General features: G+C 46.9%; 1 protein-coding gene and 1 long non-coding RNA gene across 11 annotated transcripts; one reads left to right on the top strand and one right to left on the bottom strand.

The window, feature by feature from the left end:
* Nucleotides 1-24,017: 24,017 nt before the first annotated feature.
* SERTAD2 (SERTA domain containing 2) lies at nt 24,018-113,938 on the bottom strand. Of its 10 annotated transcripts, none has more exons than XM_068153093.1 (5): nt 113,448-113,917; nt 54,078-54,191; nt 50,703-51,080; nt 47,959-48,066; nt 24,018-25,549 (listed from the first exon to the last, which is right to left on the bottom strand). In XM_068153093.1, the coding sequence occupies exon 5, from the start codon at nt 25,543-25,545 to the stop codon at nt 24,604-24,606; it is 942 nt and encodes a 313-aa protein (XP_068009194.1). In that variant the 5' UTR covers nt 25,546-25,549; nt 47,959-48,066; nt 50,703-51,080; nt 54,078-54,191; nt 113,448-113,917; the 3' UTR covers nt 24,018-24,603. The 10 variants fall into 10 exon arrangements, 8 of the variants coding, with proteins under 8 accessions (XP_068009194.1, XP_068009193.1, XP_068009195.1 ...); XM_068153092.1 differs by lacking the exon at nt 113,448-113,917 and adding an exon at nt 55,374-55,459; XM_068153094.1 differs by lacking the exon at nt 54,078-54,191.
* A 569-nt stretch (nt 113,939-114,507) lies between these two features.
* On the top strand, nt 114,508-115,581 carry LOC137448526 (uncharacterized). The gene is made up of 2 exons (XR_010989120.1): nt 114,508-114,702; nt 114,998-115,581. It is a non-coding gene; the product is annotated as an uncharacterized lncRNA (long non-coding RNA).
* Nucleotides 115,582-131,749: the final 16,168 nt, after the last annotated feature.

Here is a 131,749-nt window from a genome sequence, read left to right as displayed (position 1 = left end):
TTTGGTGCTGGTTCTGCACCTGTGCATAATAGGGAGGGGCACATTCTTTATCCTCTTCTAGTCATACTTTCAGAATCATGGACGCACAAGGTTTGGAAAGGACCTCTGGAGACCAGCTAGTCCAACCCCTCTGCTGGAGCAGGATCACCTAGAGTAATCACACAGGAGCCTGTCCAGGGGGAAATGATGTTTAGAATTTCAGAGTGATCTCAAAATACAGGATAGTTGCAAAATACAGCTGAATCTCGCTTATAAAAGCAGGTAATTGCAGAGCACCTGCTTGGAGTGTCTACTACAAAAGCAGAAGAGTTTGTTTTCTAATCTGGTCTCTGTGCTGAAGAGTACTGCCACTGCAGGCAGTGTGCAGCCTGGTCTGCTCCCTTAGGTGAACCTGGGACCTTGAATCCTTGGAGGTCAAAAGAGGCAGAGATGTGGTGCTGAGAAGCATGGTTTAGCAAGCAACCTTGGTTGAGTTAGATCATAGAGTTAGACTCTATGATCTTAAAGGGTTTTTTCATAGACTCATTTGGGTTGAAAGGATCCAGGAAGAAACAACACATTCATATTCAGAGGGCTAAAAAAGAGAGTAAGGAGGAGCTGGAAGGAAACATTGAGGGGAAGGTCTGAATAGGGGAAAGGGGAAAGTGAAGCAGGACTTGGAGTGTAAGCAGCTGGGATAGCTACAGGAAGAGCAGGTGGTGGAGAAAGTGGGATACAAGCATGAGGAGCAGGGGCATTTGGAGAGGAGAGAAAGCCTGGGATGGATTACAGGCACACACACTGTGTCCACTGGCTGCTTGTCTCCAAAACCTGGAAATGAGCCTCTGTGTTACTGTGCTGCCGATAGAACATGTCAGACCCACCGGGTGGGCATAAGTTGCCAGTGTGACAGCAACCTGCCGTCAGTTATTTTTGGTGGAGAGCTGCACTGCAGGCACAGGGGGGTTAGATGCAGCTGCTGGTGCCTGTTTTAGCATTGAGACAAGTCCAGTTGTTAGAGGACCTTTCTTCCAAAACTATTTTTCCATGAAGAGGTACACTGTAAAGCCAGGCTGGAAGTGTAAAATCCCATTCTCAAAAGCTAAGCTCCACTGCTGTGATTTGGAACTGCAGCTTCAGCCCTGTGGTGCTTCTGCAAAGTGACAGTCGTTACTTACACATCATCCTGCCTTTACCCAATCCTCACCTCATGCCCTCTGCAGATTTATTCTTTAATCAGCCCAGCACAGTGAAACTATTCTCTGCAGGGCCCCTTTTTCATATGGCTGAAGAGAAAGGATGGCCTTATGTGGAAGCCATGGAGCAGGCACAGTGAAGTGTGATGCTCTCCTGGCTTGAAGCAGCTGGCCGTAGCAGCTTTTTTTGTAGGAGGTCACTTGTGCAATGCTGTCATTTGGTGCCCAGCATGAGGAGCCTCATTGGGATGTACAGAAATGCTAATTCTCCAGGAGGCAGTTGAAGCAGATAGGAGCTTTGTTCATTTGATATACAGTCAGGGCCCTGCAACACCAGGGGCCAGGTGCCTGTGCTAAGCACCAGAAACTGCTGGAGCTCTTGTTTGCATCTTGTCAACCTGTTGTTAAACCTGTAATACCCATTGTTACCTACTGTTGTTAAACCTGTGGTGTCTCTTGTTACCCTTGCCTCGTAAAGCTCTATTGGAAACACTGTGCTCCTCTTTTTGGTTTGTCAGTGACAGCTGAGAAGGACTCAGCTGACAGAGGCATCACACACATCTCAGAGGCATAGGGGAGTGCTCACTGTCATACATCTGGATTCACTATATGGTCACCAGAGAGAAGTATGTTCCTAGTTTGGAGGCTTCCAGTCTCCCTCTGCAGACCCAGTGGTTCTGTTAGGATTGTACTCACCTAATATTAGGGCCTATGACTGCAGAGGTTCCTAACATTGTGCTGCACAGAGGAATTGGATTGTGTGCATTAAACAAAGCTTTGGACTGCTTGTAGAATGTGAGGGGGTGAAAAAAATGCTTCTCATGGACATTTAAAAAAATTTAATCTGTGGCCCTTTGGAAAACAAAAGAGATTCTGTAACTAAAGACTCATCCACAGGAGAGTACAGTTTAAAATGAGGTAGATATTTGTGACTGTTAGCCTAAGCAAATGTAGTGATCCTTCTGACATGGCTTTCCACGTGCTTGATGAGCTTTTGGGCATGATTTTATATCATAGAATTATAGAATTATTTTGGTTGGAAAAGGCTTTTTAGGATCAAGTCCAACTATTATCTAACTTTACCAAGTCTGGTGCTAAACCATGTCCCCCAGCACCACATGTATGTTTGAAACATATACCTGTGTATGCAATCAACTGAACACAGACTTCAAAATGAAGCTGACCCTCTCAGGCTCTATGCCCAAAGGTACTCTGATGGGCTTTCATCTGTGTCTTCACTGTTTGTGTGACCAAGCAGCATTTGCTGCTTACCCTCTGCAATTGTGTCTACTGCTGTGACCAGTCCTTGTCTCAGTCATTAGGGGTTTATTGGTATAAAGGCATTGCCAGTCCTATGCATTTGCAAGGGTAACACCAGGTCTAGCAAGTAAATCCCATCATAATACAAGTAGGTTTCCTGCTGTCCTTGTGTGAGCCTCACCTCTCATGCTTGAAGCACTGAAGCTTTTAAATGGAGAGGGAGGGAAGCAGAGGGGCAGCTTCAGCTCCACAGCCCTGTCTGTGCCTTTGTCTCTGCTTTTTCAATGAAATGTGTCTCAATTGTTTCTTTGCTCTGTAAGTGATAAAACACTTGGTGTTTGTTTCCCTCAGACAGTGGAGATCCACAGTGAGGGCAGCTTGCTGAAGCCAGGTGTGGTTTTCAAGATGGCCTGAATCTTATAAGTGACAGGAAATGTTGTCTAACCTGAGCTGGTCTTCAGAAGGCTTTACACAAGGAGAGAAAAGCCAGTTTTGTGGATCAGACCTTCAGCTGTTGACTGGCCTCCAGCTACTCAGGAGGATGTCTCATAGGAAAAGAAGTTGTCCAGCATGCCTCAGGTAGTTGTGTTTGTGCCATAGTACAGAGAGCCCTGCAAACCTTGCTGCAGTGCAAACCCTGAAAACCACTGTGGTGTTCAGCTCTGTCCTCATGAGCTCTGTCACAGCTGGCCTGGCTTTGCAGAAGGGTAAAGCCTTTTGGACTCATAAGTGGTGGTGAATGGAGTTAAATCCAGCTGGTGGCCAATCACAAGTGGTGTTGCCCAGGGCTCAGAGTGGAGCCAGTCCTCTTTAATATCTTTATTAATAATCTGGATGAGTGGAGTGAGGGTACCCTCAGTAAGTTTGCACACAACACTAAGCTGGGTGGGAGTGTTGCTCCTCCGAGGGTAGGAAGGCTCTCCAGAGGAAGACCAACAGGCTTTTTTGATGGGGCAAGGCCAATTGTATGAGATTCAACAAGCCCAAGTGCTGGGTCCTGTGCTGGGGTCACAACAACTCTGTAACTGCTCCAGGCTTGGGGCAGAGTAGCTGGAAAGCTGCCCCACAGAGACCTGGGGGTGCTGGTCAACAGCCAGCTGAAGATGAGGCAGCAGCGTGCTCAGGTGGACAAGAAGGCTGCCAGCATCCTAGCCTTCCAGGGAAGTGATTTTCCCCCTTTAGTCCTGGGTTCCATTTTGGAGCCCTCACTCTACAACTCCCTGAAAGGAGTGCTCTGTAGTTGCACCTACCTATGCAGCTTCTCACTCTCTTCTCCCTAGTAACAAGTGGAAATGGCCTCAAGTTGTACCAACAAAGGGTTAGGCTGGTGTGGTGGGTTGAAGCTTCCCCCCAGCATTAACTTTTAGCCAGACCAACTCAGTTAGAAGCAGATGAAGCTGTATTTCTCTCCCTGTCTCAGAAAGAGAAAGGAGTTGAGAGAAAGCAATGTGTTAGACTTATCCCAAGGCCAGCCAAAGCACGTTATCTCTCCCCAGAGCAAAGCAGACGAGATCAGAAGAGAAATGGAATGGGAACGTGAAGAATTGTTATGATACAGCTTCTCTTATCCCAGACATTTATCCAATGAATTTGTTTAGAATACTCTTTTGTTTTCCTTCTTACACCCAGTAGTGATTTATTTATCTTTTTCTACTTTTCTGCTTGAAATCTGCAGCCTAAAACTACCATAGCTGGCTATCAGAAGAAACTTCTTGACTGCAAGGTTCTCAAAGACTGCAACAGGCTCCCAGGTGGAGCCTCCCCAGGAGGTGGTTGAATCCTCGTCCTTGGAGGTGTTCAAAAAAGGCAGAGATGTGGGACATGGTTTAGCCCCAGACTTGGTAGAGTTAGAAAATGGTTGGACTCAAAGATCTTGAAGGGCTATTCCAACCAAAATGATTCTGTGGTCTTGGGGAGAGCAAGCCCTCCCAGCCCATCCATGCCAGTTGTGGTGGCACTTTGTGTCTCTGAGGAATTTATCTGTAGCAGATGCCAATTCTAGGAGTAAAAGAAGGAGACAAAATGGATTCTCCCTGATGATATTTCTAATTGTTAACTGCAGTCTGTATCAGTGTCTAAAGAACATGGTAGTTAGGATCTACCTTGGTGCTTGGGATAGCAACAAGTCTTGGCCACAATGATAGAGGGAAAGGAAGGGCAGCCCTCCTGCTCCTGCCCCGCAGGCCTATCCCAGCTTGCTTTTCCAGAGTCACTGCACAGCTGTGTAGTTGGAGGAGCTGCTTGATGTATGGTGGGATGTGCAAAAGCCATGTTGTGCTCGTGGCAGAACTGGTTCTGTCTGGTGTCTATGCTAGTGTCCCCTTGGGCTGTCACTCAGGTCTGCAGATCTGTGGTATTAAGTGATTTTTCCTGTGGTTGGAGCTGCTTTTTCAGGTCTTTTTCAGCTGGGGAAAAGAAGGGTGTGAAGAGACTGCGTGGAAAGAGCAAGTGAATGCTGGCAGCTGTGTGCAGGCACTCTGTGAGTAGCTGGACTGCTGGTTTTCTTACTCCCTTATACTCACCAGTCCAAGGAGTTTACAGAATACAAGCAATAGGTTTCACTGGGTCTTCTAAGGCCTTCCAGCTCCTCACAGCAGTCTTGGAGAAGAATCAGGGAGCAGCTTCCACAGGAGTTCAGAGCAGAAAGTATCTAACAGGCTCTTTCACAAATGCAGAGGCTGGCTCAGGGTCCATCATTTCTCTTCTGATCATGTTTTTGCTTTAAACTACAGGAAACCTTAGCACAAAGGAAAAAGTGTGGCTGTTTTGGAAATAAATTGAAAGCAGGCATGAAGTGTCCCCCACACAAACCTTGGAACCCTCCTTTTCTTTTCCTCTCCTCTCTCTCTCTCCAGCCCCAGATCTCATCAGATGTTCTGTCCAAATCTCAATAACTTGGACCCAAAACCTGTTTGCACACGACTGCTGCTACCAGAAAGGTTTTGTCTTTTTTTCCCATGTCTGTGTTATTTTATTGAGTGCAGGAAGTGTGTTTTCATTAGGAGCACTAAAGCCTTTTGTCACTTGGTTAATGCAAGTTAAGAATCAACATGCAGCTGGTGACAGGTGTTTTGCAGCTGGTGGGACTATTGGAGGTTGCTCCACTTTCTGCCTCCCTCTGACAATGGCAAAATGAGCATTTGTATGGCTGCTTTGTGCTCTTAAGTGTATAATTTTCCTTCCTTTTCCATTTTGAAGGGGTGTCTTCTCCCTTTCTTTCTAGCCTTGGCCACCTAAATGAAAGCTGTTCTGTCAACATTCCTCCTCCTTTGGCCAGGAAGGAGAGTGCAGAGTGGAAAGGGAGGACAAACAGCTGTCTTTTAGGTTTCAAATCAATGCAGCTCCTTAGCAGGCTGGCAGTGTGAGTTCAGTCATTAGGAAAGCTGCTCTTTCATTCAGGAGGCAGCCTGAGCCAATTCTCTCCCAGTCCAGGACCAAAGAGGTAGGAAGCTTGGTCCTTTCCAGCTTGTTTGACCATTGCAGCTGGGACAGGCTTCTGTTGCCAGTGTTTCATTCATGCAGTGCAGTGGAGGACCATGCTGGCAGTTCAGAGGTCAGCATGTCCCACAAAACTAGTGGAATACACCCATGCCTTCTGTGCTTGGAGTCCCTCTTCTTGAGAGAGCCACCTTCCACTGAGAGTGAGAGTGGATGGAGGAAGGAGATCTGGATTTTCCAGTTGAACTCTCCTGTTGAGTTCAGGTTCAACCTCTGAGTTGAGCAAATTGCAAGAAAATGAGATGGATGGAGTCAACCCTTCAGGTGCTATTAGTACAACAAAATCATGGAATCTTTTTGGGTGGAAGAGACCGTTAAGATCTTTGAGTCCAACCATTCTCTAACTCTACCAAGGCTGGTGCTAAGCCATGTCCCTCAGCACCACATCTTTGGCTCTTCGAAACAGCTCCGGGATGGGGATTCAGCCACCTCCCTGGAGAGCCTGTTCCAGTCTTGGAGAACCTTCCAGTCATGAAGTCTTTTCTAATGTCCAACCTAAACCTGCCCTGGGGCAACTTAAGGCTGTTGTCTCTCCTCTTACCAATTGCTAGTAGGGAGAAGAGACCAAACAACCACTTTGCTCCAACCTCTTTCAGGCAGCTGTAGAAAGCCTCTTCTCCAGGCTAACCAACCCCAGTTCCCTCAGCTGCTCCCTACCAGACCTGTTCTCCGGACCCTTCACCAGCTTTGTTGCCCTTCTCTGGACCTGCTCTTCCACCTCAGTGTCCTTCTTGTAGTGAGGGGCCCAAAACAGAACCCAAGACTCAAGTAAGGTGTGGCCTCAACAGTGCTGAGTCCAGGGGGTTAATCACTTTGCTGCTCCTGCTGGTCACACTATCTCTGATCCAGGCCACGATGCTTTTGGCCACCTCTCAGCACTCTGCATGAAGCAGTCCTGCACATAGGGCTAATGAATACCTGAAGCTCCAAGTAATTTCTGCAGGACTTGCAGACCTTGCTTCAGTGTCATAGAAGATGCTTGCACCTGGATTGTGGCTTTGCCAAGCTGTTGTGTTGTGTACTGGGTTGGGTTGTGCCATTTATATTCTGGAAAATATACAGAACCCCCAGGAAAAATGGTCAGAGCAGAGCAGGGTTGATGCAGGCTTAGACTAGAGCCTGACTGGCACTGGTGAGGTGTCACCCAGCCCAGACCTGCTTAGTGCCACTGCAGCATTGGGGAAGATAGTTCAGTACTTGCTGTCAGCCTGTTCCTGAGTGTTCTGACCTCTGAAGTGTGTTTTGGTTTCAGGGATGTGGGAGGGGAGGATGGCAGCTGAAATTTCATTAGGAAATCCTAGCCCTTGCATGCAGGAGTCTGCCTGGCTGGCATCGAGATCTCATCCCACCACTTCTGATCAGCAGCCTTGTTTTGCAGGCATGAACACCATGTCACTGCCCCGCTTTACAAGTGGCAGTGGAAGGAGCCATGGCATGCAGTGCCAAGGAGGATTGTGCAGATTTCCCAGTGTTGCTGTTAGAGAAGTTTATCTTCTGAGGGCTGCAGAAGATGCTGTCTACATCTCTGGGGTCTGGAAGATGGATAGGCCTGTAATAAGGCAGCAGATACCAGTTAGCTGCAGGAAGGTTGGTTAGTGGGAAAAGTCCTTCTTTCTCAGGTGCTCTGTTGTTTTCTCTGTACATTTGAATGGCTAATCCACTTCTGCTACTGCTCAGTGGTCCTCCAACCCGAGAGCTTGCAGGGTGGTGACATCACTACTGACAACAGATGAAAAACCAAGTGGTGCAGTGGTGGACTCGATGACCTTAAAGGTCTTTTCCAACTGAAACCATTCTGTCATTCTGTGACTATGCTACCCCAAAGTAGGTGTTTCCACCTTCAAAAGAATTAGTCCTGCCTCCAAATGTTAAAGAAAGGTTTCCAGATGCTGCAGGCAGGGGCATACCTATGGTGTGCTCAAGCAGCATGAGGCATGTGAGGAAGCCTGGACTTGTAGTTATGCATGTGTGCTCCCCAAGCAAAGTGGGAGTGCAGACTGCACAGTCACAGGATTTTTTGGCCTTGCATGCCTCTTGGTCTTCTGCTCTTGGGAAAGTTATACTGCTGGCATCTGGGTGTCAGCAGTGCCATTAGCTCCAGGTAGGCTTCCCTTGAACTGGCAGTGTTGTAAAGTGAAGGTGGACTCTGGAGACACGTGAGATTAGCAGGGCAGTTGTGACTGTGAGGAACTCTCCAGAAGTCTTTAAGAGCAAAAGAAAAAAACAGAAAAATAAAAAGTCAAGAGAGTGTTGGGGAAGCCTGGCTTTGCCTCTCTGAGGGCTGAGCTGGTTCTGCAGTGACAGTCATGTGACAGGCAGAATACAGCAAAGATGCACTGAGGTCTCTCTCAGCCTGCACTGGCTTCCTTGGAGCAGAAGCACTAGGGTAAAGCTAGAGCATGAGGAGGAGGGAAAGACTTTGGTTTATGTCCTGGGAGGGTCTTTGGCCTGCTGCCTTCTCTGATTTTCTTTTTTTTTTTTAATGCAGTGCTTATTTTTTGCTCCCTAGCTATTTTTTTAGCTCTGTTTCTCTTTAATCTTCCCAATTGGTCTCCAGCCTGGCTTGCTTTAATCCCTGCAGGTCACTGTGCAGTTTGTGTGTTTGTTACTCTTTGGCTGTGTTCTGCCATCAGCACATTTGGTCATGGAGTTTACAACAAAGAGAAAACACCTGACAAAGAAGCAGAGCTGATAACAGGCTCCAGATTCTCCTCAGCAACCCAAAGGGGTCGAGGTGGCCAAAGGAACACTGGCAGGATCACAAGGGAGTTCCTGCTCTGCTTTCAGCCTGGTGTGCTTCTCTTTCCTGAAGGATGGAGCACTGTGGAAAAGAGGAAGTCAAGACAGAGGTAGGCCTTGTTCTTCTCTTGCACAACAAATCCCTCAAGGAGGGGAAGAGGTTCTCCTGCAGTTGCTGCTGTATCTGCAGAAGTGCAGCTCACAAATTGTAGGTGCCCTTTCCCTGCAAGGAGAGTTGGCTCAAATGCCAGGGTCAAGAGGGACTCTACAGCTGCAGTGTTATTGGTTCCTGCTCTTCCACAGTTGGTCAAAGGAGAGGCTGATAAATTTGGGACTGACTTCTCTAGCAAAACACTTCAGTGTCTAAATAAGGAGTTTGCAGTTGCTTTTTTGTTTGTCTTTTATGCTGGCCAAACCATTCTCCCTGCCTAGAGGCTGCTGGTAGCAGTTGATTTGAGGGATCCTGTATAGTGACATACAGTTATGTATACACAAGGATAGATACACAGAGATGGATAGATGGATGAGTGGATGAATAGATGGATAGATGTGACATTTGGTACAGCTGAGATGATTCTATGAGGCATCTCCTGGGTACTCACAGATTGGTGCTAGGGGCCAGGACAGAGGCATCTCATGAGTGCACTGCTCAGGGCTTTGCAGCACATGGGATATGCCCATCTTGGGTGCTGCAGTGGTGGTCAGGGTGCTTGCAGAATCTCAGCCTTTTGTCCTCTGCCCAAAGGAAAACCAACAGCACCACATCATGTCTCCTGGAGGTTCTACCTGGTGTGATGTCCAGCAGCTGCTCTTCTCAAGGGCTTTGGTTCTCCAAGAGATAACTGAGTCTCTAAGTGCTGATGGATCCTGGGAGCGTGTTTGTGCTTGTCTTGGGCTGGAGACCTCTGACAAGAGGAAAGCTCAGCTTCCAAGAGGTGGTGAGGGAAGACTTGGAGCCGGGGGGTGCCTTCACTCCTCCAGTGCAGCACACAGCAGCAGTTTTAGGATAGGAAGTGTGGAACCAGGAGTAAGTGCAAGCCTGTCCGTCTGAAAGGGCAGGAGTGAGAGTGCTGGAAGCTCCCCACAGGTCATCTGTCCTCTTGGGATGTGGCCAGGGACTGCAGAGGTCCTGATGTTCAGAACCTCAGCTCTCCACACTCTTCTGCACAGGATCAAGCTTTTGTATTCTTTCATTTAACTCAGACTAGCAAGCTGCTGTCTAAAACCTGGGTAGTTTGTGGGGTGCTGTGAGCTGGAGGGGGGATAAGATCCTGTCTTCGTTGGATGAAGGACAGAAGTAATAGCTGGAGCTACTAGAAGTAGAAGCAGGTGGTGGAGCTCCCTGGGCCTCCACCCTTAAGTGTGTGCAACATCCCCCTTCCAGCTTCTTTTGTTTGGAGGGGAGTTGGAGATGGCTGGCTTCTTCCTGGTGTGAGAAAGGAGTGAAAGCTGAAGATGGTCTAACAAGACAGCCCTCATCTGCTGGCAAACACCATTGTCTAAGGACCAGAGGTGCCATGCTGCCCAGCTGCTCACCTCTGGTGCCACTGCACCAGCCATCCAAGCAGGAATTAAAGGTGCTTTTAAAAACAGAAATAAATCAGACCTGCCTGCAGCCTTGTGTAGGGCCTGCAGTATTCAGATGAACTTGTGATAAATGGGAGTGCTGGCTCATTAAATCTTGCTTTGCAGTTTGCCCTTGGGAAGGGCTACGGTTTCAGAGTGTAGTCATGATCTGAGGGAGTCCTAATTCTAATCTCTTGGGTGGGTTTTTTTGTTTCTTTTTTTTCCTCTTCCAAGGATTTCTCTGGGTTTAAATCCACTTTCACTTGTGAGCTGAAAATTCTATCAAACTCTGGCTGCCCATACTTGTATGTTTATGGAATAGGAAAACCAATTCGATTTTGTTTGCTGTTGGTTTAAGACCAACGCTTCAGTGTGACATTTGGAGTACCTGCTGGTTGCTCCCTGGAGGAGCATGGTGGGATGTTAGCAGGTTGAGAGAGGTTCTCCTCCCGCTCTTCTCTGCCCTGGTGAGGCTGCATCTGGAATGTTGTGTCCAATTCTGGGGCCCTCAGTTCAAGAAGGGCCTCAGGGAACTGCTTGAACAAGTCCAGCACAGAACCACAAAGATGACTAAGGCAGTGGAACACCTCCCTTCTGAGGAAAGGCTGAGGGAGCTGGGGCTCTTCAGTGTGGACAAGAGGAGCCTGAGAGGTGCCCTCATTCATGTTTGTAAATATATGAGGGTCAGTGTTGGGGGGACAGAGCCAGGCTCTGCTCAGGGATGCCTAATGATAGGACCAAGGGGCAATGGGTGCAAGCTGGAGCAGAGGAGGCTGCATGTGAACGTAAGGAAAAACTTTTTCACTGTGAGGCTGCCCAGAGAGGTTGTGGAGTCATCTTCTCTAGCTCTGCCAAGTCTGAAGCTAAACTGTGTCCCCCAGTGCTGCATCTCTGCATCTTTGAAACACCTCCAGGGATGAGTAGTCAACCACCTCCCTGGAGAGCCTGTTCCAGTAGTTGAGGACCCTTCCAGTTAAGAAGTTTCTTCTGATACCCAACCCTTCCCTGGTGCAACTTGAGGCCATTTCCACTTGTTACTAGAGAGGAGAGAAGGAGAACTTGCACAGGTAGGTACAACTACAGAGCACAAACAAGCAGACTCTTCTAATGAGACAGATCAGGAAATGAGAATCTCACTGTGGTATGGGGTGAAATCCTGCAATTACATGAACTTGAGTGGAAAATCAGAAACCTGCATAGAATAACAGAATAGTCTGGGTTGAAAGGGATCTCCAAAGGTCACCTAGTCCAACCCCCTCTGCAGTCAGCAGGGACATCCTCAACTAGATCAGGTTGCCCAGAGCCCTGTCGAGCCTCACCTTGAATATCTCCAGGGATGGGGCCTCAGCCACCTCCCTGGGCAATCTGTTCCACCACCCTCATAGTAAAGAACTTGTTCTTAACATCCAATCTAAATCTGTTCTTCTCTAGTTTGAATCCATTGCCCCTCATCCTATCACCACAGATCTCTCTCCATCCTTCCTGTAGGCCCCCTTAAGGTATTGGAAGGCTGCTATCAGGTCTCCCTGAAACCTCCTCCTCTCCAGGTTGAACACCCCCAGCTTCCTCAGCCTGTCCTTATAGCAGAGGCGCTCTAACCCCCTGATCATTTTCATATCCTAAGATTAGAAGTGCCACTGCCTTTACAGAGTGCCCTGCTAATTGTTGCTTGCAGGAGAAAAGCAGCAACAGGCTGAAGAATTGGCTCACCAGAGCAGTTGCTGCACTGTAATCTCCCAGTTCCTTTCTTGCCTTGCTAATAAGAAGTAAGACTAAATTAATTTTTACAGCGTTCCAAATCTGTGTCTCTCCGATTCAGAGGCTTAATAAGATTCTCCTGCTGAGCCAAGGAAAGCTTAGTAGTGCTTTTTAGCTTAACTTTTTCTAGGTTTTAGTTTCAGGACATTTGTGCAGTGGCTGAGACCTTTGTTTTGGTTTAAAGCCTGTATTTCATCAGGATTTACTAATGTCTCTCAGTGACTGTGTAAATTGGTGGTGCTGGAGCTGGGCAAAGCCTTGAGAAACAAAACACCAAAACCATCAAACAAACACACACAAAACCCCCCAAAAAATCCCAGAATGAACTAAATGTTGTCAAAATTTAACTGCTTTATGAGATGTTTCTCTTTGCCAGAGCTCTTTGGGTTTTGCTTGGTTGGTTGATTTTTCTTGGGTATTATTTTGTGGGGGATTTTTTTTGGGGGGGGTTGTGGTGGGGTTTGGGTTTTAGAGGAAAGGAAAAAAGCCTTCTCTTTTGTTTCAGCATTTTCTGAATGAAAGGCTTTGTGATGTTTCTCCTGGAGGCATCTAACCATCTTTAGTGATGTTCAGTGCTAACTTTTGTCAGGGGCTGGACATGAGCAGGCAGTGTGCACTTGCAGCTTAGAAGGCCAATGGCATCCTGAGCTGCATCCAAAGATGTGTGGCCAGCAGTTCCAGAGTGGTGATTCTGCCACTCCACTCTGCTCTGGTGAGACCTCACCTGGAGTACTGCATCCAGGCCTGGAGCCCTCAACACAGGAAGGACATGGACTTGATGGAGCAGGTCCAGAGGAGGGCCACAGGAATGAGACCTTCTCACTCTCTACAACTCCCTGAAAGGAGGTTGGAGTAAAGAGGGGATCAATCTCTTCTTCCTAGTATCAAGTGATAGATCAAGAGGCTATGGACTCAAGTTGCACCAGGGGAGGTTTAGAGTCTTTCTTCTTCCCGGCTTCTCATTCATTTCACCCTCTGTACCTCCACTTCCCACAGGGGTCTGTTTTCTAGGCTCCAGTTTGATCTCTGAATGCCAGCTCCTGCCTGGAGGGAGTGGCTGTGTGTGCTGGGAGGAAGGTCGTGGCAGGAGCACACCGTGTGGGAGGGGAGGCAGGAATAAGAGTTTCTGGCAGGAGAGAGCAAGTTGGGACTTGCCACCTTTCCAAGCACATCCCCAGGGCCACATCAGAGAGCCATCTCTCCTGCCCAGGATGTTTTGCTCCCTTTCTCCCCCACTCCGTTGCCAGGAATTACAGAGTCCCAGGGGGTGTCTGTGATTTTGGGTGTGGGACTTCAAACTGGTTGAACCAACTCGTAGCAGATGATTCACTGGATGGATTTTGGCCCTCCCTTGTGTTCCCACAGCATCTGTCTGTGAGTGGTGCTGGGTGTCCTGGTGACCCCACAGCCATTGAGTTGAAGCTTTCTAATATCCCAGTTTGAGTGGCAGAGGGGAGGGTTATTTATTGATTGGTTTATTCATTTTGTTGTTGTTGCATTAGAGGCTGAGAGACCTGGAGCTGTTTAGCTGGGAGAAAAGCAGACTGAGAGGGCATCTTCTCCATGCTCAGCAAGACCTAAGGGTAAAGGTCAAGAGAATGGGGCTGGACTCTTCTCAGTGGTGCCCAGTTCTAGGACAAAGGGATAGGAGGCACAAACTAGAACACAGCAGTTGGCACTTGAACTGAAGGAAAAGCTTCTTCCCTGTGAGGGTGCCAGAGCACCAGACAAGGCTGCCCAGAGAGGCTGTAGAATTTCCATCTCTGGGGACTCAAAACCCACCTGGAGGTGTTCCTGTGCAACCAGCTCTAGGCATAGCTGTGTTAGCTGGGGGTTGGACTAGATGATCTCCAGAGGTCCCTTCCGACCCCCACCATGCTGTGATTCTGTGATGAGGCTTATTCACCTGGATTGGCCAAATGTAACCATCCAGCACTGGGTTTACAGGAATAAGCAGTGAGACTGGTGAGGCCACATAGTGTCTGTAGGAGTAATCTGTAGCTGGAGAGACAGAGGTGGTGTTTGGAACTCTGCTTAGAGCTGCTGCTTCTCCCTGCATTTCAGGCTGTTGCAAAGTGGTGCTGGTGGGGGGGTCATCTAAACAAGGGTGGCTTCACTGTCAGCACTGCTTCTCCCAGAGATGCCACCTGCATCTGAGATGGCAAAAAGAGCAAACTGCAAGCACAGCTCTTCCCCTGCTCCCCTGAATTCATTTCTTTTCCAAGGTGGGAGCAACCTGGCTCCTACTGCAGCAAAATCCACTTTTCCCTCCCCAGCTGAGGCAGCTGTGAGTCAGTGTGCTTGTGGGGTTCATCAGCAGGAGGAACTGGTCTGAGGAATCGTGACTGTGACGTTGTTGGAACGCAGCCAGCTGGAATCTGTGCTGATGGTGCACTCTGGGCTTTGCTTTCTCCGTGCCTGACAGTGTTGGAGAGGGGGAGACACAGCAGCTGCGGCTCATGGAGGCCACTAAGGTCCACAGGTAACCCCCAAAGTCCTTTGAGAACTTGGAGTTGGGCTGCTCCTATCTTGACCCCCACACTCCTCTGTGAATAAGGATAAAGTCTTGCTACTGGAGCTGGAGTCTCTCTTGACTGCACTGAGCAGTCTCTGGGTGGTTTTGGGTATTGCTGCTGCATACATTTGAATGAATTTCCTTCTGGGTCCAGACCCTGCTGTCGCTTTCATCTAGTGAAAGCTGTGGTCTCAGCTCACCAGACCTTCCTCAAACCAGCCTGCTGCAGCCTGAAGCTGTGTCCTTGTAGCCATATTCACCGAGGTCCATACCTGTAGCCTTGGAGGTAAGTGAGAATTTTCGGGGCACCCTTGCTGGGTGGTCTGCCACTTTAAAAATGGAGTTGGGTACAAAGTCACCGAAGGACAGGCATCAGAAGGGACCTCCAGAGACCATCTACTCCAACCCCCCTGCCCATGCAGCTTCACCCAGAGCAGGTTGCACAGGAATGCTTTGAGGTGGGTTTTGAAAGTCTTCAGAGAAGGAAACTCCACACCCTCTCTGGGCAGCCTGTTCCAGAGTTTCTCCTTCAGTTCAAGTGACACCTCCTGTGTTCCAGTTTGTGCCTGTTGCTCCTTATCCTTTCACCAGGCCACAGCCTCTCAACCCCCACCCTGAAGAGGCCAGAGAGAGGATACAGATGTTCTCCAAATTGAGAAACAGTGCTCCTGAGCCTGATGGGAGAGGGTTAACTCCTCTGCCTTCTCTAGCTGGGAGCAGCCATCAGTGGCAGAAGTGACCCCTCAGTCCTGTTCCAGCTGCCTGGCCTGGAAAATGCTGCTGTCTACTCAACAGGCAGGGCTCAAAGCCCCTGCTCATACACAGCCCCACATTTCCTGGCTCCTGATGATAAAATTCCGCTCTGGATTCTTCACAGTAAGGTCTCCCACTCCTCCTCTCCCTTTAACATAAGGTTCTGTTAGGAAGGTGAGCTTCATAAAGTCTTCTACCAACATCCTGACTGGGATCAGTAATGGTGTGACCAGCAGGACCAGGGTAATGATTGTGCCCATGGGCTTGGCCACACCATGGGTCCTGGGTTCCATTTTGGGGCCCTCACTCCAAGAAAGGTGTTGAGGTGATGGAGCATGTCCAGAGAAGGACAAAAGATGGTGAAGGATCTGAAGAAGTTGTCTTGTTTAGTCTGAAGAGGATGAGGTTGAGGGGGAGACCTTGCTCTCTACAACTGCCTGAAAGGAGGTTGGAGCCAGGTGGGGCCTGGTCTCTTCTCCCTATTAACAAGTGATAGGAGGTGAGGAAAAGGCCTCAAATTGCCCCAGGGGAGGTTTAGGTTGGACATTAGAAGAAACTTCTTGGCTGAAAGGGTTGTTCTCAAAGCCTGGAACAGGCTCCTCAGGGAGGTGGTTGAATCCCCATGCCTGGAGATGTTTCTAATAGAGGCAGAGATGTGGTGCTGAGGGACATGGCTTAGCACCAGACTTGGTTGAGTTAGAGAATGGTTGGACTCAATGATCTTAAAGGTCTTTTCCAACCCAAATGACTATGTGATTTAGGAGGAAACCTTTGACTGAAGCAAGGTGCCACCTTGGCTGCAATAGTAGGTGCAATGGTTCAGTCCTGAGGCAGGGGCAGGGCAGTGGTAGGTGACAGCATCAGAGCAGAGGGAAGGGGGCTTGGTACCTCTGTGCCACCCAGCCCAATGCAGCACCCCCCAGCAGGCAGTGGGAGCTGGCTGACCACATCAGCTCTGCCGAGTGGAGCAGGGAGGGCAAGGCTGCTGCTGCTCTGCCCCAGTGTCCTCTTCCAGCAAACTTCCAGAGTTTCATGGTGCTTCCTTCTTTTTTCTCTCCTCCCTAATAAACGCAGAGCTTGGCAGAGGCACAAACCCCATCTCATCCCTGCTCACAGCAGAAAGGGAGGCGCAAAGGCAGCAAGCACTGAGCGCTGGAGCCAAAACCGTGCAAGGGAGAGAAAGCAAAGGGGGAGGAAGAGGTGGGGGAAGGCCACTGAATAGGGGGAAAAGGAGAGGAAATAGTCCGGAGAGAGCAGCAGGAGGTGTGCGAGGCAGGGCCAGAAGAATGGAAGGAAATCCTTGCAGAAATGGGTGATTGGAAATCTCTTCCTTCTGTGCCCTGTGACGTGCCTTCTCCTGGCAGATGCTCTGGATCTGGCAGCCTTTGGGGAGGAATCGGCTTTGCTTTTGGAGATGTCTGTTATGAAAGGGACAGGGAAGGAGCACTAGAAAGAACCATCCCTGCTCATGACCCTGGAGTACCTGGACGTTTAGTCCCAGAGGATGAGTTTTGGAAGTGGGTGGGTGTGCCCAGCCAACACAGGGCTCCTGTGGCCACAGCACACCGAGGTCTTACAGCTCCTTCCCCCTCCCTGGCTGTCTCCTTATCTGGAGAAGCAGGGGGTGGGAGGAAAAACCCATGATCTTGCTGGCCTGCTGCCAGTTGCTAAGGCAGCTTCTTCAAAAGGGAGAGGAGCTGGGGAGGGAGGGACCTGCCTGGAGAGGAGGCAGATGATGCAGGCAGGGACGAGGCAGAGAGAGGAGCCAGCAACCACCAGAGATGGAGGCAAGTGGGGCCATGGGCTCAGCAGGAGCAGAGACAAAGGAGCCCAGAGGAAGGAGGGGGTAAAATGGAAAGGGCCAAAGAGGTCAGCAGGGAAAAGGCTCTACCATGGAGCCAGCGTCCCTCTGCAGACCTGAGCTGATGGCTTAGCTGTAGCTCAGAGCAGCTCTATCAAGTGTTGCCTCAGGCTGCAGGGGATGGTTTCGCGTCGTGTCCCACCCCCCACACCCCGATGGCCCCCATGGCTTTTCCCTTATGTGGTTTCTCTGATGAGGAGAAGACACATGTGCCCTGGGAAGCCAGCTCTGCTGTACACACAGGAACAGGAAGAGGGCTTTCTCCTGTTGCCAGCACTTGGAGGAAGAAGTGTCCTGCTGAGCACAAGTCAGGTGTGCAGGTGAGAGGCAAGGAGCATGGTCCCTCCTAGGGGAGGTCATGGGACAAAGGTGCCTTTTGCTTTCTCCTTGGTGCTGTGTTTGCCCACATGGCAGGTACCTGAGCAAGGACTGTGAAACCTGGTGACTGCCTGGCCACACCACCTCAGTAACTTTCCAGTTACTTGGGCCCAGAGAGGAGCTTAGTGCCTGTGGTTAGTTACCAAGTTGCTGCTTGTGGTGATGCCAAGCAGCTGCAAAGCTGATTGCAGACCTGGGCCAGCTCTGAGCCATTGCTCCCAGCAAGGAGCTGCTGCTCAGCACTGCTGTAGCTCCTCTGCTGGGAAACCCGGGACACACTGGCCAGAAGAGGACCGTCCTTCTATCCTGAGGGCACCTCAGGTTCTTAAGTGCCTTAGGCCTCTGGTGTGGGGCTAGTGTGAGATACTTCAGATGTGAACCTCAGGTCAGTGTCCAAACCTGTGGCTGTGGAGAGATGTCTGGCAGCTGCTGGGGAGTCCTCCAGTTAGGGCAGACACTGAGGGAGGTGCAGCTCACCAGCTGCCTGCACAGGCACCCTGCTTTAAAAGCCTAGTGCCGTGCTGAAGGGTTTGGAGTGGATGGAAGAGATAAGCAGGGCTCTAGCTGTAACCTCGATGTTTTGGGCTTGGAGGCCTCTCGTAGTGATGAGAGACGCGAGCTCTCTTAATGCTAGGTGGCAACATGTACCAGGCCAGCCTTGGGAGTGCAGCAGCAGCAGCATCTCTACTGGTCAGTGCATGAGCACTGGAAATGCCTGGGTGGGAGCTGGCAGTACATCAGGGCAGGGTGGGCACTGCTGTAGCCTGGCAGTGGAGCCACCGGGGGAAGCCACCACCCCACATTGTCCTGAGCATGTTTTACCGCTGAGCAGACAAACTCAATCCCTGGGCTGGCTTTAATCCTTCTCCTCCTTTCTTTGCATCTCTCTTGCCGTGCGTGCCTGCAGCTATTTGTCCCCGAGCGGCAGCTGGTGTGCAGGGCCCTGTGCCCTGGTTGCTGCTGGCAGCCGCAGGGGTAACGTGAGCCAGTTCGCTGCAGCTCAGCTGCTCTGTGCAGCGTGGCATGCTGGGCAGAACTTGCTGCCTTTCTCGCTGGGCTTCTGGTTTGTTGTAAATCTAAAATGGAGCAGTGTTGTTTCTGTGGGTGCAGGAGGCTGGGAGGGAGGGAGGGCAGGAAGAGGGGTGACTCATTCCCTGCATGCTTCAGCCGGGGCCAGCCTGAGTGGCACTCCTGGCCTGCGCTCCCTGCTTCGTTGCCACAAAAGGCTGCAGCCAAAAAACCAGGAGCCAGATCTGCCTCCTCACTGGCCCTGAAAGCAAACACCAGTCAGCAGGGGTGGGGGAGGGAGAACAGGGCACTGATAAATGAAGCAGTGGATTAAGGTGTCAGCTGTTTCCTGCTGGGATTTAATGCCCTAAAGGACAGAGCATTATATGTATTAAAACTGGCCAAATTCTGCTCTCAGCCAGCCTGCCAGCACCCCACTAAGCTGCGCACAGCCCCACTCCGAGCTGCGGCTCCCAGCACAGCAGGGCTCAGCATCCCTCAGCGCTCCCAGCACGGGAACAGGTGCAGCAGGACGTGGCCACTGAAGGAACCTCTGTGCTTCAGGAATAAAAGCCTCAAGTCAGGAACAGAGCTCCCACAAGGTGACATTTCTCGTTCCATACGGCGAGACCGGGCTTCTCAGGATCTCAGGTAGTGACAGGACTAGGGGGAATGGAGTGAAGCTGGAGGTGGGGAGATTCAGGCTAGATGTGAGGAGGAGGTTCTTCACCATGAGAGTGGTGAAGCCCTGGAATGGGTTGTCCAGGGAGGTGGTCGAAGCCCCGTCCCTGGAGGTGTTTAAGAGCAGGCTGGATGAGGCTCTGGCCAGCCTGATCTAGTGTGGGGTGTCCCTGCCCATGGCAGGGGGGTTGGAACTAGATGATCCGTGTGGTCCCTTCTAACCCTGAATGAAACTATGAAGCTATCCCTCCCTCATCCCCCCTGCCACCTCCCGCAGCAACCCAGACCCTCTGCCGCTGCCCCAAGGCGTCCGTCTGCGCCTTTAGCCATCACCTTTGGTGAAGGGACCAGAATCAAGCCAGAACTTCTTTTAACTGTTTATTGTATAATATAAAACTACAAAAGTAAGACTGCTCATTTCCATGTACATCTGTCCAATCGGGGGTTGATTACAGCCCATACCTACAGGTGAATACAGTAATCTGGTTTCAGATGTATATGTCTGTAATATTGCATAGAAAAGGCACAGCTCTAAGGTCTGTGGGAGGGGAGAGGGAAATTCAGCCTTTTTTTTTTTTCTCTTGGAGGGTTTTTTTTTTTTAAGCTTTTTTTTTTTCCTCTTTTTTTTTAAAATTCATTTATTTATTTGACAATAACAAGCCCTGTTCAAACAACCATGCACTGAACATATCACACTATTTACACCTTTTCCAGAATCTTGGCCTTTATAGGCACCTAGGTATGGATTACACTCAGAACTAGACAGGAGTTGAGGTTGGGATTTTCATCTGCAATTTGTGTTGTGTTTTGGGGTTTGTTTTATTTTTTTAAAGGTTCCAGAACTTGTTTATTATTCAGAGAGAAGTGCTTAAAAACAAACTACTTCCTTTTAAAATGTTCAGTCTCATTCATTAATTAGAAGCACTGAAAGCAACTTGCACAGAAGCAGGGTACTGAAACCTGACTGGGGAGGGGAAGGAGGAAAAACCCAACCAAAATCCCCAAGCAAAATAGAAACAAATAAAACCCCAACCCTGTAACAAGAACAAAAAGTTCACAAGATGCTGGAGTGAATTAAACCCTTTGTCAGACAGGACCCATTGCCACTGACTCCATTTAATGATGATACAAGTGTAAACTTTGGATTCAAAACATTGGTTTTTCAACAACCCAGGCTGCGGCCACACAGCAGCCAGGGAAAAAACCAACATCACCGTTGCGAGGTCCAAATCTGTTCTTACAGTGACTGCTTCAGACATTGGCTTCACTGCCTTGCTGTTGGAGCTGGCTGCAAGGAAGATGTCAGACTGATGCACTTTTATGTCACGCTGCTCAACAACGTTCTCCAGAGGAGATTCCCTTTCCTTTGCATACAGGGCTGCGCAGTCCCGCTGGGCTCTGGAGGGCACCGCTGGTGGCTGAGGCCGGGGCCGGTTGGACACACCGAGCCACACAGGTAGTTTGAACTTGAGCAACCAAACCCTCTGCCACTTGTGCAGAGTGGAGCCAGGACTTCTTGTCCGGCCTTACCCTCTGGCAACGAGGCAATGGCAGCTCTGGCACAGCTTCTGGGGCTGGAGGCAACATCCTGCAAGCTTCTTCAGCTCTCCAGCCCCAGGGACTTCAGCTGAGCTTCGTTTACCAGGCCAGCAGGATGGAGATGAAGGCATTTGCTGCTGCCTCCTGCTGCAGATTCCAGCAGAGTGCTGGGGGAGGCCCATCTTGAGATGCTGACAGGCTAGGAGCCTGATGAGGACTAATTTTGACCACAAAACTGTCCCTCATCCAAACCTTTTTTTGCATATTTCAAACAACCAGACCCAGATTAGAAGAAGGGGGTGGGGAGCGGGAAGGAAAGGTCACATGACCCATGCATATCCTGATTGGAACTCAATTAATTTGCTCTGACTCTGGCTCCCATACCATTTTTCATACAGATTTACATTCCTACGAGAGAATACATTCCTACCATACATTCTGTACACGTTACAATCCAGATGTTGTTAGCTTCACAATAAAATAAATATATTTACAGAAGGGAAAAGGGGGGGGGAAAAATAAATAATTTAGGGAGGGGGGAGGGGGGAGAAATCACTTCAAATCCAAAGCTCTTCTGTTCTGCTCCCATCTTGTCACTTCATTGCACATTAATATCAATCTCCACCCCTGCTGTAGTTCTCAGAGAAGTCCCCCACGTGGCTGCTGTTAGGACGGTGGCAAAGGTCATGCTACAGACAGCAAGTGACTATGAGGGGGAGAGAGCCGCAGCTGAGCCCTTCCCGCGGTAGCCTGCCGCCCTCACGGAGCAGCACCAGCCCTCCAAACCCTTTGCCTAGCCCCACAGGCAGGTATGGCTGTGTCCTCATGGACTCCCCAGGAGGACTGCCCTTCAGCACCAAGGATACACAGACATCTTCTGAGAGGTAAAGTGGATTTAGACCTCTTCTCTTCTGAGGCCACGCAAACCTCAGGCTGAGCTCGCCCACCAGCGCAGCTTTCCACAGAGCTGGCAGTGAGATGACGTTGCCCAGCAGATGGGATTTGTTCAAATGCATTAAGGAATCCCAAAAAAACCCCTCAGCATCTCCAGCATACTGTAAGTCAGGTTTGACCATGGTGAGGCAACTGCTTACCAAGATGGTCAGGCAGCATGGTAGTTGTGCAGACACACAACCCCACATGGCTAACATGTTCCCAGTCACTCCTAGGAGGTGCAGAATCCGTCAGGGCTGTTTTGATTCACAAGAACCGAGGAGAGCAGCTGAGTGAGGTCTGGCTGCTGCTGAGTGCAAGGACCACCTCACACCATCTCCTTCCTCGCCCCCTCACTTCTGATGGTCCCTACACTTGGTCAATGTTTTTCCTAGCCACAACAGTAACTTTTCATCTAGGTAAGGAAACAACTACAAATCTATCAGCATCCTGTTCCTGCACTGAGTTCAGGTTGGAAGAAAGACAGAAGCAAACCCACCCCCCTGACCCAGCTTGCCCCAGCACACCCTGGTGATGAATTGCAGTTTCATCACCGCAGGCGCCAGCTCCGGTTGGACAAGGACTTCCTTCACTGCTAAACGGTGTCCGTGTGCACATCTACGTCACATCTACCTACCTGTACACTAATAAATACATCTATGGCCTGCTTTAAAGTGCCACTTCAGAACAAAAAGCCTCCTCTTCGCAAAGGCAGGCAAGACCCAATTTCATCCATGAGAAGAAGGGAGCAGAACTGACTGAATATTGCCAAATGACGTCAAACATAATTTAAAAAAACAAAAAGAAATCCCTTAAATAAATACAAAAAGTTACTCCTAAAGAAGCCATAGGGGCATGGCAACACTACAGGCTGCTCAAACAGCTAAAAGTACCATCGGAGAACTAAAACCCGGCGGCGATGGCAGCGAGGCGTGATGTGTTGCGAGCGGTTTCCTCTTAAATTAAGTGTACACCACAAAGGACCGAAACAAAGAGACGACGACGACGACAAAGCGATCGGTGCAGTAATGAGAGGACTCCTGGGGCGTTGGGAGGGGAGGAGGGGGCGGGACCATGCATAGAAAAAGCTGTGTCTGTCTCTTGGTTGTAAAACAGGTCCATAAAGTGTAAAGCAGGTAAGAGGGTCGGCACGAGAACCCGACCCTAGGCGAGGTGCCGAGCAGTGGAACACGACTGGGCTCCAGTTTCGACAGCAATGGATATTGAAGCGAGTCCATCCAGTGCAGGTAAGAGATGCTTCACTGCAGTTAATACTGAAGTTGCCTTTTTGTTTTTCAGCACTTAGCACAGTGAGGTGGGGAAGAGGGAAGGAGGAATGCTCCAAGAAAGGGCACGTGGATGCTGTCGGCACCAGTCCTCTGCCCGCTCCGCGGGTGTGCGCCCGGCCCTTAGGAAGATCACTGCCAGATGTTGGTTCTCGGTGGGCATCAGGCACCTTCCCCCTAAAAAACCGTTCCCCGGAGCTTCAGGGGAGGAAGTGCTGATTTGCCGCCGTGCTAAGGCGCTCCGTGTCACACAGGAGGGATGTCCCCAGCAAGGGGACACCATCCCAGCGCCGGGGCAGGGCGGCTGCAGCTGCGGTGGCGGCGGCGCTCGGGGACCTCTTCAGGTGAAGTTCCACAACTGTTTCCTGCCAACTGCTTCACGTAGATGTTGGAAAAGGACATGGCTCTAAGTTTCAGGAATCACAGTAGTGTGCAGTGGGTAACAGCAGGGAGCAAACACTTGTGAAACTCCCGACAAGAAGTAGCTCCCAGCCCTTTCTTAAAGCACTTTTTGTTTGCATTCGGGGAAACCGGCCGCAGGCTTATTTGATCCAATTCTTTGCACCATACACATATAAAACATTACAGCTCTGTATAAAAGTACAAGTGGCTCTTGTACACTGGAATTATGCAGAAACTACAGGAGCAAACCCTATCAAAGTAGCTATTTTTTTTTTGTTATCTCTGTGTGTATAAACAGCATCTGTTTGGGTGTGGTTGGGTGTTGATAATCATTCATCTTTTGTTTGTTTGGCTTTTTGTTTGTTTGTTTGTGTTTATACTTTTTTGTTTCTTTTCTTTTTTTCTTTTATTTTTTCTTTTTTTTTTTAAGAAAACCCAAATCTCATAAACTGCAGAATCTGTACAAAAATAGAAAATAAATTTGGGCAGCAGATTTTTTTGTTTGTGGGGTTCCCCCCCCCCCCAACCCCCCCCCCCCAAAACCAGCCGTGTAAATGCGCCGCCACGCTTCCGAGAGGAGCAGGTTAACGCCTCCCAGGCAAGGCTGAGTTGCTAAGTCAACCTAAGCAGGGCTCAAAATGGTACTGAGATTATCTAAATAAGAATTCTTTTTCTTCTCTTTAACCTCTTGCAATAAAACTTATAGAAAAAATAGACAAATATGCACATGCAATTTACAGCTTTCCCCAACACAATCCTTGTGCTTAGCTCTGACCATTGTTTTTTTTTCCTTTTTAATATTTTTCCTCTTTTTTTTTTAGTTTTCTTTTTTGTTGTTTGTTTGTGGTTGGTTGCTTGCTTTTTTTTTTGGTAATAACATTGTTTTACAATATCCTTTTTATTCCTCCCCCCCGCCCCCCGTAGCAGGATGATTATTTTCGGTCTTCCTTGAGGAACCACTTTAACAAAGTAAGAGATTAAAAAAAAACCCAACTTAATTAAAATTAAAATACATCAGAAGTGGTCATAAGTGGATGAAGGCACTCCGACTCTGCTTGAAGCAAAAAACTCGTGTGGGATCCTTTTTCTCTTCCAAAGAAAGGCAAGCAAAGGATGCATGCACAGTGCTGCTGTGAAATCGGCACTGGGAAGGGACTATGGGAACACTACCAAGGGTGTAATATACCGAGGACTTCAAATGAACGTTAAACAAAAACAAAACAACCCAAAAGTTGCTATAGCTCTACGTTTTTAAGACCCAACGAGCACCTCCATGATGTGATCCAGTTCTGTGAGGTCCATTTTGAAAGGCTGATTTGGAGTTACTGGTTGGCTGCTGTAGGGAGCGAGGGTTTTGAGGAGCTCGTCCGCCGAGACGGGAGCCATTTTTGAGGCAGCCCCCGTGGCAGACGTGCAGGGGTCAAAATCGTACATGGACGTGTCAATGTCAGCAAACAGGATGTCATCCAGGGTCAAGTCTGTGAGGAACCCTGTGGAAGTCGTGATCTCGAAGTTGCCAGGTAGTGAGTCCATGAGTTTTGATTCAGCTGTTCTGCTCTCCGGGAAGCCCTCAGGCTTTTGAAGGTTGGACTCACCGGGGTCCTCCTTAGAGTCCTGGGCTCCCGTTTCGGCTGCTACTGCCTCTGCGGAGGTAGGTGCTGGACAAAGCTCCTCGATCTCGTCCAAGGCTGAGGAGAAGCTGTCCTTTACTGCTTGGAGAGCAGGAGGGGCCGGTTTTGTGGGACCATCATGCTGGACAGCCGGGGAAGTGCAAAAAGTGTCGTCCTCCAGCAACGAGGCCGGGGTGAGGCAGGACTCCAGGGGCGTAGTGCTTACGAAGTCGGTGGTGAGGAGGGGCTGGGAGAGATGGCTGAATGCCGGCTGGGCCTCGCGGAAGTTGTCGCTGAGGGGGTCGGCAGGCTGTGATGCGGTCACGAACACGGGCCTCAAGCTGCCTTCTTGTTTCAGTTCTTCCTGGATCCGCCTTAACATGTTGTTAATTAAAACTGTCTTTTGCAAGCTGGGCTCGGTTAATGGCCTGTGGTTATACAGTTTCATAAGGGAAATGTTGAAGATAGTCTGACGCTGTAAGGTGTAAGACACCTTAGAGGGACCGTCAGTGGGAGACACCACTTTGCCTTCCAACCCATCTTCATGCTCCTCAAACTTCCGCTTTCCTCCTTTCCCCAACATATATCTGAAAGGAAAGAGAAGAGACACCAATGAAGCCAACAAAGCTTACAGCCTCCTCTCCCCACCTGAATCACTACCCCAAGTCCCCCTGCTCCCTTGCACAGACATGAGGGTGGACAGATTGGCCACTCTTGTCCCTTCCTCACATATCCCACTTGTCACCTATGGCAGAAAGCTGTCACGGAAAACATCTGGTTGGAAGAGACCTCAAAGATCATCCAGTCCAACCTTTGACCCAGTTTAGTGACAATCTTAAATCATGTCCCTAAGTGCCAGGTCCACACACTGGCTTAAACACCTCCAGGGTGTCCATGTAAGTCTCTTGTGGCCCACAGTGGCCTGATGAGGACACAGAAGCCACCTTAAAGAAGTGCTCTGGCCCAGGGTGTTTAAGCACAGCTGTGCAGGGATTCAAACAGCATCTGTAATGCTCAAGCTCTTGTACACCTGACAGCAAATTTCACTCCTGCCTACATTAAGCACATGGTCTTCAATGATCTGTGCAAATGTGCACAAGCTACAGGTATTACAGAATCATAGAATCATTAAGGCTGGTGAAGACCTCTAAGATCAAGTCCAACCATGAGCTCAGTACCACCATGCCCACTAAACCATGTCCCCAAGTGTGACATCCACAGTTCCTGAACAGCTCTAGGGATGGTGACTCCACCAGTTTAACCTCCAAGACCATTCTCTACACTACAGTCTGCAGCCAGAGCCCTCAATCCTGACAGTGCCTGGGTCCCAATTTGTGGACAGGAGCTCTGAAGCTCTGGAGTCTCCTGAAGGACAGTGCACAGCCCTCCAGGAACCGGGCACCAGGAGCACCCCTAGTCCCTCGCGCCAAATCCACATGGCAGTGCAGGGCCCTGCTCATCCCTTAGTACTGCAGGGGACACACTGTGTCCCCACCTGGGCATGAAGCTGCAGGGTGGGATGCACTCTCATCTCCCACTCTTCTGGGAAGGAGCATTTTCACATGGTAGTGTTTGAAGCTCTTTCCTTATCTTTCAGCTGACTAAGGCAACAGCAGCAGCCTCTGCTTCCACTGGAAAGACACTCAGAAGCTTGCTAGCCACAACCAGAAGAGCTCCAGGACCTGAGCATGGAAGCGTCACTCTTAGATGCACCGTTTGGTGTTGCTTCTCCTCCATCAAAGCACGTTGCCCACTCAGGACTGTGTCCATGTCAGGTTTTGTTCAAAAACAGAAGAATGCTGTAGGGCCTCTCTAAGGAACCAAACTCAGCAGAAAGGCAATGGCTCTTCTCTGGGCCAGGCAGCAGACAAAGGTAATGTCACCAAGGTTACCCTGCATCCTAACTCATTTCTGAGCTTGGAGTAAGTTGGGCTGTTCAATCCCCAGCACTGTGTCTCCCAGGAAGTTTCAGGGCACTTGGAGGTGCTCCTCTAACACAGCATAGTCCCAGCCTCATTTTAATGTCACCTGAAGATCCCCCCAAATGCAAAGGCATGAAGGAATTAAAACACTCTGCCCCACACCTCCACCCATCTTCTGTGAGCCAGGGTTTGGTGTCTTGAGGTACCTGCCATTGCCTGGGTGAAACAGAATGGTCCCTTCAGTGCTTGTGAGGTAGCAGGCTCTCTCCCCTGCTCCTTGCACCACCCTATTTACCAGATAAGGTCGTTTATCACATCAAAGTCTAGCCTAGAGTCAGAATTTTCTTTTGTTGGAAAATATCTCTCAGATCCTCAAGTCCAACTGTCAACCTAACATCACCATGGCCATCAAACCACATCCCAAAGTGCCATGTCCACACATTTCTTGAACACCTCCAGGGATGGTGACTCCACCACCTCCCTGGGCAGTCTGTTCCAATGCCTGACCACTCTCTGAGGAAAGAAATTTTTCCCAATATCCAGCCTAACCCTCCCCTAGTGCAATTTCAGGCCATTTCCTCTTGTTCTATCACCTGATACTAGGGAGAAGAGACCAACTCTCACCTCACTCCAGCCTCCTTTCAGGGAGCTGTAGAGCTCAGCCTTCTCTTCTCCAGACTAAACCACCCCAGCTCCCTCAGCTGCTCCTCACCAGACCTGTTCTCCAGACCCTTCACCAGACAGGTTCAGGCACCTCAATATTTTTCCTGTAGTGAGGGGTCCAAAGGGAAGGAACAGAGGCTGTTACTATTCCTCACTTGCCTGTGCCATGGGCCAAAAAGAAGTCCTGTGGAGATGGGTGTTGGACCATGGGTGCTTCAGAGCAGCACCTTGTGCTTGGCCTGCTTCTGTGTCTCCAGGCAAACATTTGGGAACTGTCTCTCATTCTCCCAGGCAGAGTGGTGAGGTGCTGAACGCTAGCCCAGTTGCCTTTGTAATAGGATCCCAGCCAGCTCCCTGTTCACCCCTGCACCCCTCTCTCCCTTTGACAAAATACTAATGCAGCAGGAAGGAATCTGCCTCCTTTTTAGAACTAAATGTGGAGGATGCTTCCCAGCCCCAGCTACCCAGAGGGAAGTTCAGAAGACACAGACACTTTTAACCCCAAACTTGACTCCTCTCACACAAGCTTTGTGGTGCAGCTCTCATCTAGGAGACAAAACTTGCCTCCCTTATTGGAGTGCAATTCCCAGTTCATCCATCAACATCCCTGACTGTGAAACGACTGCACCAGGCAGGTCTAACAGCAGTTTGATCACCATCCACCTGTTCTGCAGACAGACAGACTAGCTAAGGACTTGCAAACAGCCCCAGCAGCAGCTGGCAGAACATTCTAAAGCCCTTGCAGAGGTGGGGGGGGGGGGGGGGCAAAAGAAGCCAACATTTCCATGCAAAAAGCAAAGAGCTCTGGAGCATTTGCTAGACATTAAATCCAAACCCAGATTGGGTGAAGGGAGCCTCTTCTGGTTAAAAATAAGTCCCAAATCCAGATCATTTTCTAGCATATTATGCAATTAAAAAAGGGTGGGGGGAGGAACGAGCTGAGCAGAGCTCAGAACGAGTAGGCTGCCATCCAAGCTTCTTGGCCAGCTCCCAGCGATCCCCACGCCTGGAATCTCGGCTGAACAAAACCTCTGAAATTTAGCACTGCTGCCGAAGCCTGGTTTTCCTCCACTCCCGAATGTCACTGCCATGGACTACTCCACAGCACTGCACGTGGGTTGGGGGTGGGGGGCCTTGCAGTTCCAAGGTTGATGATGGACACGCTTTCTTCTGCCTTGGACAGGCAGAGCAAACAGGAGGAGCTAGCAGGAACCGAACCCCCTGGTCAGCCCAGCGCGTTTGCAAGGCAGCAAGGGGTTAGGAGCAGAGCTAGCAGCTTTCCAGCCCTTCCTGCTACCTCCTCCCCCTGAAAAAAGGCAGACTCTGTTCCAAAGACATACCAATGCTCCTTCCACAATGCTCTGTTTAAAGGAGAATTTTTTAATGGCTTGGGGAATAGGAGAGTTTTGAAGTTTGCCACGCTCTGCCAGGAACGTATGAAAACGCTCACAGCGCAAAACAAACCTTTTTCCCCTGGGAAAGGCAACAGCCCACTCGGGTGGCCACGCTCCCTTCTCTTTGCTTTAGCATTCATTGGTGTCGGCAGGAGATGCCAGCCAGCGTTTCGAATGGACCCAGTTGAGCCTCTTTGCACCCAAGATTGAGGTGCTGCTAGCTCAGGTGGTTCTGAAGCCGACCAGCGAGAGCTGTGGGATTCACAGCGAGGAAAGGCAACGATCATTTCGCTACGTCATTTTCCAGGAAGCTCAGAAGCGATTCAAGGTTTCCTGTACGTGTGACTGTCAAGCTTTCACATCTCACTCCATCTTCACGCAGCCTGCTTGAAAGCTTGTCCTTTTAAAAGATAAAGTAATTCAGGCAACTCCCAGTTTCACTGACTAGCTTTTCAGCATGGCTTTTGGATTCTTTTTCCTCAGTATCGCTCTCTGAAGCGCCTTTAACCATTAAAGGGCAGAGCAGGATGCCAGCCTAAGCTGGGGGGGTTTATTCCCCCAGAGAGGGAGCTCAAAGGAGCACTACTAGGCTCAGCTTTACCAAGTTTTATTTTATTCCCTTCTCTTCTGGCATACAAACAGCAATTGTAAACACATTTTCCTACAGTTTCCATAAATCACTTTGTTCACTCTAAGCGAGGCAAGGAGGCAGACTAACTGATAGAGCTGGTGAAAACAGACATGCTTTCAGGCTTCCAAGCCCTCCTCTGGATAGTTTCTGACTATCAAAGCTTAAGACCACATTGCCTGTTTGTTCTCTACAGTTCAAACCATCTCTTCCCTTTTCTACAGTTCAAACCATCTCTTCCCTTCCCTGGTCCCCCTTCTCCTCCAGCTCCATGCCTACAACAAAGAAAACATTAAAAAGAAAACACCAACATTTGATCTGGTTCTCTTCTGCTAATCTCAAAAACTTTGCTCCCAGACTTTTCAGATGAAGCTCCTGCTAGGAAAATGAAAACACCAAACTCAGAGATCATCCACACCCTCCCAAGTGTCAGAAGACAGAGCTGGCCTCGTATGGCCATAATGGCGACAACTTGTCAACAGCAACCCACCAAAAACACACGACCTGACAGGCAGCAAAGGATCACATGCATGGATGATCTTCCATGCTGTTCTCTACAGTTCACACCACCTCTTCCCTTCTTTCAAACCATCTCATCCCTGCCCTGGTCCCCCCTTTCCTCCAGCTACATACTCACAACAAAGAAAAACAGGGAAAAACCACAACAAACAAAACCAAACCACAAAAAGCCCAAACACCAACATTTGATCTGGTTTGGTTCTGTTAATCTCACAAACTTTGCTCCCAGTCCTTCCAGATGAAGCTCCCGCTAGGAAAATGAAGAGACCCAACTCAGAGATCAGGTTGGTGAAAGATCAGTGCGGAATGAGATACACCCACAGGCTCCCAAGTGTCCGAAGACAGACTCGGCCTCGTATGGCCACAATGGGACAGCTTGTCAACAGCGACCCAAAACACAGGGCCTGACGGGCAGCAAAGGGTCACATGCATGGATGATCTTCCATGCAGCTATTTTGGCTGAGCAGCCACCCCAGCCAGATGTACCTCTGCTGCATTTCCACCCATCTGCCAGCAAACATGACTTTGGGGCCAAGTGTTAAGAGCGGAGATGGGATGACACATGGTTACTTTAATACTAGGGTGCTGCAGGGTTCTGGTCTGCAAGGTGAGTTTCAAGCTTACTTTGGTATGTGGAATCAGCAGCCTGAAAAAACAGGCAATAGGAAAACTGTATTTATGCAGGGATGGAGGCAGGGGGAGTTACTTGGAGATCTTCTCCACTATTACCCACCAGCTGGCTCCAGCTCTGGAAGACCCAGACCCAGAAGCTGAACCACTGCTGATGAGAAGGATCCAACTTGCCTTCTTTTCTTGCCCATTTAGGGTGATTGCACTTGCCTCAGAGCCAGAGCAGCCCCAGCACTGTTTGGGAGTTGGTTTTTCTTAACTGACACACAAAAGTAACGTTTCATTTTTTTTCATCTGCATGTCATTGAGCTTCCTTTGATTGGCTCTGCACGCTCTGCAGCCCAGGCTGGGAAAAATGCAGCTGGGGCTCTGTAGAAGAGATCCTCAGCCTGGAGCGGGTGGCTCTCTGGAGTTAACCATCAGCTGCTAAGGACACAAAACCTCAGGCAATGCCTGACTATGCCCGAGCCCACCTAGTGATGAACCCTTTGCTCTCCAGAGGATGGAGGTACACACACATGGCAAAGGAGCATTGTACAGGAAGGCTGGGGAGGGACTTCTCAGGATCTCAGGTAGTGATAGGACTAGGGGGAATGGAATGAGGCTGGAGGTGGGGAGATTCAGGTTGGAGGTGAGGAGGAAGTTCTTCACCATGAGAGTGGTGAAGCCCTGGAATGGGTTGTCCAGGGAGGTGGTTGGGGTGCTGTCCCTGGAGGTGTTTAAGAGCAGGCTGGATGAGGCTCTGTCCAGCCTGATCTAGTGTGGGGTGTCCCTGCCCATGGCAGGGGGGTTGGAACTAGATGATCCTTGTGGTCCCTTCCAACCCTGACTGATACTAAGATACTATGATACTCAGATGCTCTACCTTGTCACTGCTCAAACTCTCTCTGAAGTCTTTACTGCCTGGGAGTTTGGCATAGGGAAGGTACTAGATCAGCAAAAGCAGAGGGGGAAAGCGGTTTGGCTATCATACCAATAATACAAATGCCCTTTAATGTTAATTCTCAAAGGCTTCTAACAGTTTGGGTTAAAATGCCTCTCACTACTGAGGGCTTTTCTTGGAAATGAAACCTTGGAAATCACAGCCCACTAATCCCTCCCCACTCATCAAGGCAGACAGGAAAGTAAAAACAAGAAAGAGGAACTGAACACCAAAAAGGAGAGAGGAAAAGGCTTTTTCAGAAGTCCCATTTCCACTCACACAGTTGTGACACCCCATCAGGGGGTCTAGAGAATGAACAGCTCCCTACAGCCAGATTCACTTCTGGGACGCAGGCCGAGGCACTCCCGAGAAGGTAAAAGCATCAAACCCCAGAGCCCAAAGACAACCATTCACCCCCATACAGACAAATACCAAAAGACAGAGGTGAACAGCAAAGGTTATGCAAAAAGGGGAGTTTAAAGCAGCACCAGTTGCTTGCTGAAATTAAAACCACAGGGAAAAGAAAGTAATAGGAAGAAAAAAGCAACTCAGGGGAGTTAAAATGAAATGCTATTTCACAGGCACACATGCACAGAAAACAACCAGCAACAAAAAACAAACAGAAAAGCTCCCCCCCCCACCCCAACTGCTGAGAGAGTACTGCATTTGCACATTTCATTCCCAAGATTTCCAAGCCTCAGGTGTGCATGAGCCTCACCAAGTGTTTCTTGGAGACTCTCTCCAGTAAATTACGCAAGGGCTTTCTGTGTCATTTCTGGCACAGGAAATACTATTTGCCTCTCCTCCTCCTCCGTCCCTCACTCCTCATCCTTGAGGGTTGCATTGGCTGTGTCCTGGCCCAAAGGTAGTCAATGAGTGTGTTGTTACTGACTTCAGCAGGACCAGGATTTGGCATTGATAGCTTCAGGACCAAAATAAAAAGGCCTTTAGTGCCAATGGGTTCAACTGGCAAGATGAGGGCTATAGCCTCTGGGCTAGCAGGGGCAGGCCAGGCTGCCATAAGGCATTTCAATGCTGCAAGAGACAGCCGGAGGGATCACCTCAACTTGCAACCAGTCCCCACAACTTCAAAGTGTCTGTCCCCTACAGCTGTGGAGGCAAAACTCTCTCCTTAGCCGTTTTCACATCCCCAAGGCCATGGCAGGGAGAGCAGCCACACCTCAAGAAGACCCCTCAGCAGCGGGACCACAGGCTCAGCAACCATAGAACTATGCTCCTTGTCCTGCAGCAAACCTGCCCTGGGCAGCTGGGAGCCAGCCTGCCCCCTTGAGAGCACAGGCATCCTCCCATTCAAAGCTGGGAAAGAAGAGAAACAGTGAAGGGGAATGCTGGTACAACTCTGGCACTCTCTCCCAGCCTCGATAAAAACAAGCTGAGCAGCCCAGGTGTCAAGGTTCAAGTGCAAGGCTGGAGTGAATAAGCAGCAGGGACTAGCAGAGGTGATAGGCACAGCACGCTGAAAACCACTACACCCCTCTTTGAAGAGTTCATCTGTTGACACTAGGGTCTTGGAATCCTGGCACAGCAGCATCCCTGTGAGCCAGTACAGCGTGTACCACACGGGAACGCACGGCCACGCTCGGCCTGCTGCAGCTGGCTCACCACTTACACACTGAGGGCTTGTGGGGTTTGCTTTGTTGGGTTTGTTTTGTTTGTTTGTTTTGGGGCTCCTTTGCAGACTGTACTTGTTGGAGCGTAATGCATCCATGCTGCCTGGCTAGAGAGAGGACTCCTGCCCCTCTCTGCCTGGGAAGAACTGCCTCTTGTCACACGGCTTAGGACACAAACACCCTCAGCCCTAGACCAGAGGTACAGGGAAGAGCTGTGCTGGGCTTTGATGCTCCCCAGCCCCAGTGCTCAGACATTCCCCGTTTGCAAGGTTCATTTTTCCCCAACACATTTTGCATGAATTCTGACTGTGGTGAGTTGTTCTGGTTTGTTAAACTGAGTGATGTTTAATAAACACTTCACCAAACTCTTTGATACAGTGCTGTATCAAAAAAAATCGGCCTCCTGGGTAGCTCTGCTTCCAGAATAGAGGGAATTTGGTTTATGTTTGCAAGCCTTGGCAGCAAGGCTGCCAGTGCCAGCAGCAACTGTAAGAGGCAAGTATTTCTCAAGTATTTCATAGGCACCTAGCCCTTGCCATCTCCTGGACGGATGAACCAGGGCTCCTCCAGAAGCAGCAGAGGCAAGCAAAGCTGCTCAGCACCTCACTCCTGCATGCAGTAGGAAAGACTTTGAAGGGTGATGGAGCACTACTAGAACCCAGAGAGATGGTCAAGTCTGTCTCTCTAGAGACATTCAAAACCCACCTGGATGTGCTCCTGTGTGACCTTCTATAGGTGAACCTGCCTTGGCAGCAGGAGTTAGACTCTATGATTACCAGAGGTCCCTTCCAACCCCTACCATTCTGTGACTCTGTGACAGCTTCCCTCTCCCTACAGCAACATAAGCCTTAGTCCCCCTGCTTTAGGCACCCGTGAGCACAGACTGGCAAAACAGTTAAACCAAGGGCCAGAAGTCTTTTCAAGATCAAAATAATAATAATCAAATAATTGAGTAATAAATTTTATTTCAAAATAAAAGCAAGAAGGGAAATCATAGTAAGTGACTTCCAGGGGCTAGTCAATGCAGGAATTAGGCAGGGACTGGGCAAGGAAGCCTCCTGGCAAACAGGAGACACCACCAGAGGAAGCTCACTCATTTGAACAGGATCTGAAGTCATGAAGCTCTTGTGAGGGCTGTCTCCGGTACTCTGAGCCTAGTGTCCCCAGGTCCCCGAAGTCTTATCCACATTAATCAGAAAGTAAGGTAAAGCCTCTCCCTAGCAAATAAGCAAGGCAATTATAAAGCCAGTCAATAGCCTCACGCCAGCCAACGTGCTCCAGCGATATTTTGAAACTGTAATCTGATCCTACTGTTTCCATCCCCGTGCCTTGCCTGCTCTCCCTTGTTGCATACTGTACTATTTGAGGCCCAGAGGGCAAGGCAAGCTTCTCGCTGTTTGTTAATAATCAGAAACCACGTTTGGAGCGAGAGCTCTCTCTACACGGTACCACCCACAAGACTTTTCTTGATAGTTCCTTCAACTTGCAGCACATCAGAGCCCCAGGAGAAGGCTTTCAGGAAAACAAAAGCGAGTAAAAACGACCAAAAGACTACAAACTCCACTTCTGCCTCCAGTTTCCAGCTCCTTTTTACCATGCTTAAAAAAAAAAAAGGCAAAGCCAGAGTTGAAGGCGATCTCCGACTCTGCAGTGTGTTAAGTCTTGCAGGAAACACATGCTTCTGCTAAATTGGAAACAGTGTCTAATGCTGCCAGCTTGCTAAACCTAGCATGTTCCCTTGCAAGAAGGGAAGCCTTTTTTAATGGGTTTTGTTTGCTGGGGTTTGGGGGCTTTTGGGGGGGGGGTGGTGTATTTTTTGGTGGCGTTGTTGTTGTTGCTTTGGGTTTTATTTAGCTAGCTGTACACAGCAAAGAGACCATGTCTGATAAAGCTGGAGTGGACTCCCATAAATATAGCGTAGCATAAATTACTGCTTCATTAAGTAATTGTTTGGGAAAAGGCGAGCAGGCTTTCTCGCTTATAACTGTGTTATTAAGGGTGTTTATAATATTAGGAATTCTATCAGGGTAGGAGAACTTAATGCAAGTTTAAATCAGACCAGCACTTGTTAGCTCGTTAAACCATTAAAGACTACCCTGGCAGAATCAGAAGGTGAACAAGACTGTACAAGTTCTCTGTGTGTGGAAGATTTTAAGGCCAGGCTGGATGTGGCTCTAAGCAACCTGCTCCAGTGTGAGGTGCCCCTGCCCACAGCAGGGGGGTTGGAACTAGGCGATCCTTGAGGTCCCCTCCAACCCTGACCATTCTGTGATTCTATGATTAAAGCTAGCTGGGCTATTTCAAATCTGCTGTGAGGCTGGAATCAGGAGCAAAAGCTCTGAGCAGCTCTGACAACTTCTTTTCAGTGTGAAGCAAGAGGGGGGACAGAGCTTTGCAGCATAGTGAGGCTAGAAAACATGTACTCAAAATAGGGTTTATTCACATAACAAGGAGTCTTTACTGGAAGAAAAAGAACAGGTTTGGATTAATTTCTATCTCAAAGGTCTCACATAGCCAGAATGTTGATTCTCACATGCTTTGCTTCAGACAGGATCTTCCACCAGCATCCTTCCAGCAGCACCCAGCAGTTGCAAGTAAGAGCCCAGCCTGCCCTTTTATGGCCTTGTCCTTAACTGGAAGTTATATGAAACGCCTTCTACAAGTGCTAATGCCACCTCAGCCCTTTGCAGGCCTGCTGCAGCAGCAGACCAAGTGACCACCAGCACCAGCAGTACCTGCTTTGAGCCAGACTGAGGTGGAAGATTCCCTTCTTCCTACTCCTGGGAGTTGTTTTGTCAGGGTTAATCACAGGGGAGGTTGAGGTTTTGGCAAGATGGCCAAGTTGCCCTCTCCTTGGGTCACCTCTGTGCCAAATCCTCTTCCCCAGGCTGGCTGCACGCAGCATCTGGTTAATTCCATTCTATCTACTCACAACAGCACCCATGCCACTCACCACACAGCAGCCTCCCCGCTGGAGACCAGCTTGACTGGGACTCTGTGCTTCGAAGCTCTGGGCTAAGGTTATTCTGAAGTTCGTGTGTCCCCATGGCAGCCTTAAGGAGGCACCAGGCCTGCATACACAGGGGCCACAGTAACTCTGCTGCCAACATCCAAAGCTCGAGGACTAGGAGCTGCATTACACACCTGGGCATCAGGAGCAGGAAATCAGAGCTGCAGTAAATGAAAGGAGGCACAGCACTAGGCCAGATCCTCTGGCTTTACTACATGATTAACCCATTTCTCAGCAGACTCTTCTTGTTGTCACTCAAAAAATATGCAGGGGTTTCTATCTACAAGCCTCCTTGGGATCAGCCAAGTAGCTCCCCCTGTAGCTCCACATCACAGTTTCTTTTCCCAAGTCCAGTACTCTGGGCCTCCTTACATGGGAGCAAGAGATGCTGGGACCATGGCCGATGAAATCTCCCTGCCAGTGGGCAAGGAGCCACACCGGAGCCAGTGCACACAGCTCTGTACTGGCAGAACTAGAGCCACAATATCTTCAAGCAGTGGAAAAACAGCAATTAAGACAGCTGTGTACTGCTTCAAGGCCAAATCCAGCCAAGGGCTGACTGCCTTCCATTTCTTCCCAACTCAGCCAAGGGCTGACTGCCTTCCATTTCTTCCCACTGCAGGGCCTGCAGGCATCAGCACAGTGAAATCAGTGGCTGGAAAGAAGCACCTGACTTGTAAATTCAGTTCAGAACAGTCTGAATGAGCCAGCACAGCCACCAGAAAGTAACACAGGCTAGCAAACACACACTCTCTTGCCACTGCTACAATGACAACATGCTGGTCAGGCTTTGAGGGAGCATGATGAAACAGCGAGGCTGGCTGTACCTCCCTCCTCCCCTGCAACCTCTCTCTGAACAATAGATTATGGCAACACAGTGCTGGAGATGCCTGGTACAACATAACGGCACACACACGTATCATGGTCTAGCTGATTATTTTTAGCATGGGTAGGGACTGGGTATTGCAGCCCCATCCTCACAGGGTGTGTGCAATTCCTGCAAAGGTTAATGAGAGCGGTGAGTGCATCCAAGAGAGACGAGGAGACCTCTTTGTGTATAATGAGAGAGTTTTTCCTCGTGTGTGTGTAATGACTCGAATGGAATCCTCGCTTCCAAGCGCATCGTAGCATCTTCTCCCCAAAGAGACGGTGCTTTTCTCCCTCCTTGTAAGACCCTCAATAAACACATGGCTGGGGGGGGGTGGAAATACCCACACTGCTGTGGAAAGAACTGAACGGTGTGCCAAAAAGTAGGTTATTGCTCTGAAAACAGTGTTGAATAAATTATCACAGTCAAACTGAAAAGCAGGGAATGGTGAGGGGCTGGGGGGGGGAACTAAGCCTTTAACAAAAGATATACTGTAAAATGTAATGACAAGTCATTTTAGTTCCTGGCCTGCAGACTCTATTTGGCAACCAGTTTCTCACTGCTGAGAGTTAAAAGAGGAGAAAAGAAAGGAGTTTCCCTGGGTTTTGGTTTGTGGGGGGGGTTGTTATTGTTTGGGGGCTGTTATTGTTTGGGGGTTGTTTTTTCCCAAAGCACAAGAGTTGTTTGCAACGTTTTTGCTCTGCAAACAAGTATATTCTGTGAAAAAGCACCCACTCACCCCTGAGTTTCTCTTAAAGAGGTAGAGAAGCTGTTGGGACATTTCTCCACCACCAGAGTGAACAAAACAAAACAAAACAAGAGCAAAGAAACCCACAAACAAACAAAAACCCCAACAAGACAAAAACTAAAGGTAGTTACAAGTTTGGCATGGAAGTTTGCTCAGACAGTGCAAAGTGATGTTAGACAAGATGGTAACTGTTGGCCTCTCAGTCCAGCACACTGAAGCTCTTGCATTTGTTGAAATACAGAGTGTGTTTTCACACCCTACAAAAGAGCCTGCTGAAAACTGATAAAGGGAACTTTGGCCAGCCTTGAGCTATCCTCAACCTGCAACAGCTACAAGCTGGAGATGAAAGAGATGCCATTTTTCATGACACCTGCTTGATTTCACAATAATAATACAAAAAAACCCCTAACATACCAAAGCTATACCCCTTAAAACAGTCACCATGGGATCCACCCAAATTTACATGCAGTAATTTAAACATTCTCAAATCAATCATTCAAGTCTATATGGGGACACCTTTTTAGTAGCCTATCTTCACAACACCTGCATTAGAGCTGCATTTCAAAGCAGACTTTAGTGCAGGTCTGTTAACACAGAACAAACTTAAGCACAAATGTAGGGAATTAGGTTTCCAACATCAGTATTCTACAGTCTTAAGAGGGATTGCCTCAGTCTTCACATTTACAAGAAAATGCCTGAATTTTGCTTTGAAGGCATTGAATTTAGATGGGACATTCACTCAGATGGATTTAACTTGTGACTCGTAAATTCCCACTTGTAGGACGGAGAAGAGCAAGAAACACCTGCAGGTGGTATTTGGTGGGCTGGAGGAGCCTCATTAGGAGTTCCTGCCCGGGCTCCAGTGAACAGAAAGAGCATGGAGTATTCTGATTATTTTCTTTGTGTGCTGTTTCTGCTACAGAATCGCTCAAGAAGTATGACCCCAGCTCTACAGCCACACTGAAAACAGCAATCTGGTTTAAATCAAGACCCGCACGTGTTACGGCAGCTTTTCCTCAGGAGAGCCAACCTGCTGGTTTTAGGTCAAGCTCTAAGCTGGTCTTGCTCCTACCTAATTTTGCACCTTATTCACAACTTGGAAATCAGGTGTGCAAAACACAGGAGAGGAGATCAGGAAACTGACACTAAACATCTTCAATTTCATATTCAGGCAGGCACAACCCATTCACCTCAGCCAAGATTGTGTTACACTGATTTTCCCCACCGCTGAGAAAACCAACAACCAAGCACATCAGAGCACATATGTAACACGTATCGTACCCCTGACAGCCAGGGGAAGCACAGCAGCAACAGGAAGCTTCCCTGCGTGTTACACACACAGAAAACATTCTCCCTCTTCTACTCATTCGCAAGCTATTTGTGGAATACTTAAGCTAGGGGAGGAAAGGGAAACTGTTGTTCTATTAGAAAAGCCAATTTTGCCAAACAGATGGTGGAGAAAGGTAAGGGAGATCATGAGCTAGATCACAGGAGGGTAACCTAAGCAGGCTATTGTACCCCTGGGACAGGCAGCATGGAAGTACTCTGACCGCAGCACAGACTAACAACGGCCCTCCTCCTGCAGAGGGACACGCGAAGGAACAAGAAGCAACCGGCAACAAATCATTCGATGCCAAAAATGCTTAGACAGAGCAGCTTCACTCACACAGACACACAGAGCAAAATGTTGCCACTGGCTCAAAACAGCACTGCAGTTTGCAGATGCACACCAGCCTCCTATCTGGATGAGATGTGTATTTTTGAAGTATGCAAATGATGTGCCTGCACGTGTACGTGCGTCTACCGAACGCTGCTCCCAGGAGTGACAGAGTGCCTGTAAAAACATGTGAAAAGGCAAAGGAGTTGGTGGAGGCACCGGAAAACGATGATGTACTTCTGACTTAGGTTCTAAAACTTCATTTTGCAGCTACCTGAAGTTAAGACAAAGCTGCCTTAAGGCATCTCAAACTAGTCAGACCTGCTGTAGCAGTTGCGTAGTCTGCTTCAAATATGCCCTCCACGCTCCTTTCAACCTCCACCCCAACATATATCCGCATAGTTTACCTCCAGTCGCGGGTGGCTCTTTCTATAGCACAGTTCACTCAACCTTATTGCCTACCTGGCACAGCAAGAGAGTTTTTTAAAGACTAATGTTACAGGCTACCAGAAGAAACTGTCAGAAAGCAAACAGCAATTGTCACGTTTCCATTAAAGGTGAGTCTGGCTCAAACGGCACAAGGGTTTCCCAGGAGGAAGGAAAAATCTGGGATCAAGAAAACAGCTTTGTTTGTTACAGATCATTTGAGCAAGTTTAAGGACGAGTTTAGGTCTTTCCACCAACTCAGGGTTCCTTTGAAAAGGGAACTTCTTTCTTCTGCTGCTTCCACACACTGCCCAGTTCTAAAAATAACATTAAAGGAAAACAACCCACATCGCCACTTTTCTCTTTGTGTTCTACTATATTGAGAATACGATTTTTATTCTAACTTCACTGGGAAGTTGCTAGATGAAATCCAATAAATCTTACTGGTGTGAAAGCAAAGTAAACAGGCTTTGACTCCTAACAATTACACAGACTAAGACTCGTGCCATTTGACACAACTTAAAACTCAATTTTGGAGCAGTATTAATGAGAACTTCCTCTTTAAGTCCACTGCTCCTCAAGACACTGATCATGTTCTACAGGTTGGGAACCTCAGAGGTGACATGGCACCACTTAGGGTTTTATGTACCAAGCAGAGCGGAGTGCTGAACGTGGCCCCTTACTTAGAAGAATAATGGTTTGAATTTGTCTAACACAGGACTCTTGAGTGTGGTTTCAACCTTGTTGCAGCAGGCCAAATCCACAATCACACTGACGCAGTGGTGGCTGCTGTCCCACCTGAGCCAGCTGAGCTTCCACTCTCGAAGAAACACTTGAAAAACAAAAGCTCACTCTCTGGTGATGTGACACCATCTTCAGTCAGTCCTTTCAAACCATATTGCTCCTCACCACGACTTTAAAGCCATTTCTGAAGACCAATGAGACTACCACCAGCTGCCCAATACCCCCTGGAGACCACCCTAGCTCTCTCCCTTGGAAATGCCCCTCAAATCAGCTTTTCCCTATGCAGGAATTCCCCTCTGCACCAGAGGAATCTCCCAGATGCAGTTCTAGCACTTCTTCGCAGCTCCTCATGGCCCCTTTGCAATGACACTGAGCATCTGACAACATTGGGAGTCACCACCAGGGAAGCAAACGTTGGTGTGCAGCTTCTGTGCGGCACAACAATGCACCACTTGATACTGGCACAACCATAAGAGAGAGGTCATGGACCCTGCTGTGATCAGTACTGTACAGCCACAGGACACACAGGCCTATTTCTTCCACCAAGCCTCTGCTGCCTCCCAGCCACACATTTGCTTTGGACTCTTGTTTTGCTCGACTGCACCCCACAGCAAAGTTAGGGCTTTTGCTCCAGACTTGTGCTGAACAGCCAGCATTGCTATCCTATTTTCTGTTATAGTGCTTGCACTGGCAATGCTGAGCACAAAACCTGCCCTTGTTTATTAAAGAGTTAAGGAACCAACACATGTTGAGGGTCTCTCTCCATTTACAGAAAGTGGGTGCTTCTTGGTGGCAGCACCATTTCTCTGACTGATGAAGCTCAGAAATAAAACAAGTGGCAGCAAACATGCAATTACATTCCCATGAAGAAAATTAGAACCATTCTCAGACTGGCAAATTCCATTTTCTCCAAACTATTAATTATCAAAAGATTCCCCTATGTTCAAGATACGTGCCCACTGCCAACCTGCTTACATTGAAGCTGGACCTTGCTCTCTCCTTTGGAACACTCCTGATCTTTGGACTTGGTAGCTGGAAGCTGCCATTACTGGCACTTGTGTGCGTGTGCATGTTAAGAAACCACTGCAACTGGGGCTCAAGAGCCAGCTGGTTTCACCTATAAAGCTGAGTTAAAAGAAGATGTCTCTTCTGCTACCCAGCCCTTGTAAAAAGTAGATCACCAGAAGACTACTTACACTTTCAAAGTACTGCATTCTCCGTGCTTGACAGATTACACTTTAAGATGTTACATAAAAACAAAAATAGTCACAAGCATTTTGGATCACCTGTCTAGCATTAGCACTGCTGGAGATGAACTGTGCCAGGAGTGTTTTACATCCATGTGAAAAAAAAAAGAAGTCAGAGAGTTCCTAAAAACAAAATATCCCTCCCCCCACCCAATGCATTATTTAGGGGGAAAAATAAAAGCAGCTTGTGTAAATTATGGCAAAATCCTTCAAGCTAGACATTGCCTAAGATCTGCTGTACTTCATGGAAACTGAAAAAACAAACATAATGTTAAATTAGAATGTTAAATATGAGGGGTTTCATCATATTAAGACATTATCTCAAGCTCCTTGATGTGCCACTCAGGCAGACAATTCGAGTGCTAGGATTATTTGCTTTATTATTTCCACCAAAACATCGAGAAACTGTCATTATTTCATCTTCCCCATTCAGGAGAGCAGGTGTACAAAGGAACACAATTACAATTCTCAATAAATCAGTCCTTACAGATGTATTTAAGGCTCTTTAAAGACTGCTTCTTCTACGGACAAAGCCTGAAATATCTACAGCTACCAACTTTCTGCTTGTTTTCAGATCAGCTTCGGAGGAAAAAGAAATCAGCTTGGCATGAAAAAACCACATAGATGCACAAAGTCCAGTTTCATTTGTTAGCTGTCCAGTTCAGTTCCTGCAGGAAAGGAGGGAGTGGGTTTTGCTACCAACTCAAATGGAAGTAGAATCAGTCACCAAAGGAGGAAGACCTACAGCTGTTAGGTTAAATGCTGCAGTACTTGCCTGGACAATGGAACGTTTCCCTAGGACACATTCTCAGATACCTGTCCGGCAGCACAAACTGCTAATCCTCCTCCTTCCTATCTCTACCACCACCACTACTCATTGTGCTACATCAGATTCCAGAGATACCATCCGATGATGTAAAAATGTATGCATTGTTACTTCAAGCAGAAAGTGATACCGTCAATTTACCCTGCTTAGTCAAATGCTTTGCTTCATTTCTACAGCAATATAAGGACAAGCGGCAGAAACTTTTAAGAAGATACTAATCCCTACAGTTCGCCATACCATGTGAAAGCTTCCTGTGCCCTTGGATGGAAACTGAAGTGCCTCTGTGAATCTGGTACCCCAGGACAAGCCTGGGGTGCAGGTGAATCCCCGCACACACCTCAAAAAAAATCCCAAACCAAAACAACAACAAAAAAAAATCATAATAAAAAGGTAGGAAGTGTCATTTGAACTCAGGCAAATAAAAACTGCTTACTCCATTTGAAAGACACAAGCACAAAACTGATGTTAGGGGGTGGCCAAGCCCTCTACAGCATGTTCTAGGGTGGCCAAATCTCGCACCCACTGTCAGCAGTGAGCGCCACCCTGCTGACTTCATCAGGCACTAGCTGAAAAAAAAGCCTAAGGACTCCCCTGATCCCGAGAGTTTTCGACTTGTCTGAACACAGAGTGCCACATGCAACAGCTCTGGCGTGCTGTGGTGAAGTTTGGGGAAAGGGGCTGACAGCCCCCCCAGCTCCCCAGGATAGGAGATGAAGTGGGCAGATCCATTTTACTTTACACCGACAGCTGACCCATAACTATAAATCAGACACCAAGGGTCCCAGGGGACAGCACAGAACCCCCTCGATAGATTTCCAAAACAAAAGTGGCCCTAGATTTTCCATCTGTGCTCCACAAAACAAAAACTGACACCAGGTAACTGCACTCCTATTTTCATGCTTAAGCGCAACTTATCTTTCAGGCTCCTGGCATGAATAAATCAGCAAACGCTCTAAAGCGAAGTTACATCGCAAAGGGATTCCCCCCACCTCGACACACACCACCAACCCCCCGCACCCTCCCCCCAAGCATTCTCCCACCTTGAAAGATATCCCAAGAAACACGTTTCTTTGCGATTGGTTCCAAAAGATGAACATCCTACCCACCCCCGCCACACACACCGCCGCGGCCCCGATGCCTGTTTCTGCGTGCTTGGCGCTGCTCCCAAGGAAGACCCAAGTGCTCAGGGAAGCCACACTAATCCCCTGCCCTAGCACCAACCCCTGCAAAGGTTCAGCCAGGCGGGTCCTGCCCAGCCATATGTCAGCTTTACTCCAGCCCAGTGAAAGTCCCCCCCCCAGGCCCTCTGGAGCTCTCCTGGCACTACGGAAAGCACGTTCAGGGTTCTCCCGAAGCCCCTGCTGGCTGGGGAAAGGGAGCAAGGCTCGTCTCCTCCTGGCTCAAGGGGTTCCCCGTCGCACACCCTTCACTTACCAGAGTAAAGCCGGGTTCTGGCAGTTGGACGGAGCGCGGCCCTTGAGACCACAGCAGCCCCCCATAAAAAAGTCTATTCCAACTACACTCAGGCACCTGCTTCGGCCCAAGATCCCCCTGTGTCGCCGGGGTGCGGGGCGGAAGGTATTTTAAGAGCAACTCTCTCCTCTGCTCATCTCAGCACGATCCCCCCCTACCACCGCCCCCAGGAGAAGAAGAGGAGGACACCCGCCCAAATTTAAAGGTAGAGCTCAAAGAAGCCCCGATGACTCGCAGAGCGGGGGTGGGTGTCGCGGCCCCCCCCGCTCCCCTGCGCCGCACGCCGCTGCCACCACCCCGGCTCCCAGCCCCACTCACCACATGCAGCTCCACCTGAAAACTAACGCATGGAGCCGGAGAGGGGTAAGGGGGGGAAGGTCGCAAACTCCCGCCCTAAAGCAGCTCCATATGTCGCTCCCGCGCCGCTCCGGGGAGGGGCTGGCTGGGATGCGGAGGAGGAAGAGGTCGAGGAGGAGGAGGAGGAGGAGGAGAAGGAAGCGGCAGGCGCAGGCGGCGTGAGGATTTAAGCCTCCGCTCTGCCCTGGCGGCTGCGATCACGCAGCATTATACAATGGAGGAGGAAAAGAGGGAGGAGGCACCGGCCCCGGCTCCCAGCACTTGCCGACAGCACTGACGACAGGGGCGGCTCCGACGAGCTCCTCGCCCTCAGGCCCGCGTCAAGGCTCCGCCTCGGCCCCGGCCTTTCCCCACCCTCCCCCTCCTCCCCGCCGCTCCTCCTCCTCATCCTCCTCCTCTCGCCGCGGCTTCCCGCGCAGCCCATGCGTGTCTCTGCTCCAAGTGGGCGGCACGGCCCCCACAACGCAGCCCCCAGCGCCAGCACCGTGGGTGCCCCGGGGAGCGCTGTGCCCCGGGGCGGGGAACAAAGGCCGGTGCCAAGGCGCCCCAACCGCAAATATGACAAGTATCCCGGCCATCCGCTGCGGGGGGACGGGGCGCGCCTCCCGAACCCTAACCCGTCCTCCCGTCGAGGCCGGAGCAAACCCCGCAGCTCACCTGGGAGGCCCCCTTCCGTAGGATCCTCGCTGCTAATCTGGGCACAAAAGTGAGGCCACACGGAGATCACAGAATGACAGAATCGTTTCTGTTGGAAAATACCTTTAAGATAATCGCTTCTAGCCGTTCTCCAACTCTACCAAGTCTAGGGCTAAACCATGTCCCTCAGCACCACATCTCTGCCTCTTCGAAACGCCTCCAGGGATGAGAATTCAGCCACCTCCCCGGGGAGCCCGTTCCAGTCAGAGGAGCCTTTCAGTCAAGAAGTTTCTTTTAATACCCAACCTAACCTTCCCCTGGGGCAACTTGAGGCCCTTTCTTCCGTCCTATCACTTGTTACTAGGGAGAAGAGACCGACGCCCACCTGGCTCCAGGCTCCTTTCAGGAAGCTGTTGAGAGCAATGAGGTCTCCCCTCAGCCTCCTTTGCTCCAGGCTAAACAAGCCCAGTTCCCTCAGCTACTCCTCACATGACTTGTTCTCCAGACTCTTCAGAAGACCTGGGGGAAGGGGTGGGGAATGCTCAGAACCAGGCACTATCTGGAAAAAAAGACAATTGTTTTAAATTCCCTCAATGATTGTGTTCAAAAAAGGACGGTAATCCCATCTGGGATTGTAAAAGGCAATTCAAACACCTCACACCTTTGGCCGCAGCCCCGGATCATTTATGTTCCACTAAAACCAGTTGTACTTGAGGACAATCAAGTTTTAAGACCTAACATAAAGGCGATTATTAGCCGTTAATATCACGACTTGCTTAGGTATTATGCTCAAAATGATATGTAATCATTTGTGAGGAACAAAGCTGATGGTCTCCTTAGAAAATTAAGTTTCATTTTCAGCTAGAAAACCAAAAAGAAGGGATACTTTCTGAGGGGACATTTCTTTAAACTGGAAACTGGATTTGTCAAAAATCCACAAGGGGAAAAAAAAAAACCACCACCAAAAAAAACCCCAATAACCAAACAATTAACATTGGAAGTCTGCCAAATCACAAGGAGATAAACTGATGATTTTATGAGTTCTTCAAATTGTAACTGAAAAGCCCCCATCTAATTGAAATTTAAACACCAAGGCTGGATTTCAGGTGATGCTCTGCTGAAATTACTGAAACGGGATGAAAAGGGCATCAGATCTAAAAAACTACCAGTTCTGGAGGCCTCAGCACATCCTCCTTCTTCCACCCCATGCTATCAGCCATTTCTTTGAGGAGATGCAAGCACTCCCATCCTCTGCCTGCAGTACAGTGGTAGCCCTGGACCAGATCTGCAAAGCAGTTCACAGAGTGCTTGCTGAATTTTGTGGAGTGACTTGCAAATTGCTTGCGAGCTGGCAAAAATTAAAAGCAGAACTTCCCCTGGCTGGATACTCGCCAGCAGCAAGGCACTGAGATTTGGTCCTTCTATTTAGGGAAGTCTAACGGTTGGACTTGATATTAAAAGTCTTTTCCAACTGAAGCAATTCTCTAAGTCTGTGATTCTTCTTGAAATCTCAGGAATCATTAAACAAATGAATAAATCGCTAAATAAAAGCTTCATCTTCTTCAGAGCCCGGATGGACTGGTACTGGCTCAGTGGGTTTCAGCCTACTCAAAAGCCAGACAGAGGATTTGTGATACTTGTACATTTTTGACTGGGGTGGCTCTTTCCTAGATCCACTGAATTTCAGCACCACATTCTGCCCTCCTTTACACCAGATTTGTAACACAGCAGGATCTGGCCTTGCGTAATGACACTGCGGATGCATGCAGCCAAGTGGTGCCTGCCTTCCTGAGCTCAAAGTCCGCAGCAGGTTTACAGTCCCTGTGCCTGGGTGTGTGCACACTATCACCAGCACTGTAGGCAGAACCACAAACATTTGCTAAATAAGCAGCTGGGCTCCAGTCTGAGAGCCACGGCCCTGATCTTGCCATGTTATGCTCAGCTGCAAAAGGCCTGAGACAGTATTGTCTGGGTTTTAACTGCTTCTTACTTTGTGAGGTTGCTTCACTTTTACGCTAGCACAGGAGAAAACTCACCACCCTTTCTGTGCCCTGCTGTAACTCCCCTGGGCCTTTCTTGGCAGCAGTTTATAGTCAGGCTGTAGTTTACATTGTTCCTCCCAACACAACTAGCACAATCTGCTTCTACATTCAGAAGCATTCTCAACCAAACATAGGCCACAATATGAATCAACAGGAGCAGAGCTCCATCCAACACTTCATGCATAGCAGAGGCTTCACCATGGCAGGACGGGATTAGGTTAAATGAGGTGAATAATCCTACTGCCACACTGCTCCTCACATTGCCTTGTGCCTGATTTAAGGAGACCTTTCTGGCCAAAAAACTCCATTCTGCAGCTCCAGAGCAACATGACCAGAAAAGTGTCTGCAAGGCCCAAACACAGTTTACCCAAACTTGTCAGCAAGCGCTGAGAACCAGCCTGCTGTGAAAGGAAGTGTGGCCAAGAGCCTGCAGGAGTTCGGGGTGGGGAAAAGTCTGAGCATCTGCAAGGAGGAGCCACCCAAAACACATCCCATTTTGGAATGGGGCATGCAAGGGCTTCCTAAGAAGCAGCAGCAGCACAGATGTAACTGTGCAGTCCTAGTATTGATACCATCCCTCCAAATGCTCACCCCTGAAGACAGCATGCTAACCGAGAAGGAACCAACCCGATTTCTTCAGTAGCAGTACCAACCTGACGTGGGCCACCGGCACGGTCTAAGCGCGGCCTTGTCTCTGAGCAAGGATGGTCACAGCTTGCCTGATTGAGGCCAGGCTTCCTGTAGATCATTCAAAACCCCTCCTGTGTTAAAGATAAATACACAAACAAACAAAAATCAACGATATGAAGGGTGAGGAGTGGGGAGACAGGCACTGGACTTCATAGGGTAATTCATCAGAAATACTACAGACTGCCAGGTAAGCTCTGCCTATCAACACGTGTGCTAAGGAGGAAAAAGCAGCAACCTTTAGTGTGTGAAATGTTGGCATCCCTCATGGTTCTCAAAAAAAGAGCCTGTGAACTGCTCCCGATGTTTCTAATCACATCCTTGGCCTTTTCCTTTCTAATTGCAGCATAGGTTAATGCTGTAAGATGTCATCAAGAGAGTCCTGCACATGGGGAAGAACAAGCCGATGTATCAGTGCAGGCTGGGGCCCAACCTGCTGGAGAGCAGCTCTGGGGAAAAGGACCTGGGAGTGCTGGTGGACAACAGGCTAACTATGAATCAGCAGTGTGCCCTCAGGGCCAAGAAGGCCAGTGAGTAACATCCGGAGATGCCTGAAGAGTGTGGCCAGCAGATCGAGGGAGGTTCTTCTCTCCCTCTACTCTGCCCTGGTGAGGCCTCATCTGGAATATTGCATCCAGTTCTGGGCTCCCCAGTTCAAGAAGGGTAAGGAACTATTGGAGAAAGTCTAGCAGAGAGTCTCCAATGTGATGAGGTTGCTGGAACATCCACCTTACAAGGAAAGGCTGAGAGGGCTGGGACTGGTTAGTTTGGAGATGAGGAGACTGAGGTCCCATTAATGCTGATCAATAGCTGAAGAGCAAGTGTCTGGAGAATGGAGCCAGACTCTTCTCAGTGGTGTTCCATGCCAGGAGAAGGGGCAGTGGATACTAACTGGAACACAAGAGGTTCCACAGAAACATCAGGAAAAAATCTTTCCTTTGAGGGTGGCAGAACACTGGGACAGGCTACCCAAAGAGGTTGTGGAGTCTCCATCTCTGGAGGTATTCTGAAGCCACTTGGACATGTTCCTGTGTGATTTACTCTGGGTGATCCTCCTCTAGCTGGGGGGTTGGACTACATGGTCTTCAGAGGTCCCTTCCAGCCCCTACTGTTCTGTCATTCTGAGATCTTCCTTCTCTCTTTTGATGCTTTTGCTTTTGTACATGCTTGAGCTGGCAGGCAAATACCTAATACTACCCCCAGAGCAGACAACTTTTTGCAAATAAAGACCCCAGTGGCCCTGATAACCAGGGAAAAGCTGAACAAAGGACCTGCCTATGGCCAAGGATGCTCATTCTGCTAGAGCAACGCTCCCCACCAAGCAACGTGAGTCTCATGAGTAAAGGGCAAGCACGCTACAAGCAAATGAAACCCTGTTAAGACCTTGGGTTATCTCTGTTCAGGCCAGCTCAGGCCTGGGGTCAACACTGACTTTGCAGAGCGGGGCCCTTATCAAGCAAGGCTCAGCCACAAGTAAAAGCAACCCCCTCAAAAAATTTGGATGCTGCATTACTGCAGTCTGCACAGCCATACAGCAGCAGGGAGAGAGCTGCACCTAGGAGCTGAGCTGCTTTCCTTGAGATTTCAGTTGCTTTTTTGCCTTTTTCTTTTTTCCTGGTGCAACTCTTGCACTGTATCAAGGCTGCCCTACACGTGCCAAGGCACAGAGGAACTGGTTAAAACTGAAGGAAGGAATGCTACCCTGCTTCTCACTCCAATTTTAGCTCTTTTTTTTTTTTTTCCCCTCTTTTCCCCTGTTAATTTTCTGCTTTAGTTCATGTTTTTCTCCTTTAATGTTTCTGTGGCAGTAGGAGAAACACTGTTCCCCAGAATGCATAATATGCTTAATTATCATTCTCTGTTAGTTCTCCAGGAAAAAAAAAAAAAAGGAAAAAGAAAAAATGGAGGAGAAAAAAGAAAAACCCAACAAAAAAACCTAGAGGAGAAATCAGTTTAATTAATGAGTATGACCCAATGCAGCCTTGGTTCTAATGCAGTATCATATATTATATGTCCAGTTGGGCAGTTGATCTCACTGGGGTGAAATGAACAGAGATGCAAAAAAACCCCATGGAGCTCACAAATCAATATTCTGAGAGTAACTAATCCCCTTTTGTGGAGTTATTCTAAGCCTTCCTACAGATTTTGATTCCAACGTCTGTTCCCAAATCCTGCTTTTGGCTTCAGTGGCACAGGATAGGGCCCCTACAGCCTAGTAATAGAAAGCTGTTGCTTGGCAGTTCCAAGGGTTGTGCCACATGGTAAATTCATTAAGTAATTAAGGAAAAAAAAAACCCAAACCCTTAATGTCAAGATAGCTCTCAAACAGTCAGACCCAGTAAAAATCCCCGGTGTGCGTCAAGGGCAAGGGGTGGCCTGGTTTCACCTGAAAGTAAGGCTTGGTGATTTAGATGCTCTTCCAAAGGACTGCTCTTCACATAGTAAATTATTAAGGAAATCTTACGGAACAGGATTATCAGGAAAGAGGGAAAAAAAACCCCAACAACAACAACAACAACCCAAAACAACAGCGCAGCGTGCATTAGCTGCCTTAGTCAGAGGAGGTTTTGCTGCATTCCTCACACATGGAGATGACTCCCTCCCTCTGTAATTCCCTGTGCACTCCCAGTCCTCTGGAGACTGCTGGTGTGCATCATCCTCACTCCTGCTGAAACACTCTGTCCTCTGCCAGAGGTTTGGGGCTGCCTACCATTTCGGTGGATCTCTTCACAGCTTTTTGCCTTTTCTTAAGCATCCACATTCCTTCCCCAATCCTGCTCAGGCTCTGCCACCTGCAAGATGTGCTCCACTTTTGACCCAGGCCAGATTGTTCACACCGACACCATCTGTACAGCACACGGGCTCCCCTTTCCACTCGAGACACAGTGCCTTTTGCTTTGCCTTGAGTGGAGTTTTCAACCAATTTCAGGCTGCTTTTCTTCTCCTTTCAGTGCTCACTCTGCTGTCTCCATCAAAAGCACAAGTCATTCTTTTCTGGAACACTTGGTTACTCTTTTGAAGAGAGGCTGTGCTGATGTCCTGATATCCATCTCCTGCTGGGGCCAGTGGGTTTAGAGAAAAAATAAATCTGGAGATAAAACCAAAGGCTCTGTTTTACCACTAAGGAGGGAATACTTTTAAGAATAATAATAATAATTTAAAAAGCCCAAACAACAACAACAAAAAAAAAGAACCCACAAAAACACCACCAGAAATGGTAGGGGGAAATATGAAGATGGCCAGTTTTCAGACTTAATTAACCACTGGTGTAAACAGATGTCATTGCAATCAAGCCAGAAGACTTTGGCCACCCACTAGTCTAGCACAAACCCAATATGAGCCTGGAAAATCTTAACATGGGACTGTCAAACATGTGAGCCACACATGCTTCGATACAAAGGTCATCACCATCTCCCTTACGCTGATGCTACCTGCTCCTGGGTTACCAGGGGAGAGCAGCTCTGCTGACTTGGCTTTACTGGGTGCATTGCATATATTCCAACCCCTTTCTGAAGCAGAGAGCTCTGCATGGAGCTCCTATACATTTTGGGAGTTTGGATGTCCCTCACACTCTTCTCAAGCACTCTTGAAACTTGGAAGAGGCCTGGCTGCATAGGTGAGTTGAAAAGTGTTTAGCAGTGCTTAACCCTGCTGAGATGACAAAGGCATGATGGACCAAACAGGGCCACCAGCAGGGTGATTGTAGGCTGCTAGAAATTCATGCTCCTGTTCAGATTTGTCACATTACAGCACTGTACAGTGGGTAGCAACATGTTTGGAGGCTGGGAGGGCAACACCAAAATGGTGGTGTGGCTACAGCGTTGATGTTACAGAGCACTGTAATGTCATATGGGAGTTCAAACTGTGTCACTGGGGTTTAATGGGTCCACACTCGAGATTCCTTACCAGAAAAAAACCACCAAACCAAACACCACACAACTTTCAATCCTTATTTATATAAAGACATGGGTTAATAGACTGACATCAAAACGAATGCAACCACCTCTAAGTGCTTCTGCTGACTGGGATACGACCTGCAGAGAGTATTAAAGCTCCTAAACCATCTGTGAGGCTTGGGCATTTTGTTTCTGCAGCTTCTGAAAGCCACTGGATCCAAAGGATGCTTATCAAATATGAGAGAGAGGCATTTTCAAGGCAATTTGCAATGATAAATCCTTCCTTTGACTGCCCCAGGTGCAAAATTCCTTACAGGGGCTGTTTATCTGTACTCCAGACAGAGGTTTCTGAGGGTCTAATTTCAAGTGAAGAGTGAGTGACACATCCCTTCTTTAAAAGAAACCCAAAAGAACATAATGTCAAATGAAAGGAGAAACCCAAAGAACCAACACAAAACCCAATCGACAAACCCCAATAAACCAGAATTTGAATCTGCAGGGCCAAATTTAGAAGAGGGAAAGGGGGGGAAAAAAAAAAGTGGCAAAAACCTAGCACAAGAACATCAAATGTGGCATAAACTCCCACTGCCATTCTGTTCCACTACAAGTAAATTAAGATCACACAAAACTGAACTCATTGAGGCAGTGCAGTGAATTCACAACTCTTTCTGTTTCAACCCTTCATAAAATGGGCAGATTCTTAGATTATGGCCAAGAGTCAGCAAAAGCTCGTCCTTTATCTGCAGGTTAAAGAGGCTGTGGGTAAAGTATGTATTCTTTATCTAAAAGCACCCCTGTAGCAGTCAGCAAGGGAGCTTTCTGAAGAAAAAGGGAACTGCACAAATTAACATGGGTTGTCCTCTACCCTGCTTTATGTTCTCTCCCTTTAAAGAAAGCTCTTCATTTACAGTGACCATTAGCCAAAGGCTAAGAGAGGTTGACACATGATCAGCATATCCCCAAGCAAAGATGAAACCCTCAATCACTGCAAACCCACAGAGTATTTAGGATCTGGCAGAAAATGGCCTCAAGTTACACCAGGGGAGGTTTAGGTTGGAGATTACAAGAAACTTCTTCACTGAAAGGGTTTTCAGACTCTGGAAAAGACTCCACAAGGAGGTGGTTGAATCCCCATCCCTGGAGGGGTTTAAAAGAGGCCGAGATGTGGTGCTGAGGGACATGGTTTAAAGCCAGACTTGATGGAGTTAGATAATGGTTGGACTTGATGATCTTAAAGGTCTTTTACAACCAAAATGATTCTATCATTCTACCTATCAGCAGAACAAAGAAAAAAGCTAAGAAGCCACCATTCATCATCACAGTCTATTTTCCCTTCATTTCACACCTCTGATACTCTCTTCCTTCCTCCCACAGTGACTTTGGGGTGCTAATGTTTTTGAAATGTGCCAGAGGGTCTGGAAGAGGGAGGAGGCCGCTCTCCTGTCTGGTCACTTCCGTACCACATAAGGTGTCAACATTTGCAAGCAAAAAGACAACAACAACAACAAAGATGTATGGCAGAGAGCTAGGGAAGCAGATGAGCTTCTTGAGGCACACTGCTCTCCCCAAAACCAGAAGTGGCTTTCTGAGACCGCAGAGACCTGGTAGGAGTACAGAGAGGAAAAGGCACAGACCCAAGAAACAAGGGGAGGAAGAGTTTCATCCCCATTGCTACTGAGTGCAGGGCATTCTCTGGTTTGATCCATAATCTCTCTGCTGCTTCTCCTAGTCGTGAACTTTCCCAGGACAGAGACAGACAAGGAGGAGTTCCTTGTCAGCTATTACTCTGTTAAAATCGGTAAGATTTTCAAAAGAAATTCCTGCTCCCCACTCCCAAACCTCTCTTTCACAGAGAGGTTTGCTTTCTTACAGAGGGAGGTTCAGCCTTCCAAAACAGCTGCTATTAGGTTTATTTGTAGAAGGTAAGGTGTGAATGACTGTCCCAGGACCTGCCTCCAAGCGCAGCCAGCAGCCAAGTACTTCACAGAAAGACACCCATCCCTTTGCTGGGCACCCTCTGCAAGAGGCTGACAGCCAGGGGCCTGCCAAGTCAAGGAAGGATCATTGTCTATCTTCTGTACCTCATGCCCCAGAGCATTTTCTAATCATCTACACCCAGGGGACATTCCTAGTGTGATTCCTGCTAAGATAAAAAGTAAACAGAACCCCCAGTTGCTTTGCTTGCTTACCTATCCCTAGAGTCCAGTACTGTTAACCTGCTGCTTAAACCTTTTTCTTTCCTTTTTTTTTTCCAATCTGCTCTTCTGCCAACTTTCCATCACTCTTAACTGGATGTTAAGCGCCTGCCATAAGAGCAAAAGAAGTTAAACAGATGTCAGTGCTGATAATTTGATTCCACACACATACCCAAATACTATTCCCATGCAGGTCAGCTGACAGAAACCTCTTTTAGCTGGCAGAGGAAACTCATCTGAGCAGCCAGGAAAGTGCAAGTGCCCACTCCTACTCCAGTTGTGGGGTTTGGTGAAAGAGCTGTCCCCCAGCAGCTGGTGGGGAGGCAACACTGGTGCTTGACTCTTACCAGCACAAAGGGAGGTCTGGCATTTGATGTTTGCTTTGGTTTTAAAACCAGGACAGCCTAAACCAAAACACCTCTGTTAGAGAAACACTGTCTTCCGTGAGATGTTCAAGTGAAAGACCTCAGACTCCCAACATATTTTTGCTAGCTGCCACAGCTGATGTGGGTGAAATCATGAGAAGGAAATGCATTTGTTGTTTTGAACTGATTCCTTTCTTTCTTTCTTTTCTTTTTTCCTTTCTTTTCCTTTCCTTTAGCAAAGATTCCCCTTAAATAAATGGAAGCAGGGAGATCTTGAAATAAGCCCTAGGAAGTTTTAATCACACTTTTTCTTCTTGTGAGCGAGCCATCACTCAGTAGCTAGGTGGTTCTAAATAAAGAACTCTAGTCAACAACAGGAAATAACTCCCACAGAAAAAAAGGGCAGAATACAAACTCTCAGCAACTCTTGTACATAGCTCACAACGGCCTTTTGTTCCACACACATGAAGTCTAAAATCTTTACTTTTCAGACCATGCTCTTGCTCTGAGCAACTAAAACTATTTTTCTTGTTGCAAGTATGGATTCCTTCCTTGCCTTTCTCCCAAAGCAGTCACATTTAGGAGCTGGAGAATCAAAAGAGATTCCACATTTCATTTCCTAGGGACATTCTAGGAATGTCCTGTGATAACCAGGGTATTCAAAAGTTACTGTTGGTGGGGTTTTGCTCTTTTTCACCCCCCTTATTTTTAGCAGGGAGAGGTGCACTGCTGTGTCCTCAGCTGCAGAAAGTTTACATCTTTCTTAACTTCAAAAACCACTTGGTGTTCAGGAAGTGCAGAGCACCTGGTCTGTGGGGAGGGGGATTGAGAAGAAACCACACATCTCTAGCCACCTTTTAAAAACTTAGGCTAGTGTCTAGAATCATCAGCTTTTAAATTATACAAGATGTCAAGAGCCCAGTACCTGCCAAAATGACCACCAAATCTGTCTTCTGCACACAGGCTTCCCACCTTCAGCACAGCAGCCTGGCACCAGGATCTGACAGGGCCCTAAGAAAAGTGCCACACATGAGAAAAACTGCCTGCGCTTTGCAGAGGAAACCACAACCCCAGGATTTCTGGAGATTCAGATGAATCCATCTGGGTTCCAGTACCCTGGCCTGGATCAGGAACAGTGTGTGACAAGCACAACCAGGGGGGTACTGGTTCTCAGCAGTGGTGAGGCCATGCCTTGAGTACTAGGTTCAGTTTGGGGGCTCTCACTAAAAGAAAGACAGAGTCCCGGAGTAGGTCTAGAGAAGGGCAACAAAGCTGATGAACAGTCTGGAGAACAAATCTTGTGAGGAGCACCTGAGGGAACTGGGGTCGCTTAGTTTACAGAAAATGAGGCTGAGGAGAGAACTTCTCACTCACTACAGCTCCCTGAAAAGAGGCTGGAGCCAGGTGGGGCCTGGTCTCTTCTCCCTATTAACAAGTGATAGGAGGTGAGGAAAAGGCCTCAGGGCCTGCCCCAGGGGAGGTTTAGGTTGGACATTAGAAGAAACTTCTTGGCTGAAAGGGTTGTTCTCAAAGCCTGGAACAGGCTCCTCAGGGAGGTGGTTGAATCCCCATGCCTGGAGATGTTTCTAAGAGGCAGAGATGTGGTGCTGAGGGACATGGCTTAGCACCAGACTTGGTTGAGTTAGAGAATGCTCTTAAAGGCCTTTTCCAACTGCAATGATTCTATGAGCCTATAAAACTCCAATTAACAAGAAACTTAGCCATACCAGTAGTGGATGGATGAGAAAGTAAGGCAATATAAACAAGAGAGGAGAGGAAGAGTCAAAAAAAAAACCAAACCCACAATGACACCCCCCTACTCCCCCCCCAAATACCACACAAGAGAGTGTTTTGGCTAAATTTTAGGCTATGAAATAGCATCCAAAGCTGCTTTCAGAGTAGCCTGTCTAGCCTGTAATGCTCACAACATCTACACCAAGAGTTCTGTAGTCTTTTAACAGGTCATTCAGGAAAACCAGCATTAATAATCTGTTGGGTTTGTTGGATTTTTGGTTTGCTTTAATTCCTGAAAGTTTTCACTCTCAGTGTGATGTTGTCAACAACAGGTGCCATTTGGAAGCATATCTCAATCCTACCAGTTTCCAGTTTATGCTGAGCAAAGATAATCCCAGGTGTTAGGAAAGGGGATAAATTTCCCTTTTCATGCTCAAAGAAGCTTAACCTGCAATCCTTCTTAAGAGAGGTAAGATTTGCCCCTCAGTGGAGAAGTTCAAGTCTAAAACATGCATTTGCAGGCCCAGCCAGATCCTCTCGTCTCAATTAGAATCATAGGATCATTTTGGTTGGAAAAGGTCTCTAAGGTCATCAAGTCCACCCATCAACCCAACACCACTATGGCCATTAAACCATGTCCCAAAGTCTGTATATGTTTTGAACACCTCCAGGGATGGTGACTCCCATCACCTCCCTGGGCAGCCTGTTCCAAACCCTCCCTTGGCACAATTTCAGGTCATTTTCTCTCATCCTATCACCTGATATTAGGGAGAAGAGACCCATCTAGCTCCAACCTCCTTTCAGGGAGTTGTAGAGAGCATTGAGGTTTCCCCTCAGCCTTGTCTTCTCCAGACTAAACAACCCCAGCTCCCTCAGCTGCTCCTCACCAGACCTGTTCTCCACACCCTTCACCAGCTTTGCTGTCCTTCCCTGGATCCTCTCCAGTACCTCAATGTCTTTCTTGTAGTGAAGAGCCCAAACTTGAACACAGGATTCAAGGTGAGGCCTCAGCAGAGCTGAAGTCCAGGGGCAAAATCACTTCCCTGGTCCTGCTGGCCACACTATTGCTGATCCGGGCTAGGATACTGTTGACCTTCTCAGCCACCTGGGCACACTGCTGGCTCATGTTCAGACAACTGTCAACCAGCACTCCCAGGTCTTTCTCTGCTGGGCAGCTTTCCAGTCACTCTGCCTCAGCTCTGGAGTGGTCATGGGGTTGTCGTGACCCAAAGGCAGGACTTGGACACTTTGGCCGTATTGAATCTCATCCAACTGACCTTGGCACACTGAGCCAGCCTGTCCAGCTCCCTCTGGAAAGCCTACTGCCCCCAAGCAGATCAACACTCTCACACAATTTATTTCCATCTGCAAACATATTGAGGGTGCCCCAATCCCTTCATCCAGATCATTGATAAAGATATCAAAGAGAACTGGCCTCAGCACTGAGACCTGTGGAACACCAGTGGGACCGGCCGCCAACTGGATTTATCTTCACTCACTACCCCTCTCTGGGTGCAGCCACCCAGCCAGTTGTTAACCCAGCAAAGCAGCCACCCTTCCAAACCTCAAGCAGACACTTTCTGCTGGAGGATGCTGTGGGAAATGGTCTCAAAGGCCTTACTAAAGCTCAGGTGAAAAACATCCATAGCCTTTCCCTCATCCATTAAGCAGGTCACCTTGTTGTAGAAGAACATCAGGTTTGTCAAGCAGGACCTGCCTTTCATGAACCCGTGCTGAGTGCAACAGACACACCACAGGTTATAAGGAACAGGCGAGGACTATCACTATACAAAACTGGCATTATCAGACCAGAAGACAGAATCCCATCAATAATCCACAAACAGGTCCCTTTGTTTTGATGGAAAAGTTTTGCTGGAGAAGCAGCATTGTTAGGACTAGTGGAAAGTAACATGCAGACTGCAGAACTGAGGCCAACATGCAAAAATGCACAGCCAAAACTCCCTGAAAGAATAACCTGGCTGACTCCATATGGCTTCAAAAAAGCGTGGGTTTGGTGTGCCAGGGAGGAGAGAATTTGAAGATGGCTGCTGCTTGCTAGCTTCCATGGAGAGGTCTCTGCAGGAGATGAGAGAGCTCCTTTAGGAATGTTGTTATCTGTGGCAAATATCTTCTGGAATACAAAGATGTATGTAACAGATTTTATGGTCAGATGATTCCAGCATCTCTAAATCACCTAGTGTGGCTCTGTCACTTTACAAGCCAACTGTAACACCCATTTCCATTTTGGAAACAAGTCTCATTCAAATTACACAGCTGTAAGAATCAGGGTTACAGATCCTGCCTGGATTTTTGGAGCTGGAAAATGTGAAGCAGCTCGGTGTGTATGCACTGGTGTGTGTTTGTGTGCACACGAACTACCAGAAGTACATAGGAAATCGAATTAGCTTCCTCACACAAAATGAACACACAGGCTGAAACAACTCCATGTTCAAATATAGCTCAGAATGAGCCTTGGTGATTACATCACAAAGTCCTCAAAAGTGGGTTCAAACCTGAACTTGCAATTTTTGCAGCCTGCCTTTTCTGGTTTAGAAAGCAGATGTCGATGCTGAGTGGTCCAAACTCCACGTGAACTTCCAGAAAGGAAGAAAAATCAATGTAGCAAAATATCCCAGAGCAGCTCTGTCATCCTTTCTCAGCTCTCACCCATTAGGTTAAATACTACAAGGATTTCACTGGGACCAGTACACTCTAAAAGATGTAGTCTCTGTCTTTTTCTCTCGCTGAATGATATTTCTGCCCACATGCACTGACACATACAGCGTCTAACAAGGCTGTGATTCATTTTCAGTTCTAGTCATGCTCACAAGTGATGTAGCACACTCGCTGTGCCTTCAGGATCTGCGTAATTTAGCTTCATTTTCTCTGCCCCCACCCTGCATTAAGTGAAGTTCCGACAAAGCCAAGTCATCTCCCACCAACTCACTCTCCCACATGCTTGGGGGATGTGTACAGCAGGAGTTTTAATTTTTAATTTATTTTTTTTTTAAAGAGAGAGAAGGGGATGAGAGCTTGAGAGGTATCATGAATTGTTAGAAAACTTTCTAACATCTACAGAGAGTGAATACTAACAATAAGGGCATGTCTACTACTAGATCACTGAAGAAGTTGGATCAACCGTGAATCATCTCCCCCCAACATGATAAAAGCTGTGATATGTCTTGCATTGTGCATAATCATGCATATTCATGCTAAGAAATTATGACTTTATCTCTGAATCCCTGATTTATAAAGGCAGACAACATCTCAGCCTCTCCCACAGTTGCCTCGCAGAGACCACTCACTTGTCCTCTCCCCTGCTGCAGTGATTTTGACCAAGCACGAATGTCTGTGAAATGTCCCGGCAGTTCATGTCCCAGCTGCTAACCTCTCATGTCCACTAGCCACCATCCATCATGAATTACATGTGGTGGCTTTGTGATAACAAATGACAAGCTGCTTTCGAGCTAAACTCCATGTATTTCAGGCACAGAGGCCGTGCCTGAACGAAGTGAGAGATGGGCAAATTTTATTATCTTGCTGGCATTCAAAATTCATCTCAGACACAGGAACGCATAATGAAGTACTTCTTCCGTTCCTTCATAGTATCATAGTATCAGTCAGGGTTGGAAGGGACCACAAGGATCATCTAGTTCCAACCCCCCTGCCATGGGCAGGGACACCCCACACAAGATCAGGCTGGACAGAGCCTCAGCCAGCCTGGTCTTAAACACCCCCAGGGACGGGGCCTCGACCACCTCCCTGGACAACCCATTCCAGGGCTTCACCACTCTCATGGTGAAGAACTTCCTCCTCACATCCAGCCTGAATCTCCCCACCTCCAGCTTCATTCCATTCCCCCTAGTCCTATCACTACCTGAGATCCTGAGAAGTCCTTCCCCAGCCTTCCTGTAGGCCCCCTTCAGATACTGGAAGGCCACAATTAGGTCACCTGGGAGCCTTCTCTTCTGCAGACTGAACAGCCCCAACTCCTTCAGTCTGTCCTCATAGGAGAGGTCCTCCAGCCCTCTGATCATCCTTGTGGCCCTTCTCTCCTTGGAAGAACAAAGATGTTTTAACATGTAAGTTACAAGGTGTTCACACCCCCATCATGTTTCTAGCTTCTGCACCTTCAACTTGGAACTATGTTTTGATGGAACAGAAATCTTGATTTTCAAAAGAAAAGTCAGCTGCATTTCTTCAAACATCCCCAGACAAAATAGAGTCATTACAGACTCTTTCAAGCAGATCTTAACGGTCTGCATGATTTCCTTAAACCTTAACCAATGCTAAAAGGCAAAGAAGAATAAGCACCAGAAGTTAAAGGGTATTCAACATTGCCACCATATTACTGAGAGGATCACTGTCATCATGGAGCTACAGCAAGCTAAGAGAATAAAATAGAATAGAATGAACCAGGTTGGAAGAGACCTTCGAGATCATCACGTCCAACCTATCATCCAACACCACCTAATCAACTAAACCATGCAACCAAGCACCCTATCAAGTCTCCTCCTGAACATCTCCACACATATCGCAGAGTAACAGAACGGTAGGGGCTTGAAGGGACCTCTGAAGATCATCTAGCCCAACCCCCCTGCTAGAACAGGATCACCCAGAGTACATCATGCAGGAATACGTCCAGGCAGATCTGGAACACCTCCAGAGATGAAGACTCCACAACCTCTCTGGGCAGCCTGTCCCAGTGTTCTGCCACCCTCAAAGGGAAAAGCTTTTTTCCTTAAGTGGAACCTCCTATGTTGCAGTTTGTGTCCACTGTCCCTTGTCCTGGCACTGGACACCACTGAGAAGAGTCTGGCTCCATCCTCCTGACACTCACCCTTTAGCTATTGATCAGCATTGAGAAGATTCTCCCCTCTGTCTCCTCCAGACTAAATAGACCCAGCTCCCTTAGCCTTTCCTCCTAAGGCAGATGTTCCAGACCCCTCATCATCTTAGTGGCTCTCTGATGAACTTTATCCAGTAGTTCCTTGTCCTACTTAAACTGGGAAGCCTAAAACTGGACACAGTGTCCTAGTTGAGATCTCAGCAGAGCAGGACAGAGAAGGACATAGGTTCCTTCTTCCTCTACATGTAAGGCTCCCCACCATATAGACACACACTGCCTTAGCTAAGCAGCAGTTCCCACTGCTGACCTCCATTCACAATCAACATGAGCAGTTCAGAGCAGAGATTAAATTCACTACTTGATGTAGGGGCCCATCTCCTCTTCCTCCTCCTCACTCAAATGCTCACTCAGCTCACTTACTAGCATGTCCCCAGTTCAGCACACTTAACCATCCTGTAAAGGCAGAGCCCAAGAGGACACCATAGCATTGGGACACCCCAGGCTCGTCCCCTTGTTGGACGTGGAGTTCCTCTCTGATTTCCTCCCAACATCATCTTTTCTGCCAGATGAGCTTAGGCAGATTGGAAGCTGAAGAACCACTTTTGCTCATGGCCATTTGTTCCTGCTCTCTGCTCCTCCTCCTCAGCTCCCAACTGTGTCAAAGAACTGGAGGAGTGACCACAGTCAGGGAAGGGTTGATTTACATTTCTGATGTATATCACACATGACTGGGAAGGAACTGGATCATTCCATGAGGCTTGTTATCACGAAGGACTCTAGGAGCTCCGAAGCATTTGAAGAAGGATAGTTCGTGGGGGTAGATACTTTGCTGGGAGTTAACAGGTCAGGCCATGAAAGCAGCAGCCTCATTTCAGCAGATGTGCTACTGCCTTATTTTGCAAACTGAAGGAATGAAGCACAGGGAAACTATGGGATGGTTTCCTGTGGAAATGGAAGTCAAGCCCGTGTATTTGGATTCCCAGAGCACTCAACACAAGTCCAGCCTTCCTTATCCACAAAATCACATATAAACATCCTCAGGGCAGGGCCTGCACCTCTCATTTGCTTTATGTCTGTAGCTTCCAATCTTTCCTGGTTTGCAGATCCCTTCACGCTTTCCAGTAGGGTTGCGTATTTAAAGCTGCTGACAACAGGCTTGCTTTCCCTGGCTTTCCTTGCACATCTTGCACGTAGCCTGTGGGCCCTAGTGAGCCAAAAACTATGGTCTGTTCTCTACAGCCTTTGCTGCAGATTCCTTCCCTCTGTACTGATCTCTACACACTGCAAGAATCAGCAGCAGGCATTTTCCAAGTAGCCCTAACTGGCATCTAGTTGCCCTTATTCAACAAAAGCACAGAGCTTCCCTCTCATTTCAGCATTTTCCATATGAAGGTATGGGAGCTGTTGATCTCCCAGATGAAAATGCATAATGCTGTCAGCCCTGCCTAAGGGCTGTTATTTAATTTACTTGAGGAGGTAAGTGAAAGCCCCTTCATGCAAATGCTTACAATGTGATCTGGAAAACAGCAGGCATAATTAGATAAAATGGCAGCAAAGCCCACTAGGGAAATAATGTTAATTCATGAGGATTTTACTCTCCACCTCCCTCTCAAGAAGGTTTGAAGCCAAGGAGAGAGAGAGAAAAAAAAACAAAAGTAAAAAAATAAATATGAATGTACCTCAATGATTTATCTGCTGGTGAAGCAGAAAAAGAGGTAGCAACCAGTGGGGTCATCAAAAAGATGCCTCAGCATGGCACCTCTGGCAGCCCCTGCTCCTCTGTGATGAGGCACCGAAAGCAAAAATTGCTCTGTCACTGTCATGAGTTACTCTGAGACATCATAAGCCAACATGCCTAAACTTCACATCATCTCCTAACCAAGGCCTAACCAGGCAAGGGAGAACATTTATCACATGGTAACATCATCACTGCAACCCCCTACCCCAAGAAATTATAAACCCAGAGCTCTTTAGCAAGTCTTGAGAAGGGTTCTGGCATTTCCAACCTCCTCCCAAATTATTTCCCTCAAAAATAGCCAGGAAAGGGTTCTGACCAAGCCATGTCACAGAGTCACTGGTAAAGGATAACACCACTCCACAACACTGGAGCACCGACAGCAACAGCAGCGAAGCTCTCAAGCAGCAGCAATGCTCTCCCAGTGGCCTCAGGAAGCTGTAGCTTTGTATTTCCTCCCAGCTAGGAACCAGCCAGCAAGTCACCTCCTGATTGCTGACCTGCCACTACCAAAATGGATTCCAATTAGCCAACTGACTCACAGCTATTAGGAAAGAGAGACATGTTTTGTTGTTGAGTAATTACTCCTCACTAAATGGCTTACATCGCAAGTTGATTAGGTCACAACACACTGTGAACCAACTGATGTAACAGAGATATCTTTAACCTGATAAATTAAGGCATAGGTTCTCAATATGGAAAGCTTAATTGAAGCCATGCATGGAGAACTTAGCAAAGGCATCTAGACACAGAATTGGAACATTCACAAACAATGGTTGAGGCTGAAAGGCAGTCAGTACACATCCAACTTGCTTATTGGGGAGGAAGGAGAAAAAAGAGCTGGTTTGTTTGCTTACTGCGAGGATAGTAAATGACTCAAAGTGAACCAAGTAGTTTGACTACTACTAGGAGGATGTAGTAAAGTGGGTGTTGGTCTCTTCTCAGGGATATTAGGAGAGGAAATAGCCTCAAGTTGCACTAGGGAAGGCTAAGGTTGGATTAAAAAACTTCTTCACTGAAAGGGTTCTCAACCACTGGAACAGATTCCCCAGGAAGGTAGTTGAACCCCCATCCCTGGAGGTGTTTTGAAGAGGCAGAGATGTGGTGCAGAGGGACATGGCTGAGCACCACACTTGGTAGAGTTAGAGAACGGTTGGACTTGATGGTCTTAAAGATCTTTTACAACCAAAATGATTCTATGACATGAGCAGTTAAACATGTAGTGACAATATTCAGGTGGTAAGTATGAAAGAAAAGAGATTTTGGTTGTTGGTTATTTTCTGTGTTTTTGTTTTGTTGTGGGTTTTGGGTTTGTTGTTTTTTTTTTTTTTTGTGTGATTGGTTGGGGGTTTTTGGGGGGTTGTTTGGTTGTTTCTTGTTTTTTGTTGTTACTGTCCTTTTGTTGTTGTTCTCCCCCTCGCCCCTCCAAATGCTTTTCTCCAACTAACAGGACAAAAACTTCTTCTGCTACTCAAGGTTTCACTTGCTAAAGCAATCAGAAATAAAGTTTTTACAAAGCCCAAATAACCACATGGTAAGTGTGCCACAGCAAGGGTTCCCAAAACACAGCCCACAAAGCCCCCCCTAGAAGAATCTTTAACTACAGTCAGCCTGGGTTATACTGTACATAAGCTCAATCACATTTTCTCTCACTTCACAAAATCCCAACCGTTAGGGTGTCCTGCCACAAAAGAAAACTTCAGCTGCCTGGAGAACAGCAGCTCCACTGCCATTCCTATCAAGTTCCATCCATCCTAGTACACTGGCTTACTTAAAATCAAGCCCAATTCCCCAAGCCCATAAATACCAATGACTTCCTGATTTTGGGACTTGCCCATCTATTAAAAAGGAAACCGTTTGCTTTACAGACTGTGGCCCTAATCTTTCAAACAGTTATGCCTGTGCTTAGCAGGAGCATGCGAGCACTTCAGTCCAATGTAAGCATGTGTTGAAGCCAGGCCAATATTTCCTGTTGCAGTTAAAAACACATTATACAGTTAGGAGGGGAAAAATATGACTGTGACACAAAACCAGCCCTTTTCTCCCCTTTTCAGGGTGGAAGGCGTCAGGGAAGCACTCGCAACGCAAATATCCGTGACAAGGGTCTGAGCAGAAGCGAGCGCCACAAACAGCTTTATACCCTGTTGGCTTTCTAAGTCGGGAAACCAACTGGGTGTCATTTAATCTCCCAGATTAAAATCACTTAGTGAATATTGTATTGTTTGCCTGTTCTCGCTGTCATTTCAGCGCTCGGGGCCTCGCCGGAGCTCTGCTGACGGCTAACTCGCCACTAATGAAACCTCGCGCAGGAGCAGCTGCCGGAATCTGTGTCAAACTGCATCTGGCACCCATCTATCTTCCAGCCATCTAAATTCACCTCTGAAATCATACAAAAGCAGCCGCAGAGCTCCCTGCAGCCACTCCAACACACCACTCATTGTCTCATCAAGCCTGTTAAGCAATTTGAAGCAATTTCTTCTTCTTCCCCCCACCCCCCCCCCCTTCTTTTTTCATTCGCCCTGCATTTTGCAGCAGCAGCTTTCCCCAAAGAAGTGAAGAAGTTAAAAACCGTGGGGAGGGGGAGAAGGGAAAAAAGTGCCCCTTTTTTTCTTACAAAAAAAAAAGAAGGAAAAAAAAAAAGCCTGTCAAGCTCTCAGTAGACTATCATTAAACCACTTTTGGCTGAAACTGTATGTTTAGGGGTTTTCCAATGGAGACACTCTGGTGCCTGCAGCACTCAGACAGGGAGGGGAGGCTGCTATACAATTGTTGAATTGTTGTCATGGCTATTAAATATGCTGTAGCACAAATACCCAACAGGGCTGAAGGTTTGCAGTGTATTGGCTCTGGAGAGGTATCAAAAATACTGGAATTAACTAGCAGATAACTGACTTATACAAGCACTGAATAAAAGATTAAGTCAAAAGATTTAAAAGGTTTATTAACTTCACTCCAAGCCCTTCCCTCCTTCCTCCCCCTCATCCCTCCCTTGGGGCTTAAAGTACCCTGTAAATTCAAAATATTTGACATTTACTGTAGTGTTAATTTGACCAAGTCTCCTCTAATATTTGGGGTAAAACTGTCTCTTCTCCCTTTGCAATTTCAGCAGAGCACTGGAGTTTTACTCCACCATCTCACCAGGCTGACAAGCAGCAGTTTGAGAGAGTGGCCCAGAAAAGCCGTGAGTTGCTGACTAAAACAGGTTAATGAGAGCCAGGCCAGTGATTGAAACTGAAACTTCTCATTTCTCTCAAGAAAAGGATTCATTGTCAAGATAAAGTGGAGTCTATTAAGAAACTTTCAGTTGCCTGTTGCAGGCACAGCTCTAGGGCCCTGCAGGGTCAGATACCATCCTCTCCACACCAAAGCTCAGCCAGCTGCTGGGAAGAAGCATTCAAGAACATGGTGTACAGAGGGCCCAGGATGAAGTCGCATATTCAGCCAAACAGGTCATGAGCCCAGTCCCAGTGACATCCAGCCTTATGGCATGAAGGACTCTACGTGAGTGTGCCAGGCCAACCGTGAGGGCAAATTCAGGAGGCGTTTCCTAGACTGAATGCTGCAAACTGGGGAAGGAACAGGAGAAACAGGATCTGTCAACCCATCTAATTAGGGTGCACAGACTGACACAAATCTCTCCAGGCTATAGGGCCCTCATTTCTTGCCTCAACCTAAACCAGACTGAACATTTGTTGGATTTTGTTGCATTTCTGTGACAATCTGTTCCCAGCACTTCTCAGGAAGAAGCACAAGGCACGTGTCCTAAGACAACATTTGCATACTCCCAGATACCTCCATCTCTGCTGCTAGCTGCATTGCATCCATCCCCCTTGCATCTGAACTGTTGCAGCAACTGGTCAAGTTTACTCCATGTTCACACCCTTTGGAAAAAAATGAAATCATGCTCCTCTCCTGCAAGCTTCCCAAAGGAACCATGTAGACCACAAATCATGTTCTTGTACAAGTCTGTCTGCCAGCATTGCTGCTCACAATTACCCTCTGAGTAAAAAGAGATTTATCATGGAATCATAGAATCATTTGGGTTGGAAAATACCTTTAAGATCATCAAGTCCAACCATTCTCTAAGTCTACCAAGTCTGGTGCTAAACCAGGTCCCTCCCAGAACCACCTCTCTGCCTCTTTGAAACACCTCCAGGGATGGGGATTCAACCACATCCCTGGGGAGCCTGTTCCAGTCTTTGACAACCCTTTCAGTGAAGAAGTTTCTTTTAATATCCAAACTAACCCTTCCCTGGTGCAATTTGAGGCCATTTCCCCTCATCCTATCACTTGTTATTAGGGAGAAGAGACCAACATGATTTGTTTACACCCTGGGTAGGGTCACATTATAAAGGTGCCTAAAACAAAATCACCGGCACTGAGAGAGGCTGAGTGACTATGCCAGGTGGCTCTCTCCTGCCCACAAATGAGCTCTGCAGTAGGGCTTGTGATAGTCCCAGATCCCCTGGCCACAAGGAATAGCACCATAGCTCAACAACTCATTTTTTACAGGCCAAGAGGCCAACCTCTGGACAGCAATGGAACAAGTCAGTGCAAAGGTGACAAAGCTCTGCATATACCATTACAAATCATCCCAACCAGCCAGCAGAAAATCTGTGCACTGATGGAGTTACCTTTCTCTTTGGTTTGGTTTTGTTTGCTTGATTGGTTTTTTAATTTGGAACCAGAGTTTACCTCACCTCTGAATGCCCATATGGCAGGTATCACAAGGAGCCTTCTCGCATCCCGCTCTCCCAGAAAGCCAGGCCTGCTATCCCAGCACGTCACACCAACAAATGACTCAGGCGATGCCTGTGGTCCAGGTGCTGCTGCATTGACCTATTTCTCGGCTACAGATCCTTGGGTTGAGAAATATGTGCAATGCCTAGTGAACGGGGAAGGGGAAAAGGCCAGGAGGAGAAGCAAATCAGGAATGAATCTCAGATCCCACGTATTAACTTTCTGTTTTCAGAGGGAAGGAAGAAGACAAAATGAAGGCACAGTGGCACAGCCTCAGGACATCAACATCAATCTGGAGTGGAAGTAAGGACAGGAAAGCATCCTCACTTGTGGGAACTAGAAACTTCTGCTGCTTAGAGTACCAATGTCCCCAAAATCTGGTTTCCTTAGCAGCACAAGGCATGGTGAAGGAGAACTACTTCAAAGGCAGACAAGCAATTCAATTCCCTCCTCCCCCACTCCCAAGAAGCCCATTCATTCAAAACCTATCTGCTTCCCCTTCTGACCTTTCACAGCCAGTACCTGCCCCAGCACCACTACCAGGTGGCTGAGGTTCCAGTCATGTACAAGCTGTCCTGTAGCTGGGGCAGGTGTATTCTCTGCTCATTCACTAGCTGCAGCGTTTCTTCAATCATTCCTTTGTCACATAACAACATGCAATCAAATGAGCTCTGTAGCAACAGGGTAGATTTTCACAGCCAAGTCTCCTCCTTGCAGGATCTTCTCTGGCATAGGCTGAAGTATCATATTTGAAGTGATTCTTCTGACCCAGAAGGAAGCTGGCACTGTCATACACATAAAAACAGTATTTCAAAACTTATAGCATTGTACTCTGGTTGTAACCCAGAGGACACCCCACAGAGGTTGTGAAGGGAAGCAAAAGAGGTTGATTTGCACAGGACACACCACCCTTTTAATCAAAGGAGACTGTCAGATGATCTGCATGCACTTTTCCTGAAATCTTTGGGACCTTCCAACTCTTCCAACTCAACAATCTCCTCAGACACAGGGACTTCTCTGTGGATAAGCTGTCCTGGCACTTCAGTCTGCACACACAACCCTTCCAGAGATGCAGTGGGGTTGAACTACGTGGCACCTGCATGCTGCCCACCCAGAAAAACATACAAACAAAATATCCCTCTTCAAAATACCCTATTCCCTCTATTGATGATGGAAATCTCCCCAGGTCTGCTTTCCAGGAACTCCTGGAAAAGCAGGCAACCCTTTATGCCTACACACTTTATTATTTAAACAATAATTTCCCTCAAATAATAAAGAGAAGGTTTTTTTTTATGGGGAAACCCAGAAAGGTGAGTAGACCTAAGTTTTGTGTCAGGTGCTGTGTTCATTTAGTGAGATTTTCTGTAGTGTAATAGCTTTCAAAACAAGGCAGCCAGGAATTCCCTTCTTCAGTATCTATAGATCAGGGCTGGAGAGAGAATCACAGGATCACAGAATTAACCAGGTTGGGAAAGACTTTTGAGATCATCAAGTCCAACCTATCACCCAACACCATCTAATCAACTAAACCATGGCACTAAGTGCCTCATCCAGGATGGTTTCAAACACTTCCAGGGATGGTGACTCCACTGCCTCCCTGGGCAGCCCATTCCAATGGCAAATCACTCTTCACAGAAAGAATTTCTTCCTAACATCCAGCCTAAACCTCCCCTGGCACAGCTTGAGACTGTGGTCTCACATTCTGTCACTGTTTGCCTAGGAGAAGAGATCAACCCCCATTTGGCTACAACCACCCTTCAGATAGTTGTACATGGCAATAAGGTCTCCCCTGAACCTCCTCCTCTCCAGGCTAACAAACTCCAGCTCCCTCAGCCCCGCCTTAGAGGGCTTGTGCCCCAGGCCCCTCATCAGCTTTGTTGCCGTTCTCTGGACACGTTTGAGCAACTCAACATAAACCTAAACTGAGGGGCCCAGAAAAAACAGTCCCAGAGTATGGCATGCAACAGTCTGAGCAATTGCTCCCAGCAAGTCATGCAGGTTAACAGCCATGCAGCCTGTCAACAAAAAAGGGGGGCATCTCAAAGAGAGTACAGAAAAACAAGCTGACAGCTCCACCAACTAGCCATGGCTATCTGTTTAAAACGGGGAACAAAGGCAGCTACACCTTCCTCCACCCTCCCCCAGGAGACATTGTCCACAGCTAGGAGAGAGACCAAGTACCACTTTTAGGAGTTTCAATAGTAGAAAGACCACCAGGCACAGGGACAAAAACATTTAGCAAGGCAGTCCTCATGTCCTGACCTCACTCTTCCGCAAGCTGTGCAACCAAGCTGGGTGAAAGCTCTGTCTCACAGGCAAAGGGGCAGTGGCACAGCTGGTACCTTTAATGCTGTGCTTCAGCCATACCTCAAATTAGGAGTCACCAGAAGGAAGGTACAGAGACCAGAGCATGAAACAGCATGCACAGAGCAAGGAAAGAAAGCACCTGAATAGAGAGGGAAATAAGGCCTAGAGATTGGGCAGGAGGCTTGCAGATAAAAACACAAATAGATGAAGTATTATAAGAAAAAATATGCATGCCCAACTGCAAACTAGCACAGGAAAAGCAAGGAGGTGGAGAGGGAAAGATAAAGGGAAAAGGGGGATCTACACCTGACTATGACAACAGGAAACAGTTTTGGCACTTCACTTCACCCCCCTTCATTTAGACTGCAATAAATAAGGACTGATGTGTGAGGCCAAGAGGTCTGGGGGTAGCGAATTTTGTCAAACTAGAAGCAAAACATGAGCCATTTTGGATGAGGGGTTTAAGCAGAATAAAATCAAGAGGAGGGAAAGAAGTTTGGAAACTCGTGTAGAGAAGGTAACAGCAGGATTTAGCAACCATAAGGAATAGGAAGGGGGATGGGTAAGGAGAGAGGAGTTAAAAACAACAGAACTGCAAGCTATGTTTCATGGCACTAATTCAGCAAAGAAACAGCCTCAAATGGATGTAAACAATGGACTATTCATTAGGGGTTTCATTCCAGGCAGCCCAGCAAACTATTGTCTACAAATTTTAAACACTCCCTTCACACACACACAAACACTAAATTACAGAAGTGATGAAACCTCAGGTAATCCCAAAAATGTGCCTCAAAAGTCACTGCCCTCAAGTGCACACCACGCTCAGCATGCTCTTCCCATCATCTGCCAGCACGTGGAGGAAAAGAAACAATTTGGGCCCCAATGCAGCACTTCTTGAGGGGCCTGGAAGTAAAAACCACTCTGCAAACATCTGAACAACACACGGTGTTGGTGAAGCTTAAAACACAGTTCTGCTCTGGCTTGTTTCTGTGCATCTCTTCCCCACATTTGAAGTAGGAGGTAGCTGCTCCATGTGTCCTCTTCCAATGGGCACACCACTACTATCTTCGCAGAGCAAGAACCAAACTCCCACAGCCATGTCCTACCTGTCCCTGTGCCATCTCTGGCACAGCTGATCAGTCTCCTTAGTGCCATGATTTGCTGTTACAGTGCCTGGGATGTTGAAGCTAATGGGGAGCAAAAGCTGGCCTGCAGAGTCTGCGGCCCAGGCTCAGGGCTAAGGAAAGACTCTGCTGTGCTTAGGCAGCTCACAGTGGCTTCCTAAGCAGGGTTTTAACCCTTCCTAAGCAGGGTTTTAACCTTGTAAGCCAAGTGCTGCTGGGGAAGAAATCACCAAGGAGTAGCACAGAGGAAATGTGATGGTGCTGTTTCCATTTGGCTGTGATGAAGTAAGCCTTGCACATCTGGGGCCAGACTGCAAGCTACAGCAGCCAGGCTGGAACTCATGCACAGCTTTGCTGGATTAGAGGAATGGCAGTAACTAAAAGCACAGGTAAATCAGCTCTGTGAAGCCTTTTTTTTTTTTTAAGCTGTCTCACCCCAAGCATCCTTTCCACCTTGCAACAGGAGCCTCCTACACTGACAGAAGATGATGCATGCTTGCATGTCATATTACCCATCTGACACCTGTACCTGAAAGGGGCCACAGGAAAGCTGGGGAGAGACTTTTTGCAAAGGCTTTAAGCCTGAGGAGCAGAGATTTAGACTAGACATTAGTGTGAAATTGACAGGAGGGTGGTGAGACACTGGAACAGGTTGCCCAGGGAGGTTGTGGATGCCCCCTTCACTGGAGGTGTTTGAGGCCAGGCTGGACAGGTCCTTGAGCAACCTGATCTAGTGAAAGGTAGCCCATGGCTACATTTTCAGTTGCAGAAAGTAAAGATGCACATTTCCTTCCAAAATTACAGTAAGTAGTAGCCTGGATAGCTAGAAAACGTTTAGCATCTGTATTTGCTAATCTGAGCTTTGTCTTGTTAGAACTCTCTAGTAATGTCTCTTGCTGGGCACCAGGGTGCATGACATGGCATGTCAGTACCATCTGTAGAGCCTACTCTTGCTCTCAAAGGTGACTTTGCTCTTTGGGTTGCCCTAGTGCAAGCACTCACTGCCTCCAGTCCATAGCCCCTTAGGGAGAAGGGCCTTGTGCTTCCCAGTAAAGGGCTAGCAACCATGGGAGGCATTTATAGGGCAAGATGGAAGCAAAGGCAGTCTCCTTAAGCGTCCTTTTGCTACACCCATATGAAGGCACCTGCATAAAGGACCTTTCATTGTGTATCCTTCCAGTATTCATGGGCAGAGGCCATAAGGAGCCATCTAGTCTGCAGCCCTGCAGAGTACAGACTGTACAACCCCAGTGTCTGTCATGTCTGGCAGGATGTGACCTGTCTTTCAGGAATACAGCCAGCCTGTCTGGAGGACTGCAGCAGAAAGCTCCTGACAAGAGGCTCTCTCACAGCTTTTCTTCCTATTGCCCAAGTCTGAAGCAGATTGAGCGCAGTGCCTCTGCTCAGTGTTACGTCACATCCCTCCCACCATGAACAACATGGGCAAAAGAAGAACTTGGACTCCACTGAATATTTCACTCAACTTCTTCAAACTCTTGAAGGTCTGTGGAAAGGAGAGAGGGAGGGAAGAGACAACAAGCCTTTCCTTATCCTTATGGATAACAAAGCAGCACCTCATTCTGTTTTGTCATCCAGAAGTGCTGCATGTCTCATGAAGCCCTGGAAGCATGCAAGCAACACACAGCTCACACAGCGGGGGGGGGGGGGGAAGGAGAGGGGGAAAGAAAAAAACAAAACAAAACAGGCCTGGAAAAGGGTCAGGAGAAGAGGAAAAGCTTGATAGCTTTAATCTGGTTTGGGTCTTTCTTAGTGCATGGATGCTCTTTATTCATGTTCCACAGTGCACAAGAGGCACACAACAAATCACTGTCCACTGTGATGGGCAAAACAAAGGCAGACAGGCTGAAGCAACACAGATTCTTACAGGTTTCCCATCGTGGCATGTTTTTACCTATTTGATTAACAAATAGGGTTCACAGTTTGTGGAGTATCTCCATACAGCAATCACATACTGATAAGCACTACAGTTTAGGGACACCTTCACAATGGCCACATAAGCAGCAAGAAGTGAAAATGACACACTGAAATTTCCCTTCTCGGCTCTCTGAAAAGCCCCTGAGCTGGCGATCAGGAAGAGTTTGGGACTGCGGGAAATGAGTCTCAGATCTTCTGCAGCTCTCTATGATAGAGTCAAAGCATGATTTGGGTTTAAAGATCATCTAGTTCCAACCCCATTGTCATAGGCAGGGAGACATTCACACTAGCCCCGCTTGCTCATGCCCTGTGAGGAGAGGTTGAGGGAGCTGTGGTTGTTTAGCCTGGAGAAGAAGAGGCTCAGGGAAATCCTTATTGCTCTCTACAACTACCTGAAAGGAGATTGTAGACAGGTCTCAAGCTGTATCAGGGGAAGTTTAGGTTCAAGGTGAGGAGAAAGTTCTTCCCAGAAAGAGTAATTTGCCATTGGAATGTGCTGCCCAGGGAGGTGGTGGAGTCCCCATCCCTGGAGGTGTTAAAAAAAGGATTGGATGTGGCACTTGGAGCCATGGTTTAGTTGTCAGGTGGTATTTGGTGATAGGTTGGACTTCATCTTTGAGGTATTTTCCTACCTGGTTGATTCTGTTCTGTTCAAGGCCTTTTTCAACCTGGCCTTAAACACCTGCAGGGAGGGGACATCTGCAACCTCTGTGGGAAACCTGTTCCTGTGTCTCACCATTCTCCATGGAAGTGTGGGGTAAACCAGTAAAATGGGGAGGCTGTTTTTAAAGCAGATCAGAAGTGGCAGCCTACACAGCATTATTTATTTTTTTTTTAACTATCCTTCAATTGCTGGTTCTCCAGCTTTGGAGAGGCACTTACAGAAACCATAAAAGCAAATTATCCCAACACAGATCCAGCCTTGACCTCTCCACAGAATAGTTAAAAAGTAAAGGTACTTTGCAAATTGTTCCTTACGTTTATACTTCACTTTCTGCCAGCACCAGTGTGTGAGGAACTGGGGGCTGTGATTGACAAGAAACGTCTGGTAGTTCTCCCATGATCAAATCAGGATTCTGAGGGACTTGCAACTTGAGAGCTGGACAAACACCAGACATGATTTACTGGATAATTGATAATTACACCTGGATGTAACTTATTCATGAATCCAGCATGCTTGTCCACACTCAGGTCTGTGCTTTTGCCTTCCCAACCTGATCCCTGGCTGCTTGGACAACTCAGACTCTCCTCTTTTGTCCAGGAGCACATTTTCATCCATGCTGGCCTCCTGGCACTCTTGCCTGCCTCCTGCCTTCTGCCGTCTTGGGATGCACTGCTCCCGGTTTTGGAGGGAAATGGTCCTGGATCCCTCTTCCCTCCAGGACTTTATCCTGTGACACTCTGCCAAGCAGACACCTGAAGAGGATGAAGTCTTCATTCTTGAAGTCCAGAGTAGTGAGCTTGCTTTGCACCCTCTTTGATGCCTTGAGGATCTTAAAATCTACCATTTCATGGTTGCTGCAGCCAAGGATGCTAGAGTTTCACACCACTCACCAAAGCCTCCCTTGTTGGTGAGGACAAGGTCCAGCATAGCACATGATTTTGTGGGTTCCTTTACCACTTGGAGAAGGAAATTACCAATGCACTGCAGGAACCTCTTAGATTGCTGGTGCTCTGCTCTGTTGTTCTTCCAACAGATATCAGAGTGGCTGAAATCTCCCATGAGGACCAGGACTTGTGAATGAGAAGCTGCTCCTTTACATAGAGGGCCTCATCCATGCAGGCTTCCTGATCAGGTGGCCTGGAGCACCTTATGTGTATTAATCTTAGTCTAAGATTTCAGCATGAAAGGTAACACAATTTCTACCTCTTTTCATAGTGAAGATAGCCACCAAAATGTGAACTGAATGTTGAGCAAAAAGAACTGAGGAAGCAGAGAGAGCAGGCTGTTTAAAGTCACACGTGACCTTCAGCATATGGACAGCAGTCACACTTAAAGAAGGAAATCAAATGTCAGTCCACCACTAGCCTTTCCAAAATTAATCTCTCTACCAACTCTCAGGAATATCCAGCTTCAAAGGCTGAGTGCTGAGTCCCTGCTTACAGAAATAGGCAGCAGAGAACACACACAGAGGGATAACTTAAGTTTGTGTTGCTCCCCTCAAAGTCTTTTTCATTGAGTGTTTTGCACTGAGCTATGCAAGAAAGAGAAACAGGAGAGGAAGAGGGTGGTGGGAGGAGGGAAGGGGGAAATACAGCATTTCCCATCAACTCTGCCAGAAGAAAGGCATGGTGGGAAAACAGTGGAGAAGCTGGCTGCAGACCTCCCCTAGCCAGATAAATGCAGCTGAGGAGTAAAAAGGAGTAACACGGGAAGATCAGGGAGAGGAAAACCAGCCAACAGGGGAAAGACCAAGAGAACACATAGGAAAGGCAAGGAGGCCGAGGAGTCTCTTTTGGTGGGACAAACTACTGAGGAAACAGCCAAACACATACATGAGTTGAAGACTCAAAGTGGTTGAAGATCTGAAGAAAGCAACCAAGTGCAGAAGAGAACAGGTTCAGTTGGAGGAAAAAACATGGTCTGAAAAATCCCAACAAGAAAGCAAACGCTAGCAAGGAGATGGAAAAATTGTAGCAACAAAACAAATAGAATACATGGGTTTGGCATTCTTCTACACATTGAAATCTCTGCTCAAGTTCATATCTGACTTCAAGAAGAGAGTCTCAGATCACAACTTCAGCAGAAAAGCCCCAAGTTTGAATTAGCCAGCCCACAAAGGCTATTTTGCCACCACCTGCAATCAGACTCCTACCTAAACCAAAGACATGTCAAACATCTGATGTCAACTCAGTTTAAAAGCTAAATCAGTAGAATTAATAGTAACAATTCCTGGCTGAGTCACATTTTCATTTTAAGCTACACACATTACCCATTCAAAGGATTTCACTTGAAAATTGGTATTGTTGAAACTTGTTGAGTTGGTGAGAGGGTTTTGTTTGCTTGTTACTAGCTCAGATGAGCAGGAACATGTCCTGTACCATGGATGAGATGCATTTTTGAACACTGGGGTATTTTCTCTTCTTCCTCTTCCCATCCCTCAAACACCTCTAATGGTGGAAACCTCCTTTGTGGAGCTGTCCTTCCGAGGACAGACTTAAGAGAAAAGATGATGTCCCTTGCATAGCTTTAACACCGACTTGGGGGGATGATGAAAACGGTTGCTTGGGTGTACTGCGGGAGCCGAGAAGCTGCAACCAAACGTCTTCACTCTTTCTCTTGTAATTTGATACCTGACTTCAGTGATCCCTCCAGCTCTTGAATTAGGAATGGAAAATATGAGAGCTCTGTTTCACAGTGAAGGTTTAGAAACAGGAAGAAGAAAGAAAGAAAGAAAAATACAACCAAGACATCTTGGGGCTACTTGCAAATGGTATTTGCTTTACACTGGACTTTAACACCTTCCAGGAACAACACACACTGGCTCTGTGTACCCACACATCCATACCTAGGCCTGTGCTACAGAGCACTGCCAGGGCTGGTGGCTTGAAACCTGAGCCTGAATCAGGTCTGAAGCCTCACTTCTAAAACCATTCCTTTTTATTTTTACCTCTCAGCTCCAACTGTTGTGGGTGCAAATAATGGCATTTCAAAGCAAACAGCTACCACTAGCTGCTGAGGGAAAGGGACATTAAAAGTGCCAATTGCTGCTTTCTGCATAACTGCAGTTTGTTGCAAGACTGGAACAGGATGCAGGGCTGAAGGCTTCCTAAAAAAGCCTTTTCCCTGGCCATCACCCTTATCTTCTAAGTCCTTAGAAAACATCTTTTTCAAATAGCTCCCTGGTTATATGCCTTGTTACATGCTCCCAGCCACAACAGCAGCAAAATTCAAATCCCAAGAGAGCACAAGAACCCCCCTACTTCAAACGCAGCTCTCCTAGCATCCCCAGACTGCCTTCATGCATCAGGGAAGGCTACAATGCTTTCAGAGGCCCACAACCCAAACCTTCTCCCTCAGCATCATGGCTCAGCCATTTCAGTGACACAATTACAGCATTTGCCAAGTAGCTTGCATCATGTAACGTGCTGTGAGGCTTTTCATGGCAACACATCTCACAAAGCTTATCTTTGGGGACCCAGCCCCAAAAGCTCTGCTGCAAAGTGCTGCAACTCCCAGCATCCCCAAGCCTCCCCCCACCTCTGCAGGTGAGGGGAACTGCAGCAAGAATTCTGCACCTATTTTGCTCCTTTTTGGAGAAGGATCAGTCCTGCTGAGCTGGGTTTAACACTGGCTGCCAGTATTTACAGAGAAAGACAAATGTCACCTTTCAGAACATCACTGGAGGCATCTTCACAAGCAGGTTTTGATGTAAAATCAGGTGGGAAAGTGATGGAGAACCAGCAGAAATACTTGTACTGTGTGCTCAGGAATATGGATTTGTGACACCACTGGTTGGTGGAGAGGGGTCAAATTTTAGTTAATGTAGGATTAATAAATCCTGTCCTCAGAGCTATAAGATGATAGTGGCAGGTAATGTTTGAGATGCAGGTGGAAGCAAAATTTTGTCTTCTTCCACTATAAGAGCACTCATTCTTCCAGCCTTGCTACAACACACCATAGCTAGGTGACATATATCAATAAAGCCATAGCTCTGTCTGGAGAGTGAGGGACGAGCAGTGTGTAGTGCAAACTTGAGTACAAAAACACAGTGAATTAAAGCATTTGGTTCCCGAGCTGAGGTTTGTTGAGAGCTGGTGAGCTGCAGGATATTGGCTCTCCATCTTGCTTCCAGCTGCTTCTACAGATGTCTGGGCTTCTCATTGCCAAGAAGAGCTAGGATGCTAGTGAAAGCAGCTGGAAGAGAAGGAGGTGGAGGAGTCAGGCTTGCTGCCTCTGGGAGGGCAGGAGGAGGAGGAGAGGGAAGCAGACATGGCTCACGTGATCCATAACTTCGGCTGAAGGTGCTGACCACTAGGAAAAGGCATTATGTCCAGGTAGAGGAGAAGGAAGCATTGGACACTGCAGTATTTGGGTTTGCTTTTATTTGGGTTTACTCCCCCCCTTTTATTTTCTTGTTTGGTTTGTTTTAAGGGAGAGAATCAGGTCATGGTGTAGCATCTCTGAAAGAAGCTGGGAGGAAGGAGAGCTCAGATTAAAAAAAGAACCAACAAGGAGAGGGAGAAAGGCAGAGAAAGAGGAATAAAGTGATCAGATATTAGTGGTGTATGCAAGAGAATCACTGAGCAGACGGGAGGAAGGAAGAAGAAATGATTAATAGTCTGAGGCCCTTCCCCCTCCCTCAAGCAGGACTAATCACGTGGAAGACAGCTAAAATGTTACTTCCTAATATTGCTTTGCTGCAGTAGCTGCCACACGATGGAGGAGAGCGAGCTCACCCCCCAAGGCAATCTCCCTAAAAGGTGGGAATGAACCCCTCGCAACAACGCCAGTGCTACCCTGTGACTGCTGGTGCTAGCATGCACCTGTCATAGCCCAAGGGCTTCTGTCTGGGTGTTCTCACCACTAAGTCCTGCAGCAAGTCTAAAACAGCATCCTTGCTTTCACTGTGGTCACCTCCCCTTGCCCTCAAGACTCCTGGAGAAAAATGAGTGGCTTTTTTGTGCAAGGCAAACTCCCCCACACCGGGAATCCCCCTGCCTGATGCCAGAGCGTACCTCTGAGCACACGTTCGTAGAGCTGCACCTAACCTACTGCCTTCTCAGTCTGAGAGCACAGGACAAGCTTTGCCATGACAGGTATTGATCAGAGGTGCAAGTCAGCTCTGCAGCTGCTCTCCTCAGCTTGCAGGATGAGAGACAAGCTCTCCTACCACGCAGGGCACAAGGCTGCCTGTGCGTCACATGTTCCTCAGGCTGGCCACCGTGAAACAGGAGAGAAGGAACATCACAGACCCAGATAAATACATTTGCTAAAAAGAGAAAGAGGCTCCCATGGAGTCCTGGTGACAGTCTGGCACTGGGATTGCTCTGCACAAAACTCCCAAGATACACAAGCATACACCCTGCTAAACAGATGACTCCTTCCTACATTTTACAGGTGCTGTCCAGCCATATTTTTCCCCCACGAGCTGAACAACCCCAATACCTTCATTTCTGCTAAATCACCTATTCAGGCTATTTTTCTCTACCTTTTTTTTTTTTTTTTGTGGCCCACTTTTGAGTTGTTTTGCTCTTTCTTAAGGCTGTGAGCAGGAAACTGGTTCAGGACTCCTGCTGAGACCTCACCAACCTGCATGGGAGTGGAAGCATGGCCACACTCTCTGGCTTGCAAACATCAACTTGTGTTTTTCACAACTGTACAAGCCTGATGACTCACAGTCAGCCTGGAATTCACCATCAGCTCTAGTCCCTTTTTGCAGAGCTGCTGCTAAGCCAGCCATCTCCCATTTTGTATTTGGGTAGTCAGTTATTCTCACCTAACTTTACAATTTTGTGCTCATCCTTTTCTGAATCACCTTCCCCCCCACCACCACCAAGTGATTTCTCCACTTGGTCATTAGCATCCACAGGGGAAAAATCCTCACTGTGTGTCACTTCTGCGTAAAACATGCAGGAACTGACCACTGTGGACACAGAGTGGTCCTACTGTGTTTGGGTTACTGCCACCCACAGCAGCCAGCCCCTGGAATTTCTCTTGGAAGTAAACTGAGAGCCACAATAAAGCATGGAAGACGAAGGTATAAAGGGCATCATGCAAACTGCTCTGCTCATGACAGACCACAGTGCTCTGCCACAAGACATAACAAAAATAATTCACATCACCTCAATGCTGCAATTCAACCCAGTGTGAGGGAGCAAACAACAACTGATTACAAAAATACAAATCAAAAGTATGGGGCATAAGCCTCAGCAAGGCAAAAATGAAAAGCAGCATTTGCCTCATCATGATATGGAGAATCCAGAAGAACAAGCTAGGAAGCCCTCTGCAGAGACAGGGAGAGAGCCTCCTAAAAACTTTCACCAGCAAGCATCTCTCCTCCTGCAGAATTCATTGAAGCCAGTTAAATCCACACAAGCCATCTTTTCCACTGGGCATTGTCTCTCTCCAGGGCTTTGAACTGCTCTGTGACAGCAGGTATCTTGAGACTGATACAAATTGAGTAAGAATTCAACTGTGGCTAAAGGCAAGGAGGCAGAGACAGGCAGAAGGGGTAGCTCTGTTTGCATCAGGCAGCTAATCTGGAAGAAAGGACCTGAAGGCATTTCACACACACAGTTACCCCTCTCAGCCACCTTCTCCTCCCTGTGGAAGGACAAACATGCCTTGGGCTGCAAAAGAATCTGGATCACCATCCATAGCTCCTGGGCAATATGGCAGAAGGGTGCTTCAATCCTTAACCATGTTTCAGAGCAGCCAATTGGAGGTGTCCTACAGGACACTGCTTATTAATTCTGTAGCACATAGTACTGGGCTATAAATACCATCAACTGCCCACTGCTTATATAAATTAGTTTCTGAAGCACAGGAGCATGCTGGGACTCCAATCCATCTGATCTGTCCCCCAGTTAGGCAGCTGGAAAGACTTTGACTTCAAACACTTGAAAAAAAAGACACTCCAAATTTGCCATGTCCTTTTACTCCCAGGGTCCATGCTTAAACAGAAAAACAAAGAACAAAACCCAGCCTGTGCCAGCTTTTATGATTTGGATCAGCAGGCACATGGGACAAACTCCAATGGCAGGCAAGTAAGAAAATCCTGCATCCTGGGGACCTCCAGCAGAAGAGCAGCAAGTTGTAAGACCAGTGGAGGCTCCACTATTTTGCTTAGGAATGAAAAGCCTCCTTTAGCATGGTATATGGCAGGAAGACTCCCAAGATATTACCATCATCACCATCACTGCAAACCTTTGCTTTGCATCACTTCAGCCTCCAGAATGACCAATTCCTACCTCCCAGGTCAGATGGTGTGACCACTGGCAAATGAAACAGTGCCTGTGGTGCTTCCTAAGGTGATGTTGACAGTTTAGAAAAGAACCACAAGTGAAGAGCTTTAAACCAAGGAGAACACATTTTATTTATTCACTTCTGCCAGATCATTTCCAGATTGCTGCAGGAGATTGCAATAGAGACATCCTATGACTTTTGTACACTTTGGGTAGAGCAGCCTCACCAAATGAAGTCAGAATATAATCACAGAACCGTTTTGGTTGGAAAAGCCCCTTAAGACCACCAAGTCCAACCATTATCTAACTACTGTTGACATAGTGAGGGAAGGAAAAGGGGGGAAAAAAAAGGGGGAGGGAGTGGGAGGGGAAGAGTTCAGTACTCGTCATCATTTGATGATGATTTCCTTCCCAAGCTGAGCACAGCTCTGTAGTTTTTCTAGCTCCACACACCGTACGAGTCCTCTGATCAGTAAGATTTACTGCACTCGGAAGTCCTGGGTGGAGTGCTCCAGCAAAACCGGACCACTGCTACAGAAGGATTTAAAGTGATGTCAGGAAATGGGTGGGGGCAGGGAAAGGGAGCACAGCAAATGACATAGCCTACCATCAGGAAACTCACTTGGCAAGGCTTGTGGAAAAGCAGAGGTAGACAGGAGTAAAGACCCATGGAGCAGTGCTCCAGCTGCTCCCACTGCTAATCTGTTCCCGTTATCACAGCTCAAAGAAAAGAGGACAGTTGCCAACTCTGGAGAATTGGGAACGGTGCCAGCTGACAGCACACTGTGATAGGCAGCAGCTTGGGTCTGGGTGAGGCCTGCTATCATGTGATGTGTGCTTGATAGCGAGGGAACAGGAGAGGAAAGCACCACCTACAGAAGGCGCCTACTCTCTAGTGACCCAGCAAAGGTAAGAAGGATGCAGCAGGAAGGAAAATTAACCAAAGCAAGCATCCTGCAAAAGTAAGCCTGATACAGAAGACTACTACAGAGGTAGTTTTCACAGAGGCAGAAGGCTTCACAGCAGCATGCAGGTTAGGCAATGCCACTCTGAGCCAGATGCAGCTGCATGGCTACATTGCTTTCAGGGGGTGTGGCAGCTTTAGGAAGTCGGTTGAGACAGAAGTCAAGTAACAAAATGCTTTAATGGCAACAGACAGACCACCAGAACCCCTAAAGCTCACCAGAAAAAGAACAAAGTCACCCCTGGTGGATGTGGTTCATGGACTTTGGGGCTTCCAGATAACCAGCACTGCACCTTCTCCAATGGTGTGTGTAATATGGGCCCCTAAGCAATGAGGGAGCCTCAGGAAAGCAGGGGACTGGATGTGGCAGGATGCTCCTAGGAGGTTCTGTGTGCTGCAGCAACTTGCAGAGGAGTGTGGTTTTCTTGTTCCCACACTGAGGAGTTACCTAGAGACAAGCAATCTCAAGCACAGGAGCTCCCAAGATGGGAATACAGTAACAGCAGCTGCCACTGCTGTCCTCTCCTCAAGCTGGGAGATTGACTGGGGTCCTGCTCCACACACATATCCATGCCCAGACATGTAATTTTGTGCCACACATGCTAGAAGCTAAACAGATACATCAGAGTGATGGGAAATCATCAGGAATTAAGAAGAACACAGGGAACAACAAACAATACAGCAAAGGCTATAAAGGTTTATAAACATCTAAAGGGCAAGTGGCAGGAGAATGAAACCAGACTCTTCTCAGTGGTGTCCAGTGCCAGAACAAGGGACAATGCACATAACCTGGAACACAGGAGGTTCCATGGAAGCATCAAGAAAAAAAAATTCTTCCCTTTGAGGGTGGCAGAGCACCAGCACAGGCTGCCCAGACAGGTTGTGGAGTCTGTCAGCATTCCAAAGCTGCCAATTCCGGTGTGATTTACTCTGGGTGATCCTGCTCTGGCAGGGGGGGTGGACTAGATCTGTAGAGGTGCCTTCCAACCCTTACCATTCTGTTACTTTGTATGCTGAAGGTCTCCTGAGTTGTTCTCCCATCCTGCACATCTCTCCTGTATTCCACCCCACTGAAAGACACCTGCTCAGGGGATTAGTGAAATAATTGTTCTGCAAGGTACCTACACTATTGATAGGATAAGTATTAACCCCCAAAAAATTCCCCTCTAAAGAAACCAGCAAACCCGAATGAAAAAGCAACACAAGCCAGCTTTAAACAGCAAAACAAAAGTTTTGGTGTAGCATACTCATGATAAATTTGGAGCAGCAAAGATGGAAGTACACATAATATAGGCAAGAGTCAGAGCAAACGTACTCAAAAGGAGGATAATTCAAAGGCATGAAACTCTCTGAAGCCCTTGGTATTCCTGCAACAGTTTGTAGTCATGAAACAAAGTACCAAACAATAAAAGTTTCATTTCAGAGCACACAAACAGCTCTGTGCCACAGGCAGAGACAAAGCTACAATTCAGCTGATCTAAGAGCTCAACCAGGTTAGAAGCATGAGGATCAACACATGGAAGTTTTACCTCTAGCAGGTCTGGCTTTTCACCAAGGGTGGTATTTTTAAAGAGGAAAACAAACAAACAAAAAGGCACTAAGACTATGCATCACTTGGAGTAGCCTCCTCAGCAGGCCAGAATTTTGTATTTCATATGCACAGTAGCTCCCAAAATGGGATGGTTTTCATTGCATCATTTCACTACCAGAAAGTTATTCATTGAAATCACAAAGCCAGGGTTCTTCACATCATTTTGCCAGGCAAAATACCTTTGGCTGCTTCCTTCTTCCTATACTTGCACAGAGTACTGGAAACTTTACTTGCCACAGCTGTTTTTTCTTACACTCTCATAAAGACATGTACACCTAAGATGTAAGAGCCCAACAGGATACTTGTTGAGAAACCCTAGAAATTTCCCTTTCCAAAACCAGCCATCCAGCCCACTCACAAGACAACCCAGTCCTGCATGTTCATGGCAAGCTGGTGTCAGTCAGGCAGATTATTTAACACCATGTACCTGAATTTCCACAATACTGAAAAGACTTGGATATGCTTAAGTAAAAACATATCTATGGCTGAGACTGTATTCTTTTTGAGACTGCTTAATTAGGCCATGAGTCACACGTGATACAACAACTCGCAATGCGGCTTGGAGAGGAACAGGCTTTACTCATCACTGCAAGATAGTGAGGTTTGGTCACTTGGCCTAGAGAAACCTGCTTTTCCCATAGAAGTCAAAATTAGAGGTGCAAAAATCAATGAGTTGTGGCTGAATGGTACTTGGAAAGCTGTTGCTGGCACAATAAGCTGGAACACTCCCTGTGTACACTGTCTGTGCCATGGAAAACCAGTACAGTCACTACCTGAAACCAGAATCACCAGTTCAGTTTAATTTCGTATGTCTAGTTATTGGTAATTCTGTCTCTCTTTAGGAGTCTGTATTCCTATTTAATTACCCCAAGACTCTGCCTCTGGGCAGTAGGAACTCTTAGTCACACTCCTGTATCTCCAGTTACATGAAGAAAAATCTCTTCTACTCCCCTTGACATGCCAAATCTAAGCTCAAAAATGTCAGCAGGTGACACTGATCCCATTACAGCCGGCACCTGACTTTCCAGGGCCCAGGTTTTACACCAACTGTTCAGCTGACTTCCAAAGACATTATCATCTCCTTGGAATAATTAGCATGTTTTAATGGCTGGTGGCTTCAAAAGCTGCACTAACTTTGGCAGCAGTAGAAGGACCAGACATTTTTTTTCCTTTTGCTTTGCAGTCTGAGTTGTCTTCAGAACTGGAAGCAAGGCTTCTCAGTTTTGCTGGGTTTAGTTTTGAAATTATGCACAGTTGCCGAGTTTCATGATGCTCACGGCTAACTTCTGTCCCAGGCTCATTTAAATAACTGCAAAAACTTGCCCAATTCACCCCAGAAAATGTTAAGGTAATGGAAAACTTATGAAAAAAAACAACCCTGAAGTCAAATAGATCTTCGACCAGGCAGTTTCTGGAACAGACAGAGGAAAAGAGAAAACGTTTTTGGTGTATAAAACCAAACAAAAGCAATGCTGTAAGAAGAGCATGAAATTCAAGGGTGAAGATAAGTCACTAAAAATATTCCTGTTCTCATATATATCTAAACACAAAGGGCTGCATTATGCCTTCAGTGATACCTCAAAACCAGCCTTGCTAAACCTCTCAGCACTGTCTGCTAATAACTAAAGGGAAAAAAAAAACCAAACAACTTGTTCTGCTATGCAAAATCAAATCAACAACAACAAAAAATAACCCAGCCCAGAAATGTGAACTCACTGTCAGAAAGTGGCAGCTCAAGGGACCAGACAAACTACACAGCAAGTCCAACCCAACGACATTCTCTTCTCCACATATACATACCTCTGGTGAATTCATAGGCAATTTCTGACCCCCACAAGCTTTTTGCTACAACACCCACTCAAAATCTTGTTAACAGTATAGGAATCATCTGTGACCATGGCAAGAAAAAGCTTCAGAGTTTGAGCTCCTCACATCCCTCCAGAATGAAGTCACTTCAGTTTAAGGCTGAATGATCCTGTCAGAAAACCATGAGGGTATTCTGCCCATGTTTATACCCATCCAGCTGTTAAATATGCTACACCAATAATAAAGAGAACCACATAAATGTTTTGGCTTCAGCATTCAACAACATGGAACAGTGTAAGGCTTCCTCCTCATTGATACCATCAGTGTCAGACCTTACACTTTCATGCCTACAGCCCTACCACCTTTAGCTGTGATCCAGGCAGTTCCTGCAAGGCAAGCAGGGTCAGGTTGGGTCAGTATGCACAGGAGAGGCCCCCAGGGAAAGATCCAAGTGCTGCAGACGCTAGAACTGGTAGTGATGTAGCAGCACAGCTCTTCTCTCTCACCAACCGCTTACCCCCAGGGAAGCTGCCATACAGTCACCTCTCTGCCTATCTGCAGCACAGTATCTTACAGCTTAACAATTCTTTGTGTAGATACTGAAGGAGACAGAAGATGGTCTTATGCTACACAGATAACTCCATTTTTACAGCAGACACCACATTATCCATAACAGGAGGGGGTAAGGCAGAGCACCTTGTACAATCTCACACATCAAGAATGCCAGGTTGGAAGGGACCCCAAGAATCATCTGGTCCAAGCTTTCTAGGTAATAGCACAGTTGAAATGAGACAGTCCAACACCTTTGACAAGCTGAGATGTGAAGCTGTCCAACATAGGGGAATCCACCACCTCCTTGGGGAGATGATTCCAATGCCTAACTGTTCTCATGGGGAAAAATTTTCTTCTGGACTCCAAATGGAATCTCCCCAGGAATAACCTGTACCCACTGCCCCTTGTCTTTTCCATGTGATTCCTTGTAAAAAGGGAGTCTCCATCCTCCTAGTAACCACCTTTTAGGGACTGGTAACATGGTAATAAGGTCTCCCCTAAGCCTCCCCTTCTCAAAGCCAAATAAACCCAGTTCTCTCAGCCTTTTCTCTTATGGCAGGGCTTCCTCTGATCATTCTGTGTCTCAATGAAACCCAAAGCAGATAAAGTTGAACTAAAGACTGAGAAGGTTTTCATACCTCAGGAAAAGAAAAACAGAACACAAAAGCAAGACAACCAACCAGCAGTCCACACTTTCAGAGAAAATAAACTTCTCAGTCAGCCAGTCATGTACTCTCTCTCTCCCCTCATGTACTGATCAGCTGACATTTTGGGTTTCCTTAAATTCTGCAGTTTCCACAGGATACAGTGAAGTTCTACTTCTCATCCCAGTGCTGCATGTACTGTCAAGCAGCTGTTTTATCCCACCCCACACCTGACTGTATCAGGGGAGACAGGAATAGTTCCTGTGCTCACCTAGACATTGGTAACAAAGTGTTAGGATCTTTTGTGATTAAGACTATTAGAAGTTCCCATTATTAATGCAACATGGTCTATCAGTTGTGTACAAGCAGATGTTAGGTTATGATTAGACTTGATGGTCTGAAAGTCTTTTCCAACCAGGTGATTCAATGATTTATGGGGAAGGTGCCTGCAAAGTGCAGAACTCTCCCCCAGCATTTACTTGTCAACAAGCTCTACCACCCTTTGGACAAAGTTTCCAGGAACCTTCAGCAGCAGTAACATGATTGGGTTTAAATGCCTACAGTACATGTGCAAACTCTTGCCATCCCTGTCAAACTGACCTCTTTGGAGATGATCATAGAATAGAATCATGGAATCACAATCATTTTGCTTGGAAAAGAGCTCCATGGTCATTGCATCCAACCATTCTCTAGCTCCAGCAAGTCTGGGGCTAAACCATGTCCCTCAGCACCATATCTCTGCCTCCAGCAATGAGAATTCAACCACCTCCCTGTGGAGCCTGCTCCAGTCTTTGAGAACCCTTTCAGGGAAGAAGTTTCTTCTAATGTCCAACCTAATGCTTCCCTGGGACAACTTGAGGCCATTTTGTCCTATCACTTGTAGGGAGAAGTGACCAAGCTCCACCTGGCTTCAACTTCTTTTCAGGGAGATGTGCAAAGTGAGAAGGTCTCCCCTCAGCCTCTTTTTCTTCAGACTAAACTCCAGTTCCCTCAGACACTCCTCACCAGACCTATTCTCCAAACACTTCTCCACTTTTGTTTCCCTTCTCTGGACCCACTCCAGCACCTCAATGTCTTTCTTGTAGTGAGGGCCCCAAAACTGAACCCACTACTCAAGGTGTGGCTTCACCAGTGCCAAGAACACGGGGCAATCACTTCTCTCATCCAGTGTTATAACCTCTGAGGCACCTGTTTTGCAGAGACCTTTGTAACCATTGCAATGAAAGGAAGCTGCAACAGTCACATAAGGAAAATCCCCAGAGCTCTCAAATATCTACCTCAGAGTCAAGGTGATTTCACAGTCACACAGCTTTAGCAATGTCCCATGTTCCTCAGGGACACAGTATTAAACATCTAAAGGAAGCATTTGAAAAGACACTGTATTATCCACTTGATTTCTCATCTTTTCACTTTCAGCTGCTTAGAAGTACTTCGGGGTTACTCCTAAAGGATGTATAGTGACTATGCTTGGCATTCTGCAGCAGGCAGAGCTGGGGTGTGGAAGACAATCAGCTTCTCTCATTAGTATTTCCTACAGATAAAGTTCAGATGCTCATTTTTATCTATTGGCATTTTTAATTTCTCAGTCCAGGGGATTGTTTTTAATATTAAAAACATTGCCTTTGATAGAGTGCTGCATGAAGCCCAAAAGAATTAACAAAACAAGCCCCAAAACAGTTTCACTTTCTGCTGATCTTGCACTAAGTTGTCCACCAGAAACTCAGCCTTCTGAAAATCACAAATGAAAATGGAGGGGAGAGAGGAAGAGAAAGCAAAAGCAAACCATGAAGGTCCTTTTCTGTTGCAGCTGCCTGCAGGACCATCACCACACACATTCACTGGGTACTCAGACGGAAGAAACAACTGGATTATTGTATCAGCCTGACTTGAGTCAAGTATAACATAGGACAACTTGGGCTGTCTCTCAATGATGTTAGACAAAAATCTCCAGATGAATCATTAGAAGGATCTTTAAAACTTCTCACATTACAGTATGGCACATAAAATAACCTCAGAAACTCCCCACCTTCCCCTCCAAAAACAGATCTCAAGCACAGTATTGCATTACTGCCTCTTTTCCTCTGCATATCACAGGTGCTGTACAAGCTAAGACCTAGCAGTAAGAACACCACTTGTTAAGAGCTGACATATCAGAGATAAATTTTGTTCTTAGAAGCACAATTTTTCCCCCCTACTGACTTCAAGTGTGACATGAAATAGACCAAATCTCCAAATCTGTTTGTTTTTTGTAATTTAGCAAAAAAAATGAAAGTAAACAACCAGACAGTCTTAGGAGGCAGCAGAGAAACCTGTGCCTTACTTTAAAAGAGCAAGACAAACCAAAATGCTTTCTGTCCCTTCCATCCAAAGAGAAACCTAGCCAACTTTGGAGCAAACAACTACAAAATAAAGTAAGGTCTGCATCTGTCTTCACAGTCTGCTCATTTTCTTGTGACTTTACAGATGCCATGTCCCTGTTAAAAATAAAAACAGATGTACTTTCCCCCCCAGTTGCTCTGGAAAATGCTGCTACCATCAAAGAAACCTGACAGAGCAAAGAAAAAGAAGAAAAAAACCCACTGACCCGCAAAACATTTGAAAGGCAGAAAGACTTTAAAGACTAGATTGTGAAAGCAAAGTGTTATCTCTGTTATCTGTCATTTATAGTAACTTTCTAAGCCAAAGCTAATAGAAAACGCTTGCAGATTCATATGTTGATCTGTTTATCCCCCCTTGGCTATTTTGCTTCGAATAACATTCATTATTCAAGAGAAAAGAAAACCTAAACGCCAAAAAGCCCAGCTGCCACTTTTGACACCTAGGGCCTAAGAAACTACCACAAGATAAGGAGAACCCTGCCAGCTGTGCCAAGCCTGTGCTGCTGCAATGGCAGAGGCAGCTATGCCGAAGCCTTTGGTTGGCAAAGCCACGCTGGGTGCTTGGCACAGGGCACCCATGCCTCCTGGCTCCTCAGCACAGCCCTGCCAGAGGCCAGTGCTGCCGGAGGGACAAAGCTTGGGCCCGCAGAGGCCAGTGCTGTCCCAGAGCAGTTTGTGCAGTCAGCTCCTATCTCAACACTGCCATCAAGTACGGGGAGAGATCATATGTATGATGGTTCTTTCTTTTCCCTCTGGTTTTTAGCTCCTTATGTAATGTGGAAATCTTGATAATATCAAGCTGTTAAAGATGAATTTTTAACTAAATAAATAAATCTCAACTCTTGTGCTACTGCAAGCTCTCAAGGACAAGCTTTCCAATGGATTGGTTTCTAGTCTCTTCTAATAGCCCAGGGCTTTTCTTATAAATCAAGAACAGCCAAGGCCCTGCCACATGTCAGCCCCTCTTGGGGGGCAGGATGTCAAGCAGCCACAAGAGTCTCTAAGGACTGTCAGACACAGACAGTCAGGACCTTCCTGGTTTTGAGAAAGCTACTGTTCACCCTTTCCTTCCCCCCCTCTGTAAGGCCACCAATCCCAGTTGTATCATTTTCTTAAAAAGATACACAGATATATCCTGCACTTGCTTTTTATCTCTATGAATTCACTGAGCAGTTTGAGCTCAGCCAGTTCCTCACTTTCTTCCTCTCTTTCACAGAAGCTGTGAATCTTTAAGGCTTGTGGATGATCATCAGATTTGGTCAAAAGGTTCAATAGCTTCTAAGCAGGCAGACACCATCCCCAAAAACCTCCAGTTTTTCTTTCCCTCTTGCATTCCTCTCCTTCCCAAGACAGGTTTATGATTAACTTACTCTGAACATATCCTAAAAGCAGATGTAAAAAATTGTACATTAGAAAAATGTTAATATTGGCAGTTACTCACATTCCCTCATAATGGGACTTACACATGAACTTGGTGCTATCTTTGCAGCAATACAAGAAACAAAGCAGAAATCGATGCACTGTTCTTCATAGCCTTGAACTATTTGCTTGGAAGCATCACTGATTCAAGAACAGCCCATGAAAAAGTTATTCTGGTACCTTTATCAGCTTTTCTTACTTCAACATTCTCCTTTTCTGCCACACAACACAACAGCTTTCCTGTTTGTTTTGTCCTGTTACCAGAGCAAACCATTCATTTTTGACTGTTGGTTTTGGCATAGGGGTGCTGTAAGTTCCTAATGGAAATATGTTTTCAGCAGTGGTACTGAACAATAGAAAAGCCTCTTTAAAATGTTGGGTTATGAGGAGAATCATCTGTTACTAAATTTAAGTCACAGTGGCTCTGTCTCAGAAATGTAACAGAGGCTTTGCTCACTCTGCAGTCAAGGCATTCGCAGCATTTTTGCGGGAGAGTAGCGACTTGACTAAAGGCCTTACCTGAAACCGGCATAACCAGGCCCCTTCCAGCCCCCAACATTCTGTGATTCTGTGAAATGGTACCTTCATTCTAGCCTTATTTGATAATGAGGACTAAAACCACAAAATTGTTTAGGTTGGGAAAGATCTTTAAGTCCTGCTGTAATACAACCAAGTGTCTTTTGAGTAAACCTTTTCTGGGTGCTGCAGTCACGATTTGGGGTCTGAACACCTGAGACACTTATATTCCAATAACAGAAATCAAATATTCAGAAACCAGTAAAAATCTTGGCATCACCAGGCTCTGTTCTCTGAACTACATCTACAACTGAATAAAGCAAACATTAGGAGTTAAAATGATAATGAAAGTGCTTCATTCAACACAATAGAAAAGTCAAGTTTCATCATCTGCTTGATTGACTGTTACACGGCACTTTAATTGTTCTCCGACTTCCACCACAGAACTAATGTGAATTCTACAGAGCAGTCAGGATTTCAGAACCTGGAATAACACCGGAGAGAACGAACACAGCCAACGAGGCAGGAATCAAAATAGCCCTTGTTGTAAGAGTCTAAAACCATCTCTCCACCCCAGATGAAGTTATCAGGAATCACCCTATTACTTCTGTCATTAACGAACCCTTCCTCCCCCCACCTTTGCACCAGTTTCTCTCAAGTGCAGCCAGAAATTATCAAACCCTACGATAGCCTTTCAACAGCTCGGCCAGCTGAAAAAAGGGAAAACTCTCTCAAGTTAAACTGCTATCACCACTGTGTGAGCTGACGTCAGGCTGTTGTTTACTGGAGATGGGACGGTGCCAATTTCCACTGAGCTGAAGACAGCCCTGTCCAGCCTCTTTTGGCTGCACACAAGAACAAACTCCTTGTGTGTTTGCATGCACATGCGGGAGATAAAGAGTGTGCGTGTCTGTTTATTTGTGGGCACACACCAATGTGGGAGCAACTTGATTTTATTTTCCACTGCCATACGAGAAGTAAACAAAAACAAAACCCCCACACCAAAAAAGGCAGCACAACAACAGCAAAAACCAACCAACCAAACAAAAAAAGCAACATTTCATCTCCTCTGAGAAACTGCAAAGGAGAACGGGAAAAAAGGAAATAGAATCATAGAATCGTTTATGGTGGAAAAGACCTTCAAGATCATCAAGTCTGACCGTTACTTAACTCTGCCAAGTCTGGTGCTAAACCATATCCCTCAGCACCACATCTCTGCCTTTTTTAAACATGTTCAGGCATGGGGATTCAGCCACCTCCACGGGGAATTTGTTCCAGTGTTTGAGAACCCTAAATACGGATAGTTTTCTTGCAAGAGTTATCACAGTACAGGTGAAAATAATGAAAAGGCAACAGAGTTAAAGAAAGCTTGGGATGCTCCTACGGTCCCTGAGAAGCAGTGTACACAAATAACTAAAAAAAGCCCCATGAATAAAAGGATTGAGTTGAAGATTTGACTACTTGACAGCATAGAAGAAATGGCTACATTTTACTAGGATTATTAAGTTTTCAGAGTAACTTCATCGCCTTCCTCTTCAAAAACCTCAGGTCAGTGTTAAATAAAATGTCTTAATATTTGCTACATGAAAATATGCCAAAACCATACTAAAAGTCCAGAGAAAAATCTACCCAAGCTTGACTTTTTCATAACATTTTTTCACTTACATTATTGCCTGTAAAGGAGCAGATTTTATTTGTGAGTGTGTGTGCAGATTGGGAGAAATGATAATGCGATAGCATCAAGTCCTGTTTTTGAGTGTAACTCTTATACATTACAAATATCATCATCTTGATGGCTCTAAGGAACCATTTGAAGTTTTAAGAGTTGTAGTACCATTTCTGCCTAGAAAAAAACACTCCAGCATATTTGAATTTGAGGAACTGGGGACTGGAGCATTTACCTTACAAGGAAAGACCTTGAATCAGCAATGTGTCCTCAGGGCCAAGAAGGGCAGTGACATCCCAGGATGCATAGAGTATGCTCAGCAGGTCAAAAGATGTTCTCCTTTCCCTCTGCTCTGCCTTAGTGAGGGCTCATCTAGAATAGTGCATCGAGATCTGGGCTTCCCAGTTCAAGAAGGGCAAGGAACTACTGGAGAATGTCCAACAGAGAGCCTCTAATGTGATGCAGTTACTGAACATCCACCTTACCAGGAATGGCTGCGAGAGCTGGGGCTGTTTAATCTGGAGATGAGTTGACTAGAGGGGTTAGGGATCTCATCAGTGCTGATCAACAGCTGAAGGGCAAGTGTCGGGAGAATGCAGTCAGACTCCTCTCAGGGGTGTCCCTTGCCAGGACAAGGGGCAATGGGCACAAACAGGGACATGGAAGGTTCCAAGTGAGCCTAAGAAAAGTGCTCTACCCACCCTCAAAGGGAAGAATCCTGTGACTGGCATTCCACAGAGCTTGTGGAGAGTCCATCTCTGAAGACATTCCAAAGCTGCCTGGATACGAGGATCTTCATACGCACAGCAACTTGCTCTCCTGATGATTTTAACTCTGTCTTGTCCTGTCTTCTCATGGAACTTCAAGTTTAAACAGTTTCTGTAAAGTTTCTATTCAATCAACTACCAGAAGAGCTTTGACAGCCTGTTAATACTGCTCTGTGGGTTAACTGCAAACAACATCAATAATTGTTTTCTTCCCTGTTTAGGAGCTACTGAGTTTGAGAGCCTCTACCCAAACATCAGTGACATGGTAAGTAAGACAGAAAATACATAAAACTGGGGGAACTTAATCTGAGCTACACAAGCAGTAAATTCAGCTCTCCAGGTGCAATGTCCTGCACTGGCAGTTATCAAGCCACCTATTAGGAAAAAACAAATCAAAACAACAACAAAAAGGACACACAAACCAAACAAAAAACCACCACCAACAACAAGCCAAAAGTAAAAGAAGCTGGGAATCAGCACATCTACCCCAACCCCCAAGACAGGTAAAACATGAAAGTCAAACTATTTAACCTGTAACATCAAGTATGAAGAATGCACATTGGCTATGTCATGCAAGTTAGTCAAGACCTTGCTGACTGCCTCCTCAAGAACAATTTCCATGGCTTCTGGATAGTGGCATGAAATTGACACAGTATGAGACAAAAAACATGCTGCCTTTCTAGCCTGTGACAACTTTTGAGGGCTGATGACAATTTTCAATATGAAAGTTTGGGAACTTTTCCTCTGAAATGATCCAAGGCATGTGCTTCTGTTACTGACCGTTTCCTTCTCTCGGTAAATTATCTCTGAGCCTGTATGTAGGAGAAATACTAGACAGGATATCACCACCTAAAACTGAGAACTGGCATTTTGAAGTCTAGACATGATTTCCTCTTTTGGAAGTCTTCTCATCTCTGTGTCTTCCTCATGTAACCACACTGGGGTAAAGCTTTCTCAAGGTGGCCTCCTTCAGACCTTCCCTATACAGACAACATTTCAAACCAGCATTTACTTCTTTAAACCAGAACCATATACTAATAATTTGATCAATAACTACATAGAATCAGCAATACTTCTTTTCAATAACACTTTCATCTTTTGCTGATGAAGTGGGTGCAAAACAGGGCCACAAAGATGATCAGAGGGCTGGAGCACATACCCTATGGGGATAGACTGCAAGAGATAGGGCTGTTTAGTCTGGAGAAGGGTCCACAGAGACCTCATAGCAGCCCCCCAGTACCTGAAGGGGACTACAAGAAAGCTGGGGAGAGACTTTTTACAAGGGCTTGTGGTGATAGGAAGAGAGGGAATGGATTGAAGCTGGAAGAGGAGAGATTTAGACTGGAGTTTAGGAAGAAATTCTTCATAGGGAGGGTGGTGAGACTGGAATAGGTTGCCCAGGGAGATTGTGAATGCTCCCTCCCTGGAGGTGTTCAAGGCCAGGTTGCACAGGGCCTTGAGCACCCTGGGCTAGTGGACGGTGTCCCTTGCCATGGCAGGGGAGTTGAAACTAGATGATCTTTAAGGTCCCTTCCAACCCAAACCACTCTACAATTCATGTCCTGGGACACAACATGAATCACAGACTCTGTTTGGACATTTCAAAGACCTGTATCAGTATTTTGCACAAATTCCTTACTCCATTCTTCCACAACATGCTTCTGGTGTTCTTTAAAAACATTGCTGAGCACACACATTTGCAAGACTGTTTGTAGGGTTTCCAGTTGGGCTGATGAGGCTTTCTGTTCCATAACAAAGCAGTATCAGGCTTTACACAGGCTTGCCAACGTGAGCTTTGCCACATGGGCTGATCTGGTGCTCATCAGGTGAGCTGGAGGGGACTTGTTTTTTACCCTTTGTAAGGCTGGCACCACTGTGCTTGAAATTTCTCTCTGCATTCATATGCTTGAAATTTCTCTCTACCTAGCTCCAACACCTATCTGGAAATCCACTTTCTGTGAATACGCTTCCCAATGCACTACAGAGCCTTAAAGGGTTGCTTTAAACAAAGTAACCCCCCAAGGAACACTGTTTCTGTGGTGATCTTGGTATTATGTTCTCCATCTCCAGCTCTTTCAACTCCTGCATGTGTCCTGCACTTTGCAATTTGTTCTGATGGCAGGCTTTCAGAATGTATGATTGCATATATTATCCACGTATATATATTATCCATGCATGGTGATACTCCTTGGGCTGGCCCCCCTCCATTTAATACTGCACTCTGTATGTATTGCAAATTGGTTTAGCCTCTGCCTGCAGACAGTCTGCATGCTTTGACCTTTGTTTAGCTGCGCTCTTCAGCTCCTTTACTGCCTTTTTTCATTAGGGAATCATTTGGAGTTGCCTTCCACATGAACACTGCTCTTTGGAAAATAAAAACAACAGCTGTTTTTCACTGTGACTGACTTCCAGTTTTATCTGTCTGTTCTAAATGCTGGGAAGTTTTCAGGTGTGGAGAACTACTTCAAGGGTCCACACAGTGCTGCTCTGAATAAGGGAGCCAAACAGTTGTGGTTACAACCCCTCGATCCAGGATCAGTTCTAGATGCTTGGGTAGCGAGTGGCAGGGAACTACAGCTGCCTTTCTTCTGCAGGTGAATCTGTCCCATGTTATGCTCAACTAAACACAGATTCAGGAGGCCTGAAATCAGCTGGAATTCAATGAACAGCCCTTAAGATTCCTGTTTCTCTAAAACTAGAAAACTGTTGTCAGCCACTTACTATAACCTCAATGAGTTTAGGCAATGCAGAATGTATGGGCTTAAACTTACCCAAAATAGTAATTTTTCATGCTAGCAAAAGAAAGTTTTCAACTTTCTTTTCAAACCAACTGTGCTAGTTTAACACAGCAAGGGAAAGTAACACACACACACAAAACCCCTCCAGGCTGAGATAAAGAGTTGGGATAAGAGTTTAATACAAATAATATAATGCACAATTACCTTAGCCTATTTGCAGAGAAACCACAGCAGAAAGTAGCAGCAAGCAGTAAGTCAGTGAGCTAAAAACCCAAGCCAGGGAGCTATTCCCCAATCCCTCCCTGTTTGGCTGCCATCCCAGCCAAAGCAGTCAACATCCAAAAACCTGGAACCCAAAAGCAGCATCCAGAACGGGAAGCCTCTCATGTTACAATCTGAACTTCAAGACCCATAACACTTTGCTGCAGCTAGCACTTTCATTTTGAAGCTGGTATAAGGCATGATGGTTTTGCATAACAGCAGCAGATTTTCAACTTAACCTATGACACCAACCTATGAGTTTGGTTCAGCCAAAGTTTATCACAGGTCTAATCACTTCTACCACACAATCAGAAACTTATTTTGGTTGGAAAAGACCTTAAAGATCATAGAGTCCAACCATTCTGGTGCTAAACCATGTCCCTCAGCATCAAATCTGCATCTCATTACTTTCCATTTTGTTAACCAGTCAAAAATAAAAATATCATGGTTGAGTTTTACAGTACTATGTAGTGCTAGAGCAAATGGCCTCTAGCTCCTTCCACAGAAAGAGGAGTACCCCTCAGCAGGTGGTATTCCTCACACAAGTGCACAGACCATCCTTCTGGGAGTTTGCCAGATTCAGAACCAGTGGAGAAGAGTTGAGTCTCTCCAGCAGCACAGAATCATAGGGGTTGGAAGGGACCTCCAGAGGTCACTGAGTCTTAACTCCCTGACAAAGCAGGATCACCTAGGGCAGGTCACACAGGAATGGTTCCAGATGGGCGTTGAAAAGCTCCAGAGGAGGAGACTCCACAACCTCTCTGGGCAGCCTGCTCCAGTGCTCCGTCACCTTCACAGTAAAGTAGCATCTCCCCATGTTGAGATGGAACTTCTGTGTTCTAGTTTGTATCCACTGCCCGCTGTCCTATCACAGGACAACACTGAAAAGAGCTGAGCACCATCTTCTTGACACCAACCCTCACTCTGAACTCATGTTCAGCTGGCTGGCAACACGCCCAGATCTTTTTCTGCTGGGCAGTTCCTGACCTCCAAAGTCCCAAGAGATGGATCAGTGCTGTGGTCTTTTGGGTCAGAGGGCCTTGGTGCTGCCAAAGACACAATTTCCCTACTTTAGCTTCATTGAGATTCCAAGCTTTTGAGATGCACAGGTTTTGTCTCATTTTTGTCTGGCAAAATGTATTTTAGATGGCTTCTAGCAAGATCAAGAAAACAAAAGGAAGTTTTGATAGGTGAGCATACCAGCTGTGTCCACTGATACACAGGAAGCATGGAAAAACATGGAGCCCTTAGTGATGGGTGAGAATACTGCACACCAAAGTCTATACTAGTGCACCATATAGAGCTGTGTAAAAATGAGTAGCAAAGAGTCTAAAACAGCAGATCTCAAATCTTGCCTATGGATCTCTCAGTTAAACCTGGAAGGTTAGAGTCTACTCTGATACCAACAAAAACTCTTTCAAAATTTCAAAACCCAAGGCATGAGGGTCTTTTGCAAGAGCCTGCACACAGCCTTGGCATCATTCCAGGTCAGTCTAGCTGACTATATGCGGGTTTTTTTTTGGTCACAGTCAGTAATATAAGCCAGAAAATTACTCCCACTGCCAACTTCCCTTTCCACAGGCATCAAAACACCAAAAGTGACTATGTGGACTTGTCAGTTGTTCATCCAGAAGCTTGTCAGGTCTTCCTGGAACAGGGAAGACACAGAGGGGCTCTGCACCTCAGGTGTTTCTTGGTTGAATCAGAAACATGTCATGAGCACACTGCAGTAGAGTTACACAACCCAATTTAATGCTGTACTGAGTACATAGTCTCCTTCTCCTTACCACGCTGCATGGATGTGTGCTGAGGGACACAGTTTAGTGCCAGACTTGCCAATATTAGATAATGGTTGGGCTCAATCTTGGTGGTCTTTTCCAGCAACACAATTCTGTGATTCTATGCCCCTTCTTGCACACAGAGTAGGAAATCAGTCTGAGAGATCCCTCAGTAAACCAGGTGTTTGGTTCTCAGTTAAAAAGAAAAGGCTTTCAGTTATACTGTTCCTTAATATCTTCAAGGACAAGAGGCTCAAGGTCATTGCAGAACTGAAGGCCTCAAGTCAGAACAACAGTGTGACTTGTCTCTCCACGGGCCAGACAACTTTCATGTGCTGTAGCCATGCTGGAAGGAGACACAGGCAGAACACAGCTGTCAGAAGCAGCACACTCAGCACAGACGTGACACTGACCCCACACAGCTACTGATGCCTGTGCTTGTCAAGATGCCAGGGCTGCATACAGTTAAATACCCCAGGGTAAGGGGAAAGCCCCAGTGATTTTCAAACCACAGCTGCTACACCATTTGTACAGTGGAGAAAAGCTTTGGTAGGTAGAAAGGCACAGAAGGAGCTGGCAGAGGATTGCAAGTTCTCCTTTGCTGTGCCTTTCCTAGGCAGTGGCAGATGATTTTGCTGTGGAGTCTCAGGTGTCCCGAACAATAGCTGTGGAGCCAGTCCCCGTTTTGGTGGTAGAAAAGAAACTGGCTTTCTGGGGAGAGACAGAGACAAGTCAAGCCAGTTCCAGACTGTCACTTTTCCTACTGGCTCATTCTGCTCAAATCACAAGGTGGAAAAACTGGAAAGGTAAGCAGTCCAAATTAATGGGAACATCAAGTGAACTGGTTTGTTTATGTATTGGTTTAACTGGAACAGAGAGCACAATTCCAGCTTTGGGCCCTAGCTTTGTAGACATTCCCTTCCCTTACTTTCTACCTAGGAAAGCTGTGTATAGGTCTGAGTTATTTTCTGGTCTGTTATCAAAACACAACTGGTAGGAAATAATCAATTTAAGCCTAACAATTAAAAAGTCCCCAGGTATATATTTACAGTTCATTTCTGCTACAGAGCAGACTTCACCAGGTGCTCAATTGCATTTCATCCTTAAGAGCAAACAAGGGCTCCCGCAGATTAGACCCTCCCAGCAGAGCTGCTGCAGATGGGTAGATCATGGCATCCTGCTATCATCGAGACCACAGTGGTACAAAGATTCTAACTTACTGTGTTTAGTAAGCAAAGCAAGCATCACAAAGGGAAGAGATGTGGAATGGACCTTGCACATCATTCCTCTTGAAATACTTGATCAGCTGCAGGATGAGCCCCTGTTCTGCAGACAAGGAAACCAGGGCATAGTGGCATTGTAACAAAACTGAGTGAAAGAGCGAGTGCCTAATTCCCCTGTACCTCAGGACTGACCATACCCACCTCAAATCTGTACCATCAGCAATCCCAGAAAACAGCTTCTTCTGTCTGCACATTAAACACCTGAATGAGAACAGAAACAAGTCCAACCACCTTGCACAACTTAAGACTACAGTATGACTGCAAGTCACTGCCATTTAAAGTAAAAAAAAACCAAACAAGTCCACACCTGCCAAGCACAGCTCCATTGTCCACTACTGAGTTTTAATGACAACTGCTGCACCTTGGAAAGCTCTGTAGTAACAGATACTACTCCAGGATCAGAAATCAGGCACTGTCGCTTTTCCATAGGTACATGAAGGAAAATATCCCACATCCACATGGTTAACAGCAATCAAAACCTTGGATGCTCTGCACACAGACATTTGCATGTATTACAATATATCCTGTTGGCCAGCGTGCTCAAGGTTTCTGGCTTTTCCAGTTAAGCTTATAGGAAAAAAAGTCTCTTTTGCCTTTAATGACATTGCCATTTACAGCAAAGCTATGATGAGTTCCTATCTCACTGTGGTACCACCATGATAAGTCATTATTCACTGAACTTCACTTTTTGATGTATGAGGAACAGCAACATATACTTAAATAGCTCTATTTAAACTGGCCCCATAGTTGAAACAAATCATTCCAAGAACAGCACTGCATCACAGTCAGAACTGCTCAAAAGCTTAGGGTATGATATTCTTCAGTATTCACAGAGCTTAATATCTTCAAAAAGAAATTACTCAAGCTGATGTATCTCTCATTAAGTCAAAGTTCATCCAAACAAGAAGAGGATGATTGATAGTCAGAGATTACCAGGACAGTGAGAGATCATACTCTTATGACCACAAGCAAGCCTAGGAGGGCTCAGTTTACCTCTAAGCTCAGTGTGTTGGGAATGCTGCAAAGCACCCTCAGTGCCCCTTGTCTAAGAGCCCAAGCATCTTCCTCATTCAATAACCTGGTCCTGCTGGCTAATAGGGCATTGCCTGCTTCTTCTAGGCTACAAGTGCAATGCAAGCTTTCAAACTTTACATGAGGGGAAAAACAAAAGAAACACACACACCCAAAAAAAACACCACCACAAAACACAACACAAAACCAAAACAACAACAGCCCCCCACCCCCCAGCAAGAGAACAACATATACACCAGTGTAGCTCCAGGTCCTCCTCCACCCCTTCCACTTACCCTTCAGAAGGTAAATGTTGTGAGGACCTTTTCAGGAAAAAGCAGCAGTGCATGGATCACATTCTTCATTCAGCCTAATGCTGATAGGATTGGCTTAAGAACTCAAACTGGACCCAGGTTAGAGGTGGGGAGTCCAGTTGGGTATGTCTTTGGAAAGTGAAAATGAGGTAATTGGCCTGGCCTGTTCACTACTAGCTTCCTATATGAGATGCTTGTGGCACAATGATGTTGCAGGAGAGGAGGAGATAGATTGACATGCCCTAAACTGCACCTAAATCTCTGTATCCTTTATTTCCTTCCAATTGACTTCTGGCCTTCAAGCACAAAGCCTTAGGTGGAAACTAGGCCACAAGAACCTGGTTTTCAGCCTCTCAGCAAGTGGAAATACCCACAACTGACTCAGGCTAGAAGAGATTGAACATGTTACAGAAGAAAATACACCTGCTGAGTATACACATACAAACACATAGAGCAATACACTACTCTGCCTCAGGGGTCCTCAGGCTTTGAACTCTGACCTGTCAAAGAAAAACAGAGCTGAATTTATATACGTGGAGCATGTTGCAAGTGGACACTGCAAGTGAAATGTGCAGTGTGAACAACCTCTACCTGCTGACCACTCTCTGCAGGATCCAGAAGGCAGTTTTTCCAAGCAAGGCATCATATGTATCACCCCTTATCCTTATTACCACTGTACCTCTTGCCTAAGTCAAGCTACTGAAATGTTTCTAAGAGCATGGGGAGTGTTATTTCCTTTCCACAGCTGTTATGTATCAGAAAAGAGCATAAGCAGGTAATATCTCAGGCACAGGTAAGAAAGGTGGCAGAATTAACATAGCCAAATCTTTTTCACACACAAGCACACACTCTGAAAGCAGCCAGAAATACTCATCTTGTTTATTACACCATAATATAAACAGCAATCATGAAGCTAAAGAAAGTACCAAAGCATACCTGCCTGAAGGGTCTTCTCCACACTGTTCTGTATCAGAGGAAAGATAAAAGCAGAAGCTTCAGACGTAGCAAAAGAAAAGCTCTCCCCAGATAGCAAGCCCAATACACAGGAATATTTCCCTCTCCCAGGCAGAATGGCTTTCTACAACACTGGTTCACATCCCAGCTCCAGAGGATCCTCCCGAAGCACTATGGGGGGGAGCAGATAGATACAGTTTCTCTCACACAATGCTCAGCTTCAGCAGCACAGGCAGGTTTTACAGTCCCTGCCTGTAGTCACAACAGCTCCCAAGGAAAGGGGCACAGCCTCAGAACAGGAACCCTGCCACAGAAAGCCTACAGAACCCATCAGCCATCTCCCTCACATCCAGAAGTACACTACAGAATAGACTGGTACTTCATATCCCGAGTTCAGCATGTTGCTATCTAGAGACTGGGTGTAAAGAACAAGGCTGTATATTAAACTCATCACAAAGAAGAAACAAGGAATTCCTCCATCCACAAGCTAAGGCAGAAACCTGTCCTTCAAAATGCCAAAACTCCTTACTTTGTGTACAATGCATTTGCAGCCATGGCAGAGCAGGTCTTAGCTCCCTCAGGTGAGGCAAACTGATTACTTCCTCCCTGACATACCCACCTCCCTGCACTCCATGAAATGGATAGACGTCTCAGCTCCTGCCATGGAAACAAGCCTACCTTGCAGAAGGGACACTGGCTAAAATGTAGAGCAGGATCGAGGAGCAGAGAGGCTTTTCCTGTTGGCACAGGGAAGAAGAGCCACTGGTCTCAGCTCTGAGAACAACAGATCCAAATATCAGCTCATTAAAAGCACCAATGGCTCTGGGGACAGGCAGCACATCCTAGACTCTTCTCTACCTCATCTCCAAAAGTCCTTCAAAAGAAGGAAACAGCAAAGGCATGTCCAGTTCCACAGAGATGTGTTTAGCAAGTTTCAAGAGTGCTCCAAGAAGCTTCAGAAGCACATCCAGCTTCTGCACTGAGGTTTGAACTGCATATTGAGCCAGTCACTGCTGCCAGATGAGGACACCTCCAGTCATGCTCAGCAATAGTGAAAGGTAGTAATAGATTTGCTAAACCACAGTACTGAGGTGAGGGGGGTCTGTCTTTCCAGTGCTCATTCTGACACCACATTAAACACTCCTCTACCAAAATACAGGTGATAAAATTATTTCTTAACATCACAGGAACACATGGTCAGAAGCAAAACAGTCTTCTCCCACACGTGATATTACTAAGGCAGTGCTAGATGCTTTGCTGTTCATCTTTCCATACCTGGGGATGTTCTACAAGTATCCCTCTGTTCCCATCCAATCCATGCCACGCTCTAGTAAAGAAAATCAGCTCACTGCTTGTTGATAATCCAGCTTCTCGGGCCACTGAGGAGGCACCAAAACCAAAAGCAAACAACATGCAACTGCCCTGTTTAGGTGTCTGGAGGACTGGCTCTGCACACTGGTGCCTGAGGAACAAGCACATTGCAAAAGCATTATGTTTCCAGTGGCAAGATGGATGGGAAGAGTGCCAGGCACTAGCTGTAACCCTTTTGTCATGCCAATTGCTGTCTGCTCTGAGGATGCACGTTAGATACCTCCTTACAAAGAAAAAAAAAAAGAGAAGCTCTGCATCTCATCCATCCAGATGGAGGAAGAATGATTCATATGCACATAAGCAAGGGTAGATGATGGCTCAAGAGAAAACATTTTCTTTCTGTTTTCTGTTACAGACATGCTCGGGGGCCTTAATCACAGTAAAAATTGAAGACGATGACACTTTGTGCCCCAAGGAATGCCTGTGCAAAACCCCAATGCTACTTCTCACCAGCCTTGTCAAGCCTCATGCTGCATGCACACACCTCACATGCCTCATCCCCCTGCTTCCTCATTTTCACAGCATTTCTCTGCACTGAACATGACAGAATAACTCCCTTACAGCCATCACATTGCACAATGACAAATACTTGGAGGAAAGCATCCAAGACAGATCAGGTGTCGAGAGCTCAGAACTGACCAAGGGCTGACTTGTAATGCAGAAGCAAAGCAAAGGATCTCTTTTCTTTCCAGACACACCAGGGAGCAAACTGCACACATTTACTAGGCCTAGATGCCCTGATAAATGCAGTACTGACAGAAGGCTTGGTGGTCAGAGCACTTGTTTGCATGGTGCCCATTTCTTTCAGAGGACACTGAACATACCCTCCTCCCCACCTCACCTGCATCTTTGCCACACACTCACAATCAAGGGCCCTGCATCCTGGGAATTTCATTCTGTTTCTCAGTACTAACCTGTAAACTCCCACCTATTTACCTTCCCCTGGACACTCTGTGAAGTCCTTGGAGCAGAGATTATCCATAAACACCAGGAAAGTACCTGGAACACCCTGCATCTTACTGCAGGTAATAAAAGAACCCCAACGGTACATAAGAACACAACATGAACATTAATCCAAACATGCAGCATCCCTGACAACAAAAGCAAGGGCAGCAGGTTCTTCCTACAGAGAGTGGTAGAAAACCTACACTTTGGGAGACATCCGCTGGCCAGGAAAACCTTTGGATTTGCTTTCCTCTCTACCCACTTCCCTCCTTCTCCCATCACGTTATCCATTGCTGAAATCCATGCCCCACTTATTATTATGAATTATTCCAATCAGTTTTGTGGCATGGCAGAAATCCAGCATAACCTTCAGAAATACACATGCACACACTAGCTGCTGTAGCTTCTTCATTGCACAGCAGCCTTTTGCAACAGCTCGCTGCAGAGTCCAGGATGATTTGCTAACCTTTTGCAGCAGCAGCCCCATGGGGGTGACCCTTTCCTAAAGGGTGCTCATGGCATCTGGATATGCTACTTTCTGGTTTTTTGAAAAAGAGGGTTTTTTTCCTCTAAATCTCTCATTAAAAGCAGGGAAAAGTGCTTAAGCAGAAGGGTTTTTTTCTCTGCTGTTTTCAGGTTGAAGAAGCATGACCTCGAAGTGCTGAAGGGGCTAGAGAGAATATCTGCAGTACAATGCAGGCCTCCTTTCACATCCCACCTTCCTCTGAATGGAAAGAGATGTAAGACAGTATGGACAACTCATACACCCATCAAATTGTTTCAGTTGGGAAAGACCTTTAAGATCCATTCTCTAACTCTAACAAGTCTGCAGCTAAGCCATGTCCCTCAGCACTACACCTCTGCCTCTCTGAAACAGCTCCAGGCATGGAGATTTAGCCATCTTGCTGGAGAGCCTGTTCCAGTCTTTGAGAAGCCTTTCACTCAAAAAGTTTCTTCCAATATCTAACCTAAACCTCCCCTGGTGCAACTTGAGGCCATTTCCTCTCCTCCTATCCCTTCTTCCTAGGGAGAAGAGACCAACACCGCCTCATTCCAGCCTCCTTTCAGGGAATGGTAGAGAGCAAGGTCTCCCCTCAGCCTCATTTTCTCTAGACTGAAGAATCCCAGTTCCCTCAGCTGCTCCTCACCAGACCTGTTCTCCAGACCCTTCACCAGCTTTGTTGCCCTTCTCTGGACCTGCTTCAGCATCTCAATGTCTTTCTTGTAGCAAGGACCCTAAAACTGAACCCAGGACTCAAGGTGTGAGTACTGTCCAAGTGTGTAATAGCTCCAGCTCCTTCAGAATCAAGGTTTAAGTGGGGAAGAAACAGAAAATGGGAGGGGGAACCAACAAAAAACCCACACAAACAAACCACTAACCCAGAGATAATATGGATTCTTATAATTTCCTTGGCTAAGTAGCACAGGCTATTTTTGTGCCCTATGCAGTTTGTTCACTCATGCTGCAATAGCTCCAGCAGGAATCTCAGTCTGTGGCTTTCCCATGAAACTAATAAGGATGTCTAAAACCCGCAGATAGGAGGGAGAGGGAAAAAAAAAGAGGGAAAACAAAACGAAACACCAAAAAAAACCCCACAAAACCAACACACAACAAGCAATTTAAAGACAGTTAAATAATATGTTAAGAGCTCATCTGCAAGTCTGTCCTGGCCAATGAGGGACATAAATCAGAAAGATACAGTAATACTCACCAGCATGCAATTAGTCATTGCTGTAAACACTTCAAGTCTGGATTTCTTGGATTATAACACTTCAAACACTGTTGTTTTATAAGAGCAGTATGATAGCTGTCCAAGCACCACAGTCAAATTATGACACCAGGACATTCAGGCAATGGATTATCACAGGTTTTATTCTGAACACAAGAAGACTATCCCATTTTGAACGTGGTGGGGGAAGAGTAGAGGATGACAGCTCAGATTTTGGGGGTTTTCTTTGTTGGTTCAGTTTCACTTTTTCTCCCCCCCCCCCCCCCAGACTTCCCAAGGTAGGAATGCCACAAAAATCTGCAACCTGAAAAGACAGAAATTGTCTTCCCCTAGAATTTTCACTGAAATAATTGAAAACCAGACATTTAAAAAAAATATATTCCAAATTGAAGGGCAGCTTAAACAGCCTTGTGTTGGCTGACTGTTGGAAGGACACCCTATTCCTGGGCAATTCCCCATTGTGTATCTGGCTGCTAACTCTTTCACTTGCTAGGAGGCAATGACCATCACCACCCACCAGGCCTACAGAATTAATTCAGCTCTGTTTAGCAACTTTACTACCAGATATGTTCCCTCTCACAGAAAGGAGGGCTGCCTACCTTCTAAAGCTTTTAAATTAGCAGGTTCAGCACATGCTTGGTGTACATCCCTTAAGAAGGGTTAATAGTTTACTGGCTCTCTGAAAAAGCTTGTACCTTTTACCTTTACATCACACCACTGATCACCCATCTCATTCTATACCATGGTTCTCATCACATCGCACCACAAACCAAAAATCAGCTGTTTTAACTTCACAAACCTTGTTGAGTTTGAGAGTTTTGCTGTTGTTGTCTTTGGGGGGGGGGGGGTGGTTCATAAGAGTATTGGTGGTACTTTCCACACATATCTACATACATTTGGGTGCATAGGCCCTGATTCTGAACTCAATTTCTTTGGCAACAGGATGAGGAAAAACCCAGTGAGTCTTAGTAACCTCCTGCAATGCAATTTCAGAGGTCACTAGTAGCCATGACATATTAAAGAGGAGGAAAAATTAAAACACAGAAGATAGTCAAACAAATAGAAGAACAAAGACAAAAAAATAAATGGAACTGAGCTCCACAAAGCAAGAATAGAAGTAAAAAAACCTGCTTTTCTACAGCACAGGGCATGTGTCTGAAGCTGAGGACACCTTGGTGTTATTGCTGGCTGTGGTCCTGACTGCTGGATGACTGCACCAGCTCACGTCACACCTCCAACAGGCTTTTTCTTCACATTTTCCTTTTTGGACTATGGGTCAGCAGTAGTGAATGCTTTTCTTGCCAATGGCAGAGAATACTAAATAATATTGGCATCCCATACAGATTCACTGATTGCATCAGGTTGGAAAGGGCCCTCAGAAGTTATCTTGTCCAACAACCCTGCAGTAATAAAGGACACCTTTAACTAGAGCAGACTGCCCAGGGCCACATCAAGTCTGATCTCAAATGTCTCCAGGGATGGGGCCTCAACCACATCCCTGAGCAACCTGTTCCAGTATTTCACCACTCCCATTGCAAAGAATTTCCTTCTGATGTGCAACCTAAATCTACCTTGCTCCAAGTTAAAACCATCGCCCCTCATGCTATCCCTACAGGCCCTTCTAAACAAGTCTATCTTCAGCCTTCCTGTAGGTCACTTTCAGATATTGAAATGTAGTTATAAAGTCTTCCCAGAGCCTTCTCCTCTCCAGGTTGAACAGCCCAACTCAGTCTTTCCCCATAGCAGAGGTGCTTCAGTCCTCTGATGATCTTTGTGGTCCTCTTCTGGACCTGCTCCAGCAGGTCCACATCTGTCCTCTGTTGTAGGCCTCAGAGCTGGACACGGTACTCCAGGTGATGTCACACCAGAGCAGAGGAGCAGAATCACTTCTCCATCTGCTGGCCATGCTTCTTATGATGCAGCTCAGGATGCCATTGGCCTTCTGGGCCACAAGCACCCATTGTTGGCTCATCTCCAGCTTCTCATCCACCAGTACCCCAAATCTTTTTCTGCAGGGCTGCCCTCAATTTCATCATCCTCCAGCCTGTACTGATATTGAGAACTGCCCCCTCAACATCTGTCTTAGTGCTGCACAACAGCAGCACAACTACTCCCTAGACCAAAACCAAGAAGTGTGACCCAGCTTAAAAAAAAAGGCAAGAGCTAGATGCCTGTCCCCCACATCTCATATTCCCACTGTAAGCTTTTTAAGGAACAATCAGTTGCTATTTATTTGTAGCCTGCAAAGAGCAGAGTTATTCCAAGCTGTTAATGTGATTCTGTAAGCACACAGCAACACTAGGAGTTGATTAAGACTAGAAAGAACAACAACAAATTGGGAGTGGCAGTGAAGAAGGCTGGAAGATAGTGGAGGGAATAAAAAACTATGCCAGAAAAGAAATTCAGTAGGACAGAGAGAAAGAAAGCAGAGCATGGAAAGATACTTAGGAGGGGAAAAAAGGTAGCCAAAAGCAAGAAAGGCATGCACAAGAACACCTGACTTCATTTCCACATTTCATTTTTTCATGGGAATGCTGCATTGGTATAAGCACTACTGTATTTCGCCCCCACAGCAAATACATGAACATAGACTTTTAAATTTTAAAGAGGAAGCATCCAAGAATGCACTTGTTCTCAGAACTAATGCCTTAATCACATTAGTAACAGCTTATGAAAAGACAGTAAAGTGACTACAATTCCTCCTCTATCTAGAAGCTACTTTCAGAGCCACCGAGACTACTGAAATTTTGCTGTTATGAAAGACTTCACCTGTGCTACTTCTTGGGACATTCCTCTCTTTTCATATAAGAGCAAAAAAAAGGGTTTGTTCAGGTTCAGCTGAGATCTCTTCATCCCCGCTGTTGGGTCTTTTTATTTCTGTGTTCTCAAGCTGTCCTTAACTGGCCACTCATAGTAATGCCAGAGATAGGAAGTACTGTGGATCACTACCAAGTACTCACAAATCTTGTAGAGAACTGGGAATTTCCTTGCACAACACGTTAGTTCAACTCCCCACCCTTCCTGTGACTTCACCTGCTTGTAAGCCATTAGAAAGCAGAGTGTCGTTTCTAAGCTGTAGTCGAGCACTCAAAGCACCATGCTGGCCCTCACCGGCTCTATTTAATTAGAGGTTAGCAGAAGCAAAGTATAGGGTGGCTATAAACACAACTTTCCCGGTGTTTCAGCGAAAAGGATGGGCTTTTGTGAAGAAGGATTGAGATAAGAGAAAGGCTGCCTATCTGATCCGTACTGATGGGCCAGCAAGTTTACATTCGTTGGAACCACCCTCCCACCAGAATTCCCTGTGAAATGTCAGCACCAACCATATTATTAATTTTCCAAATTGCTGACCTTTACTGTTGCCTGTATCATAATTCCAGCATTTTGAACTGTTTCTATTCATACAGGAACATGCTCTGCGTGCCCCACGGTAACTGAACACTGTACGTACATCGCTCACATGCCACAACACAGACCTCGCTGCCACGTCCCTGAAGAAGCTGCTGAACTAGGCTTTCCCAGTTCCATGAGGTCCATCATTTAGGCTACTCATCAATAAGGCAGCCAGGTTTCCCAGGTTCCTCCAAAGCCTTCAGAGTATCTTAGCTTAATAAAACATTTCAGAATCTTTTACTAAGGGTCACAGCATACAGGTTACTTAAAATAATATAATTTGATTATGAACTTAAGTTTCATTTCAAGCAGGAAGGGGGAGGTGGATACAGACCAAGTCCTTGAATTAGAAGACAGCCAGGTTGCATTTACATCATCAGAACTTAATGCATCATACATGTTATGCAATGCTAAATGTAAGGCTGCCATTCCTCTGCAAAAGCTTAATGTGATGAATGATCTGATTACTTTTCTTTCTGGTATAAAAGTAGGAGAAGCTTTGAGACAAAGAAATAAAGGCCAATGCATACACAGATCTTACAGTGATTAATATCATCCCTCCTGACTCACATCTCTGAAAACAGTTAAGGTCACTATTTCTCTTTTATTTTCACTGTGGATTTCAGTGTACCTCATCACATCCCTGCAAACACTTGACATAATTTAATTTAAAGCAGAAACTGGAATGTCAGGAACAGAGCCATTTGGGCTACAAACACCACCACACCAGCACATCATAAGAAAGACAAGTGACCTTTATTCTTGCTTCTTCTGCTAAGCAGATACACTTGAGGCCCCTTTGCAGGCCAGGATGCTAGTGAGATTTCTAGAAACAATCTAATAAATAAAGATTTTTAAGAGTTTTTAAAGAAATAAATATATCTGGCTACTTACTGCCTGAACTGAAAAACCTGCCTCTCCAAATCAACTAATGGTTTGGCAAGCCTACATGAAAGGCAGACAAACAAAAAGCATCTTTTCCTTTTCACCTGGATCTTCAACAGGAAAAAAGAAATCAGCATTTTACAGATTTCCACAACACCACCTCTGCAGCCTAACAAACTCAGCTGCTAATGCTACTTCACTGATGCTATGGAGCCTCCCCACACAATTATACACCCTCCACTTCACTGAGCCCCAGGGCACTGTTTCTAACTTTCCAGAGGACCACTGCACCAAAGGTAGGAACACAACCCCCACAACCTGCCCCCCCCCCCCATCCTTTTACATTATCCAAAGCAAACTGCAAACCAAATTCTGCTTACTTACTGGAGAAATTAGAGAGGCTTAATTTTTAAGACAGGGAATAATCAGCAAGCCTGCATATATTCTCATATTTGATGTTGTGACAACAAATGCTCATTCAAAATCTTCTCCCCACCCCTATGGTCTTTCTTCTTCCTGAGAGTACACAACAATACAACACAGAAATAATGCAACAGTTACAATTTCTAGGGAGAGATCCCAAAGTCTGTTCAGAAGTGTTTTCAAGAGGGTGATTCAGAATCAGGGAATTTCATGAATGCCACTATAATTAACATTATAAAGTATTTGCCAAATGTTACCAAAGCTACAGGGACTTATAAGTGAGCAGATATTTAACATCTATTTTTAATAACTCTTTCTTTTAAAACCCAAACAAAACCAAACCTGAAATACTGTAACCCAAAAGAAAGGAAGGTTATCTTCTCTCGAGTCTAAAATACAAAAATGTGTGAAATAATGACGTAAGCTCTGGCATTTTTCTCCATTTCTTGAACAAATTCAGCAGTCCTCTATCAGGCAGACAGCTCCAGTATACTTCCAGTGAGAGTTTTGCTCAACTAGGGACTGCAAAATTTGGCCCAATTAATCTAGCACTGTCTATCTGGAAAGAATGTGGTGGAACTCTGCAGTATAAACACCCTCCTAGAAAGACTGCACCTAGTCCCCTTTCTTGTTCCCCTGCCTCAGTATTTCAGATCCATCTACACCATATCCAACAGCTCCATCAAGATTTAGTTTGAGCTAAAACAGCTTAATTTTGCCCTGGTTTCCTATGTATATACTAATTTGGAACCAATTAATCCATTTCCTCCGAGATGGTGCAATGCCTGGATTTTTGTTCAAACAAACAAGTTGACAGTATCAATACAGAGCTGGAGAGCCTCTATAAAACATTCTAGTTTGCATAATTAATTTACAATAACATCTCAATCAGTGACACAAAAGCATAGCAATGAACACAGTCATAGGAGGAAATGAAAACATGAAACAAACATGAAAGGATTGTGTCTTGTTCTGAAAGAGCATCAAGCAAACTTTCAAGAGATTTATAAACAAGAACATAAAGGCAGAAGACAGTTCTGCTTTGTTAGACATATTTTCTTTACAGGCTGTTTAGCACGGAGCACTCTTCTGAGATTGTAAGACGACAGTGGATCTGAACTGTAGCCACACAAGATAATATTATCTTCCTACAACATCACATCCAAGCCATTATCAACTGCTTTAAGGACAAAAACACCGACCCGAGGGCCTGATCCTCCCCTCACTGATTTCAACAGCAAACATTTAAACAATGCAGTGTGAATGTTTAGGGGGTGTCTGGAGAAGAAGGGGAAAAAAAAAGCCAAAAACCAACTTCAGCCTAAACAATGAACGCAGGTATGGATTTCCTCAGGCAAAGAGGAATTTCAGGACAAGAATTTCAGGACTGTCCACGGCAACAAGGGAAAGCGAAATACACTGAAAACTTACTTGCCAATTTCACTGGTGGCACAGAAGTCTTGAACTGGGAATACTTTTGGTACAGCCACTTAACAGACCAGCTTGACATTTAATCCTCTGAAGTTTTCTTCACAACTGAAGAAAAATCCTTTATCCAATATGTTTTTATTCCAAAGGAAGACGGGGGGGGGGGGGGGGGGGGGGGGGAGGCGGGGAATAGCTATGAAAAAATAAGTACCACCACTACCTCACCCAGGTTGGTATTACTACACAAGTAGTCATACCAGCATCGCAGGGAGTACTTGTGCACCAAAGTACCGCTCAGGGTAAGGATGGTGTAGTTGGGCCGGAGGAGGGAAGAAAACAGAGCTTGTCACCTCACTACTACAGAGGCCTTCCTGAAAACACAGGTTTCTTCATTACTTTTCACATTAACACCCGTCTGCCCCATGAGTTAATGAAGTTACACTGGTGTTAAACTAGTACCAAAGAAGAAGCAGGCCCACTTCATAGTGATTTAAGAGACCACAGCTTAAGGACCGCCCAACGAATGCAAAATAGCCGATATTTAGGAAGCTTTGGGATATGTTGGGCAAGTTACTCCTTGTGACAAGGACTCATTTGTCTGTTTGGGATCAATCTCAGGGTTGATTGTTTCCCTCCCTCTATTTATAACAGAAGAAAGACAAGATTTACTGAGAACTTAATTTCATCTATAAATTCACTGATCTTCAGCATATTTAAGCCTACACGAGTTGTCACTGACTAAAACCACACTTACTACTTATGTACAAGAAAAAGAACAACAAAAGAACAACAACAAAAGAAACTTCACTTAAAGGATTCTCAGAATGATGCTGGCCTTTCCCCTCAACTACACTTCAGTAGCTTTATTTTTTCAGATGTCTGAGAGAGGATTTGGGAGTGTTGTGAGGTCTGGTAAACCTTCAATTCAGCGATTAGTTTCAATATGATATGAATCACAGAGATCAAGCAATTAATATTAATTACTAAACCCAGCAAAGCACTAAGGCTTCAGATGCCCTGTGGATGAAAGTGCTTGCTGGGCTTTTCCATGCCTCTGTTTTATTTTAGGTACTCTGAACAAGAACGTATACCACATTCACGTTTCTAAAAATACATTCAGGAGGGGAAAAAAAAAAAACATAAAATCAATAGCAATGAACTAGAGACATAACTCTTTTACATTAAGCTCTCCGAATACCAATGCAAGCTACCCAAACTCCCTACTGCAGACCACGGCTTCACTCTAAAATACACACCAAGTCCAGCCCAGGTAACACCGAAACATCGAGGCACCACAGGATGGGGAGGAGGATGATATACCTGGAAATCAGAGATGGGCTTCCCCTGCTTTTTCCCCCCCAAGAAAGATAGTGGCCGGAGCCTGGTCCAAGGGATCTGGCCAGTCGAGAGTTGGCTTTCGGGAGCCCCTTGCCCCTGGTATAAACCTTCACCGCAGTCTCGATCGGTGAGGGTGGAATAAAATAAAAATGACAATGAAATGTGTCATCAGCAGCATGACACGCATTTGTAGTTGCCAGCAACGCCAGGATTCCGTATTTTTTTTTTCCTTACACCCTCCCCCACACACTTTATTTTCCAATCCGAGATGGAAAGTCTGTCCCTGGCCGGTGCCAGGCTGCGCTGCGAGGCGAATGCCCCCAACTTTCAAACAGTTGGCAGCCAGCGGAGGCACCCGGACCGCCGCCGCCGCCTTCCCGCTCCAACCCGGACAACTGGGGGGCTTGCCCGGCCCACCACCCTCCCCCTCCTCACCACCCTTCCCCCTCCCCACACCCCGGCCCCAGTAGGCAGAAAGGAGCGAGCCTGGAAAGGCCGTGCCCGGCACTCACCCGCTCCGGGGGGCTCCGCTGCGCTGAGGAGCGTTGAGGATCAGGAGGCGCTGAGGGGAGCAGCGGGCGACCAAACGGAGATGGAGGGGGGAAAAGGGGAGGATGGGGGGTGGAGTGTCAATGGAAAGAGGGGACGCGAAGAGGGTGAGTGAAGAGGCAGTGGGAGGCACGGATGAGGAATTCAAACCGGAGAGGGCTATTAATTTAAAATGAGCGTGCGGCTAGGCAGCGGGCTGCGCGACGCAGGCGGCGGCCAGGCGCTGAGGCGGCTGTGCTCTATCCCATGCCGCTGCGGTGGCCCCGGGCGGCGGCGGCAGCCGAGCTAGCGGGGAAGTTGGGGCCGCAACCGGCAAGGAGGATGTGACACCGTGACAAGTACGGTCCGCCAGCCATGTACCGGGGGAGGCGGCCACCCGCGCGTAAGGGGCCGGGGCAACCCAGGCAGCGCCGCCCGCCCGCACACGGCATTTAACGGCGCTGACGGGCCGCGCCGTGACTCACACACGGGAGTTAGTCACAGGGCGGGATCGGTGAGAGGAGGGGGAGGCCGCGCCGCCCCGCCCCCCGGCCTCTCCACCAGCCTACTGGGCGTCGCGGCCGGGTGGATTGAAGCGGCGGCCGACGAATGAGGGCGTGGATCTGCCGCCAGCGCTGGGGCGGCCCCCCTCGGCCCAACGAGTCTTCTGAGGACACTGCCGCGAAGTGCTGGGGAGGGCTGGAGGGATTCCTGCGGGGCGGGAATTGCGCCTCGGTCTGCTACTGCAGCCAACCAGTACTGAGGATCGGGTTGATAGGCGGTTAGCTGGGGCCAATCAGAAGAGTGCGGGGGAAGAAGTGCCCCCTCCCTGGGAGATGGTCACGCAGCGAACGGGGAGCGGGGGAGCGAGGGAGGGTGACTTGAGCCGACCCAGCCCAGCCCAGGGGAGGGGCGCGGGCATCCAGCCGGCCCTGAGGGTAGTGGGCGGGTACACGCTCAGTATGAGGGCGGGGGTTACCTAGGCGAGCAGAGGAGGCGGGCACCGAGCTGCCCGAGGCGGGGGTTACCTCAGAGAGAGGGGCACCGAGCTGCCCGAGGCGGGGGTTACCTCAGCGAGGCGGGGATTACCCCAGCGAGGCGGGGACGGAGGCCCGGCGCTTCTGAGACCTCGGGGGAGGGGAATGGTTGGCCTTGGGGCTGCGTGCGGAGCGAGGCCGGCGACCGGGGCACGTCCGGGGCGGAGAGGGGCTCGCTCTGGGGCACCGCGGCGCAGCCAAGGTCATTTCCCGAGGGAGGAAAGAGATCGGAGCTGGGGCCTGCTCCAGGGGAAGCCGGGTTGGCCCCGCTGGCAGCGGGCGGAGAAGGGCTGGGCGAGCGCCGGGCGGGAGGTAAAAAGCCTGAGGTGGGGGAGGCTGGCTGCAGCCCGCAGTGAAAACCTCGTCTTCAGAGGCACCGAGGGCCAAGCTGGGGTTTGCTTGTGTTTGACAGGTGTCACGCCTCAAGGTGTGAATATTTCCGCCTACCTTTCCCACATTTTCGTCTCCCCCCTTCTCCCCCCTGTTTTTTTTTCCAGGCAGATTTTTAGAGACGCTCATACCTCAGCTCCCAGCCTTATGCCAAGATACGACCAGATGAATTTAAAAAACCAGAAGCAATAGCTTTGGGAGCTGCAGTACACAGCGCGATTCCTCTTGTGGCGCTGGGGGGAATTGGCAGATAGGACCCGTATCGGTGTAAAGAAACAATGCTGGTTTCACAAGTGATTAATATTGGAGGAATTTATTTTGAGTAAAGCGAGGAAGTAATGCCAGCAGTGTCCAGCAAATACTGGAGCCTTACCAAAAAAAAATTAAGCCTGCTGAGAAACAAGATGCTCAAGTTGTGTTTCGCCTCTTCATCTCTACACACAAAGACCTGGGTTTTTTTGTTGCAAAAGCATGAAACAGCTGATAAGAGTTCTGTAAGATAACGACTTTACAGCATCAGAATAAGGGAATATGCTGACATTTTCTCAGGCTGCAAAAATATACAGTTTTGTTTGCTTTAAAAAACTGTTCCCTGGACAGAGTGCTATAAATACAGCTTTTTTTATGTTTCTTCTTATTTTGGCATCCACAGTAATTAAAGAGCTGAAAAGCTATAAACTGCAGTAATTTGCTCTTGTTTTTGTTTTGGTTTTGACTTTAGAAAGAGTGGGACTATTTACAGGTTTTTTCCTGCTTGCTTTTAGAAAAATCCAGGGTGCTGAAGATTTCAGAGTTCCTCATTTGAAGCGGGAGTTGACTCACACAGAGTTGACTCAGCATCTATGGCATTGTTTTGCCAAGTGTCCTACAGTCCACAGTGCCTTGCAAAAAATCCAGGATGGATTGTACTCAAATGGCTGCAATAGGAAAGTGGAATAAAAGTAAGACTGGTAAGGCTGTTATGTCGGGGGGGGGAGGGGAGGAAGGAAGGAAGGGAAGGAAGGAAGGAAGGAATGGAAGGAAGGAATGGAAGGAAGGAAGGGAAGGAAGGAAAGAAAGAAGGAAAGGAAGGAAGGGAAGGAAAGAAAGAAGGAAGGAAAGGAAAGAAGGAAGGAAAGGAAGGAAGGGAAGGAAAGAAAGAAGGAAGGAAATCAAGGGAGGGAAGGAAGGAAAGAAAGGAAGGGAAGAAAGGAAGGGAAGGGAAGAAAGGAAGGGAAGGGAAGAAAGGAAGGGAAGGAAAGGGAAGGAAAAGGAAGGAAAGAAAGGAAGGAAGGGAAGGAAAGGAAGGAAGGAAAGGAAGGAAGGAAGAAAATGAGGGAATTTGGAAGGAGGAAAAAGGAATGAAAGAATTTGGAAGGAAGCATGCCAATTTAGCATACCAGTTTAGTAGGGTTTGAGTGGGATTTTTCATCAAATAAAAAGCAGAAGTAGTATCTTATGCCTTCCTGAGCATCTAGCACTGGCACATGGTGAATTTTAAGAAATTAGCTTTAATATTTTACGTTACAAACATTATGAAACATAGCCTTAAGCCTTTGAGGTTTCTCCCAATACTTTCATCCTGCTGAGGCTCCAGGGAATTTCTTACATACAGAGTTCCTTGGGCAGTGGCACAGCTCTGCTTGTCAGCTGCATAAAGCCATAAATCTTTCAATTCTGAGATAATGTAGGAAAAGAACATTGTTTAATAACTACCCCATCTCCCCCATTTCTTCAGTCTGCTTTGACAGCATCCAAAAGGCCTCCCTTCCCCACCTGGTGCATTCATAAAACTTTGAGGATTTATCGACTGATAGTTCCTTTCCTGTTGGAGTCTGCTGAGCCCTGCTATTGTAAATGCTCTTGCTCTAACAGCTCTTGGATTAGAGTAAACTGAACCCACCCTATTGTTCTTTTATTGTTTTTATGCATACTGCATCCTGCTCTTCCTCTGAGTGACTGGTTGTGCACACTGCAATGTATGAATATGAACATAAATTATGTTTGGCACAGAGAGTGAAACCCAAGATGGTTACTTTGGCATAAGGGATTCTTTTCAGCTAATTCTTGGGATTTTTTTTATAAGCAAATCTCCATATTTGAATTGATAGCAAAAGCAGGGAAAAGCAGTCTGGTTTGTTGGGGTTTCTTCCTGCTGCAGGTTAATAAGCTTGCAAGGTTCTGCAGCCTTTAGCATGGTTCACACACTAATTCCTGATGAGTGACTCGTGAGCCCTGCACAAATAGCGTGACAGAGAGGATCAGGGAAGTGATTGCCCCATTGACTCAGCACTGGTAAGGCCACACCTTGAGTCCTGGGTTTGGTGATGGGCCCTTCACTACAAGAAAGACATTTAGCTGCTGGAGTGAGACCATAGAAAGGTAACAAAGCTGGCTAAGGGTCTGGTGAGGGGTGGCTGAGAGAACTGGGCTTGTTTAGCCTGGCGAAAAGGAGGCTGAGGGGAGACCTCATTGCTCTCTACAGCTCCCTGGAAGGAGGTTGGAGCCAGGTGGGTGTTGCTCTCTTCTCCCTAGGAAGAAGTGATAGGAGGAGAGGAAATGACCTGAAGCTGTACTAAGGGAGGTTTAGGTTGGACATCAGAACAAACTTCTTGACTGAAAGGATTCTCAAAGACTGCAACAGGCTCCCCAGGGAGGTGATTGAATCCCCATCCCTGGAGCTGTTTTCAGATAGACAGAGATGTGGTCCTGAGGGAACATGGTTTAACTCCAAACTTGGTAGAGGTAGAGAACTGTTGGACTCAATGTTCTTAAAGGTCTTTTCCAACCCAAACAATTCTGTTATTCTATGATTCTGATAGAGGGCTTTGATCAGATTCTGTGCAGTTGGTGAAATAAAATGAAGAAGTGTTTAACATTCCATGACATATAGGTCTATATGCACAAGCAGCTGAGAAACATCCTTCAAAGAACTGAAAGGGGTGGGAATTTCAGGGCAGATTGTCTTTTTGTAGTTGTGTCTTCGACAGCAATATTCCAAGGGAACTGAGACAGAAACTGAGCACGTGAGTTTGGGCACAGTTGTTTCTGGAGGGTGAAAGTCTATAAGCAATCATCCCTGATCTGCTGCTGCATCCTACTAGGGGGGCTCAACACACAGAGAGTCCTGGAGACAGCAACCTAGGCAATATTTCATATCATAGTGGTGCTGCAGCTTCCTCAATCTACAGCAGTGTTTCTTCAGGGCCAGTGTTAGCAAGAAAGCAATTATATGAAGATCTTGGCTTTTACTTTTAAAATCTCAATTTCAGAGGTACAGAGAAAAGTTTGAAAACACAGCTAGCTGCCAGAGGTGATTTCTGTTTTAAGTGGTTTATTTAGTTTTTAGTGAGTTTGGTTACTTTCATTCAGTTGTTCAGGAGCATTTTTGCTTCAGCTCAAGGGGGCCAAGCTACTCTTGGGTTTCTACCAAACTGCATCAAAAGAAGTGTGACCAGCAGGATGAGTGAGGCCAGTCTCCTGCTCTGCCTTTATGAGACCCCACCTGGAGTAGTGAATCCACTTCTGGTGCCTCCAACACAAGAAGGACATCAAACTGCTGGAGCAGGTCAAGAGGAGGCCATAAGGATGATGAGAGGGCTGGAGCTGGGTGTGGGAGTTGGGGCTGTTTAGTCTGGAGAAGAGGAGGTTCTGGGGAGACTTTATAGTGGGCTTCCAGTACCTGAAGGGGGGGTGCTACAAGAAAGCTGGGAAAGGACTTTTTACAAGAGCTGGGAGAGGGTAGGTCTAAACTGGATTTTTAGGAAGAGATGCTTTACAGTGAGGGTGGTGAGACACTGGAACTGGTTGCCCAGGGATGTTGTGGGTCCCCCCTCCCTGGAGGTGTTCAAGACCAAGCTGAGCAGGGCTTTGAGCAAGCTGGTCTAGTGAAAAGTGTCCCTGCCCATGGAAGGATGGCTGGAACTGGATGATCTTTAAGGCACCCTCTAACCCAAATCATTCTATGATTCTATGACCTGAACAAATCAGATATACAATACTGGAAGAACAAAGTAGAGGGGGGAGAATCACCTTACTGGTCCTGCTGCTTCCAGTCCCCCTCTCCTTTTCTGCTTTCTAGTTCTCTGCTACGCCAGAGATGGAAACTGTAACAATTTTATTTGTTCTCTTCACACCTTCTGCCTTTCCCTCTGAACAGAGGGCTCCTTTCTGGAGGAGCAGTGCAGTAAATTGCTATCACAAAGCAAACTTGGGCCCCTGCAATATAAAACTGCTCCCTGCAATATTTAAATTCCTTTGAAAACCATCCTCTGCCATGTGCCCATAAACACTGTGCAGCTGCAAGAGCTTACAGATTCTTGGAGACCATCTGAATTAAAGACATAATGCTGTCTGCTGGGATGGAGTCAAGTGCCATTTTAAACATTTGGTGTAGATCTTCAGGTAGTTTTTATTCTTTCTCTTTTGGCACCTGAGAAGCAGAACAGAGAACAAAGACTTACTAGTACTTTTCTTAAATTAGATTCACCTTCCTAAACAGTTACATGAAAAATATTTGGTTTATTGCAGGGTGCACAGTGTAATTGTGCAGTTTGAAAGGGTGGGATTTAATTGCCCTGTTGCAGAGCAGACTCATAGGTACAATCCAGCATCACACTTCTGATCACCTGCCAAATGACCAAGAGAGAAGATCTAGAGCTCTTGTGGCAAGAAAACAGACCCTGCTTTACCTAAAGGTGGGGAGACAAATTATCTGTACTGCTCTTTATCCCTAAAGCATGCAATTTACATGTGTTTGTAAACTGATCCTACACCTTACACTGGGCTGTCCAGTGTCACCCTGTCCCCACAAAGCACTGCCAGACACTGACTTTGCCTGTGATTTTAACCCCCAGATGACTTCACTAATATCTTGTAAGTACTTTTATTGCCTGTTTTACAAACATACCTGATCTAATGCAGGAAAGTACAATGCTCTGGGTTGCTTGTGTTATTCCATTAACAGGAATGATGGTTTGTGGTTCACTCTTAAGTCCAAAGTCTGAACCACAGGTTAAATATATTATTTCCCCCCCCCCTACATTTGCCATAGACCCTAGCAGAAATGTACATGAGCCTCTTAAATGCATGACAGTTTTCTGTTTGCAAACCCCCACAGCCGAGTGTGCCAGGAACATTAAGATTACCAGCAGCACCTCAGTATTGCCACTTGTCCTCTGACTGCAGCCTGTTCAGGGCAGACTGTTTTTTCATGCTTAGGAGTGAAGTGGCAGAACTGGAACACTCACAGAAATCAGTGTCCCCAGCACAAGGAGGACATCAAACTGTTGGAGGGGGTCCAGAGGAGATCATCAGAGGGCTGGGGCACCTCCCTTATGGGGATAGGCTATGAGAGTTGTGGCAGATCAGCCTGGAGAAGAGAAGGCTTATAGTGGCCTTACAGCACCTGAAGTGGAGTCTACAAGAAAGCTGGGAAGGGACTTTTTACAAGGGCTTGTAGTGATAGGATGAAGGGGGATGGATTTAAACTTGAGAAGGGTGATTTAGATTGGAGATTGGGGAGAAATTCTTTACAGGAAGGGTGGTGAAACACTGGAACAGGTTGCCCAGGGAGGTTGTGGATACCAGCTCCCTGTGGAGGTGTTCAAGGCTAGCTTGATGGGTCTGGGGTGCCAAGGGTGCTGGACTGCTGGGTCTGTCCTTCTGAGCATGGGAGCTACAGTCTGGCCCTTGGATCAGGAGAGCATCAGAAGGTGTCATGGGCTGAGCTAAGGGTCAGGGCTCAGCCTGGGTGTTGAGAAAAGACACAAGGGGAAGCACTTGGCAGGAACTGGGGAAATTTGCCAAGCTCAGCAGAGAGGTCTCCACCTCTCTGGGCTTTACCCAGTGCTGCTGGGGAATAGCCAACACAATACAGGAACTGGAAAGTGAAACTGCTCGAGGACAGAGAAAGAAAATCAATCAAACAACAAAACAAAACAAAACCCCACAAAACCAAAACCCCACGAACCACCAAACTCAACAAAGCAAAAAGAGAAAGAAATCAAAGCTGAAAAGCTGGGAGAAAAAAAAACACCAAAGTGAAAAGTGGTATGCTGGAAATAATTCATCCAGCCCAAGTCTACCTGGTGACTTTGTTAGCAGAGGGGCAGAAAATTTGCTTGTGCTTGCACCCATGGATTTATTTACAGCCTTTCTCTTGTTCCATGTCCTGTGCTGAGCTGAATCCAGTGAGTGAGACCGGGAGAAGGAGAAAAAGAGAGGCCAAGAGCCCTCTGCGGTCGGCGGGACCCTATAAATAGCCAGTGAAGTCTTCTAATGCCAATAGGGTGCGTCACTAAGGCCCTTCCTGACTCAGCTCAGCAGCAGCTCTTCCAGCCAGCAGGAGCTGCAGCAGCACCCGGAGCCCAGCAGCTGGCCTTGGCAAGGATGACGCCGGGAGGCGCAGAGGGGGTTGCATGCTGTCTGCAGCAGTCTGTCTTGCGGAGAAAGCAGCGGTTGAAATGAGCCATGCATCCTGACCAGCTGCTTTGCCTTGCTCTGAGTTGCAAAGTGTCTTCTGTTTTCTTGCTCTTGTGGCTGCCAGGTTGGCACCAAGGGAAATGCTTCTTCCTGGTATAAAGGAGCATCTAAAGCCTGTGTCTCTGCCTGACTTGGAGGTTTGGGGGGTTCTGAAGTCTTGCTGTGCCCTTCACTCCTCCACCTTCCTTCTCTTAAGCCCACAGTAAGGGTCAGAGGAGGAAGAAGAGGTGATGGAATAGGTTCAGCAAGATGGGCAGGCAGGTTCAGTGCCATGAGCCAGTGATCTCTTCTCTACAGCTTTAAATGTTATTCTCAAGGTTGACTAATATCAAAAGTCTGAGGGATGCTAGAAAAGACTTTTGGCCCAAATTTCCCCTCGTTGTCACCACATCACACCACTGGAGATAACCCTCTTATAAATGAGGCTGCTGCTCCTGTCTGGTCTTTTTAAACCAGTGCTGTCTAATCCAGATTCCAGGGCTGGGTTGTTAGAGGACCTAGTGCCTCCATTCTCTGAGCTCCTGCTATCAGCTCCATGGCAGCAAGTTATGGCAAAGCACTTCTTGCAAAGAATCTGTATCTAAGACAGTACAAAATGCTTGCATAAATATGGGGGGGGCCTCTTTATGCTAGCTGAAATGACAGTCCAGTCACTTTCCTTGCTTGTTTTTGGTTGGTTTGTATGTGTGTTGTTTGGTTGGTTGGCTTTGTTGTTGTTGTTTGGTTTTTTTTTAAGCATCCTAACCTGCTTAATTTCAGTGATTCCTTTTCTCCATCTGCTTTGTATTCCTTCATTGCTCCTTGGTAGGTTTTGCTAACTTGGATGCAATTTGATGTATATTTGTAGCAGTGCAGTTAATGGAGATCTTCTCAGACACCAGACAGACTGGCTAAATCTCACTGTTTAAAGCCATCTTCCAAAAGATATTTTTCATTATGGAAATTGCTCACCTCAATCCAAAGTGGAAACAAGTGGAGTAACCCTCTAGCAGGTTCTTCCTATCCAGATCTGTTTGCTCCAAGATTGACCTGTTAAACAAAAACTTGTCAGGCTGACACAGACAGGTCTCTCTGCTGAGCCAATGCCATCAGATGTGCTCCTTTCCAAGGAAGATGGTAATTCATCACCGATTTGGGGCTCTCCATGGGATCCACCAGCATCAATATCCAATGGAGGAATCACCTCTCTGTGAAATCATACTGCATCCAGCAACTGGGGACCCTCCAGGCATCCTAATTTCCTGAATTTCCTGATGGTGTTGAAGCTCTGGAGCAGCATAGAGATAGCTGAGCAGACTCTGCAAGAGTGGATGCAGCTCTCTGTGGAGGCAGAGCACTCTGTGGGTGTTTGAACACTTGATGGGTTTATCAGCACAATACCCAGCACAGAGAGAGAGGATGAGGATGATGGTTAATCTGTTTGTATACCAAAAGAGACCACTGACACTTAAATGGGCTCTATGTCAGGGGAGACTAGAGTGCTTGCAGTGAGTGGTAAAATGCCAGTGAAAAAGAGCAGGACTGTCCCCGCATAAGAACAATTCACTCCCCAGCTGAGTTTTTGACTCCCAACATCAACATTTTCTGTGTCTGAAAATGTAGGCTTCAAAACACTTGATTTGAAAGGGTGGATGCAGAAAGAACTAGAAATCCTGCCTCCCTCTCCAAAAACACAGCCTGAAATCCAGTGAATAAAATTCTTGATGTGAAACTTATGCCTAGGCTGCTTATAAAAGGAGACAATAAATGTGGGAATAAGATTAGAGTCATAGAGCCATAGAATCATTTGGGTTGGAAAAAGACCTTTAAGATCATTGAGCTCAACCATTATCTAACTCTACCAAGTCTGGGGCTTCTCAGACTCACATCTCTGAATCTTTTAAACACCTCTAGAGATGGGGATTAAACCACTTCCCTGGGGTTCCAGTATTTAAGAACGCTTTCAGTCACGTAGTTTCTTCTAACATTCAACCTAAATCTCCCTTAGTGCAACTTGTGGCCATTTCTTCTCATCCAATCACTTGTTACTAGGGAGCAGAAATCCCAGTTCCCTCAGCCACTCAACACCAGCCAGCCCTGTTCTCCATACCCTTCATCAGCTTTGTTGTTCTTTTTGGGATGTGCTCCAACACCTCAACGCCTTCCTTGTAGTGAGGGGCCCAAAACTGAACACAGTAGTGGAGGTGCAGCCTCACCAGTGCCAAGTGCAGTGGCATGATCCCTTCCCTGGTCCTGCTGCTGGCCACTGTTGTTTCCAGGTGGGAGCTGAATACCTGTGTGGTGTGGCCTGCCTGTGGGTTTGCTCAGGGACTTGGCTGGACATGGCTACTTAACTCTGACTCTCAGCACCCCTGGGAAGTGCTTGGTCAAGAGCAGCACTGAAGGCAGGTTTTGCCCTGGTTGTGGGCCAGCCCTTGGCTTTCCCAGCCTGATTTGAAAAGCTTGGGGAGCTGCTTTGAAAGCTGCTCTGCTGGTGGAGCTGAGGTTGCCCAGGTGCCTGCAGCTGCTGCTCGGTGCTTGCTTGGGCTGTGACTGTACTGAAAATGCAGCCATGGAAGCGTGCTGAGCCCTGCCGCAGGAAAGAGCCCAGCCAGCCCAAAGCCACTCCCATCGGAGGCAATACCATGGCTCCATGGGCCCCCCTTAGGAGGTGGGAAGATGTCAGCTCATTAGCTTTTCCCTCAGTGAAGGTCTTCTCCCCAAAGCCTTTTCTGTACATTCATCTTCTATACTGAAAAGCAGAAGAAGCAGGGAGCAGCCTCCAGCCCCAATGCCAAATGGCAGGAGGTTGGCTGTGTGTTCCCTGTGCAGCACCACACGCAGTGCTGAGCCATTCTTTCTAGTTTTCTTGTGTGCTCCCCCCCCCGCCCCCCCTCCAGTGTTTAAAATAGCATCAGCTCTCAGTTACAGCCTGCCAACAAGAGGCTTTCATGCTGCAAACGACAAGGGTGGTGGTGGGGGAATGCGCTGGGGGGGGGGTGGGGGGGGGGAGTGGGTGTTTATGTGCCCCAGGGGGTGGCATGGGGGTGTTCAGGTGCAAACTCATTGGGAGGATGGGGGCCAGCAACGATGGAGCTGACCCTGGCTCTGCCCCAGGAGAGCATCCACAGCATCTGAGCCAGGGAACTAGCTATCAGCCAGGCAGTGCTGCCAGACTCACATCCCATTGGTGCGCTTCTGTTTCACAGCACAGGCACAGCCCTTGGGTCCCTTCTCCACCTGCTGACTTTGTTTTCTGCTGAGTGGGTGGGGCTGAAAGGGGAAAGAGAAAGAGGGGGATGTCAGGAGAGAGACATACACTCAAGGATAGAATAGAATTGTTTGAGTTGGAAAAGACCTTTACAATCATTGAGTCCAACTGTTATCTAACTCTACCAAATCTGGTGCTAAACCATGTCCCCCAGCACCACATCTCTGCCTCCAAGGATGAGAATTCAACTACCTGCCTGGGAAGCCTATTCCAGGATTTGAGAACCCTTTCAGTCAAGAGGTTTCTTTTCAAATCCACCCCAATGCTCCTCTGGTGCAACTTGAGGCTGTCTCTCATCCTACCTCTAGTTACTCAGGAGCAGAGCCTGACTCCCTCCTCACTCCAACCTGCTTTCAGGGAGCTATAGAGTCAGACGATCTCCCCTCAGCCTCCTTTTCTACAGGTTTCAGTAAATCCAGTTCCCTCACTTGCACCTCAGACCTGTTCTCCAGGATCTTTGTGTAGGAAAAATTCCTGAAAAGCTCATATGGCAATTATTATTATCTAATTACACAGGAATTGAATCTGTCCTGCACCCCAAAGGGCTGATTTTACTCGTGTCAGGTCATGTTAATTCCAAGATATCTCGTTCCAATGCTATTTATTTTTGCTGAAACCAAAGGATTGCAGCCATGCCTGGCAATTCCCTGAGAGCCTGCACCCTCACCCCTCCCAAAATGAGCTTTCTGCAAAGGGAGGAGGTCTTTGTGTTAATGATCCCTGTGTTTTGGTAGCTCGCTCAGTATTTTCGTAGCTTTATGTAGCACCTCACCTGCAACTGTTGATGGTGTGCCCATGTGATAAATCCCTCTCATTAGCTGCCAAGAGCCAGATAATGAAATAAGGTGAGGTTTCATTTTTCTCTTCTGACCATCTCTTTTTGCAGGCCACTTGCATTTTTCCCTCATCATAGCCCAAAGGACACTGAAACACTGCCATTTAATCACTTCTCTAGCTCTGTGTTATCAGCTCCATTAGATGTTAATGGCTGGACTTCACGATCTTTAAAGTCTTTTCCAGCCTAAATGCTTCTATGATTCTGTGCTCAGAGTTTAAAGACACGTGGGGTGTTTGTCTGTGTGCAAGGAAGATGTTAAATGCCCTTGAAGCATCTGGAGAACAGGTCTGTTGAGGAGGGGCTGAGGGAACTGTGGTTGTTTAGCCTGGAGAAAAGGAGGCTGAGGGAAGACCTGATTGCTTTCTGCAACTCCCTGAAAGGAGGTTGGAGTGAGGTGGGTGTTGGTCTCTTCTCCCTAGGAAGAAGTGATAGGAGAGGAAAGGGCCTCAAGTTGCACTAGGGGAGGGTGAGGTTAGACATTAGAAGAAACTTTTCCACTGAAAGCATTCTCAGAGACTGGAATGGGGTGCCCAGGGAGGTGGTTGAATCCCCATCCCCGAAGGTGTTTCAAAGAGGCAGAGATGCGGTGCTGAGGAGCATGACTTAGCCCCAGACCCAGTATGTACTCTCCAAAGGAAACACTTCTATGATTTTATTTTATGGTTCCTCTTCTCTGGACACCTTGCTGTGTGCCAATCCACTCTCTATGGTCTTGGATACAAACAATCAAGATACAAACACAACTTCTCATAATGCAGCATTAGCTACTTCTGTCCATGCTTACAATAAATAGCCCACTCTTGCCTGAAGGAATCCTTTTCTGTCTTCAAGCTGCTTAATTTTTTCTCCTCCCAGCCTTCCTAACATTGATCAGTGTCTCAAGGAGATCTTAATTTGACTAGCTCCCTAATGCACAGTGGCTGCAAAATTAAGCTACACCTCCCCCCTCCCCCCCAAGAATTTACTGGTACAAAAGAAATGTTATTTCACAACGTGGAGAACAATCACCATTAGAAATATCAAAGTGTGGTGGTATCCAGTTTGTAGTTATGTTCCAAAGAACACTTTTTATTTAAATTGCCTCTTCTCAAGAGCTTCCCTTTCTGAATTTTTTCCTCCTTAAGTAGCCCAAAGGGGGATTTTGTGTGTGTGCATGGGAAGTTTGGCATAATTAATTCAGGATATTGTGGTAATGGGGTTATTCTGAGCATGAAACAAGATAATTTTCATGCCTTTTGGAAGCCTTTCTCCTGTTTGTCTAATTTCAAATGGTTTCTCTTTTGATAGGTGACTCCTGTACATCACAGCTGATGTGATGCTGTATGTCCCAGAAACCAGGGCAGCATGCCTGACCTGCTGGGATTGATCCTGACATTGGCATCAGGCTCTTCCCCATCACCTGGAATAAGTCACATCAGTGTGAGCAGGAGCCATAGATAGGGCTGAGAGGAAACTGCAACCTCTGGTCTCTTCCCTTACTCCTCCCAGCAAGCCCAGGCCATTGCCTGGAGGTCTGACACCACCCCTGAAATAGATGGGGATATCCTAGAAGTTTGGGAGATGCTGGAAGCAAGCTTTTGGAGCTTGCTCCCTCACTGCACTAAGGGAGCTGTGATTTTAGGGAGCACATCTAGATCCTTGTCTTCTTGCCAAAAGAAAGGAGGCAAGCTGCCAGTACATGCTCTTACAGGGAATGTATCCTCCACTCCATCCCACCCTCCTCACATTGGCCCCCCACTAACCACAGTTTAAATGCTCTGAGTGTATTTAGAAGCCTGTATGTGCAAATAGAGGCTTAAAATCCCACTGACAGAACAGAGTTAGGTGCTGAACTGGTTTAGATGCTTTTGGACCTTCTCATCCCATAGCAAACTTCTGCTGAGCTCTTTTCTGTATCTTTAGGGATGAAATAGCCCTGGAGTATGACCCATGAGCATGCACACCATGCATACCTACATGCTTTGCTGAATTAGAGCCTGGGGGTGTAAGCCTTTGAAATGCCTTCCCTCAACTGGAGGAGACAGCAATCAAGGACTGGTTTTAGCTATATCCCAGTCTTTCTCACTCTTATCCTGAAAGTATATCTGTGGCTTGCACAATTCTGATGATGGTGGTAATCTGTAATGCCTAAAAATGCTGCCTCTGTGTCAGCTAAATCCTGAATCCCACTCCCCATGCCCCCAAGATATATATGATGCTGTTGTTATGGATATATAGAACACACCTGAGAAGCAATACTCAGCAAGTTCAGGAGTCCCAACATGCCAGTGCTGCCTGTTGTGCCAGGCAGAGCAGGGATGAAGGCTCTGCCAATGAAGGATTTATGTCGTCTCAGGACTGCCCCTGTGCTGCAACTGGCAGGGAACCAGCGTAGCTCTTGGCATCATTTCTTGCCGTCTCAGGGAAGCTCTGATTTATGCCTGGCTCTGGTGGCCCTCCAAGGGCTGGCCTAGGCAGGGCACCAGGCACTTCCCTTATCTCCTGGCCATGCCTCATGATTTCCATCCCAAACTTGGTTTCAGGCAGAGAAGCAAGGATTGCTGTGCCTGTGCTTGGCATCTCTTGACACCCCAGCTACAATGGAATTTAGAACCACAGAGTGCCAGGGGGTCAAGGGACTTCCAGAGATCATCACGTCCAACGCCCCTGCTAAAGCAGGATCACATAGGGCAGGCACACACAGGAACACATCCAGGTTGGCTTTGAAAGTCTCCAGAGAAGGAGAATCTTGCTGGCAGACAAAGTATTTTTTTGGACACAATTTCATCAATCAAAACACTCTCTGGTGCTGGAACTGAGCACATTATTTCCCTGGCACGTGAGATGGGGGCACTCCCAGCTCCTGAAGCTTACATAATAAAATGAAATACCCCTGAAAATTTAACACCAAACTGTGAGATGACAACCAGAAGAAAGTCCTTTGTTTACCCTCTCCTTTTTCCCTTGAACTGAACAGTACCTAACTGTTTAACTTGTGGCTAAGGATTATTTATGCAGGGCTCTTGTGTAGGTAAAGCTTCGTGTTCTTGGCCCCCTGCCCACATAGCACAGTGCAGGATCTCTTGTTACAAATTGCAGCTGTATAACATAACAGGAAACGTGGGGCTTTAAGTTATTCCACTGGAAACATTAATTATATGGAAAATAGTTATGCAAGAGCTTGATGTATTTTTGGAGCAAAGGTGACCAGCACCATCTTAAATGCAAAGAAAGAAGGTCTCTGGGAAGGAGGGGAAAGGTGCTCTGGAGAGTGGATGTGGCATGGGACAATCTTCAGCTTATTTTTTAAATCACATTTGAATCATCTGTTTTTGTGGAAGAGGCAAAGCCAAGCTCCACAAAGGGCAGCCTGCCAGGTTGTAAGGATGCTGGAGAAACAGAAACTGTTGCATTTGGCTGGGCCTTGACCCTTTCCATCCAAAATCCCATCCACCTGCTTGAGGGCAAGATGCAGGAGTCCTGCCAATGGGGAAGGCAGATGAGAAGCAAGACTGGAGGCACAGACTCCGCGTGACGGGTTGTGGCATCCTCAAAGTCTGCTGGGGACTGCCTATGGGAAGACACCAAATCATAGGATCATAAAATCTTGGGATCATAGAATGGTTTGTGTTGGAATGGATCTTAAAAATCATCTAGTTCCAAGCCCCCCTGCCATGGGGAGGGACACCTCTCACTAGTCCAGGTTGCTCAAGGCCCTGGCCTTGAAAACCTTCAGGCAGGGGGAAACCACAACTTATTCCAGTGTCTCACCACCCTCCCTGTAAAGACATTCTTCCTAATAGGCAGTCTAAATCCTGGAGAACCTCTTCTCTCCAGTTAGAGAGTCCTGAAAAAGCAGCTATGGATGTCTGGAGATCTTTCCTCACAGGTCAGACTGGGTGACAAGTGATACCTCCTGCTGATGTCAGTCACAGAATCACAGAACATGAGAGGTTGGAAGGGACCTCCAGAGATCATTGGGTCCAACCCCCCTGTCAAAAGCAGGATCACCTAGGCTAGGGTAGTCTGCATAGGAACACATCCAGGTGTGTTTTGAATGTTTCCATTGAAGGAGACTCCACAACCTCACTGGGCAGCCTGTTCCAGGGCTCCACCAGTCCATCCAGCCTTGGCTATATAAAGCAGCTCATGGCTAGGCAGCCAAGTTAATGGGATTTTAATTTGCTGCTCTGCATGTGAGCAGTCACCCCAATTAAGGGAAACCACTAAAACAGCAAACTCACTGCTGCAGTGCATAGGCATGGGGTGATGGCCAAGTTCTCCCCTTGCCTCTGCAGATGCTTCCCAAGGGTTTCAGAGAAGTCTGCAGCCAAATGGAAATGTCTCACTGATTAGGATTCCTCTTAGCATCCAAATGTGCTTAAATACCAGAGCTCTCCAGGAGGAATGTGGTTTGGATAAAGAAGTGGTAGTTATTCAGACACTAAGCCTGTGGCCAATTTCTGAGATGAGCCATTCCACACCTAGCTATGTGCTAACCAGGCTTCCAGGGCCCTTCGCCCATGGCCATGACAGGAACCTGGTGGCTTCTCTGCTTGTTCTGCTAGAGCTGCCAAAACAAAAGTTCCAAGAGAGAAACCCTCCTGCATGAGCATCTTGGTGGGTTTGGGGAGCAACCTAGTGAAGGTCGTGACTCCTGCCCTGGCAATCATGCTCCTGGACTCCTCTTCTCCTTTCCAGACACAAGTAGCAGGCAGGAGGTGCCCCAGCAGCAAGATGTGGATCCCAAACTGTGATCAGCATCCCTCCTTCCACCAACACACAGGGAAACTTGTTTTCAAAGCAGCTCAGTTTTGCCCATCCACTCTGGGGAAAGACAATTCATAATAGATTAATAATAGCAATAAGCTGCATTCAAAGTGTAAGTGTCTCACAACTGATGCAGGAATGGCCATGATTTTTAATTTTCATGAGCCAGGTCCTGGCAAAGAACATCACATTAATGAGTGGGTGGGGGGGTAAAGCAAGTTTCCTATCAAATGAAGAGTGCATCTTGTGTAAGTAACAAACCAAACAGAGCCAGCAGGCTCTCAACTGTCCAAGCTTTTTATTTCTGCCTCATTTGCTGCTACCTCAAACTAACCAAAACTCCATGTTTGTCTAATATAAACCCCCCCTGTTTTTGCAAAACTCCTCAAGCCACAGTCACTTAGCTCTACCACAATAATTCACCACTCCACTATAGCAAATGTTAATATATGAAAAAAACCTGCTGGGTACAAAAAAAAAGCCCAAACACCTTTCAAAAAGAAGAGGAAATTATTTAATGCCTCTGTTTTTTGTTGTGTTTGATAGAAGACAGAAAGCACATTTTTCATCAGCCAAAAGAATAACATTGGTGGAAGACTATTTTCTTCACTGCATGGCACCTCATGTGCTGCTGGCTCTTACGTATCCATAATGCATCCCCAAAGCAGATATCCACAAAGTCCTCCTGGTCTGGGACCTGGAGAATCCCACCTTGCCCCATAGCTCAGATTCCTGTATGATGCATGGCCAAGGTCTGGAAAAAAACCATCATATCCCAAGAGAATTCGACGCTAGCTACAGCTTATCACCAGGTTAGCTGTCCAAGACCATGGTCATTCAAGACCTCACGGAAGGAGAGACCCTATAGAAAACAATCCTGCCTAGATGTAACTCCTGCTGGGTGGAATATCCTGGGACAACCCACGATGTCAAAACTCCTTATTTAGGTTTTTCACAGGATGTTAGGGGTTGGAAGGGACCTCTGGAGATCTTCAAGTCCAACCTTCCTGCCAGAGCAGGGCCATAGAATCTAGCACAGATGGCACAGGAACACATCCAGATGGGTCTTGAAAGTCTCCAGAGAAGGAGACTCCACAAGCTCTCTGGGGAGCCTGTTCCAGTACTCCATGACCCTTATAGTAAAGAAGTTCCTCCTCATGTTGAGGTAGAGCCTCCTGTGCTGTAGTTTATATTCATTACCCCTTGTCCTATCACAGTGTGAAATGGAGCAGAGCCTGTCCCCTCCCTCTTCACAGTATTACAGTATCGCTAAGGTTGGAAGAGACCTTGAGGATCATCGAGTCCAACCTGTCACCACAGACCTCATGACTAGACCATGGCACCAAGTGCCACGTCCAGTCTCCTCTAGAACACCTCGAGGAATGGTGACTCCACCACCTCCCCAGGCAGCCCATTGCAATGACTAATGACTTTCTCGGTAAAGAACTTCCTTCTCACCTCGAGCCTAAACTTCCTTTGGTGCAGCTTGAGACTGTGTCCTCTTGTTCTGATGCTGGTTGCCTGGGAGAAGAGACACACAGTCCTCTGGTATTTATAGAC

Source organism: Melanerpes formicivorus, unplaced genomic scaffold (genome assembly GCF_026170545.1).
Source record: "Melanerpes formicivorus ecotype bairdi unplaced genomic scaffold, bMelFor1.0.p_v2 SCAF_25, whole genome shotgun sequence".
In the NCBI taxonomy this organism is placed as follows: Eukaryota; Metazoa; Chordata; class Aves; order Piciformes; family Picidae; genus Melanerpes; species Melanerpes formicivorus.
This window is presented reverse-complemented; position numbering and strand designations above follow the sequence as displayed.

Bases quoted from the DNA above. Each gene is read 5' to 3' on its own strand.
- SERTAD2 (XM_068153093.1), bottom strand. From the start codon at position 25,545: ATGTTGGGGAAAGGAGGAAAGCGGAAGTTTGAGGAGCATGAAGATGGG.